The sequence below is a fragment of the Cydia amplana genome, chromosome Z (genome assembly GCF_948474715.1).
Source record: "Cydia amplana chromosome Z, ilCydAmpl1.1, whole genome shotgun sequence".
Classification (NCBI taxonomy): Eukaryota; Metazoa; Arthropoda; class Insecta; order Lepidoptera; family Tortricidae; genus Cydia; species Cydia amplana.
In genome coordinates, this window is record NC_086096.1 from 7,058,994 (window position 1) to 7,169,923 (window position 110,930).

At 36.7% G+C, this 110,930-nt stretch overlaps 1 protein-coding gene across 1 annotated transcript; it reads right to left on the reverse strand.

Annotated features, from left to right (window-relative positions):
* Window positions 1–282: 282 nt before the first annotated feature.
* On the reverse strand, window positions 283–77,306 carry LOC134661915 (uncharacterized). Its single transcript, XM_063518163.1, has 10 exons — window positions 77,226–77,306; window positions 76,401–76,524; window positions 64,994–65,079; window positions 55,208–55,303; window positions 46,994–47,056; window positions 29,747–29,830; window positions 18,646–18,784; window positions 17,962–18,033; window positions 17,466–17,588; window positions 283–463 (listed from the first exon to the last, which is right to left on the reverse strand). The coding sequence occupies exons 1-10, from the start codon at window positions 77,298–77,300 to the stop codon at window positions 399–401; spliced, it is 927 nt and encodes a 308-aa protein (XP_063374233.1). The 5' UTR covers window positions 77,301–77,306; the 3' UTR covers window positions 283–398.
* Between the last annotated feature and the right edge of the window lie 33,624 nt (window positions 77,307–110,930).

The following is a 110,930-nucleotide window of genomic DNA, read 5'->3' on the forward strand; positions in this document are numbered from 1 at the left end:
TACCTTACCTACATTTTTGGGCCACCCCACATCTAGCGTCTTTCGAGCGTCGGCGCAACTGCGCAGCGACGTCATTTTCCATAGCGCTGACCGACGCCGACGCTCGAAAGACGCTAGATGTGGGGTGGCCCTATGGCCCTGCTCGACGCAACGTCGACGCGACGTTGACGCAACTGCGCAGCGACGTCATTTTCCATAGCGCTGACCGACGCCGACGCTCGACAGACGCCAGATGTGGGGTGGCCCTTTACCTTTGAGAAAAACATATATTTACAAGTAAGCTCGGGAAGGTGGGTTTACAAGAAGTCGTCGGCGGGCGGCAGTCCGGCGGCGGACATCTTGCGGCGCTCCAGGCGCGCGCGCGACACCGGCCGATGGAACTGCTCGCTGCGCCGGCGTCAGCGCTCCGGGGCGGGAGCTTCCGACTCCAGCTCCATCCACAGGGAGCTGATTACGCGCGCTTCTGCACAAAACAATACATTGCCACAGTTATCAAACAAGTAATGCATCTCTTTGAATTCGCAGGGCTATACCACTCCGATGGAACTCTGCGCGAGCTCGGATTTTTGCCTACGAATCTCGTCCCGCCGGCGGTACAAAAGCAGTAGGGTAGGTTGCCACACGCGCTCACGCACGCACGTCACCGCGCGTATTTTTACGACAGCTAGTAGTATGTAGGTACAATAAAAAAAAGTTGTAGGAATTGTAGGTACCTAATATTTTTACGAGACATTTATAGTTAGATATCTAACTAAGACACCAAAGTATTTGAAATAAGCGTAGGCAACCCTAGAGTTGTGTCGGCGCGCGCGGTGCGTGGAGCGTTGAAGGTCGCTCCATTGTATTTTTGTGTAAGTACCAAAACGGTAGGTATTTGCGTTTTCTTTGAGAGATAAGTATCTGTTCGTAGGAATTAATATATAATCTGTGGCTATACTGAGTGCGGCCCATTCATCATCTTCCTCGCGTTGTCCCGGCATTTTGCCACGGCTCATGAGAGCCTGGGGTCCGCTTGGCAACTAATCCCAGTAATTGGCGTGGGCACTAGTTTTTACGAAAGCGATTGCCATCTGACCTTCAAACCCAGAGGGGAAACTAGGCCCGTATTGGGATTAGTCCGGTTTCCTCACGATGTTTTCCTTCACCGAAAAGCGACTGGTAAATATCAAATGATATTTCGTACATAAGTTCCGAAAAACTCATTGGTACGAGCCGGGGTTCGAACCCGAGACCTCCGGATTGCAAGTCGCACGCTCTTACCGCTAGGCCACCAGCGCTTCGAGTGCGGCCCATTATAAATCAAAATTAATGGTCTCATAAAGGATGGGTAGCCACGTCCTGATTGTGTTGACCCGATAAAATTACTGTCCGTTATAAGGTTGTGGGCTGAGATATGTTTGGTTTTGTATCATATTTTAACTGTATAAGTAGATGTCTAAGTTTAGGTAACTAGAACTCGTGACTATTTCCCTATCGGTACGAGTATTGAGTATTGAACTACGTGGTGATCTACAAATGTGAAGTGTAATGATCTCAAGCACTTGGCGCGGCGTATGAGTCGGAACGGAAGACCGCCGAAAGTAAATAACGTTCTCTGAAATCTCTAGAAACTTCCACGAGTTCTTAAGGCCCTTGGGTAATGTTCTTAAATTAACTTAATACTTCCATATAACAAGTTAGCATGATAAAACTTTAGAAATTACTCGTATGCTGCATTGCTTCAAATTTGCAAATACGAGGGGCGTTCAAAATATTCTCGGTATTGATATCTTACAACCTCTTCTAAAATTTCTTTCGTTACTGGCCGCTAAGGTTTATTCATTGACATTAAAAAAAAGTATAATTCGAAGCGAGATGTTCTTTTGTTTTTCTGCAATTGCTGAACAAACATGAACATCATGTGGGAATTGACAATGTTAACTAAATTAGAACATCGATGCGTGATAAAATTCTTGACAAAACAGGGTAAAAATCAAAAAACCATAAAAGAGGAAATGGATTGTGTTTACCGTGAGTCTGCTCCTTCTTTATCTACCATTCAAAAGTGGTCAAGCGAGTTTAAACGTGGAAGGGAGAGTGTTGAAGACGACCCTAGACCTGGCCGGCCTGTAGTAGCTACTTCACAAGAAAATATTGATAAAGTGGAAAAACTTATATTGGAAGATGGTCGAGTGAAGGTAAAATCTATAGCACAAGTAACCAATCTCTCTATTGGTACCATACATGATATTATCCATGACCATCTTAATATGTCAAAAGTAAGTGCAAGATGGGTTCCGCGAATGCTGACTCGGCTTCAAAAAGGCATGCGTGTAGCTTGTTGTTCCGATTTTATTGACCTTGCAAAGAATAGTTACTGGAGATGAAACCTGGGTTCATCATTATGACCCAGAGAGTAAACAAGAGTCCATGCAGTGGCACATTAAGGGTTCAGCTCATCCCAAGAAGTTCAAGGTCATCCCTTCAGCTGGCAAGGTCATGGCCACGATATTTTGGGATTGTGAAGGAGTATTACAGATCGATTATAAAGAAAAAGGTGTAAATATCACAGGACAGTACTACGCTAACATTCTACGTCAATTAAAGGATGCAATCAAAGAAAAGAGGCGAGGAAAGTTAACCAAAGGTGTTATGCTTCTGCATGACAACGCCCCCGTCCATACTGCTCATATTGCCAAGGCAGCTATTGTTGAATGTGGGTTTGAAACTGTTACTCACCCACCGTATAGTCCGGACTTAGCCCCCAGCGACTTCTTTTTGTTCCCCAATCTTAAAAAGGATCTGCGTGGAAATAAATTTTCCGATGATGAAGCATTGAAGGCGGCAGTGGGGGAGCATTTTTACACCAAAGATAAAAAATATTTTTATGCAGGATTAATAAAAATAATTGATCGATCTTTTAAGTGTATGAACATAGGGGGGGAGTATATTGAAAAATAAAAATATCAAACTTTTCGTACTTGTTTGTTTTCATTCTCATACCGAGAATATTTTGAATACCCCTCGTACATACTCGATGTATCCAAGATGAATTTTAAACGTACCTACTAAATTAATAATTCTGAATCGGTAAACAAAAGCACAAGATCATGTAGGTATCCTCTCAACTTCTGTAGCTATTTTATAGTAAGTAAATAATTAATGATGCGTGTTAATTTTCTTGAAGAACAGTGTATTTTAATGCGTAAACCAAAATCAACATTGGTAAGTACAGTTGTGCATCAAAAGTAGCGGACCAGACTACACGGCAAACGTAACTAGCATTCCCAAATAGCTTATCAAAAAGAGATATAGTTTGTCAAAGCAGTGTCTCATTTCAAACATCGACAGAGAGAGTCACCCAAAAGAAAAGAACGAGTATAGTTTTTTTGTTCTTATTTACTAACAAATTGGTTTCACCAACTATATATCTCTCTATTTAGAACTATTAGACTGTGACAGATGCTTTTTAACGCGAACTGTAGAGATTTATCTGTAGGTATTTGGAAAAGTTATCCAGGGTGGCAGATATACGTTCGGCGCGTTGTTATATTCGCTACCATTGATGCTGACTGTACATCACAATAATAGGTACATGGAAATCTCTAAAGTTACGTCAAAACGTTACATATGTCATAATTTGTACCTAAATGACACGTACATTAATTACTGAGGGCTTAACCAAGATGCCAACAATATGGAGCGAACGATTGGCCTTTTGGCTAAGACCCAGGTCAGGTAACAAAACCCTTGTAAAAATTAAGACTTTGAAGTCACCCCGTGAACGATAGGTATGTAACTAATCGATGCCAAGTCAAAAATAGACACTGTCATAACCATTATATTTTATTGTACGAAAAAAAACTCTTGGATGAACTCGAAATTCCCATTAAAAATTGTAATTCTAGCCTACTTTTCGGGCGTAACTAATTCAACATGACGTTGATGCTAATTAATCTACAAAACTGAAGGATGGTTGCCAGAATTAATAAAGCTATCTGAAAAACGTTGGGCTCGTTAACTACGTCTCGAAACCGGAGATGACGGGTCCGTAATTTATTTATTCGATAAAATATGGACCCCCACTCGAACTGTACAATTTTATCTTTATGTTAAAATGAAATTCTTTTACATAACAAATTCTTTTCAATACAAATACCAATTTAGCTCATAATATTTTTTTTTCTACGCACAGTAACTATGACACAAAAACTGCCATGGCCCATGAGTTTAGAAACGGCAGGGCATTTTATTCAATGTCAAAAATAGAATCCCAATAATCCCATTCAATCGGCTATCAAAATTGGGCGTCGAAATTAAAGCTAGGTACATGTAGAGTAGCGTACCATATTAGATGTTTCATATTTTTCCAATCATAAGCGCATAAAAGTTATCTCATTGACGATAAAGAAGTCTATTATTTTGTATATGGTTGGCGTTCGTCATTGTTTTCGAGATTTTTTAAATATTACAATAATATGTTTCAAATTATAATACTACATTGTAAAAAAAAAAAATCTCTCTATCTCATATAATGTCAAGAACATTGTTCGAATTCTCGAAATTACTAGTGACGGTGGTAACAAAAGAGCTGACATATTCAAGATAATCATATCAAGATTAATTAAAAAAAAAAAGTCGTAGACACTCTAAAGAAAATATTTACCGTCCTAATTGTGGAAAATGAAGTCTCCCGTTAAATTATCACGTACAACTCGTAAAAAGAAAAATACTACGTCTTTTGATCGCTGAAACGGACGCTTCAGTGGTTCCGCATTGGCGTCGTGGCTTAGGGGGAGCGCTCACAGACCAAAAATAAACTAAAATGTACGACTTTTATTTTCCTGTTTCGAGTGTCGAGTGACAAAGAGGCTTCATTAAGTTTTGAAGTTAGTTTTTCTTGCTCATCCGATGTCAATTTGGAAAGAAAACCAAAGCTAAGTAAATAAATATGGGACCGAATGAAAAAATATTAAACGATGTATTACTACTGAACCGATCATGAAATATTATATTTACATATGTTTTAAGTATTAAGTGTATTTTTGAATCATGATGCATACACTAGCGATCGCGGACGGACAGACGGACATTGCGAAACTATAAGGGTTTCTAGGTGACTAGAAACCCTAAAAAGGAGTGCGCACTATGTCGTTCGGGCGATTAGTCCGACTGTCGAATGGTTTCACGGTCTATGGACACTAACCCTTACTCGTCCAACACCCGATACACGAAAAAGAAAAATCTACACGTTACTCAAGCGTGGATATCTATTTTGTATCGTAACGGAATATCGTACAATTTGCTAAAAGCCCACTTGGAGCGAAATCTTCGACACAACATAAGGTCGCGCTATTTGTATAGTGATTTAAGTCCTTTTCGAAGGGATTGATCCCAACTAATCTCCAATGGGGCCTTGTTGCGAGTTAGTACCTATGTTAGTGTTATAGGTTGTTCTGAAAGTAAAGGGACAACTGCTTTTATGTTGGTATCAGAGGGATAATTGTATATATTGTTTAATTTTACATGGGTATACCTAGTTTGTAGGTATTCGGCGTTTACCCGTATACATCTAGGTCTACCCAAGACTGTGAGGGTAAAGTCAGAAGTGATGATGCAACACCCAATATTACCCAGCCAGTGTTGGGTAGACCTAGAAGTGTACCGGTAAACGCCGAATACAGATTAATGTTGTTTAAATTTTCGGACTTTATCCAAAAGGCTCGGGTAATACTAGTTATACCAGGGTAAACTTGAGTTTAATTAACCATCTTACCCGCAACATATCGAAACTTGAGTACACCGCGCTGGAAGGAATTCACGATAGCATTCACGGACGGTAAATGGTAAAACGTAGTTACAAATTGTTTCTTTTTGCGATTAATATTCATTGAATGTATTTCAAATAAGGTCTGTGTGTAAAAAGTATCTCAAAACATGTTTTACTTAATAATTTAAATATAAAAATGTAATATAGTGAGAAAAAGTTCTAACATGACAGGTGGCGGTGCCAATTTTTTGAGAAAAGGCCTTAGTTGCGTAACGTTATGTACCCGACTACTGAAATAATTATGAGTTTAGCTATATACTACGCATAGGTTGTCGCGAAACGAAATTAACCAATGATAGAAATAAAATACAAAACTGAATATGTAATCGATTGCTTTCGTTTGATTCGTAGGTCCCTGAAAGCAAAGTACCTAATATTATATGCGTGCCTTCTGTCCTTATTATGTATACGTTTCACCGAAGCATTAAGCGGCCCTACTGAGCCGACTTTGATGAATGATGAATGAGTTATGAATCGATTCATTTTTATGACCGGGTGAGAAAGGCTGCCTTTTAACTGGCTCTGCCTAAATAAGGACAATGTTTTAAATATAACAAATTACATTGTGGGGTTTATATATAGGTAGTACTTAACTTTTTTATTTTCTCTCTGTATCCATACTTAGGTTATACACATTTGATTGTATGGTTAACCCGTTCGCGACGTTCCTGTAGACATCGCAAAGTGGAAGAGAATGTAATGCTATTTTTACTTTGCACCTTTACAGACGTAATACATGTAGTAGTAAGTATTTGAGACTCAAATAGGAAAGCTCTGGTATACATTATATGTACCCGGGTCGTTGTCTTTTATGTGTTGTCACTGGAAGAGACCTTTTTAGAGATGTTTGACCCACTTACACCTTATATTTCTTGGTCTCGCAACAGTATTTGTGTGTAATACTTATGCTAATTTATCACTTTTACTCTCCTCATATCTAATCTGTTTCCATGCATATTATACGATTATTCCACACATTTTTCATTTGAATATGTCGCTAAAATATGTTACTAATTAATATGTTATTTTAACGAGAGTATTGGAATCGCCCACTCAACAAACCACGCACGTGCTCCCACTACCGAATTTTCCTCGGATAATAGCACCAAATTGGAAATTGAATTGTTTGTTCTCTCAGTGAACGTAGGGGGTGGGTAGGTATACAGTACACCACAACAGGAAAACGTGTTTCATTCGAATCTATTGTTGTTTCGCAATGTAATGAGGTAAAGAAATGGCGATAAGACGACGCAAAGCTGAGGGCTAATCTATTCTCTCATTTTTTGTTTCCTTATAGGGTTCCAAGTCATGAACAATCCGAGCATATCTACAAAATATTAGGTATGTAATTTTCATTTCAAGATTGAAAAGATAGGGCAGCTTCATGCTTAAATTACTATTGTTTTGTTTCATAAAGCAATCTTGGATCAATAATAAAATGTGGCAACTGACGCTGCTTTAATGTTGCGGCATTACTGCTACGGCAAAGGTAATCTATCTACTCAGCAGCCCCACTACATGATGCACATCCACACTACCGCACCGTCTACCACGGTACGACGATGTACTTATTTAAATAGAGTCTGTTCGGAAAAAGAAAGAGTCTTGGGTCCCATACATTCCACGACTCTTCTATTTCCGCACGGACTCTATACGATAACAGCACTTTCAACATAACCCAGTACATAACCAATCTGTCTCTTTTCCGCATATAAACTAAGTGACACGCAGTCATGACGATGCAACATTGCCATAAAAGCTAATTTAAATATCAGAGCGGCGAAGATAGTCAACTCGTTTAAGACTTGTATAATCTCCTGTTATGGTGATAGGTTGGCTTTTGTTTTCTACTATACTACCTAAATACTTTTTCAGTCGGTATCTGGATCTGGGACTGACGGATATTCTTTCCAATTAGGATCCTAATTTCAAATCCCGGTGGAGGCGGTGCATTTTAAATTTGGTTGTAAAACATGTAAACTAACACTAACACCTAAAATTACTTGAGGAAATATTCGGGACCATCTTGTTTATAGGTACGTACATATACAGTTCGTCAATGTTTAGTTTTCCATAACGTGTTCACAAAGGCGGCCAACGAAGCGTGGCGTGGGGTATGATGAGCAAGGTTATAGAACTGTAATTAAGGCGGGCTTGTTTGCACTGCTACTGATGCTAACATTATCAAACTTGTACTGAAAACTGTAAATTCTCGAGTGTGCTAATGACGCATTTGATTGAAAATGTATTTAGGGTGGACTGGGCGGTGCGATACCCGAGAGTATCTGTGAGTATACCTATTTTATGAGCTTTCTGGCGGAGTATCCACGACCCGCGTGGGCTCTTGTAGCAGTAGTAAAAATTGATGAAGATAACGAGGATTATCTCATCAGATCTCTTTAGAACTGGCTCTCTTTATTCGTCTTGGTATTTCATATTCAAGGCCTACACTTACAAGTAGTAACAAACCCCTTAAAATTTGGAGTAGTTATGTTAAATGTAGTATATTCTGGGCTGGTATACTGGACGGTTTGGTTTATTTTTTCTTTAGTATATTATATGACATCTATTAAATGTCTAAAGTTCTGTTAGCAGTGCTGTTCCTAGAAACTAAGAAATCTGTCGTTTAATCTGGCAAGGTGTAAAAGAGTTTTTAGAATCGGACCAAACTAACTTTGCATGACATTTGTAATGATAAATTTGGGAAATGTCATAATTAATTTAAAATTTCTATGAAAATATGACGTTTACGTTTATAATGACGCTCCCTCACTTTATTCTGTTCAGGTCGGTGCAAAATAAGCTTATACAGACTTTCGTTTGTTATTTATACTTTAAAGAATTAGACAGCTGCAGCAAAAAAAGCTTGTAACGAGTGAAATTTTTCTAGCGTAAGATATATACACCTAACAGACCTCTCGGCGAGTATATTTTCTAAGACCTTTTTCATGTCGCCAAGAAAAATCTCGCTCATCGCTATTAAATTCTATCTGATCGATGCCGGTCGGACAGCTGGCTAAGATTGCATACACGTTCCTTCCGGAGGGATGGCGTCAATAGCCGATTCCCACGGGCCCGTCTATTTTAAGGCACTTGAGCGCTTTATCCTACAACGGGCGTAATTCTCATTGGTAACCCGAGCGCGGCGGTATGGAGTTCTTCAGCGTTCTTAAATTTTACGTATAAAATTTTCCTTGTAGCTATTTAGGTAGGTACCTACTTAATAAAACAATTGATGAACTTGACAGTTTTTTTAACAATAGGTAATAGTTCTACCTATTTCCAGTTATCAACTCAAGGTCCGAATATTTTAAAAACGGATCTTAATATTGCAGTAAGAATATTAGCAAAATCTACTCGTTAAAAATTAAACTTATTTAACCATCTTATTGGTTCACCAGGCACTATAGTTTTTTTAAATATTCACTTTAATAAATAAAACTGTTTTGTTTTGTTTATTCATCTCCACCGACATTACAGCAACATTATAATATTGTAATTTTTTTATAAATAGTCTTAATATATCCCCCCCCCCCTCTTTTTTGTTTTGCGTCAGGGTCCATCCTGTATAGAGGTTCGACTCGGTAAGCGACTTGGAATGACACCTGAAGGCTTATGATCCACATCCCCGGGTTCATGTTATTTATCGTTGTGGATTAAACATACCGCGCATATGTCGCCTCGCTCTCGCAAGTCTCGCACTTATGTATTATTGTGAGTCGTGTCGTGACAGATGTTATGGTATCCACTCCACCACAGTAAACTTTGACAGTTTTTTTTTAATTTCTTAGTAGCTTAACCTACACCTGTTTTAAAGTAACACCACCGGCAATAAAATAGGCTACATGACTAATTTTCATTTACGGTATCAATCGATCGGGTTTGTTTTTAGGATCAAATGTCTTTAAGGGATCCATTGCATTAAAGCAACACAGAAGTCAGAAATTATAGTCAAAGTCCGACAGTCGCACTTCACTCGCGAAACGCCCCTCACAAAAGGATAAGTGAACGTGACGTCAAGGTCACTGAGATCCCATATTGTAGTATGGACAAACCAAGAAAATTGCGTTATTGTCCGTGAAATATTGCGTTTATGTATATAGTTGCTGTACAATATATTTTGGATAAAAATGTAAGGAATCGAATGGTACCTTTACTTTTATCGTTTTTGGAAGTAAAAAAAACTTAAATTTTGAAACTCAGGTCCTGTATTTTTGTAACAGTTCCGTATTTTATTTTAATATCCACATTATTGTGATAAATTGCTTATTTTCTATCTATTTTACTAGATTTTGTTATAAAATTCAACATGTGTCATCATCCCTATTGAAATTATTTGTTTATTTTTCTTGTCTTTTGATGTCTCTCGTATTTCAGTGTTTTATTTAGAGATCTTCTAATTCCTTCCCTAGAATGAAGTTTGTTTGGCTTCATATTTAACTTACTTAAATAAAATATTTGTACAGACAAAGCGTCAACTATTGTTTTCCCATTACTAAATTATAAATAATGGGCAATATAGTATAAACTTGGTAGAAAAATTACTCACAGTTTTTCCTCAATCAATGGTGTAGTAAAGAGCTCGATTGCTTTAACAGTGAAAAAATAGCTTCCAATCAAGTGAATACCTACAACGTTTTTGTCGAGTACAAAAACCACGGGAATGACAATTTGTTAGCTGCGGAAAAGTCTTCGTTAACTCGATTATCGAGCTTCAATCCTGGGACTTTTCTTTGTGTAAAAAGTAGCAATGGCACACAGGTTTTTATATACGAACAATAACGAGGCTAACGTTAAGCACATAAACCGACCCCGACTCAAAATAGGGCCTAAAATTTAAATAATTGTGTGTAAACACCTCCAGAATGCCCGTAACGTTAAGGCGCCTCAAAGGAAAACATGTTTCTAACATTAATTAAAGGGCGGGCACCCGCATCTTCAATTTTCTTGTGACCGCGCCATTGCAGTATGTTAATGTAACTCGTCGGCGTTATTACTACTCTGAATACGTAATAGACATGTTTTCGTTTTGGGAATTGAACCTTGAGACGTAACCTACTAGGTTTGAAACCCGAAAATGGAGCGTAGGAAGCTGAAACCTTGAAAGTTCTAACCAGCGTGTAAAAGCGTAGGTTTATGTCGACGCTCCGGAATGGAAAGCTTATGCTACAAACGCTCTGAAGCTGAAAGCTTCGGCAAATCTAATGCTGTGCACTGTACGATTGAGTGAGCTACGACTGCACATGACAACTAGTAATGGACACATGTGTGGTGTAGGCAGCCATACCCCAAAGCTCAGACAAACGTAGGTTTGACTGACTAGACTACGTTTAAGGCTTAAAGGTATCGTGTATACGGCTTCTTTAATCTACCGATTTTGTTTCTTCTTAAATACCGACCGGGTATTTAAGAATGGCGGTAGATGTAGGATGAGATATCAATCAAAGGCTAAAACCGATAATTTACATACATTTGTAAAGACCGTATCGTTTATTATGGGTACAACTTTAGCCGTTTTTTCTGGTATTATATTTTTATTTAAAAATTACACATATAGTTTAATTACTGCTTTAATAATAAGTAACATTTCGTCCTGGGAGATCAACGTAAAGCATATGGTTTGGACAATATTTACCTAATCCTCCCAAGTAACAACAACGATTGTGGACAAATACTACTAGAAAATTTGCGGTTTGCGAACAAGACGAGATATTACACAAAAAAAAATCGTACTATATAAACATCCATTACACATGATTCGCAAAGCCAAACATCTGGGCATAGTCTAACCATTTCTTTTAGTTGAAAAAAAAAACGTTTTGGATCTGTGAATGGTGGCCTTTTAGAGAATATGGCTTGTTACTTACGACAACCCCGACTTTGGTATAAAATATAACCATCATGGAGCGTTTCTATCGACCTGCTCCAGCCATGGTTCAACGCCATGAATGTCCGTTAGGCTTTGGATTTCGGTAGATTCTTTTAGCTGTTTCCCTCATTTCGCCTGCGTCAGAAATTGACGGGAATCCAAAATGTTGCATAAAAAGTCGTTTTCATGTAAAAATAAAAAATTATTCTGTGGATGTTCAATTGAGCAATCATGAAAAAGACACTTAGATGACATATTTTGGCAGCATATTAACCTTTTGTTTTTTTTCTACTCCCGTACCTTTATTTGTCATTTAAAAGGTCGTACACACACCTTTAAACCCTATGTTATAGTTGTCAAGACAAGTCTTTAGTCTATTCCCCAAAAAAGTATTTGTGCATACACGCAGTATCTTTTTGCTACTTTTGCGATACTTCGTGTAATCACCACTTAAAAAATATTGTATGAAATCTATTGTTGCCAACCTAATTTTAATTTTCATCTCTGACAGATGAGTACTAAGTGCATTGCGACCAATTTACAAAATATTCATTAGGTTCTATAGTAGAAACAATAAAATTGCTTCAGAAATCAGAAGCACTTAGCACCTATTTTATAACCTTAAGACATAGAAAGGCGGTACAATAGCTGCATAGTCTTAGCCTACAGGCTGAGGTGACATAAAAGTGTTTAAGAGGTTTAGCTATAGCTTTAAGAGCCACAATAACTATTTTAACCGCTATAATGCATGCTAAGCAGCTAGTGTTATAGCTCAAAGTGAATTTTATAACCTTAGAATCTATATGAGTTATAAGCAGCTGCAATTTGCACTTAAGGTTCTAAACAGGCGATAAAAAGTCTCTTGTAGCTCCTTGTATCGCTAACGTTACTTAACTCCCTTGTATCACTTACAGTAGAATAGAGAAGTTATTAGTCGCTATTATAGATCATGTAGTCGCAGACGAGCGTTATCCAGTACCTTAATACATCTTATAGTGTTATTAGAGACTAACTTACAAGCTAAGCCTATAGCGCCATGTTAAGATGGCTGATGAATCAATGAGCAAATCAAAAACTATAAATTAGAACGTAAATACTGAATAAAAATGCATAGCTTTACTCAATATTAACCTAATGTTAGTATTACTATACTTAAAACCGGAGGTCACGGATAATGTAATTTTTTTCGAAAATTAAATACGGTGGACCACAATTAAATAACTATTACATTTTGATAAATATGCCAAGGATAATAATACATATAGTAATTGACAGTGTAATTAATTTCGCCGTCATAAATCTGCAGATAGCGCTGGAACCAATGCACTATAATAATATTTCCTTTTATTTATCCGCCATTAGATTTCACTTAAAGCTGTCACAAGGTAAGCCTACGAACAATAATACAAAAATGTAAACATCTACAACCAAAGAAGATAGTGACATAGGAAAATAACGTGCATTTACCTTCTTGAGTATTACAAATGTTGATCAGAAATGCCAATATACCATCTAAAGCTGAAAGTATCATCTATATAGACCCATACTACTACTCAAATAGGTAATAGTCACTTATCTGGCACCCCTTTAACTCCTAAGTACTTAATCAATGCTATTATAGCACTACTATAGCGCTCTTATACCTCTTATTTCAAACTGTAACCCCGTTATAGCGCCATTTTGCAACCTCAGGTGTTAAAATTTGTGCCCAATCCGGGGTTATTACGGGGTTATAGCCGGCTATAACTCCTATTTTTAGAACATCAATAGAACCAAAGGAGCGATCGAACGGTTATATAGATCTCTTTTACCTCTTATATTTAGCGCCTAATGTTAGTTGGGGAGTTACAAGAAGGTGTCGCTGACCAACCGGACGTGGGGCGCGGGGCGCAGTGGCCGGGTCGCGTATCTTAGCTGTATACTTTTGGTTTGTTTACCTACATATAATTATGTTCTATCGAGTGTTCTATATGATTCCACTTTTGTTGAATGAAAAATATTTGTTAAATTTTCAATTTTTTTTCAATGATTTAGATTTAGATTTAGATTTATTTATTTCAAGATGAAAATTACACTATAAATTTGCTACATTCGTCAAAATTATGTTTATCTTCTCATCATGATCGTCAAAAATTACATTATAAATTTAAAAATTCAAATTTAAATGTAATTGTGATTTAAATGTAAGTGCTTGGTCGTAGAAAAAGTATTGTATGCAACGTTGTTTAACTGAGTCAAAAAATACTCGTGGCGTCTTTATTAACAATTTTCGGCTTCGCCTCAAATTGTTACTCACGCCACTCGCCTTTTTTGACCCCTCTTAAACAACGGTTGCATAAAATACTATTAAATCGTACCAAGGAATCGATGAAATAGTCTCAAATTAAGCTCGATAGGCTTGTCCAAATTATATTTCCTAGACGGTATTGAAATCATCATAAAGTCCCTAAAATAAAATAAATGTAAAACCTTCTGATATCAGATGTGGCTTAAAATACCCCCAGATTATATCTTAAGAACATAGTAATACAAAATAATACACACGTCAACAGTTAGACCAGGTTTTATCTGTATCCATAATAAACGATACGGTCCCTATACCCATTCAAGTTACCGTAGCTCAACAGCATTTGCCCAGCATTTAGGTGACAGCACCGAGACTTCAACCCTATACCTTTAAACGAGCAATTCTTGTCTAAATATATTTATACAGGGTGCTTCCTGTAACAGGAGAAATAAATTAAACTAAAGGCTGTACTCATCAAACTGACCAACATTTGTTCAGCAACTTTTGAAAATAACTCATGTTTTGATTTTTATTACACTTTAAAGTTTATTCTAAGACGCAATGTATTGCAAATTTTGTTATGTTTAAAGCGTGGCAAGCAACGTCAAACACACTGATGTAAGCGTACATTGAAGGCAATATTTATTTTGTATGAAAAAGAGGAAGTCTAAAGGATTCATAATTTTTAAAGTTGCTGAACAAATGTTGGTCAGTTTGAGGAGTACAGCCTTTAGTTTAATTTATTGCTCCTGTTACAGCAAGCATCCTGTATATTTCGGGGATCTCGGAAACGGCCTTAACATTTCGATGAAATTTGCTATATGGGGGTTTTCGAGGGCGAAAAATCGATATAGGTCTTATCTCTGGGAAAACGCGATTTTTTGAGTTCCGTAAAATGGGGTTAATTGAGAACCACGGGTTATTTGGAAAAAAATAAATTATAAGATTTGAACCCATATATTTTCTTTCATGGCCCTGGTAGAAACGTGGATCTTCGTCTGACAATAGTCAATCTAATGTAGTCTTGGTTAGTGGCTACAATACAATGACGCCGAGGATTTCACACACGCGCTGAAAAATTTTTTTGTGTGTATTGTTGCAAAATCAGTGCGATATAACCTCGTCCTACTTCTATTCAGATTTCGGTTCTTGGTAGGTTAAAGCTTCTTTAAATGTACCTACCTAATAGTACACATTCTTGGGATTCTTTTAAGCTATATGGCATAATTTTAGGCCTTTATTTTGCATTAAATTTTATCGATTTTATGAAGTGGGGCTTTTTAAGACGATTTTTGGGGTTAATTAGTTTCAAGTACCAAATACCTTGTAAACATTTCTATGAAGGTAGGTTGTACATGCTTTATTTTTAACGGGATAATGCTGCAAAATAAAGATATACTATATCATAGCCCTAGGACAAAAATCTACCCTACATGTCATGTACTTAAGAGGCATTAGTTACGTTTCATATGTTTTTTGTAGACTGTAACAAAAAGTTAATTTGCGAACGATAGGACTGTTTTCGACACTGCTATTCATGCCTGTTATTATTTAAGAACCATATAGATTTACCAAATAGACTTTGTAACTTTTTTATAAAGATTTAGAGACAGGAAAAGAAAAATATTCCATCTTGATTTGACTAAAATATATATTCAGATTATCTCCGTTTATTCTTTTTTTAAATTGATTTACTGCTGTCAAACACGTTAGTTTTATATAATTATAAAGGCACACATTTTAGGTACATATACCTACATGTGAATATAGTTAAATAAAAGGCATTTTACAGCAAAAAATTGATTTTCGGAAATCTTGTTTAGTGTGCATAACTTTGTGATTTTTTTTGTCCCGATATTTATTAGAAAATTGTGGTCACCCTGTTATTATTTCCTTAGGCGGTCGTTTCTAAAGCGTCTCAAATAGACACAGTCACGTTTAAAACAACACAAGCTTGAAAATTAAGTAAAAACCAGTGAGAGACACCTCTTTAAAAAAACGTTACTCATTCTGTGTTAACAATTCAAACATGTGTAGTACATACAATGATGGAGAAAGATGCGTTTTATCCATTAAAAATATATAAAAAAATATTTTTGAAATAAAAGATGGAGTTATTGATGTTTTACTCCAAAAATTGTACCGAATAGCCCCAGTTTACGGTTTTTATATGTTTTCCGAGCAAATCTCGGTCTTACAGAAATATTGTACATTACATTTCTAGGTAAAAATCGCAGTAAATATAACGTTACTTTTCATTCGAGAAATATATGAACATGATTGTGAATGTCAGTGTCTGGTGCAGAAATTTTAATTTACTGCAGCTAATTAAAAATGGATTCTTGCTCTTTTTCTTTCTCCCCGTAGAGAAGTAAACCGTTATGTTGCTACCAGGCGGTCTAGCATGAGTTGCGTTCTCGCGCGCGACTCTATATTTGAAGTCGCGCAAGATGTATGGAGTCGCGCGCGAGAACGTAACTCATGCTAGATCGCCTGGAAAACAGTTGAGCAATGTAGTTACTGTCAGTTCTGTGCTTTAACAAGTAAAGTTAAGAAGGAACAGGAACCACAGGGCATCTCAAACACTAGACGGAGCACAATAACAGAATCGAGGTGACCACACATAAATGCTCTCGTACAAATTTAGTATGCGAGTGCGACCGCTTATTTCAGTTGAGCCATAGAGGAATATAGTAAGACAAGAGTGCTTACTCCATACATCAGTTTTGATACCAAAAACACTATTAATTTCAGTGTCTACATCTAGCATCGAGTAGCTGAACTATCAGTACTGCTACTTGACAATAGATGTAGCACCGACCGGAAAGTCTTATGTTGTTGAGCATAAGACTATTGTCAATGTCAGTACTGAGAGTTCCGCTACTCGATGCTAGATGTAGACACTGAAATTAATAGTCTTTTTGGTATCAAAACTGATGTATGGAGTGAGCAATCTATGTATTTTTTCCCTATGATTGAGCCCACAATAAAATTACCTACGTAGTTTAAGTACCAGTGCCCTTTTTATCAAAAGCTTGTAACTCGTAATACCAAGGAAAGGAAAGGAAGTCCTTTTCTAACAAAAGATGTTAAAACGGGACTTCCACTTGTATTACAAATTACAAGCTTTTGAGAAACGGGCCCAGTACTCACATAAATTAAAAATTATGCTGGTGTATCCAGATACATTCATAAGTCCAGACTGTTGTGCTATAAATTGGTGTAGAATAACACTCAGTTGTGCTGCTCAAATCATAGCACTTCACAAAATATAAAAATGTATACCTATAGGCACCATCACGCTCCGCGGTTGTTGAGGCATTTAGGGTCCTAGGTAAATTGGTTTTTCAATACTTCCGCTATGGAATTTCCAATTTAGCTAGAACCCTAAATGGCATAACAATCACGGAGCGTGACTGTAACTATAGGTTGTGTCCCCGTGATGCTCTTTATAAACGCTTCATAATGCGGAATCTGTGTAGTCTGTGGAAGGAACTGACCAGGTTTCTCAGCTTCCTCTTGAGGCGTGGCGATCTCCGGCGCCTCCTCGATGGTGCTGGCCTCGTCGGGAAACTGCACGTGTTTCTTGACCGCCGAACGGCTGGGCTTGGACAGCACCGAGGCTGAAACAACGCCTGCTGTCACTCAAACTAGAAAGATGTATCGGTGCCCTAGTTCACACTCGTACTAATTCTGGGGAAAATTTTACCTTAGTGCACAAATAATAAGTTCTAGGCTAAAATTTCAGCCTGGAATGAGGAGCATCGACCGTGATTTTTTTGCTACTATTGAAGGACTTAAACTTGCAGCTACAAGTAAGAATGTAGATACGGTTGTAAATTGATGGCGTACCTAATGCGAACCATTTCATTCGTTCGTTCTTCTAGGTATGCATTTGCCTTTCTATTGGCCGAATATGCAAGATAGAGGAACATGACGAATTCGCGGTAGGCCCTTTAGTTGCCTGTAGAATCTGAAAGTGTAAGTAAATCTTACTTATAGCCTTTGTGGGTGCTTCTGAGAATTCTTCTGGGTCGTGTCGACTCGGCATCGGTCGGCTCCCGCGCGCTGCAATAAGTTCAACCACGTTGTACTATTTTATGTACAAAAAATATATTACCAAATCGACACAATCGATCTCAATTCGACGAAAACAATGAATTCTGAATGGCTACTGAATCGGTAATAACGCTGGATTGTTTGAAACGGTTCCGGCAAATTATGAGAGTGGATGCTAAACGAGTAATACCAAATGTTTGAATACGACTAGGTAGTATATATGCTATCAAATTTACAAGGTTACCATTTTAGATTATTATATTATTAAATAGATGTAAGTAAACATTGCACGCCCATGCTCCTGGGTAACTGTTGGGACAATGTTATGGTACATTTTTTATAGTATGGTATTTTTATGGTAGGTATGGTAAAATGATAAAAAGGATTTATGCACAAACACTATTTAGTTTAAAAAATTGTTCCATATATAACTAGATATAAAATTAATTTGCAGTGCCCTACGAGGGTGCCATGTGTTCCAGAAATTTCATTGTAGGTAACAACTTTATTATGTACCATATTTCGCAATAAACGATTCTATTCTATTCAATTATAAAATTCTTAAAATTGTCATCTTTTGTACACAGTTTGCCAATAAAGTATTTCTATTTCAAATGTTACCAATAGATTTGGGCGCTTCAGAGAACTCCTCCGGGTCGCACCGGCTCGGCATGGGGCGGCCAGCGGAGCGCCGCCGCCCGCCGGAACTAGTCGTGGTAGTGTGCTGAGCTGTGGCGGTGTATTGCACTGATGCTAGTTGCTGCAACAAGAAGAAAACTAATTATTTACAACGCATAGGTATTCTCTTATGATTTTGAGGTTATTTTCTGAAGCACTGAAAATACTTTTTAGCTGGTTTCATCCAAACCAAAGAAACTGACATAATTCAATGCAATACATTTTTGAACAATTAGTCACCACTAGTTTTCACGAAAGCACTTTACGAAAACTAGGTTTGATTGAAAAAATCCAGTTTAAATCAGTTTTCATCACGACGTTTCGGAAAACTAGTTTTGACTGGTGAAAACGCGTTTTCACCAAAGCGTTACCAGAAATTAGTTTTAACTAAGGAATAACTCGTTTTCACTCAAAACGGTTTGGTCGAAGTAACAAGCAATCTCGTTTCCTGAAATATCAACCCGAGCCCTAGTATATATATATATATATATATATATATATATATATATATATATTATTAGATTAACTAGAGGATACCAACACGAGGGAAATATAACAAAATATAAAATGGTATATTTCAAGCCTACCACACTAGAAAGCTTGTTAAAGAGTAGATTGCCATAATCACTTAACGCGACCCGACCGCATAATATACCTACCCTTTTAACAACCGGCAGTTAGCAAGCCATCGGTGTCAGCAGGCATTTTTTGTTACCGAATTTTCTATCCTCTTATAGCGTAAACGCGAACAGATCCGCACAATTTTGGATGCAATTTATAATGAAACTTACTAGTAAAGCTTTAGAAATGAAAATCGGTTGCGACAGTTCAATTATTTTGCTACCGTGACTCAGAGAGCCCGGTTGGTTTCGGCCGTATTAAAATTCAGGAGCGCTACTAGAATAAGGCACTAAGTCCTTTTGTATCTCTGATATACTTGATCGTTTCACCTGGGGCCACGGAATTGTGAAATTCGTTCGATTCTTGCTGCGTAACGTAACCTTTCACGCCTGTTTGCCCTATATCAAAATGACGGCCCCATTTTTTTAGAGTTAAAACACGAAATTTATTGGTTAGTGGCGAATCCTTATATTATTTAGTGATGTCAAACGGAGAAATATACCTAAACAAACATATATACCTAATATAAAAAGAATCCCACATTGATTACAACTTTTACATACAAAATTATCACGTTAAAAACACGACTGAAATACTCGCAAGTACTTACGGTGTATCTATAAGGTTAGGGGAAACTGTTGTACCTTGGACATGGTTTTACCTCGGACAGGTGGCAATATTTCCACATTGCCACGGTTATTGAAATATTTCATTTATATTATTTGAAACATTATTATTAAGTATAAAAAACAAGCTATCAATGAAACTTGGGAGCGGCTGGTAACTCAAGAAAAAAATTAAAATATAAATTGTGTTATGAAAAGTCAGTATTTCGAACACATCAAGGATGATTATTTCATGTTTTGCTAATAAATAGTAAAACTTAATATAATAAGTTAAACTTAAGTTAATTAGGTACTCGATGGTAGGATCATTTCAGCCTAATCTTAATTGGAAGTGCTAATTACCAAGCTTACTTATCCAAAAAGTTGCTTTGTTGTACCTCGGACAACGAAAATAGGTTGTACCTTGGCCCGTACTTGCTACTTACTGAATTTTTTTTTTTAACTTAGGGTTTCATATTTGCCGTATTTATAATTATTAGTTATATGCGTTATAAGTTACCAAGTAATCAATTTTAGAAACAATGCATAAAATGTTTTAGGCAAAAATAAAAATTTACCATTGCTAAGTACTTGGAGGATATAATCAAACGGAGACGCCATGTCTGTAATTTTCTGTACAAAACAGTCTGCCGATTTTTGCGGGGGAGGGGAACGTCAAATGTATGCGTAACATAACGTAACGTAACATGTCAGATAAACGTCAGTCCATACATTGTGTATGACCGTTGGCCGCCTATTTTCGACAGAGGGGAAAGCCTGTTAATGGCTACTCCGTTTAGTTGTATCCTCCAAGGCTAAGTATATTTTTCGAAGGTAATTGTACTAGAAAAATCTATTCAATTGCGTAAATATGCTAAAAATATCTGTGATTCCATATATAAATATTTTTTCTATGATTAAATTATAAATAAATTAATTAAAATTATCATGTCCGAGGTACAACGGGAAATGACCAAGGTACATCAGGGGTGTTGTTCCTTGGACACTTTTCCCTTTTTTTTCGTCAACGTATCCCATCAAAATATATAAACTGATTTTTAAATTTTATATCGTAATAGATAGTTTATTAATGTATCTTATAAGATTCGGATAAACAATAATTCTTTTCTAAAATTCATAAAAGAAAAAACTGTCCGAGGTAAAACAGCTTCCCCTATGCTATAAAAAAACAAAAGCTCATGCTTTAATAAAATAGTTCTTTTCGATACAAGTGCGAAAAAGAGGAAATCCGAAACCAGTGGCGATAAATTAAAACACGACCGAAGGGAGTGTTTTAAATCGACACGAGTTGCGAATTACCTATTCGCACGTGTATCGAACAACGTTTTACAGTACATATGGCACTTTAAAGTTTCGACATACGCACGAAAAGTGCTATTTTACGCACTAGTGCGGAAAAGTAGCCCCAATATGTACTGTAAAAATGTTTGTGTTATAAAGCCGAGACGCTTTCCTTATAAATTTTCGTACATCCCGCCTGTTGATATCTCTATTGCACGCGTACAATTAGGTACATGTACGAAAAATCGATGTGATAAGCGTCTCTTCTTTAGCTATATATGAAATTCTTATATATTGATTATAATAATATATTCACACTTCGCTGGTCCAAAACATATCTTATGAAGTAATAAACTGAGTATATTCATAATTTAATGATTTAGAGCAAATAAAAGTTTTTTTTTTCATTATTCACTGTAGTGTATGAGTCTATCTTATAAATTAAATTGTTAAATATGTGTACCTCGTATTTATTAACCCTGAATATATTTTATATAATAAACACAACTAGAAACGATAAAAATATGTATTAATATTCTGTGGCCGGAATACCATTTATGAGCTAACAACTCTCGGCATGCAGGGGTCGAAGAATAGACAACTAAATTGCTAAATTGTTCGAAAGTTGGGTTTTATGGCAGCGAGTTGAACCATTTATTATGCGAATAATAAACATACTTTCAGTCTTTTAGAAACATGTTGTTGTTAGTTCATTTTTATATATATCTAGTTATTATGCAACAACGCAAAAGATTTTTTAATGTTTTTTAATGTTCTGTCCGATTTTGCCTGTATTTTCTGTATAAACTCTAAAAAAGAAATAACGCATTCATATGTTGATGAAGTCAACTTTTCAAGAGAGCCAAATAAAATTGACACTTTTGTTTGTCTATATTTCATGAGCTAAGAGGGCTGGACAGGGGGCCGATTTTTTAATTTCGATCGCTCGATTTCGTCACTCGAAAATCGGTGGAAAACGGCGAAATGCTAATTTTTGAAATACGAGCAATCGAAATTTGGAATCTATTGGTATTGACCACTCGATTTCAATTATATTAGTAGAATTTAAATGCCCAGTAGTGGAGATATTAATTAACGATATACACAAAATCGAGTGGTCGAAATTCAAAAATCGGCCCCCTGCTGGCCTATATTTTTTTTATATTGTGAGAGGCATTTGTACATTAATTCGCATAGTTTAGAAACATTGAAGTATTTTTTCTGGTTCAACCTTAAGGAATTTCAAGTTGGTTACTAGCTTTCAAATTAATATAATTACAAGCTATTCCCATCGCTTCGATCTGACTACGACAAATGGCGATGCTTTTAAAGGGAAAATAAATATTCCCAGTAGACACCGATTAAAAAAGGACTATTCAGACTTTAAAATAGTATAGTAGGTAGTAGCTAGGTAATACTCGATTTTTATTAACTGAATCTAAGTTCTAAATCTGTATCTAAGTTTTAAGTGTAGATAAGTATCATTTCAATCTCAGGGGACCCATTTTTGAAATTCGACCGCTCGATTTCGTGTATTTTATTCAGTAATATCTCCACTAGTAGGCATGTAAATTCTACCAATAGAATTGAAAACGAGTGGTCAATACCACTAGATTCCCAATTTCTATCGCTCGAATTTCAAAAATTACCACTTCGTCGTTTTCCACCGATTTTCGAGTGACAAAATCGAGCGGTCGAAATTCAAAAATCGGCCCCCAGTTGTAAAAAACCTAAGTACTATCCAAACATTACTTGAACCTGAACTGTACATTAAAATTACAAAAAATACTCACATTAAATAATAAATTAGCTAGTTTTTGCATTCTCAAATTCAACACTTTTCAACTGAGCAAACAAGCAGTCGAAAAGAGAACATCCTTTTTTGAAAGTCAGTTTGAAAAGCGAGGGTAAACGGTCACGGTCGGTATCGATCGACGCATAAATGTGCCATCACAAACCATAGAGCCCCACACCTACAGGTACACCAGGCGAATAGGGAAAGTCTTTGTCTCGTTATTCCCCTGCCGAGAGAGACAGACGGCGATATTACGGCAATAAGGGATTTGGGAATAGGCTTTTGTTTTGATCAATAGAGCTTACCGCGGCCACAATTACACTATTCTAGCTGAATTCGCACTTCGGGCATACGTTTTGAGACAAAATTAGACCTGGCTCCGTGTATGCAACAACTTCAATTTCCAGGAATCGTTCTAAATTTTCCTCAAATGCTCACGTGCGGAATTCAACGTATTTTATAAAAAAGTTCTTAATGTGATAAGATTATTACTTATATTTAATGTAGGAAGAGGTGTTATTCAAAATAAAAAGGATTATAGGAAGTAAAAAACTAGCCGTCTCCGTGAAGTCTTGGTAACACAATAAGGAATTATCAAAACTTACGTAAGGGTGGTATTCCACCTGTCCAATTTCTTTGGCCAATGTGTGTTTTTTTGTCTCACATTTTGCTTGAAAAAATTAAATTCATTTTCAATTCACGGGTCAGTCTCTAGCGTCTGTTATATAGTTATATGTAACAGACGCTAGACATTGGCCCGTTCGAGCCGTAGTGTAAGGCCTGTCGAGTCTGCGAAGCTGTCCAATCCATCAATATGGCCACAGCCTGTCGACAGCTCATACATAATGAGGGATAGCCATGCTGTCTAATATCTATGTAGTTCCAAATAGGTTGTTTGTAATATGGTTATTTAGTATGTCTTGACTGTAATAAGAAAAGTAGGTACTTAATAAATGCCTGACGTACTCGTACATTATTATTATTAATCGTATATGACATTCATCAAGAAGGACAGTCAAAGTATAGCTTTGAGGTGGCCAAGCGTGACTTAAATGTTCATACAATGGTGCTTAACCGCAAGTACCTTTAGATACTGGATCGAACACGTACTAAACTATTTTTGTCCGAAAATAAAGACGCAAAGTAACAGGTATTCGCTTATTATTTACAGCTGTATCTCTGAAAAAAAAAATGCGACTTTCTAGGCACTTAATGTTTAAAGGATTCAACTGTCACAAAATACCCTAGCATGTGGTGACCGAGTTCTATGGGCGCTCCGCCACAAGTGTCGAAATATATATTTTTTAATACACGCCGACCATAAATAACGTAGTAGTACACGTTACGGGCAAACTAAACTTTATTGAGCAAAATTGCTATAATAAAATATCCGGTGCGAATGCGGGCATCCGCTATTTTGGGGCTACGAAAATTATTACAATATAATACAGGGTGATTCAGGAGACGTGAGCAGGATCAAGCCTACGCATACAGTAGGTTATAAACAACTGTTTCGTACCAATATTTGTGAGATTAACTTTAATTTGTTTTATACTGTTTAAAAAAAAGTTTTAATTTATTTACGACATTTATGTTCACCCTCTTTGTTTTATCCATAACAAGTGCCAAATTGAATGTCATCGGAGTCTGGTTACTTTTGAAAAATCGTATCACACTCAAGTGTGACATTTTATTTTCTTCATACTCAAAGTGCTGTCATAACGGTTAAAAAGGTTTTATCTTTGTTAATTAAATGTTGTAGGGTATCCATGATTGTAGATAATTAAATTTGTCCTTACCAAAAAGTATACCTAACAACAGAAAAAAGCGTAATTGTTTTACTTAAAATTTGTGGTGAAAGATTCTTACATTTACTGATTGTGTAGGCTTAGTCTTGCTCACGTCTATGAATCACCCTGTATACTTAGTGAGGATAGAAAGGTTCTTACCCAAGGTAAGAAGATACGAGTAACAACCTAATAAATTAATAATAAGGTTTAGGTACATTTTCTTTAATTAAGATCTTTATTTTCATACAAGTCAATGTTTAGATAGGTATTTAATCAAGTGTTGAAGTAAAAAGTGGTTTACACACCAAAATATCAGAAATATAGTCTATTAAACCAATTTTGTCAGTAGGTAGGTAAAGAAGACACATTTGAAAATAGTTTTTACTGACAATTTTAATTATTTTTCGGAAATACTAAAATATTCTAATTACCTAGTTTGCGCTGAAATATACATTAGAACATATTGTTTACTTTTTTTTTCAAATTGATAGATACACTTTTTAAGAAACATCCGGAATTTGGTTTTGAGATAAATAAAAAGTCCTATAGGGCTTTTTCATTATCGAGTATTCGTAGGTATATTTTAAATTAATTATTTATTTAAAGTCCACATCATCCACATCATACTTATGTAACTTAGACTATAAACATTTTAAAGGGTAATAAATAGGTACTGACATATTCGACAATAACGTTGACTACTTGTATTATAGGTATATGCTATTACCATTACCTACATATTATATTATAAGTGTGCCATTCATAAAATATAATTTAAATTGTAGTATTCATCGTACATTTATTTTATCCTCCTAAAGCGCAACGAAAAATTGAGTATGTAGTCAGTACGGCCCGTAGTCCTACCAGTAGTACTATTGTTTTATACTCATACAGACCCAAGTACTTAAAACTCTTAAAAGACTTTTTTTAATGTTATTGTACTTATACAGCACCTTGTACAGCACTTTGATTTTTTTTACGAACTTGTTAAAGGACTCACAGACAAAACAAAACAGTCCTTTAGAAGTTCGTACACGCCAATTTCGATAAGCGCAAAATTTGAAATGGGTTTTCTATTAAGTCCTACTGGTAGGACCGTGGTACGCTATGACTACACAATTGTTGTAGAAGCTGGGTCTGAATAAGAAAGTTAATAAGTACTATGGGTAGGACCTAGGGCCTTAGGAGGTTATGCAATATTTGTACTGTATTCGGAGTTATTGGACACGGTGTAGGTATGTACACGCCTAAACAAAGCCTTAGAGCGACTAAAAGTTTTTGAAAGATGATCCCCCATCCAATCCCAAGGCGGAGATTTTAAGATTAGCATGCAAAGGGTGTAGCAGGATAGCCTTTTAAAATTGCCCCCAGAGCTTTCGGTTCGAAACTATAACCAAACGATGCCTTTTAAGAGAATAATACACTGCACACAATTTCAACCCCCTCCGACCCCCTGGGGGTCCACAATACCCGATAAACCCTAAAACTATTTTATTATTTTCCTCCAAATCTATGAGACGGACAAATCCCCAATTTTGCTCAAATATTTAAGGAACTAAAGGCCATTAATGGATAAAATTACAGCTCTTTATCTCAATCCTTTGTAAAAAAAAATCAAAATAAAATTTGTAACACCCTGTATAATGACTTCCAGTCTTGGCACAAACACCATTTTTTCTTTAAATTTGTACTAACGTCTTATATACGTCATATCCAAAATGAATCCGCTTAGCAAGGGTAGAACACTGTGAAATCAATGTAAATGTACCATTTAGTAACTACTTTTACTATGTAACGCAGGCGGCATTATTAGAATACTCGTAGGAATCTAGAAAAATAACAGCCTGCCGGCTGACGACCAAGACGCTACTCGTGTGCGATTTCAATTCGCAAAGGTGGTGATAAATAATATGAATGAAACTCATTAGTATTTATTCGAGAAAGTGTTTCTAGTTATTTTTTCAATTAACATAACTTCTAGTTTATACCTAATCATATACAAGGCGTAACAAAAATGGTGGGGATTCGTTTAATTTAAAGGCATATTCGGAGGAAAAAATTGAAGGAATATTGTTTTGACAGGATTTTTTTTCTAAGGGGCAGGTCGTCCAAGTCAGCCAACTCTCCATACAAAGGCCGTTAAATATATTTATTCGACTTTTTCCTAATCAGAACACGATACTGATTATGGCCCTTAAATGGATCCACACTATTTTTGTTACACCTTGTATATGACTACAAACTGGAGGGTATGTTATGTTAAATGAAAAAATTAACTGTAACACTTACTCGTATAAATACTAATAATTTATATAACACCACCTTTGCGAACTGAAATCAAACACGAGGGGCATCTCGGCCGGCAGGTAGTTGTTTTTACACATAGAGGTACCTAATACTTAACTCGTAATGCCGCCTGCGTTACATAGTAAAAGTAGGTACTAAATGGTACATTTACATTTATTTCACAGTGTTCCACCCTGGCTAAGTGAATGAGTTTTGGATATGACGTAGATAAGACATTAATAAATATTAAAAAAAAATATGGTTAATGTGCCAAGACTGGAAGTCATTATACAGGGTGTTACAAATTTTATTTTGTTTTTTTTTACAAAGGAATGAGATAGAGAGCTGTAATTTTTTCCAACAATGGCCTTTAGTTCCAATAATATTTGAGCAAAATTGGGGATTCGTCCGTCTTATAGATTTGGAGGAAAAAAATAAAATAGTTTTGGGGTTTATCGGATATTGCGGACCCCCAGGGGGTCGGAGGGGGTTGAAATGTTGTGCAGAGTATTATCTTCCTAAAAGGCATCGTTTAGTTATAGTTTCGAACTAAAAGCTCTGGGGGTAATTTTTCAAAGGCTATCCTACTACACCCTTTGCCATAGCGAAGTATAGCTAATTGACTTTGGAAAACCTTGACGCTTCACTTGGTCCCCGCTCGTCTGTAGCAATAATACTTAGACCCGTGGCACTGGCAATATTTGAATCGTGCGTTTAAAGAATAAGAGCTTTAGCGAGTGGAATTTTGCAATACGTTTGATAGCTTTAGCATTTTCAGTTATTATCATACGAGTAGCTCAATTCTAAACTTTTCAAAAAATATTAAAATGGTTAGAGATCACAATTCAATTTGCCATGACAAATAAAAATATTTTGTATCAGTTTCATAAAATACCTAAATACGAGTAGAATATATTTGACCTATAAGTATTTTATAAAAACATTTATCTCGATTCCTCGGTAAACTCATAAAATACACACAAAATAAGGCGCAAAAACGTAAGTTTTTAAATAAATCTTTCGAGCATAAATTATAACAAAAGCTAACTCTAAAAAAACTCTATAAAACTCTTTGATCTAAAATGCGGTATTCATTTTAAAAAACAGTTATAACCGGTCGTCCCGAGGGTAGAATTGGTTTGTAGAAATGGTCTGGCGATTATTCCGTTCAGTGGAGTGTGCTAACAGGGTTGGCGTATACAAAATACACAGTATACAGACTTGAAATAGTAAAAGCAAGGAATAGAAGATGTATAAAGACTTCACCCTTAACATCTGAGGTTAATCCTGCATGGCCCCGTACATTATGCGGTAGTTCTTGGTTGTCAAAAAGCGAGAATAGTTTCCATACAAGACGGAGAACATTCTCGGGGACGGCACAACATTACCATGAGTTTTTTCCGTCCGTATTTGCAAGCGATTACGTAACTATATAAATATGTTACTTAAATAGTACGAGTGACATGCACTTTTTGTTAGTTTACGTAGACGCTAACTTAAACGGCCGCAGTAAACTCGTGGTAAGTGTACTTACGTAAGTACCTACTGTTTTTAGAAGCTTACTGTACGACATGGTAGCCACGTGTACGTACTCAAGTAACTGTTACAAAAGCTTAATTATTTAAGTTGTATGTTCATTTATTGTTTTTGTGTTTTTGTCAATTTATTTGTGTTGTATGTTATAACTTATAAGGATACCCTGGCCGAAATAAAAGCTTGCCTATTTGTTTAACGTTACCCTAAAACACTGTAAAATTCGAGCACGCAGTGACGCCTAATCATATTTAATTGAAGAAATTTTAATCGGCTGACTGTTTGAAATATACATTACTAGCGACCCGCCCCGGCTCCGCACGGGTTAACAAATTATACATAAACCTTCCTCTTGAATCACTCTATCTATTAAAAATCGCATCAAAATCCGTTGCGTGGTTTTAAAGATCTAAGCATACATATAGATTACAGACAGACAGACAGCGGGAAGCGACTTTGTTTTATACTATGTAGTGATAGTGATTTAAGTATCTTGAAAATCGTCTAATAATTATAAGTACATACCTATCATTAGTTAGTAGGTATCCTCCTAACATGTTAAAGTAGGTACACTTGACTTATTTTTTATTGAATCGGTGGGAAAGTTATTCATAACAAAGGGTCCAGGTCTAGGCCCTCGACATAAAACGCGATAGTAGGTACATACTAAATCGATACATCTGCCTACTATTTGAACAGGTGTAGCTTACAGCTCTGCCGACGACACGGATAATCGGTAAGGATATATCGAGTATACCTACAATACAGGTCTTGTGATAATACAAGGGCTCGGCTCGCAAGTCGGCGCTCGACAAATATTTTGGATATTATTGAAACTATGTTCCATATAAGTTTCGTTGACACAGTTTTGAATGTTCCAATTTTGGTGCCTGTACCAGTAGTCTGGTAAAAGTACGCACCTCTACCAAATATTGGGAAATGCTATCAAACTTAACCCGTTAAAAAAGTGCCAAAAAAGGGTAAAGTGAGTTTGAATGCTCGAATAATATTGCCATTTTAAAATTGTCGCATTTTTAGCTAACCTCGGTCGGCGGCTCGGAATATAGTTCAGATCCGGAAATCTTTATCAACTTTTAGTATCTTTAACATACCCGATCATTGAAGTCGAAAGCGGCGGTCCCGCGGCCCGCCAAGTACTCTTGAAACTGAGATATAACGCATATGATCGCGTAGATCTGTGGACAAAAAAACAATGTACAGTTAATATTTACAAAACTTGAAAACAGTGTAGGTTATGCTTGGTTCTCGTCATTAATTCAGCCCTTAGACCTGTTAAACTAAACGATTAAGTAGGAAAATCATTATCTTCAAATGCCCCTGATAAGGGGGCCGATTTTTGAATATCGAGCGCTCGATTTCGTCACTCGAATATTTGTGAAAAATGGCGAAATGCTATTTTTGAAATACAAGCTACTCGTTTTCATTGTGATAAAATGCTCTTTGTTACTATTAGGTATCGTAGTTATAAAAAAACAGACCGAACCGACCTGTATTTAATGCAAGGCACTCTCCTTATTTGGAAGGATTTTAATGGGATATTAAAGCATGATATCATATTTTATGAAGAATACAAAGTTAAGGTCCCTAAAAATGCGAATCTCAACACCATATTCAGTACGTCACTTAAAAAAAACGTATTTCATAATACTTCAGTGAATCTGTTACTTTAAAAACGTTTTAACGATTAAGTAACCCGCCGGGCTAGCACATGATTGGTTAAACGCGAGTTAGACTACCTGTCACTAATTAATTGATACAGGTAGAAAAAGACGGGTAGTCTATCTCGCGGGCGAGATACTGTTGCGTCTCTCCTGTGCTAAGGGTGCATTCTAATCGCTCCCCAAATTCGATTAAAGTCAACCAATGGTATTGTGACCTCGTATTCTGCAGCAGATGTGAGTAATAGGGTCAAACAGAAAACTGTGTTCACGTCTTTCCATAGAGTCTACAGGAAAGACATGAACACAGTTTTCTATTTGACCCTATTACTCACATCTGCTGCAGAATACGAGGTGTCTACAGTGTAGACATACACAAGAGAAAACTAGTGTGTTTGCGCGAACTGTACATTTTTCTCTCCTGTGGGCAATAGTTAACAGCTTGTGGGCATGTAAGTAATGATTTTATCATAGTTCTCTAAATAAAAGGAGAACCTTTTCACGTGGATAAGGGTTAAATAAGAAAATTAACCTTTATAGCCCTTAACTCTTGTGTATGTCTACAGGAAAGACGTGAACACAGTTTTCTGTTTGACCCAATAGTAGATCACATCGTGCTGGTTCGTTTCAGTCGTGCGGGAGTTGGTCCCCGGAAAGCTGGCACACAGGCATTTTAAAGACCCTCCCGTCTGAAAACTTCGGCAAAAAAATTTAAATATTTAATTTTGTTAATTTTGTTTGTAAACTTTTTCTGCGGAACAAGCAAATAAACTTAGCGTCTCGCAGTGCACGGCTTCTACTCTTCCCCATCGGATTAGTGAAGGGGGGGATTTAGTGAATGCATGAAATTTGCTGATTAGCGTATTCGACGTGCAAACCGCTTAATATTTTCCAATTTACTTAAAAGCTTGTGTCGTTCGATAAACTACAGAATATTGAAACCTTGGTTTCAAATCTCTGGGGGTATTATTGCTGGAAGCAGAAGACAGCTGTTTCGCGGGAAGACTGCAATAGTTGTACAGTTTGCGCACAAATTTTATAGATGGAGTAAAGAAGCTATTAATCATAGGCGCGGCGACTCGTATATCTTTTTCCACTTTTAATTTGTATCTTTATCTTGTTACTAAAAGTGTAATCCGTACACTATCATGTTTAACTAACGTTATTGTTTTTGTAATAAATGTAATATTCGTTGTCTAAACTTTGAAAGACGATAAGTTATAAGGCCATATGTTGGACTAATTAAATTGGGATTTAGAAACAACTAGCCCTAACAGGGTTCAATCAATCAATCAATCAATTCTTTATTCATTCATCATAGGTACATAAATAGGTAATAACCTGATAACTTAATATTCTAAGGAACAGCCATGATGTGCCTTTTGGCGTACGAAATAACTTCTTATTATCTAACTAAATACATTTTGTTCTAACTATATTCAGTGTTGAATACTAAATCCCACGAGATATCTAAGCCGCAATCCTTGACCCAGGAATATCGTTAGAAAACAAGGGGCCACTTAATAATTGCTTTAATCACGTGGCTACCAAATTATATGGATGAAAATTATGCTAATTGTTGTATGCGGTTCAAAAGGATTTTGTACAAAATTATAATTAAGTTCAACTTTACAACGGAACTGGAGGAAGCCTCGTGCCCTTGTAATGTATGTAATATAATATAATAATGTAAATCTCGTTTTAGGGAGCCTCCGCGTACTCTTTCCCTTCGAGTAGGTATTTACATTTTAAGTAGGTACACGAATTGCCAGAGACGTTAGAAATACGTGTGGGTATTCTTTTATATAAAATTGTACAACTTGTGAATTCCAACAACTTTGTCCAATTAGACTAGGTATAAAAAACTAATTATTGTTAGTACAATCATTAGTTTAGCAGGAAGTAAAAAAAAACCAAAATTAATAAATTCAAAATTATTCATTGCACATGCACATCTGTATGTGTCGAATCCTCCATTTAAGTTAATAACTAGTATTAGCAGGAATTCGCTCTTTCATACAAGCTTACTTGTAATTACCAAGTTAGTATCTAGCATATTAACTCACATTTATAGACGGGTCTAACGCGAAATTTATTCAATTACCTTTATTTACCGACCTTTCGACACAGGTTTCACTGGGGCCTTATTCGACATGCCAATTTTGACGTCGCATGTTGAAGTTCATTTGAATCTGAACTATCGTGGGTTGTCGAATAGGTAAAGATCATTATCTGTCAGTGAATCTCATGTAAACAAATCATTTCATCGCTAGACTTGATTGTCTATTGGTATGGCCGCCATGTTTGGATTTATGACATTTAAAAGGGGATTCTATGGCATAGAGTAAACTGCATTTCTATTTTCTATAGTTTTTTGATTCCTCTACTCGACGCAAGATGGAGTTAACAGTCAAATTTTGATCTTGGCGTTATAAAAATAAACCGCAAGAACATGACATGCAGTTGCGTTGGTGTAGATCTATCATGAAAACGAATATATGACAATTGTCCATAATTAAAAAAAAACTTGACAATAAACATACAGCAATACATATACCACTAAATGTCAAAAAGAAAACAGATTTATTATAATTACTAGGTAACAAATTATATATAAAGTTTAAATTTTAAACCAATCGTCGTGGTTCTTAGCAATGAACTTCTTGTAACTTGTGCGAAAAATATCATTTGATATTACACCAATTACTTTATGGTGAAGTAAAATATCATGAGTCATGAGGAAGACGGAGTAGCCACAATAAGCTATATTTTTGTCCTCTGGGTTAGATGGCAGTGAAACAGGGAGAGATAGTGAATAATGCGGCAAAATAAGCATTTATTGTGTTGTTAGTAGTTTTTTTACTAGTTTTTTTTTCTAAAAATGAAAATTGACGCAACGGCGAGCTCATAGCCCCCTATGAGCCAGTCTGTTAGGTGCAGGCTTAAAGGCTAATCCCGGGGGAAGCGGAGCGTCGGCGACTAGCTGGTTGCATCTGCATATCAACCTCTTCTCACTTTTACCTCAGGTCCTTTGATTAATAAATTAAGGTAAAATTCGTAAGAACTAGTGCCTGTGCCATATTCTAAATTGGACGCTATGCCTAATTAGTTGATATAAATTAAATAATAAAATAATTATTTATTTAATTAAATTTATAACAACGCAACGTGGGGTTATTCATGTTGATATTTAATGGCTTATATAAGACAGCGGTCGTATATTGCCTCAGAAATTTGGATTTTGTCAGTTTGAATGAACAGCAAACTGGAGACATTGAGATTAATTTTAAACTTATTATTTTAGGTGTTCGTAAGAAATAAGGTATTGAACATTGACGGAAAATCGCGAAAACCCGGCCAGGTGCGTCGGACCACGCAAAATGGAGGAGGATTCCATACACTTACTTCTTCTACCATGTATCCATATGCCAAAATAGCAACAAAAAAGCCGAACAAAAATACCGTTTCTTCGCAGCACTAGATTTCAGTCCTTTTTTTAGAAAAGTAATATGTTTAGGTACATAATATATATGTAAGTAATTTTTGTTATAATGTGAAACTTATATGTTGTGTTACGAGACTTACGAGTAGCTAACTTTAAACTTTAACAGCCTAACAGATCCCAATAAGGCCTAGTTTACCCTCTGGGTTGGAAGGTCAGATGGCAGTTGCTTTCGGAAAAACTAGTGCCTACGCCAATTCTTGGGATTAATTGTCAAGCGAACCATAGGTTCTCATGATCCGTGGCAAAATCGGGATAACGCGAGGAAGAATAACTTTGTCACAATAAAGAATATTTGGCCAAATATAAATCCGTATTTTATTACTCTTATTTGACCTACCTACTCGTATTGAGTCGTATTTTGCCGCCTAGTAGCCTCGAATTGGTTGTTGTATGTGGCTTTCCATAAATTAAGGGTCCTTATGCTTCAATAAGGACGTTTTCATCTGAAGTTGCAATAGAAATTGGAAAGCCACATTTTTACAAGCTTTTAGTTAGTTTCATCTGTCCCGGTTCCAATCAAATCATGCAAATTAAATTTGACCCACTTCCCGGGTGTTCAATGAAGCTGAAAATTTACATAAGTACATAATATGTAATATGGGCATAGAAGGTAGCATCCTATAGAAGTGGTCTACGCGTGCCTCCGTGAGGGACAAAACATACGCAATGCGACGCTATGATAGGTAGAATTTATTTGTTATGGTGGGCAACAAATAAATTCGACCAATCATCCATGCTAATTTACGGTGAGGAATAAAAAAAAATGTGAGACTGTGACAAGGACAAACAATAATAGCGCTTTCGCTGCTACTCCTACTGAAAGATACATAAGTCTATCCCGTTCTGTCAGTTATCCCCACCACTCATGCCCAATCCAGTTTAATACTAGATTCATGAATATGGGTGACAATACAATATTTTTATGGTACCATCGAGCTGATCTGATGGTGATGATACAGACAGTAGTCTTTTAAGTCTTTTTAACTTTGTGATAAAACAACGCAACTTAATTGTATTTGAAAATATTTAAAGAAAAATACAGTCAGAAATTCGAAATTTTGTTATCTAACCTCTCAATCACTCTTGCATATTCGAGCGATAAAGAGGCAAATAGCTGAGTTTCGATTTTCGCACTTCCCGGTAGGCCCCTTTGTAAACAAACCGCCTTGATGTATCAATGTCAAATTTTTAATTGTCTGTGAAAACTTGTCAAAAAAAAGTTTAAAGAAAAGGCAAAGAGTAGTATAATATATATAGCGCTGGCGGTACACCGAGAAATTCAGTAAAATGCTGCAAATGATGTTAAAGGTATGAAAATCGATACGAACATTTGAAACAATTTGACCTGAAGCACCAACAAATAAAAAAAACGAGAGGAGTTATGACGTCATCTTTTTTTTTATGGAATTTAAAAAAATATTGTACCTATCGTGTGTGGTATTAAACGAAAGGGCTTTCTGAGCCGATTCCAAAAATATATCACATCATTACATTTCAGTATTTTTTTTTTAAATAATACAATAAATAATTTTCAAAACATACCAAGTTTGGGTTTCTCCAGATACAATACCGTTAAAAAATGTTTTGTAAAATATACCTCAAATTTTATACTTAATATCCTCATATCTAATCCTAATAAAGCAATTTTGAAATTATTTACATTTAGGTTTTTTTTTTTAATTTTTCAGTTTTACAAAGTGTGATTATGAATCTCTCAATTAAATATTTAAAAAGAAAGCATAAAATTAATATATAACGTTTTTTTCAGAAAGTCGCTTATATCTCGGAATCTATAAGTCGTAGTAAAAATTGTCTATGTAAGAATTAAGAAAGAATTAACTGAAAAAACTCACCTTTAACGCCCCCCCTCTCCCGAGTTCTCCACCCCCACTCATTAGAACTTTTTCTTACTTAAAGCTTAGATATTACCAAAGGAACATGCAGTAGTATTTTATGCAACCGTTGTTTAAGAGAGGTCAAAAAAGGCGAGTGGCGTGAGTAAGTAAATTTAATAAAGACGCCACGAGTATTTTTTGAAAGTTAAACAACGTTGCATACAATACTTTTTCTACGACCAAGCGCTTACTTTGAAATGCAATGAAATAATAATAAAAATGGATGATGATGATTGTTTCATGTCCTAATGTGATAGGTTGTTCAGTGGGTGGGACTTTTAAGGGGAACGAAAATTATTACTTTTGCGCTACGACGCACGGTTTAGGAGATACAGCCCTGTAAATATTTCTCTTCCTTTTTTTTCTTTTTTTGTTTTTTAAATCTTACTTAGGGATTTCTTAAAGGGGAACGAAAATTTGATTATTTTTGCTCTACGACGCACGGTTTAGGAGATACAGCCCTATAAAGATGAAAAAAAAAATCGTACAAGTAACCAAAACATGTCTATGGTTCACTCGTCTGTCAGAAATGACAATTAAAATTAGGTTGGCAACAATGTATTCCATACAATATTTTTTAAGTGGTGATTACACGAAGTATCGTAAAAGTGCCAAAAAGATACTGCTAACTATAAGATAAGAACTATAGGGGGTTTAAAGGTGTGTGCACGACCCTTTAAATGACAAATAAAAGTACGGGAGTAGAAAAACCAAGTTTCAATACTCTTATTTTACCCGAATGACATTATTACTCGTATTTATTCATTCGGACATAATATTCGGACATTATATTCGGCAGGGCTATTATTACACTTTGTAAAATTGAAAAATTAAAAAAAAAATTAAATGTAAATAATTTCAAAATTGCTTTATTAGGGTTAGATATGAGGATATTACGGATAATTTGAGGTATATTTTACAAAAAAAAATTAACGGTATTGTATCTGGAGAAGCCCAAACTTGGTATGTTTTGAAAACTATTTTTATTATAATTTAAACAAAATGACTGAAATGTAACGATGTGATATATTTTTAGCATTGGCTCAGAAAGCCCTTTCGTTGAATACCACACACGATAGGTTTCTAATTTTTTTTTTTCATACAAAAGAAACATGACGTCATAACTCCTCTCGTTTTTTTTTAATTGTTGGCGCTTCGGGTCAAATTGTTTCAAATGTCCTAAAGATCAATCGTACCGATTTTCAGACCTTTAACACCATTTGCAGCATTTTACTGATTTTCGCGGTGTACCGCCAGCGCTAGAAGTCGGCAGCAAAGAGTAGTGTAATATATAGGACAGTCGGCAGTCAACGTTTGTTCCTAATAAATATAACATTGATGAATAAAGGCGGTTTCCTTCCGCGAAACCAATTTCGTTATGTGCCACCATTAAATTTCGCTCGGATATGCAAGAGTGATAGAGAAGCAAATACCTATATCGCAATTTCCCCCATTCCCCTTTGGATGGTTCTTGTTTGAGTTATAATAATGTCATTGTATGGAGGACTCAACCTTTCCGTTGCATTTTTAAAGTGTTTTTATATCGACATGACACTGGCTAAATGCCAAAAAAAAACCGCTGTCATAGTAACGAAAATAATAAACAACGTAATATACAAGAAAAATTGGAAAAATAGTATATGATAAATATGTAAAACATCATTAATTATCGAATTAAAATTACATACAACATTGTGTAAAAAAATTGAGGCAAATTATACAGCCCGATTATACGGGTTACATCTTGAAAAAAAAAATGATTATCTTGGAAAGAAGAGTAAATATACATAGGTGAACACAATGGTGAACAAAGGTATAGTAAAATAGGTAGGTAAATAATTCAGGGTTTGCTTGTCTGGTCCACGCATGCTGTACCTACCACGACCACGGCACGGCCGTCTCCTGCTAACTTTTCGCTATAATATTAAAATCATAGGTATTAGACCTATGATTTTACTATTATAGCGAACAAATATTTCATGTTCATGATCTCGAATTTAAGACTTTAGCTTAGATTTATGGCGTGCGGCCTAGCGCGCGTTGGGTCAGACTGTACGAAAGGGGGGGCTGGGACTTAGAATTTTTTTTGACAAAGTGGTATCATTATGACACTATTTTTAAATGATTGTAATGTGTAGATCACGTCAAAATAAGCATCTTTTATTGGAAAAACTTTTCTCTAAAATAAAAAATGGCCGAGTTAGACGCGACCAAAGATTGATGTTTTTAAAGGGAGCTGGGACTTGTAAAATTGTATTATTATAAAAACGTCGGTTCTGGCGCTTCGCCGGCCGCTGCCGCGGCACGCTCGCTTCGCTCGCTCGGCTCGCGCGCTGTATGGTCGCAGTTCTACCTAACACTCCTCCTCGCTTCGCTCGTCGTCGTACCTACTCCGACCTGCCTTAAAAGCCTGGCCTGCCTTAAGCTCTATCTCCGCCATTTTCAGTTTTAGTAAAAAGTTTTCCAAGTAAAAGTTGCTTATTTCGATGTGTTCTATACATTAAAATCATTTAAAATATATGTCATAATGACACCACTCTCAATGAAAATTTTTTAAGTCCCAGCTCCCTTTAAAAATATCAATCTTTGGAGGTGTCTAACTCGGCCATCTTTTATTTTAGAGAAAAGTTTTTCCAATAAAAGATGCTTATTTTGACGTGATATACACATTACAATCATTTAAAAATAGTGTCATAATGAAACCACTTTGTCAAAAAAAAAACTAAGTCCCAGCCCCCCCTTTGCTACAGTCCAACCGCGCGTTGCCTCTATGAGGAGCTGTCAAAGCGCTTTATATCTGTATGCTTCTGATGATGCGGATCAGCATTGTTATCCAGCGGGGCAAGCGGTCAGCCTGCAGGCCCTGCAGCCTTTCTGGGCACCCTACCGCACTTGGTAGGTCACTACCACGATTTAGGGCAAATAATTTATTTATAAGTTTTTAATAATATATATCTTATACCTTTAAACGAGCAATTCTTGTATATTTATTTATTTATTTATATGTATATATATTTCGGGGATCTCGGGAACGACTCTAACGATTTAGATGAAATTTGCTATATGGGGGTTTTCGGGGGCGCAAAATCGATCTAGCTAGGTTTTATATCTGGGAAAACGCGCATTTTTGAGTTTTTATATGTTTTCGAGCAAAGCTGGGAAGACATTAAGTTTTTAATTTAAGTGTTTTTATCATGTTTCATATTTAAACTTACAGATGTGGACCACCAGCGTGGTTTTCTTATTTCCTGTTACCAACCTGAAACACCATACCTACTTGAATATCAGAAAATAATCTATAGTGAAGAAAATTAAATAAAGTTTAATGCTTAAAAACTTTAATGTTTTATTAAAATTAAACGAAAAAAAAAATGTGTAAACTGAAATATAGCTGGTCAACCAAATCTTGTCAGTCAAAAAAGGCGCGTAATTCAAATTTTCTATGGGACGATATCCCTTCGCGCCTACAACTACATTTTTCAAATTTGCCGCCTTTTTCTACTGTCAAGTTCTGGTTGACCAAGTATAGATCTAATTTTTTTATTTGTAGTTGAATAACATATATGTATTTAATTTCCTTTAATTAAAAATCATCTCTGTGTAGATACATATTAAACAATAGGTACTTTTAGGTCTTGGTAAGTAATATAGCCAAATACAGTAGGTCTTATGACTATATTACTTACCAGTATTTGGCTACATTACTTACCAAGACCGGAGCCTGACCTGTCAGTCACCAACTATTTTGATGCTCTTTGTAGGTAGCATCAGAATAGTTGGTGACACAAAGTTACCAAGTTACTAAGGTAGGTACCTATATAGTAGGTAGTAGTAGTGCAATATTTAGTCAAAATATTTTGACTAATTTAGATTATTTTTATGCCAAAAAGGTAATACAAGCTATAGCTGGTCAAGCAGATCTTGTCAGTAGAAAAGGCGGCAAATTTGAAAAATGTAGGCGCGAAGGGATATCGTCCCATAGAAAATTTGAATTTCGCGCCTTTTTTACTGTCAAGATCTGCTTGACCAGCTATATTCATGTTCCACTTAGAAATAAAATACGGACTTTTCTGAATATATGGTTTACGAAATGTGTTAAGGTACAACTTGTGGTTTGTTAACGTGGATTAGAAATAGGCAGCTTGAGTTGAGAGAGGTTATGAGTAAATTGTTTAATTTTTTTTACAATTTTGAGCGTTTATAAGAGAATGTGTGGAGCAAGCATTATTTGACGTGTAGGTGTGGGTTCAACAAAAAGATCGCTTGTCAATAAGGCATTCTTGCTGTTAAAATTCAATTATTAATAGCCTTTATCGACCATCAGCAATGTAGTCCCTTTTTGATTGATGGAAATTGTCACGTAAGTTCCACTACTCGCCGCCGCATCGCCTACAGCGCATTCGTTGGTCTATCGCTCACAAGATGTCATTAATTCATGTAAACTTACGTACTGAAAAAAAAAAGTTTTACTCTTTGCTATAAATTACCCTTTCGCACGTCAAAAACTCCAAGATGGTGCCGAAGGTCATAGAGAACCAAGTCTACCTTTGGAATCATTACTTGTCAAAATTTGACATTAGCAATCCACAGTTAGGTGACAACCAAACCAAACCATTATAAACCTTAAAGTAATAATAAAACAAAGTTGTTTTTTGTTAAATTATTGTTTGTACCAAATGAACTTCAGCACTTGATGAACTTCAAATGAACTTCAGCAGTTGAATTTCAAATGACGCGAAATCTGACAGTTGTACATGTCGAATAAGGGCCCTGGTCATGGTCGCGGCTACCGCGGTGACCAGTGAAACCTGTGTCGAAACGTCGGTAAATAAAGGTAATTGAATAAATCTCGCGTTCGTAGGTATATAAATATCTGGGAGACCGAGCTTTGCTCGGAAAACTCAAAAATCAGCGTTTTGCCAGAAATAAGACCTAGCTAGATCGATGTTTCGCCCCCGAAGACCCCCATATAGCAAATTTCATCGAAATCATTACAGCCGTTTCCGAGATCCCCGAAATATATATATATATATATATATATATATATATATATAAGCGTAAATAAATAAACGAGAATTGCTTGTTTAAAGGTATAAGATAATAATAATGGTGGTAGAAGGTAGTCCAAGTAGAAGTTTCAAAGCCAAATCTCGTGCCGAGTAACAAGAGATACTTATTACGGCTCTAATTTGTGAAGCGCGTGCAACTACTTTATCTATACCTCTCGTTAACCCTTTGACCGACAAGAAACGTTAAAAGCCTCGAATCGTCAGTTGTCGCTTAGGGCCGATTATTATTATTGGGGTGTTTTGGGCCTTTGGAGTGCCACTTCGACCAAGTAGTCATCTATTGTGACGGCCCTTTAAATTTCACTACTAATGCCTGTTGAATCCAGGAAGTTCCAGATTCTTTGGGCCGTAATGCTTTGTACCTCATAGGGTTGCAATACGTGTCGCCCTAGGTAGGTACTTAATTCTTTTTGACTTAGGGCCGATACAGACGGACTGCAACCCACTGCAATTTGTATGGGAACTGCATGCCGACTGCGCGTCAACTGCAACGTCGGCGTGCAGTTCCTATACAAGTTGCAGTTGGGTTGCAGTCCGTCTGTACCGACGCTTATAAGCGTCATGGCGCATGTTGCCGAAGAAACATTCATGCTTGGAATTAAGGGTTATTTCATAGAAAAAGAACTGAATCTAACTAAATAGAGATGATTCAGATTCCGGTGACAGTATTGAGGTAATTTATAATATTTAGAACTTTGCAGAATTAACATTGCGACAAGAACGACGACACGCAACGAGTTTGTTTTGTTTTGATTTTAGTACTTATTAACTATTAGAATGCGGATTATGCAATTGTAGAGCGGAGAGTGTTATCTTAAATCCGCATCTGCGGATGTGAGCCTTTTAATATGCGCATCCGCATCCGCGGATGTCAAAAAATCCGCACCCGTAACATATATCCCTGCTTTTCAGTGACGAAACAGCGCGCTATTTGGCCACGATTAACCTAAATAATAAGCTCTACTTCCCTTCGCTCGTCACGTTTACGTACACTAGCGTTAGATAACTAGGAAAAAATGCGTTTTTTCTAATAGCGGGTTTTCACGGTATTAACATTATATAAGTATTCTATTTTAAATACATTTCCTTAATGATTAGCAACCGGATATTCAATAAAACTTCCATCCGACTAGTTAACGGAACAAAAACAAAGTACCTACGCCATGTAAATAAACCTTAAATACCCCAAATTCTGTTTAATTAAAGACAAAAGCTTTTGTGTCTCGAAGTTGAAAAAGTTTTAAACAAGAGTTTGAGGAAATTACTCACTAAATTGTTCCTTTATGGCTCCAAAACTTTAAACATTGTGTTAATATTATTGATTAACAGTTTTTGTTTGTTTTTATTGACTACTGTACCTACTTTTAATGTGGTACATCAAAATCGTATTTTTTATTATACTCCGTTCATTTTTCAGATTAGAAATAAGGTAAGGTAAGGTAGGAAAGAATATAGGTATTATTGTACCACATAGATTCGATATCATAGGAACCCTATCATTTCGGAAGAATAATTTGATTACCACTACTTTTGAGGTTAAAAAAATTATAATGTTAATAAAACGGGGTATAGATAGATCGGTGGCCGAGTGTCTCTGTTATTCTACTTTCAATAGATTCACCCCGGAGCTCGCGGATCCAAATCCTCCAATGAGTTTTTAGGAATTTACCGCTAGCTTTTCGGAGAAGGAAATATCGTGAGGAAACCTGCATAATATGCTTTTTTATAATTCAAATGTGTATGTGAAGTCTCCAATCCGCGTTGGGCCAGAGTGTGAACCATCCCAAGCCCTTTCGCGCAAGAGAGGAAAGTGCCCAGCAGTGGGACGTATAGGCTGAATTATTACATTATTATTATTTTATTAGGCAACTATATAGAAAATAAATTGTACGTTAAATTTAATAGATATTACTACAAGATCTAAAATCTAGACTCGTCATCAAAAATTGGGGAAGTTATGCCGATACCGGTGCCGATTGACTAAAGTAGATAGTACATAAAGTTCACTCGAATTCAAAGGGAATCTAAAATACCACGTGTATCGAAAATTTCACTTCAAGTCGCTGCTTATAACTACCTAATATTTGATCGTTTGCCTTTGTGTAATTAGTTTGAGATCAGAGACGTGTAGATTAGAGAGGATTTGGAGAGACTATTGTCTTGGAAACATCACAGTCAAACGAGTGCGTCCAATAGAAATTAAATCATAAACGTTTAAGACTAGGTTCCTTTTCGCTCAAACGTTATGCGAGGGAAACGAGCTTGTGATGGTTATTGGTCATGTGTCGATACTATAAGCCTATTGGCTTACTCCGACAGTATTATTTCCAACCTATCGTCGCTATACTTACTCAACCTCATATCTGCAACAATCATTTGATGGAAATGTCGCTTTTCTTTCATTCGGAATACGGCTGTTTTTGTCATCAAATGAGTGTTGCAGATACGAGGTTGAGTAAGTATAGCGGCGCTGTGGAACTTACAATACTTATTATACTCGTAATTAAGCGTCTTTCTTTCTTTGCTATGAGTATGAGTATGGTGTATAGATTTTCAATTCACCAGGAACAATTATGTATTTATAGGTTCGTACCTGTATACCTACTAAAATTTAAAATGCCTCAAATCAGCCGGAGCATACCTATGTCGCCTTAATTTAATTGAGATTTAGGTATATGGGTGTCCAGTGGCATAATAATTTGAAACTGAAAAATCCAGACAAAGGGATTTGTACTCTCGTGAGTGTTGCGTACTGATTAATGACACTGTACCTATATATTGAGGAGTATCTAAAAAACGCCATTCTTTTTTCAGTAGGAGATGTTTTTAGGGTTCCGGACCTCAAAAGGAAAAAACGAAACCCTAATTGGATCACTCGTGCGTCTGTCTGTCTGTCCGTCCATCTATCACAGCCTATTTTTTCAGAAACTAGGTACTTATGTTGTACCAATTAAGTTAAAATTTGGCATACATATGTAAATTTGTGACCTAAAGATGGACGTGTAACGTAAATAAATTAATTTTAAATATGGAGGCCATTTTTAATTTTCTGAGAATACAATAAGAAAATTAAAAAATAAAGTTTTTCAAACTATATCGTGCTACATATCAAATGAAAGAGCTCATTGTAAGAATCTCAAATATATTTTATTTTTATAATTTTAGGATAAATAGTTCAGCAGTTATTCAAGAAAATAGGCAAATAATGACCATTCCCCCCGAAACTAATGGGTCTTAAACTTTAAAAAAAATACACAAAATAGTTCTTTACCTATAGATGACAGGAAAACCTATAAGAAATGTGCAGTCAAGCGGGAGTCGGACTTAATGTACGGAACCTTTAGAACGCGAGTCCGACTCGCACTTGGCCGGTTTTTTTATTGACAGATATCTCGTTACGCCACAGCTGCGACGCCGGCGGAGCGACACATATTGTTTCACAACGTACGAGATCGCGAGGTTTCTCGCTATATTTTGTCGAGCAAAACGTGGAGCGGCGTTGGAACCTCACATTTGGAATCATTTTGATATCATCCTGACTCGTATTTATGTACCTACATATATTTCCCAGCCTAGTCGGTAGTAAGCATGCCTACAAGCTGGAGGTTTTATTTGAATCCCAGTGAGGACATTTATTTACCTGTTTATTACTAATATTTGTAGCTGATTTAGTTTATGTTATCTTTGTGTCTAAATAGGTATTATAAGTATTTATTATATCGTCGTCTTGTCCCCATAGCACAGACTTCGGTCAGATTGGAACTAGGCCGATATATGTAAGATTGTCCCCAAATATTTATTTTTATATTTGTAGGAGCGAGATGTAACTACTGCGATTAATGTCAAAATGCGATCAAACGAAAAGTACTTGATTGATTACGCACTGCTATTGGACAAATTATTACACTACGGCTTCACTGGTAGTTTTCATGATACCATTGTCTCGTACTTAAACAATCGTAAACAATGTACTTACGTCCACAACACAAGGTCTGAAATGGAGCATATTGGCAATAGCTCTGTCCCTCAGGGCTCCGCGACCGGCAACAACCTGTTTTTAATCTTAATTAACGACATCACATCTGCCTGCGCCGATCCAGATTACGTAATGTTTGCGGACGACACGTGCATTATTGTTAACGCTGATAAAGTTAAAAACTTAAAATCCAAATTGTCTAGAACAATGCAAAAAATTGCTATGTGGTTCTCAGCTAACGGAATGTCATTAAACTTAGAGAAAACAAACATAATGCACTTCAAACTAAAACATAAAGAGGACGCTCTGTCAAACATTGCCATTGATAATATTCCAGTGCCTCAAGTCCAAGTGACTAAGTACCTAGGCTTCATGATAGACTCCGGACTCACGTGGGCATCCCACATCGACCATGTATGTAACAGACTAGCCTCAGCGTGTTATGCACTATCTAGGCTAGCTCCTACACTATCCATTGATAACCTCAAGAAAGCTTATTTTGGATATTTCCACTCCATCTTGATACAAGGAGCGGATCTGTGGGCCACATCTGCTGACCGTGACAGACCTTTCAAGCTTCAGAAACGAGCACTGCGAATTATTGCGCGTGAGCCGGCTGATTACCCCGCAAGGGATCTGTTCAAACGTTATAAAATCTTGACTCTGCCCAGTGTATACATCTTAACGGCTTGCAAGTACGTAAGAGCTAACCACCATAAATACTTGGCGTACGGATTCAGAAGCGAGAGGTGTCGCGCGAAAAATCGTATAATCGTCTTCCATTCGATATTAGAAACTCCACTAGTGAGGCAATTTTCACAAAAAAATTAAAGAGCTTGCTCATTGAACTAGCGTGTTATAACGTCAATGAATTTATGTAGTTACTAAATTAAACTAATGATGTAAGTAATAGTAATTTAATTAATTACATTAATACAATAATGAATAATGTAAATATAAATATATAAATTATGTACCTGCCTAAATGTATGACGTGTAAAAACATTGTATTTGTTTTACCAATAAATAATCTGAATCTGAATCTGAATCTGACTTACAGACGCTGCTCCCGGTGTCAATCTTGAGCTTCAATTTCCCATTTCACCGACCGACTATTTAATTTTGATAGGGTGAGTAAAGAACACCAACATGTGCGTTACGCATAAATGCAAGAATCGTTCTAAAAAAAAACGAGTAAGTTTATCTTAACCGTTACAAACTGAAATATTCTTACGTCACCAGCACCCCTAGCACATTACTGGCGCGACAGTATCTCGCGACCCGTCTTATTCTATGTTAATAAAAGAGGGACGTGTAGTCTATCTCGCCGCGAGATACTGTCGCGCCAATCATGTGCTAGCCCGGCTGAATAGACGAAAGCCGACAAATGATTCGCATTCATCTAACCTGTTTCAAATTATAGAAATGGAGAAGGCAATTATGCCCTGAACCCCTATAAACGTCGGGCGCTATTGTGTATACACCCACTTAAAAGGCTATTCATATAACACTATAACTAATTACTACGTAACGTCTCCGTTAACCACACGTGACCTACCATGACCAGTTTAGCTTGAGCCCTCGTAGCATAGGAAATATAGACCCAAAGAGGCCAAGCGGATGGATATTCCTTACGGTGCCGATGGGTAGTTGGGTACGTGTCATCCGCTTTCATTGGGGGTAAAATAGAGACGCGACCGTAATTATATTAGACATTTCGGTCGTGTACGGCTATAAATAGGCTCTGAGAAAAAGATTTATAAGGTCGCTACGTAGTACGCAAACAAAGGGTGCATGGCTCATTATCCTATTACCTTTGTGTATTTAAATTATACAATCACGTTTAATTACCTATCAAAAATGTAAAATTATAAAAAAACAGAATGAGCAACAACAAAAACATGGCGCTAGTGCAGGGTGGAGGTCGACAGGTTAGGTATAGCTGCACCGTCATTGAGACCGAAGAAATGTTGGATGGGTTTGAATTTGTGCCGTGTCCCACGGATACACATGCTGGTGGCTCGGATTATCGAAATCATAATTTTGGATCTTAGCCAGCCCATTACTACGCTGAGGGATCTGTCCCAACGGTCAGCGATGGCTTCACCGAGATGTTTGATCAAGGTGGACATTTGCGGAGCGAAGACTCCATCGATCTATTACCTACTTATGTAGGTACCTGTATACAGCAAAGGTGGGGATAAAAATTACATTACATACTTAATATAAACTTACATTAAGAATGATGAGAAAGAAATCCAGCGTAAACAGGAACGAAGTGACCGGGTTGAAGTTTAGCTGAAACAGAAAAACCGATTGTACGCTGTGTATCGCCGTAGTTATGCATGCCTATATAAAAAGTTAAGGTGACAGTCCATTTCCAACTGCAGCTGCACTACTGCTGCGGCGTTACTGGTGCGACATTACTGCAGCGGCGATAGCGGCGGCGACTGCTGCTGTTGCGTCGTGCAGTCGCAGCAGCGTTCGTGTTGCTTGTCAATCAATGTCAGTGTCAGACGTATAAATAAAAATACTAATTTACTTTCGTATATTTTACAAGAAAAAGCAAGTTACAATAATGCTACATGCTAACGAAAAAGAAGACCAGATTGCCTTTCTACGGGAGTCAGAGGCAGTCTAAGACAGCTACCAATAAAATCTGATACTGAATTGTCGTTGTGATTCAGGGAATATTACCGATTAAATGAAAAGCAATTTAACGGTGTTTGAGGCTTAATAATTGACTAAATACACCCAAATTACCTAAATGAAATTAATGCAGAGGAAAAATTACTTAAGGTAAGCTAACATTTTGAAATTATCTTCCCCATCTTTTTGGCTAAATGCGTGACGACCGCAACAGCACACAGCAACCCGACGTGAGCGAGACTCATGTAGCTTGTGAAGCATACGGGATGTGCACTTGATCCACCTACATCACGTAGGTACGTGATCCAGCCAAATCCAGCCGGCAGTGTCAGTCAGTGGAGAGTAGGTAGGTACTCGGCCGTCAGAAACGTGCGGGTACTGCCGGCTGGATTTAGAAGTCTGCGATAAACGTCCCCAGGTAGGTTCTTTTATGGTCTTTCATTGGTTTCCGCAAAGTGATTGGTGGGTTCCGGAGAAGGCGATGTGACACGTCGTTCGGTATTAGCAAAATATTACAGACTTATCTTTCTGAGGTTCCATATTAAAGCAATTTTACTTTCTTCAGGTACCTAAAGGTATAAAGGTATAAATTAATAAATGCGTTTGAAAGTGCTATAATTGAGCAACTTACACTTCATATTTTATAGTCCAGTCCCAAATTGAAATCTTATAATTGCTCTTGTGTTGCAGGTGGTCATGGGAGATGGCGCTCTTGACAGTAACAGTTAATGACCAGACCATGTAAAACTTGACGGGCCAGACAAGAAATCCTTTATGAAGAAAGCTTTTTCGTTGACTTTGGGTGATATAAATAACTTTTAATAAATTAATCTGAATAATAAATATTTTCCTCGTGTTGGTGTGATGATCCGTGTTGTAGGTACTCTGCAAAGTTTATTTAACCTTCAAGCCTTGAAACCACCGCAACTGTCAATATTTAAATTTTTTCAACCATTTGCTTCTCTCGTGAATCAATTTGGTTTTAAACAAAGCTTTGCCCCTAATACCTAGGAAAATATAGTTTGGCCAGGGACTGTCTCATTTCAAACATAGACAGAGAGAAGCATATTACATTTGTCTTAGGCTAGTACTAACACCCAAAAGAAATCGATGAGTAGAGTTTTCTTTGTTCATATTTACTGGCAAATTGGGTTTGCCAGGCTATAGTTAACTCTCCGGATTTGACGCTCTCTTTCTGGTTTCCTACCTCTTTGTGATATGGCTCAAAATAGATTAACAAAAAATTAACAGTATAGGTAGAATCTGTGCCCAAAGAGAAGTCGTGAAATGTATGTCGCCCAATACATTCCACGACTCTTCTCTTTTCGAACAGACTTTACTATCGGGATTGTTTATCCTTGGGTGTTATAAACTCCTTAGAACGTAGTTGGTTATATCCTCTTTGCTTAGAACTACTGATATCTGTGACCAAGACATTTCAGTGCAGTGACAGATTTGACGTGCGGTCTGCAGCCGCAGTTGCAAGAATCACCAAATGCGCGAAAATCACCATGCTGCGTGCAGTCCGGCTTGTCATTCATTTTACTATGGAATTTGACAGTTAGACCGACGCGTTCAGGCCGCTGCAGTAGTGTCGGAGCAGTAGTGCAGCTGCGGTCGGAAATACGTTAAAATGACCATATTACATGCAGTCGGTATTGTCATTCAATTTACTATGGAAATTGACAATCACACCGACGCGTTCAGGCCGCCGCAGCAGTGTCGGAGCAGTAGAGCAGCTGCGGTCGGAAATACGTTAAAATGACCATATTACATGCAGTCGGTATTGTCATTCAATTTACTATGGAAATTGACAATCACGCCGACGCGTTCAGGCCGCCGCAGTAATGCCGGAGCAGTAGTGCAGCTGCAGTTGGAAATGGAATGTCACCTTTATGAGTTGTCCCGATCTGTGGAACTTAAGCTGTCGGATGTACTTGTACCTAATTATATAAATTTATTTTCACATCACCTATTCGGAAAAGGGCTTTTGTCTTCCCTGCTAGGAGGGATCAAAGTGTAAATTTTCTGTTCTAGGACACATTTTTTTTACTTTTTTGCACTATTTTTTTTTGCATAAATTATTTAAAAAAATAATATTTCCATTTTGGGCGTTATCATTTGAATCCCTCACAAAGCTCAGGATTCTATTTTAGAATTATAAAATTATTGGCTTCGTTCAGAATTCAATGAACGACCACGCCGTAAATATATGTCATTTTGCTCCCTTGTGACACAATCTATTATTTTTCACGGGTCGTTTCATATACGTACTAAATACGTTAAATGTTTTCAATTCAATTCAGTTCTGTACAAAAAAACTTAGGCGATTCACGGCGCGGCTAATATATGCCGCAGTGAACTGAGAATCAGATTCAACTTTGTATGCAGGCATGCATGTGCAATTTTTGTGCACCTCAACGCGCTCAAAACGCCTGATAAGTCGCTTCGCTTACCGCGTCAGTGTGTATCGCCTACAACAACCATTTTATAAGATTATTCGTATGTAAAGTACATTAAATGGAAAAGTCATAGAGTGATTTCAACACTACCCTATGTTTTTCTTATTAAAGTCATACGTAGGTAGGTAGGTACATATTATCTACAAATCTACATCGTTTGAGTCTGTGCGGAAAGAGAAGAGTCGTGGAATGTATGGGGCCCAATACGTTCCACGACTCTTCTCATTCCGCACAGACTCTAATAAGATTTGTCCAGCGGTGGCTGCATGGTTGCATTTTTTGCCTGTCACCGTGCCTGCCAAGGTCTATCTAAAAAGTATGTAAGTGCGAAAGTGACAGACATAATGACAGGCGATAAAAATGCAATCATGCTGCCACCGCAGGATGGGAATGGCTATCACCGTTGCCTATTCCTTTCTTAATACTAATTTTACATTAGTACGACGCCGACAGTTAAGGCGTCATAAGTTCGAAGGGCCTAGCCAAGATTACTATCGATCGCAGATAACGAAACGCTATTGTCTCTCTATCGCTCTTCCGTATTAGTGCGATAGAGACAGATAGCGTTTCCTTTTTCGGCTTATTAAAAGTCAACAAGTATGTAGTGTAGGCTCAACGTCCACTTGTCAGTTAACATGAGTTATGATCCTCTTGCGTAGTGCTCTCAATAAAATATAACATCGATCGGGTAATTGCTAGTTCAGCCCCTCATTTATAATTAAAAATTAGAGGTATGTTTATGAGAATTGTGAGTAAGGGCCCGATTCGGATTTTGTAATAGATATCTATTAGACATCGCCAAGATACGATAACGATATGTTTAAGATCTAACCTGTCAAATTTGACATTTCCGCGATTCTGGAGATACTTTTGAACGATTTCCACAAGATATTACTTAGAGATCTTATTCACATCTAATAGATATCTAACACGATCTATCGTAAAAGTGACATTGGTTGCCCGAATTGCGCTGCAAAAGAGAACTAGTTGAAATCTAAACTATAACGTATCTAGAATGGATCTAGTACGTGTCGTCTCTTGTGAATATCTTGAAGTTCGAATACGGCAGTTCATTATAAGACGTAAATATAAACTGTTGTAATATCTAACATATAAAGAGACGTTTGAAAGTTAACAGAATAGGTTAAACCATCACTACTCTCTCAACTTCCATAAAAAATATGTCACATGCATTTCTTAATTGTATTTATCTACACACAAATCCTAAACCCACTATGATGCGTTCATAGACCGCAAATTACGTTCAGTTTATCTTTTACAGTATGTATAAAATTAGTAGTTTAGTTGTTTATAAACTAACAATAACCTCGTGTAAAATGAACGATCAGGATATTTCGGAGACGCCACCTTATATCCGCGAGTTCTGGGACAAAGAAACGATGCTGTAATGCTGGTCGTAACATGCAGTTCCTGAACACATCATAGAGAGATTATAATATGTGTGTAGATAAAACAGTGTAAGTAACGGTGCCATAATTAGACATTAAATCACTCGTGTGATCCTTTTAGGAAACTCACTCGTTTCATATGTAACCCACACTCGTATTTTAATGCCTTTCATTATGCAGCAGTCACATAAAATACTATAATTTGTTTTTACGACAAACAATTGTGCCAAATCTTGTAATAATTTTCATCATTAACTTATATGCTTCTACTTATTCGACTGACATTTAGGTAGAGTTCTTTTAAGCCAAATTTGAACCGGCTTGAATAAAACAAAGTGAAGGAGTGAGATAAACATTTGACATAATTACGAGTATAACATCGCCACACTTTGTCATTGCAATGCCACGCAGAGTTCGCTTGGTCTGACTCTGATATGATTTCAGAAAATACTGCCTTTATGTGAGTGTGGTTAATATATCGTCTCAAATAAACCTCTTTCGGCAAGTCTCGCCATTAATATTAAATAAGAATCAAATACGAGACTTGTTGTTTTTGTATTACCAGTAAGCGAGCTACGATTTGTAACACGTGTATAAATAAAATAAATACCTAGTATACCTACTATATGCTAGCCTATTTGAATAAGAAATATATTTTTTAATATATTACCTATTGAGATATACATATATGAAATACATTTCACAACGCCATTTATCAATTTTTTAGACCTCAGTTCGGGCTGATATTTATTTTCCTTCTTCTTCCCTAATTTAAATGTAATGGCGTCATAAATATCATAACGCCAGTTTATACACAAGCGGAAGTGGATGAGTTTTTTAGGTATTAGAAAGAAATAAAAGTGAAGTTGGTGTGCAGAGCACTTTAATAGGATAGTGGACGGGATGGAGTGGACGGCCATACAATCGTAGTCCCCAATTTCCTCTCTGGATTTAGTAATTGTTATAAGAATTATGAACCTATAAAACTTGTATGCATATTTGTTTTCAAACGAAGAGTTGTAGACATAGCATATGAAACTACACCGAATTGTCTAAAAATATTTTCCATAATCCAGAGCGGAAAATATGGACCTTTGTATGAAGAAGCGGACCTCCAATATAATCTTAAGTAGCTTAGAGATGTATCAACATAATAACATTTCATTTTAACTATTGTGTGTGTGTGCGTGTGTACACTGTACAGGTTGGGGTAATCATCCCTATATGTACGGAACAATGTGACGAAAAGGGAAACCATACCCCTAAAGTGTTCATTTAAGTTAAAAGTGATTTATAAAATTATAACGATACGTAGGTACACGAAACAAAATTATTTTTGTTTGATGTATGAGTGAAATGAATATTTAAGCTTGTGCCCAATGAAATGTATACCTACCTACTTATTTACTTATAACCCTCAGATCTTTTGGTTTCAAACAACCTCATATTAAGATGTGTGCCCTATAAATCTACATAGTAAATCGATGAATAAATAAATAAAAAGAAACATTTATACGCGATTGTTCTATGCGATAAACGCGGCGTTAAACGCGATGCGTTTGTCGCACACCATTTTACATCAGATAATCGGCATACATTATTTTACGCGGCAAACGCAGCGGTATGGCGGTTAGCGCATTGTCATTTTTCCTACATTCCGTTGATCGCATCAATCGCATGCGATCAACGCTGCGTTTGTCGCATGAAACAACCGCGCGCTTTAGTTAAGAGTATGTTTAAATGTAATACATTTTTGGTTAGCTACCGTTGATAACATACGAGTACCTATTACGGGGACACATAATTCATTGTAAACGTTTTATATGGCGAGTATAAAGTTACAGATGGCTATTTTATCGCGTTATTCTTAAGGGCTCATTTAGACGGCCCGCGAACTCGCCGATACGATTTTAGTTACATTGTGGACCTTTGAGGTTACATCAATTCTGCCGATCGATCAAATAACGCACTGTAATGAAACTCGCATGCGGGTTCCCGCACCGTCTAAATGAGCCCTTAATAATATATATCTGCCAGTGTAGCTTTAAACATCGCGGTATTATCTATTTAATTATAATTATTATTTACACGGGGTATTTTCCAGGGTATACTAATTGTACTATGGTAAATAATATGTAATAATGTAGATCATTGTAATCAACTTTTGCTAAAGGACCAATCCTGAAAAGATGAAAAATTAAATTAAATAGCTAATTTTTAATGTTTCGTACAAAACTTTATTCACCGAACACTGCGTTTTTTTAACCGACTTCCAAATCTAAAAGGAGGAGGTTATCAATTCGGTTGTATTTTTTTTTTATTTTTTTTATTTTTTTTTATGTTTGTTACTCCATATCTCCGTCATTACTGGACCGATTTTGATTTTTTTTTATTGTATGTATATGAATACAGATTGGTCCCGTTTTTGTCAAAACCCAGTTCTGATGATGGGATCCATGAGTAATCGAGGGAACTCCTCAAATCTTAAAGGCATACATATAGTGATTTTTGTGTTTTTATCAACAAATCAAGCATATACATTTAAAAAAGTGACATTTGATGAAGTGGAACTGCTGATGATGATCAGAACGGAACTCTTCAACGACGCATAGTACACGTTTGACGATTTGTCCTCTTCGTTATGTTTGTTAAGCAAGTTAAGTTTTTAAGCCACATTTTTGTCAAGCTCGAGTTCTGATGCTGGGATCCATGAGGAATCGAGGGAACTCCTCAAATCTTAAAGGCATGCATATAGAGATTTTTGTATTTTCATCAAAAAATTAAGCATTTTCATTAAAAACTGTCGCATTTGATGCAGTGGAACTGCTGATGATGATCATAACGGAACTCTTCAACGACGCATAGCTCGCATTTGGCGATTTGTCCTTTTCGTTATGTTTGTTAAGCAAGTTAGGTTTTTAGGCACATTTATGTCAATCTCAAGTCCTGAACATGGGATCCATGAGGAATCGAGGGAACTCCTCAAATGTTAAAGGTATAGAATTTTATATATTTTCATCAGAAAATCAAGCATTTACATTACAAACTGTGGCATTTGATGAAGCGGAACTGCTGATGATGATCAGAACAGAACTCTTCAACGACGCATAGTACACGTTTTGTGATTCTGAATTTCGATTTTGACTTGGATTGGGCCCCGGACTCCGGACTCGGACCCGTACTCGGACTCGGACCCGTACTCGGACTCGGACCCGGATCCGGACACGGACCCGGACCTTGATCCGGAAAACCACTATGATACCTAAACTAAACAAACCACTATGATTACCATAAAATGTATACATATTACCAAATAAAGTATAAGCGCCGTTAAGTGGGTCCAGGCTAGTAGTTAGAGAAGTCGGTTTTTTTCTATTAAAGATTATTCTTATAATGTTTGTCCATCGTAAAAGTAGTTCATAATGATCTCATATTCGAGTACGGGCGAACGTTGAACAACCACCTACACCTAGCCCACTGAACATCTATTACCGAATCTCCGCAATGTAGGAGGGGCTTGAGGGTCTCCGTAAAGTTGCTATAGATCTCATCTCGATTGCACCTCCCACGCTAGCATGATACAAAAGGCAAAATACAGTATATAATCGGCTCAGCCAACCATAGAGAATAAAATGTATTATTTCCATCCTAGTAACATTACCTAAAAAATCCAATTTTATTTATAGGGTTACGATTTTTTTGTATTAGATAGGCTTATTTCATGTATAACGTAGATCTTATAAGATAAGGACGCTTTAGGCATAAAAACGCCACGATTTGTGCTGATTTAAAGAGATGGTGGAATTTGATTTTAATTTTTAACGTAAATATATTTTTTGTAACACTGATTTCATGAATGCTGCAAAACAAGTTAGGTAATTCATATATATTGAAGTGGCCTATTATTTATTATTATTAGTGGTACTTACCGTTTGTAAGTAGAAGAGATAGACCAGATTGACCATCTCCACCATGGTTTCAAGTACCATGGCCACGACCCAGGGAAGCAGCATGAATTTGAGGTCCTGCAATCAATTGTAAAATTACAGTAAGAGCAATACAATAACGGTTGACATTGTATTTTTTTTACACAGTGACCCATTACCCATGTATATGTAGATATGTAGAATTAAAACGAACAAATTAAATCGTTTGTCCTTATCTGTCATTTTGACTTATGTATTTGTAAGAAAGGGATAAACTATAATTTAAGGCCGTGCATCGAAAAATAACAGGATCTTAGAAACGTGGCAGTGGCTAGCCCCGGAAACAAACAGTAGTGATTTTCGGATATATGTTTCTTGACTATATGATAAGTGATTTCGTAGTAGTCGAAACACGAATGCTTAAAATTTTCTCGATAGAAAATAAATCCAAACTTACGTGTTCATTTTTCGGTTTTAGCTTCGTGCAACTAGAAAACACATCCATATCCAGCACAATCCACCTTACAGCAAAGGTTTTAATCTCGTCTTAACTTTCAAAGAACTAAATATTAACTTATTATCCTTTACCGATGGATTTATTATCGATTTTTGATTTTATGAATTCAACAGCAAACGCCCATTTTACGCAGTTCGGTTTCTCTTTCTGTCATGCGTCAAAGTCATAAATGCATCCTTTATGCCAGTAATGTTAGATGGCCGTCGTGCCTCAAAGAGGTAAGACCTATGTCACTTCGCGCAGCGCTCCGAATTACGTAAAATTTTAATATCCAATAAACGTTGAGTCGTAACTCCATTGAGTAGTAACGGAAACGGAGGTAAACCTATGATGGTGCCTTCTTACAGGCCTATACGTTACGCATGTGTGCGTGTTTGCTTAGCTACGTCATGCTACGTCGAAATCTATACTCTTTGTCAGTTACAACGGGTTAGGAAATTTCGACAGATATTGAAATGTATCGGTAGCTGTTTGGTATTTAGCCATCAGAATCTAACCGTAACTTTTTGCTTTATTTTTGTTTGAAAATAAAATATCTATAAGAATATATTTTTTGCTTTTTTTCTATTGTAATGATAAAAATAAATCTAGTATGTTTCATGCTCAAATAATTTAAAATAATTGAATAAATATTAAAAACTAATTGATATTATTCGTTTTAATTATTATATTATTAAGTTTGTTTGAATAAAATATTTTATTTCAATAATACGAAAAGTTATTATATTTAAGTATCACTAAAAAAGGTCCCTACTTACAAAAACTCACTTGCACGGGCCGGGGTTCGAACCCGTGACCTTTTTGAAAGTCGCACGCCACTACAATTTCACATAAGTAATTTACAATGACATGATACCGTGGAAAAAGTGAATATTACAATGTACTGTGTTACTATCATTTTATAGTTTATTTTGGCTTGACAAGGAGGAATGAGAAAAACGTGCAGAGCGAGAGGATTAAATCTCTCTGTCCCTTTCTTAAAGTAGCCAATCCTAATTATGACATCTGTTTTGATATTAATTCTTTGAACATAATTTGTCGATGTTCTTTTCATCGAGAAAGATTTTTATTAAAAAAATGTGTTGAATTTATATGTTTTATTTATGTTTTTTGGCATAAATTTCATTATTTTGACAATTTTTTATTGTGATGACAAACGATTTGATGTGATGTGTGAAACGAACGATGTGATCAACGATTTATCTAATAAAACTTCATTTAGTCGAAAAAAATTGTTGTCTACTATACCGGGTGGAAAAAAATTATGGGCCCTGGAGGGAAAGTGCCTTAAAACCTTAAGTTTGCTCATTTTACTTAAATGAAACATTATTGTTTTTTAAAGAAACAACTGCATTCAAAGATTTTTGAAGTGAAAACTTCTTTAGCGGCGCTGGGCACTTTTTGAGGTGGGGAAAAAATGATAAACTCGAGACAGCGTAAGGCGATCACGTGACCGTAAGGTTTAGATGGCCACTCATTTAGATGGCATTTAAATCAATAAAGAAAAACTCAATGACATTACATGAAAAAGGTTATAATCTTGTACGGGCTGAAATACGAGGATCTCACAGTTACATTATAACTTTATATCACTCAAATATAAATAATATAATTCAATAAAGCTACATCTTGATGAAATCGCTAATAAAAGTGAACTCTAGTACTCGTGAATAAAACTCAAAATATCATGACCAAATATTAGATGCGAGGTCTGCAAGGTAACTTTACAATTTATATTCGAATTTAAAAAAAATTACGCTACAAATTTGAATTTAGAATTTTAAACAAGCTCACTGACCAGCAATTTCGGAACTAAAGTTTTTCAATAGAAAGGAGGATGGGTCAATTAGTTATTTTAGATTACAAAATTAGCGCATCAAAAAAATCAAAGTGCATAGAAAAAAGTCTCCTGAGTCATAATAAAATTGATGTCTCTTGGGTCACCAGAAAAGTCACCAGGGATAACGATGACCCAAAACACATTTAAAAGAAAATTTAAATTTTGTGTACTACCTACGAACATTTTTCAATAAACTATGTTTTTATAACATATTAGACCCAGGATAGATCTAATACCTCTTTTCGTACCCCGGATAAAATGGTCGGCGACTAAAAAAGTAACTGAAACGTTACGTTATTAGGTTCACGATGCCGCGTTGTACCCTTGCCTTCGTTGCGATATGTTTGGTAAGTCAGGAGACTTAAAAATGAGCCATGATTTTGGGACATACTAACAAATATTTTTTTGAATATACAGTGTGGAAAGTTAACTCGGGCCCTGGAGGGAAACTACCTTAAATCCTTGAGCTAGCTCATTTTACTTAAAGGAGACATTCCTTTACTTTTAAAAAGAAACAAAACTGCATTCAAAGATTTTCTAAAACTCGCTTGCCTCGCCCGGGACTCGAACCAACTAAAATTAAAAAAGCGGCCAAGTGCGAGTCGGACTCGCCCATGAAGGGTTCCGTATTTAGGCGATTTATGACGTATAAAAAAAAACTACTTACTAGATCTCGTTCAAACCAATTTTCGGTGGAAGTTTACATGGGAATGTACATCATATATTTTTTTAGTTTTATCATTCTCTTATTTTAGAAGTTACAGGGGGGGAAGGGACACACATTTTACCACTTTGGAAGTGTCTCTCGCGCAAACTATTCAGTTTAGAAAAAAATGATATTAGAAACCTCAATATCATTTTTGAAGACCTATCCATAGATACCCCACACGTATGGGTTTGATGAAAAAAAAATTTTTGAGTTTCAGTTCGAAGTATGGGGAACCCCAAAAAATTATTGTTTTTTTTCTATTTTTGTGTGAAAATCTTAATGCGGTTCACAGAATACATCTACTTACCAAGTTTCAACAGTATAGTTCTTATAGTTTCGGAGAAAAGTGGCTGTGACATACGGACGGACAGACAGACGGACAGACAGACAGACATGACGAATGTATAAGGGTTCCGTTTTTGTCATTTGGCTACGGAATAATATGTTACACACCGAAGGCCGTTTTGCGGTAGATCGTGTTAGATCTTATTTGTAGAGCCATAAGAGCGTGTCACATATTTTTGCGGCCGTCGAAGAGTAACTTATTATTGCAGGTGACTGTACCTATGAAAAATTCGAGGGTTAAAAAGCATTTCAACCAAAGCATTTATAATAATAACGACTATGGACGCCTGCAACCCCAGGGGTATTGTAACCTCATAACAATAAGGTTGAAATTTGCATTTAGTGACCCCAAAGTCAGGTGAGCGTAATCAAGTAAATCTGTTTTCATCATATTTTATCAAAAATAATCTCTTTTCTGTTCTTGTGCTATTTTCTTATTATCAATACTCTTAACTTATATGCTATCTACGCTGCTGCTTCTATGCTGTTAACATCTTCCAAAAACAACAATAAATATTTAGGTTTATTAATTAATTATTTTATTGTTTGCTATTATGAACAAGTAACAACGCCATCTGTTTCTATTTTTTCCGAATATAAGTTTCTGGCCGACCGCAGCGACCGCGTATAATGGTAGTTAACTTCTGTAACGTTAGATGGTGCTAAAAGGTCACACAAACTTCACGTGCGGCGCGAAGCGTTTCCATGTGTGCGTGTTAGCGGGGAGGGAAGAACTAGCGGGCGTGGTTTACAAAGCGCCAGACGCGGCTGCAGTAGGCCCTTAACTAAATCAGGCCCGTTTATGAATAAGGGTTTAAGGCTTCAAATTCCTTTTACTCTTAGTAGTAAGATGCGTTTCGAATTGTAGATTAATTTTTTTGACTATTAGTGTATGTCTAGATATGAAGCACAATTAGACTGGGACAGATATACATAAGTATGCAAACTGTAGGTATAGTTATATGTATATATTGGCTCCTGTTTTCTCGTCGCAAGAACTTATTTTCGGCTTTACAGCAACTTGAAGGACGAAACATCGTTGTTTAAGTTATGTAAATTTAATTAACGGTGAGATCGTCCAAATAGCCCCAAGGCGGGCCAAGGGGCAAGTCAACAGTTCGGAAGGCATAGACATATAGGTACTTAGATGGACCACTCAAACCGTCCATTCGTATCTTGATCAGGCAGGGCATTTCATATATATTTGTGGTTGAATCTGTTTCAGAAGTCGAATGATATAACTTTATTGAACTGCCTTTTAAAGGAATCCGTGACAAAGAACCAAAAATTTTTATGAACTAAGGATACCTCGTCCCTCAACTAACTCCGGTGGACTAACCACTCAACGCTGGGTTAGAAAACTAGGCAGCAATCGCCTTCGTAAAAACCTGCATCTGCAAATTCGTCTGATTTAGGTTGCCAATAAACCGAATCCCGGCAAGCTCCATTAGGGTAGGTACAACCGGGTCAAGCGGGAAATAATAACTCCAATAATCCACGTACATCACTCAAGGTTCGTTTTAGGATCTATTTAAATATATGTCTACGACAAAGACGGTAAGATCTGCCAAAGGGCTCCAATGGGCAGGTCGACTTGAAAATGAACGGATAAACACCAAATTAAGGTACCTATAAAATTAATCCACCGTAATTGTCTGCATGCCCCTAAGCTTTGACGGGGGAAATTATTTAAGTACGAGTTTCAAGTGCTCTCAGTGAGTTTTTGTAGTCAAAAGCTCTTTGATCATCCGTTTGTTTGATCGCTTTTAATGTGAAATACACGAAGTCATGATTCTTGATTCTCAGCGATATCTCAGTTAAGATAAAAAGGTTTTTTTCTTATGGAGCAAGTAAATAGAAAATAATTTCAAATTAACCACAATGGATATTGAACTTTCAGGTTAGATAATTCACCAAACGAAGCTTATGATTAGAAATTGGTCAAAATAACATTGTTTTATTTTATTTTAAAAGTTACAAGCAGAAGTTTCTACATCTGAAGCGTAATTATGGAATCTGCAGTACACTTGACCTTTCAAACACCGACTACCTAGTTACCCACTCCGGGACAACCGCTTAGTTATTAAATAGTGTTTCTCTGGCTGTGGAAAACATTAATTTACACATGTGCTTTGTATGATTATGTTTGAAGATTTGGTGTCAAATTAAAAAACAAGACTACATTATATTATAGCACCAACACTCTTGTGCTTAAAGGTGCATCCATAGTTAAAAACTGCAATTAACATTAGGTAACTTACCTAGTTACTTACACTAAGGCCTGAGTGGACGCTCGAGTTGGGCGTGCAGCGGGGCGGGGCGTGTGGCGTGCATGTTAAACAAATGCAAACGTATAGGAGCGGCCTTAGTGCACGCTGCTCAAATCACTTGTGAGCCCGACGCCACGCTGCACGCCCCGCCGAAAGCTCCGCTTCGAGCGTCCACTCAGGCCTTACACTTACTGTTGCACAGCGTTGTTCCCCAAAAGTTAACTGCGGTGTGGATGCACGCCTTAACTGACAATTTGTAAATTCGGAGTCTTGTGAAATTAACTATCAGTTTAAGCTGATTTTTTTTCTGTGTCACTTATAGTAGTTACAAAGGGACTAGGTATTTTTAATATACATACCTATTTTGGCAATATTTTAAATACATAATAAATAAATAAATATTTGACATTCTTACACACACAAAGTAAGTTGTGTTGTAGGTACTCAGACAACGATATATATAATATATAAATTATTAAATACATAGAAAACACCCAAGAATCAGGAACAAATATCTGTGCTCAACACACAAATAAATGCCCTTACCGGAATTCGAACCCAGGACCGCGGCTTCACAGGCAGGGTCACCACCCAATAGGCCAGGCCGGTCGGTCAAAAAACTATATTAGTTTAACAACTTCGGCAATTAACATGATCCATAGGACTGGGGGCCGATTTTTGAATTTCGACCACTCGATTTCGTGTATTTCGTTAATTAATTGAAATCGAGTGGTCAATACCACTAGATTCCAAATTTCAATCGCTCGTATTTCAAAAATTAGCATTTCGCCGTTTTCCACCGATTTTCGAGTGACGAAATCGAGCGATCGAAATTCAAAAATCGGCCCCCTGACCTCTCCCAGGAAATTACATTTTCCTTTAAGTTATTAGAGAAATAAGTTAATGTGCAAAGGGATTTAACCCCAATTATACACCCAACCCAAGGGGCTTGTAAGTTAATATTATCACAGGCAAAACCACAGCTGGTAAGGTGTTTAATTTGTAACAGTATAAGTGTAGTAAGCTATAAATTCGTAAAAGTTACGTAACTCTGGGGCGCTAGGCGTTACGCGCACAAAATGAGAAAAGTTAACAATAAGTTGCTCACTTAAAAAAAAAGTGTAACTCGCCTTTCACCAAGAACAATAACCGCTACCTACGTAGAATGTCGCTACATAACGAAATGGCGTTGCTACGAGATACGGCGTAGCACTCGCACCACCCACGCAGTAAAAAAGTACGAGAGGCGTATTCTAATTGTAATAATAATAGGCTATGAATTTGATCTGGATTTGCTATCGAGAGTCTATGAGAAGGCCGATGTCGAAGGCAGAGGGCTTTTAATGACGGTACTGAGAATAACAAGAATATTTTGACCTTCTTTGTTCGTAAATACATATAAATTATCCCTTTATATCGGTAAACAGAAAATAAACACGAGGATTAGGGGTGTGATAAATTACGGTATACATATATCAAAAGTGAAGGGACACGTACTTCATATTCAATTCCGTTAGATGGATAGAACTCGCGGGCAAGTATGTAGAGATTTGTTTAAACGTTAAATTAAGCAAGGCTAAGAGTGTTCAGGCATGCGATTTATGCAGGATGGTCCAAACCTTGACGTCCAAAATTTTTTTTTGATTCCTGACGTCGTGGCCTATCAGAATATATTCTATGTATCCCGGGGTATACCATGTATCCCGAAATCGCGAACAAAAAAAAATTGGCTGGTTCATTTTCTAATGGGAGGGCCCATTAGAAAATAAACCAGCCAAAATGTATGAAACAGCCAAATTTTTTTTGTTCGCGATTTCGGGGTGGTCCCATAGTAAAAGTTGCTCAGTATAATCCCAAAACCTCCCTGACAACGGGAATGCAGTTATTTTTTAGCCACCCTGTATGGGAACCCCGGAATTTCATAACAAAAGTTGAAAGTTAAAAAAATCATAACTCGAAAACTACGAAAAATCGGCTAACATACATGGGGTATATTCTGATAGGCCACGACATCAGGAATCTAAAAAAAATTTTGGACGTCAAGGTTTGGACTACCCTGTATACTGGTTTTCAGATTTTTCTCTCATGGTGAGGAATATGGCTTACTCACGAAACGGCAACGGCACGAAGTTGATAAACTACTAGTACTACTAGTTCACCGTCTAACTCCACCCTGCACTAGCTAGCGCCATGTTTTTGTTGTTGCTCATTCTGTTTTTTATAATTTTTCCTTTTTGATAAATAAATACAATACATACTACTACTAGTTCACTTATTTTCAAGTATTTAAAGTTGTTGAAAAGCAGGGCAAGCGACGAGGTGACTAGGGGGAAGGTTACTAACTATAGATAAGTACGTACATGCCACGCCGTAAAGTAATTATTAAATGTATGAAAAATTGTGTTACGCGTTTGTATTGCTGTCATGGACGCTAAAAGGGTTATTGTTAATAAATTGATATAGATGTCATATAGAAAACGATAGGTATCCATGACCTGCTATGCCCAAGGCTGAGTTTGAATCGTCTCCGCCATTTTCGGGTGAGTGATTCTACGAAATTTTCGTTCACCTTATAATCGTGGCCGCATGGTAGACAAAATAGCTGTGGACTCAACAAACTTTTAAGGGGCAATTTCTTTGTGATGGCGTTATGTAGAAATCCCCAATTGCTTTTCTCATATGCAATAAATTCGGTCACGATCACCATATGTTACTTTATTCAGGTTGACTCACGCTAGACCGAGCCGAGCCTAGGCCGCTTCTGGCACTTCGTTTTCTATGGATAGCACCACGTGGCAGAATCACAAAAACATGGTGTAAATTCTGGAGTGTAAAAGACATTCTAAAAAGTCCTATACCAATGCCACTGAAAAAAAAAGTCATAGACTCCTGCTTACTACCATGTCTAAGCTATGGGTGCCAAACCTGGACATACACAAATGACATTAAACAAAAAATTAGAACCTGCCAGAGAGCACAGGAACGAAGTATATTAAAAATAAAACGGTTAGATAAAATAAAAAGCTCAGAAATAAGAGAAAAAACCAAGATCGTAGATGCCCTGGAACACTGCATAAACATGAAATGGAAATGGGCAGGACACGTAGCAAGGCTACCTTATACAAGGTGGACGAAGCGAACCACGCTCTGGAAAGGACCACCAGGCAAACGCAGACAAGGGCGACCACAGGCAAGATGGATAGATGACATAACAAACCACGTCTCTAGCAACTGGCACACCATAGCTCAAGACAGAGAGAGTTGGCGCAAACTGGGAGAGGCCTTTACTCACGAGGAGGTCCGCTCATTCAAACAAAAATATAGTAAAAATATAAGGAATAAATTGTATTGTATAAATTGTATAAATAGATAACAGAAGTAACCTTAGTTTGTAAACTTTAGTTAGTTAAGTATGAGCTGGAATAAAAAGGCTTTTATTTATTTATTTATTTATTTATTATTTAGCACCACGTGATCACAGATCAGCCGTCATAGAAAATGACGTTTCGGACGCCTCGGCTCGGGCCCGGCCCGGTCTAGTGTGAGTCAACCTTTATTCTGGGACGCCGGGCCGGGTTTCTACAGAAAACTCCGTTATTGCAAGAACGAACAATATAGATATAGACATTCCTACTTTGCTAGACAATGGATTTTGTTTTATAACCCTGGTCATCGACGTCATCGTCCCAATTTACTGAGTATATTATGTACATATATACAAAGTTGAAAGGCAAAAGTAAAATGTTGTACCTACTTTATTTTCATAATATGATTTTATATTAAATAGTTTATTTAACGTAAATAATACAAACTGAATACTTGAGGACCTTATAAAATAAAATAACTAAAACTAAACCTCAAAAAAAATCCCTAAAACCTACCTTCTAAACCTAGGCCCCTCGGCAAGGTGCCCATCACGCAGGCAGCAATCCCGCGCTGTATAGCGATGGCAATCCTTTGCGCGAGAAAGCGGCCTGCGCGAGAGTCCCCTGTTGCCTCCCTTAACCGCTTACCAAGCTCTTTAAGGAGCCCACGCGCTCCTCTACCCCACGGTCCGAGTGTCTCGATGTTATATTCTATTTACTATCTATAATATTTATTAACTTACTTTATAAATACCGAGAATGAGCAGGCAGCAAGAGATGAGGCCGAGCGTACTGGTAGCCAGGAGTGTTATGTTCAGTGACACCGTTACTGCAACAAGCAATACGTAAGGTCACTATAGATACAGTCCAGATATTAAATATCGACACGGACAATGTACTAAAAATATGTACACGCTACCTTATTAGGTACCTATATGGGCAACAGGTAAGGTCGTGTACACATATTTTTGGCAGATCTTATGATATTTAATACCTTGACGTGTATACCTACCTAACCTACCTACCTAAGTAAAATGTAGTGGGGCTCCTTGAAAATAGGGAAGTAAGGTTGACGAAGTATAAAGTGAGCTGATCTCTCGGACAAGTTTGTACAAGATCGGCTGACTATATTTCGTTTACGTAACTTTAATTGGGTGGGTTAAATGTTTTTTGTTATAGGTAACTTTGTTCCATCTACCTGGAGATATGGAACCCTTACCATAGAGAAATATAATAAGACAAAGAGTGCTCACTCCATACATCAGTTAGACTATTAATTTCAGTGTCTACATCTAGCATCGAGTAGCGGAACTATCAGTACTGCTACTTGACAATAGATGTAGCACCGACCGGAAAGTCTTATCTCAACAGCATAAGACTTTCCGGGCGGTGCTACATCTATTGTCAAGTAGCAGTACTGATAGTTCCGCTACTCGATGCTAGATGCTAATAGTCTTTTTGGTACTAAAACTGATGTATGGAGTGAGCAATCTATGTATTTTTTTCTCTATGCCCTTACACAGTGTTGCAAAAAGTGTTCTAACACTAACATCAGCCACACTCATAATTTGTATGTTATGTCACAAATATTCTTACGAAATCACGCCATCTTTTGTACCTTAATCTAAAAGGCGTTTCAAAAAATCACAGACCTCATACAAAAAACCTTGGAGGATACAACTAAACGGAGTAGCCATTACAGGCTTTCCCCTCTGTCGAAAATAGGCGGCCGACGGTCATACACAATGTATGGACTGACGTTTATCTGACATGGCTATTTTTACGTTACGCATACATTTGACGTTCCCCTCCCCCGCAAAAATCGGCAGACTGTTTTGTACAGAAAATTGCAGACATGGCGTCTCCATTTGATTATATCCTCCAAGCAAAAAACCCAACCTTCATTAATTAGGTTAGGTCCGATACAGTGCCGCACCTCGGATTCGCTCACGGTGCCTTTCCAGGTCACTTGGGCGCGGATGCGGCTCGTTTCACAAATACGACGCCAGGGTTAGGGTTGACACCTAATCTTATTATATAATTCACTTAAACGACAGGGTACGTTGTGAATTCAAATTTTATGGAGTTAACTTAATTACATTTTGCATTTTTAATGCCTTTTTTAACTTTGTGGAAATAATTTACTACAGGAAAAATGGAAATGATGAAGTTCGAAGACTCATTAATAATCTCAGAAAAAAAAAGAAACAGGTGTCACTTTGTTTCTGTAATCAATAAAAAAAAAATAACGTATTTAACCTACTTACATAAATCTCAACGTTACTTAACGTTAAGTTATGTAATTCACTGAGAAACGTAGGTAATCAAATTCAGAAGCAGCGCCTAGTCAAAACGTCTTATTCTGCATACGAATCTCAAAGTTGACGAACGATTTATCGACTTAGGGCGGCGGAGTGGCAACCCTCGGAGGCTTTCATGAAATGTGAAGATACATTTTTACCGCATTGAATTAGAAATGTTTTGGCAGGGCCCTTTCACTGCGCGACGTGGCGGTTGGAAGTTTCTCGGGTTTCGTTTGAAACTTTGTTCTGATAACACATGTTTTATTAAAGGCTAGGTTAAGAGACTAGTCGCGAAGAGGTAAGATGGAGCAAGGAAATATTATTTTAAGAAAAATACGATATTTTTTTTGTCGTGTTACATGATGTGAAGACACATTATAAAATTATATTCTACTGCTTTCATTAGGTAATTTGTTTGCTTTTACTGTGAAACTGTACTTCTACTTTAGTTTAACTACCTACTGATTTTTAAAATGAAATAAAAAATGCTGTTTCATTCGTTTAATATTCTGAACTGACAGAATTTAATGAAAAAACTGTAATGCGATTTTGAAAGTTGACAAAACAGTGATACCTAAAGTTTTAGAATTGCTTTCTGAAACATATAATATCGCCTTTTTTGCTCGGTTCGAATCAATTTACTACCATTCATTCTTTATTAAATTCCATTTCAAGAACGAGGCAGATAACAAAAGAAACTCGAACGTCGTGTCAATCTCGAAACGCCAGGGGCGCATATCATATTTCTTCTAAAAGATATCGGCTGATCTCACGTATCTTAAGCTACCAATTTTACAGAAACACAGTCTTACAGTCACGCAAAGTTCATATTTGAACAAAATATAAGTGACATGCGAGATTTAGAAGGAAAACAGATGATTAGATCGTGGAGCGGTTAGGGCACGTTTCGCGCCATGCATATTGTATGCGTCTCAATCCTACGAGACGGGCCATTATTTGAATAGGGCATTGCATTTCTGGGCCAAGAACAACGCTCTTGAGGCACTTACGTCTCGGGAGAGATATTTACATGCGCAAAATACATACGTTCCTATTGATTTAAATAGCAGTGCGTGTCACTCGCAAAAATACCTACAATTTTCTAAGGCGGCGGAAATTATCGAAAATGTTCGGAAATATTTACTTATAGACGTATTGGAACATCATTTCGGTACACGACAACAGATATCTAAGCAGCTATCGAATTTATTAAAATTTTCGTTAAAGCACATTTAAGTCGCAAAAACATTGGGTGCCGAAATATTTTTGTCGAAAATTTGCTATATATTTTACGTAATTCGGGTATAAATATATACCTTATGCCAGTTTATGGTTAGCTTTTTTTGAAAATTATGAAAATCTAACCAAAAAATTGTGCGTCCGTCCCCAATTTCCATTTACTTGGAGTTTCTATTTTTACGTTTTCGTTACATCGAGGGATAGAGCCTGTCAGGTTGCCTATACTCGTATCAGATTTGAAAAGTCGTATTTGGCATGTTTTACAATCTCACAATGGTGGGTATATGCGATAGTATATGTAACCCTGTACGGATATGATGGTCGTTCTTGTCTACGTGACAGCGTGATAAAACGGTGTCCGTCACTTTCTTTCCCACGGTGTTAAACAGTGACAGTTATTTTATCACGTGGATAAAGATGGATAAAGCTATCCATAATAGGCTGGCTGAAGCGAGACTCAATTTTTGATAGTGTTATGGTACGAACTTGACACAATTCGTAGTGCATATAGTGCGCGCCAATAAGTGCGTGCGATATGCCTCATCATGAGCTCATGACACGAGTCGCAGTGCATTTTGCGCACCGATACAAGCGCGCCATTTTTAAAATCTGAATACTGCTCCTGATCCTGAGTATATCAAGGGCATTTCAGTTTCTGAGTGAATTGTTAAGTACTACCCAGTTAGGATGCACCACGAAAATCTCAAAACAAAATAATATATTTAAAAACCTAAACATTTTTTGCAGAGACCGCAATCCTTTTTATCCTGCAGGCGTTTGCTTCGCAGACAGCAAACTGGGAATTCTCCGCATTATTCATCGTGTTCACACAGATTACACAATAAACCAGATACGCCACTCGTATACACTAGTCTACACTTTACAGTACTACATTTCTTGATAAAATTATTTTTATAGGGGTATGATTATACTTTTATTATATTTAATTGTCGCCAATTCGTGTGAGCAAAAAAGGTTTAAGGTATATTATTTATGCCGTAAAAAATGCTTTTAAGTAATCTAGTTGCCATATACAGGGTGTCCCAAGAAGTAGTGATATACTGAAGCTGGGAGGTAGAGGACCTAGAGGGCTATCTGAATCACCCATATGTATGTTCCGCGATTTTTCGTATTTTCGGAGTTATGATTTTTTTTAATTTTTCACCTATCGCCGAGTACGATGAGATTTTTATTTATGGTGACGTAAATTATTGCGGTAGATGCTTGATTTTTTTTGTGTGCTAAGCTGATAGATAGGCCAATAATAAAATTACCCAGTACGTTTTATTTTTCTAAGCGCCCTTGAAGTTGTGAACATACTGGGTAATTTTATCTTTCTAGGCATTAATTTTTTTTTAATTCCATTCAAAGATCTAACGATAGTAAATGTTACCATACTGAATTGGCCTATCTATCAGCTTAGCACACAAAAAAAATCAAGCATCTACCGCAATAATTCACGTCACCATAAATAAAAATCTCATCGTACTCGGCGATAGGTGAAAAATTAAAAAAAATCATAACTCCGAAAATACGAAAAATCGCGGAACATACATGGGGGTGATTCAGATAGCCCTCTAGGACCTCTACCTCCCAGCTTCAGTATATCACTACTTCTTGGGACACCCTGTATTATTTTTACTCTTGTTAATACAAGGAATATGTTAAGTGTTTAAGTACGAACAAATTTTACGTTTTTAACTGTAATATTAAAATAATTCTATTGTTGAACGTGTTTATTGAACAAACATCATCTTAATTGGTTGCAGGAGGTCTTTGGAGGTTTATTATAAATACTGGAAGGCACTTTAGTTTGTCAATACATTATTTAATATTTATTTTATAAACTTTATAAACACAACATTACATGACGGCGTTTGGAAGTAGAGTAATTGACATTCTCAAGTTTGAATTAAACATCATTCAAACTTGAGCTTCTGTATTCAAATTAAATGTGTCAAGCCAGTGTCGATTGCATATACACCCTCTACATACCAACACACCCCCTCAATCGACTCTGCTTGAAGCATTAATTTACAGCGCTATTCTTTAGTTAAGACAATATTCCAATAAATAATTTCATATAAGTACAATAACCAGAAAAAAAAAAACATAACACATCCTGTATATTTCCCTCATATTACATCACCCTGTATATTTCCAACATATTACATCACCCTGTATATTTCCAACATATTACATACATGTAATCCCCATTCAACAAATACATTACAGTAAATTCTCATTCAACAAGATAAGTACTCAAATATTCCTCCACTCGATACGTCACCACAAATTATCTATAATAAACGTTTTATTCTTCCACTCTTTAATAAATCCTTTATTCTCCTGCTCGACTCATCAACAATATTCCTCTTCTATATTTCCTTTATACTCCCACTCGATTCTTCCATACTAATCATATTATATAAAATAAAACCTTTATTCACCGACTCAACTCTTCAACATCACTAATAATCTATACCTAATAACAATTCTAATACCAATTATAAAATATTAAAATACAGACTTAGAAACAAAAAAAAACTCAAGGATATTTATCAGAAACGATGTAAAATGTACCTATTAAAGAGAATGTTACTCTTCTTCTTTTTTTTTTTTTGTGATGGATGAGGTTAAATAATGATTCAGTTACACTTTCTACACTTACACCCCCTTAAGTGAATCATTATTAAGCACCCCCTCAATTTTGAATACATTTTGTTTCTAGAATCCTTGATCCTCAAGTTTTCTTTCAATAAGTACATATTTCTGTATTATAATATAAAAGTTTACACACCCTATAAAAAAAAAAACTTACATACTACGATATAATATAAAAGAAAAACCCCGACATTTATTCAAAATAGTTATTAACGTTCACTTTAGCCCGCACTTATACTACATTGTCTACACTCAATAGCTCACATTATCACTAAAACACTAATCTTCGTTGACATTTTTCAAATTTTACAGCTGGTAAACTTTTCGTTAGTATATCAGCCAGCTGTGATCCAGTTGGACAGTATTTTACTGTAATCTGATTCTCGTCGATTTTCTCCTTTAGATAATAGTATTTTACGTCTATATGTTTGCTTCTTTTTCCCATGATTCCTTTCTTCATAAGCCAAATCGCAGACTGATTATCCACTCTCATCTCAACTTCGAGTTTTTCTTTGGTTATCTCATAGATCAGATCCCTTACGAACAGTAGTTCCTTACAACATTCTGCTGCTGCTATAAATTCTGCTTCTGTACTGCTTAATGCGACTACTGATTGTTTTCTTGAGCTCCATGCCACTGGTCCACCATTCAGCCAAATCACAAAACCAGAAGTGCTGCGTCTAGTGTCTGGATCTCCCGCAAAGTCCGAATCACAATAACCCCTGAGAACTTTATCATCTTTACTAAAGTGAATCCCTTTTTCTGCTGAACCTTTAAGGAATCGCAAAATTGTTTTAGCATTGTTTAAATCATTTAAATTTGGAGAATTTTGATGCCTCGAACAATAACCTACGTGAAAACTAATGTCTGGTCGCGTTTTATTCGAGAGATATAACAATGACCCTATCATCTCGCGGTAAAGCTCATGAGACTTTGTATCAACTTTAACAGATGGATGTTCTTCTATCATAATTGTTGGGCATTTACATTCTTTTGCATTTTCAAGATTAAATTTTTTAATGATTTTCTCACTATATGTCTTCTGAAAAATTTTAATCCCCTTCTTATCTTGCTTTATATCCAAACCTATATAATTAGTTACTTCATCTAAAATTCTTAGTTCGAAGGATTTTTGAATTGTATCTATTATATGCAATAGATCTTCTTCTCTTTCTCCGAGTACTAATCCGTCATCGACATATACTGCAAGGATAATTTTCCTTTCACCTTCCATGACAAAGATGCATTGATCAAGTTTCATTTGTTTAAAACCCATCTTTGTTAAGAACTCTGTAAACTTGATATTCCACATTAGTGGAGCTTGTTTTAAACCATACAAGCTCTTGTTTAGTTTGCATACTTTGCCTTCTTTGTCACTGTAGCCTTTAGGCACCTTCATATATATACATTCCTTCAAGTCTCCATGTAAAAAGGCCGTTTTCACATCAAACTGCTTCATCTTTAGACCTTTCGCTGCCGCAATTGATAATAGAATTCTTAAAGAAGTAGTATTGACTACCGGACTATATGTCTCATCATAATCTATTTTGTACTTTTGTTGAAAGCCCCTTGCAACTAGTCTGGCTTTATACCTACCATCAGACTTGACAGTAAAAATCCACTTGCTAGTAACTAATTTCCTTCCTTTTGCTTCTTGTTCATCCACAAATGACCACGTCTTATTTTCTTCAAGTGATTTAATTTCTTCTTCTATAGCTTGTTTCCATTTGTCCTTTTCTTTTGATTCTATTGCCTCCTCGTAGGTCAACATCGATGCTTCAGTGTCATAATTCATTAAATAATCTTTATATCTATCGGGTAGTCTACGTTCTCTGGCAGGCTGAACTCTTCTATTTTCATTATTATCACTATCATTATTTCGATTACGATTACTTTCAACTCGATTTTCAACTAGTTCAGTATCAACAGGTTCTTCATTTCCATCATAGTATTCTTCATTACTTTCTTCTTCTTCTACTTCTCGGTTTGTTTCACTTTCATTTATTTCAACTTCATTTGTTTCATTGTTATTTGTTTCATTGCCATTTGTTTCGAATTCATTTGTTTCTACTTCATTTGTTTCATCTTCATTTGTTCCACCTTCAATTGTTCCACCTTCAATTGTTTCACCTTCATTTGTTTCGTCTTCATTTGTTTCGTCTTCATTTGTTTCGTCTTCATTTGTTTCGCTACTCAATCTTCTCAAATGAATATCGCCTTCTCGAACACTCTCCATATTTCTACTACTCATTCTTTTTCTTAACATTTCACCTTCTCGACCTTCATTATTGTTGACTCTACCACCTTGATTTTCTTCCTGTCTATTAACTTCTTTATTTCGTGTTGTGCCTTCCCTAACCGTCTCTTCATTCTCTTCGAATATCTTCCAAAGACCTCTAATGCTTTCATCATTTTCTTCATTTAGATATATACCTTGCTCGTCTTCATTTATTCTTACATCCCTGGCTCTTACAATTGTTTTCGTTTCATCCACCCATATTTTGTAACCATTTCTGATATAGCCAATCAGAATTCCTTTATTACATCTAACTTCTAACTTTCGTACACCTGAGTTTATTTTATAATAGGCTGTTGAACCAAATCTTCTTATATGCGATACATTTGGTTTGAAGCCAAACCACATCTCAGCTGGAGTTTTGTCTTTACCTTCGGTGGGGCTTCTATTTATTAGGAAGCTGGCAGTTGTAAGTGCTTCGCCCCATAGATAGTTTGGAACACGGCCATCGAATATTAATGCTCTAGTTCTTTCTAACAGGGTTCTATTTAGTCTCTCCGCTTTTCCATTCAGTTGCGGCGTATAGGGTATTGTTAGATCTAGAATTATTCCTTTAGAGTTGCACCAAGACATTAGATTATTGTTCGAGTATTCGCGTCCATTATCGCATCTTATTTTTTTCACTTTTGAATTGAAATGATTTTCCGCTAAAGTCACAAACTGTTTTATTTTGTCAAAGGCTTCACTTTTAAAAGTAATTAAATAAACGACACAAAAATGTGTAAAGTCATCTAGGAAAGTAATAAAATATTTTTTGTTATCCCAAGTGGGAGTTTCTATTGGACCGCAAACATCCGTATGAATTATTTCCAAAGGGAATTTAGCTTGAATTCTATTGTTTTTGAAAGGTTTTCTAGTCATTTTCGCTTTGACACATATTTCGCAAAAATGTTCTTGATTTGCCCCCCCAATTTTAATACCGTTTACCAATTTAGCTAGACGCGGCACATCCGATACGTGACCGAGCCGGCGATGCCAGATATCGACATTCTCGGAGAACAATACCTCTCGAACGATATTTGCAGAAAATTCTGTTTCATAGAGACCGTTTCTAGTTTTATAACCAGTAAGAATAATATTATTATGTTTCTTTACAGATACCTTATTTCCAGCGAAGAGTACAGATGCACCGTGATCAGTGATTGAACTTACAGATATCAGGTTTCTAGAAATTGCAGGAACATATAGTACATCTTCCAGTTCAAAACCATTTGTGTTGACTGTACCTATTGCTTGAGCGACGAGGTTCTCTGCATTGGCACATCTTATATCTACATTTATATTTTCTGTGGAATTTATGATATCATTATTGTAAAACATGTGGGAAGAAGCACCTGAATCAATTATAGCTCTAGTACTAGTCGTGTGTTTTATTTGTTCACTCACCAGGCTAAACGTACGGCAAAACCTTTCAATGTGTCCCTTCCTATTACATTTCCTGCATATTTTTGTAGAAAAACATTCACTGGAAGTGTGTCCACTTTTATTGCAAATGGTGCACTTTTTATTAAAGCAGAATCTCGCAATATGACCTGGTTGATTACAGTTAAAGCACTTCTTTTCATTACTTTTCATGGCCTCTTCTGTTTGTGGAAGTATTTCTGAAGGACTACTATCAAATAGCTTAAGTTCTTTTTGAATACGTTCAATGAGAGTATGTATGGTTTGATCAGATTTTGGAGTTACCTCCCATACAGTTCTAAAGAAATTTAAATTAGCTGGTAAGATTGTTAAAATCTTTTGTATAAGCATGTCATCATTTATTTTATTTGTGGTAGACTGTAGTTCGAAACACATATTTTGAAGTTTGCTAATGTCCTGAAGTATATCTCCGCTGAATTTATAGTTGTAGAATTCAATTACCTTTAGGTGGCTGTCTTTTTCCACTTTGTAATTAAAGACAACATCTAACTTATCAAAGATATCCTTTGTAGTTGAGCAATTAATAACATAATGTAAGATATTCTCATCTATTGATTTTAAAATAAAATATTTAGCCTTTGCGGCTTTACCTTTATCTTCGCTGTCTTCTCCAACTCCCTTGGCGTCCAGAAATAATTTTGCTAATTTACGCCACGTAGGATAGGAGGAATTTAAATTCAATTTATTTAGGCAGTCCGAATTCTCCATCATTTAAAATTACGTACGGTTTACTGAAACGTCAAACTGGTTGCTAGCCTTATTTTGTAAACAACTCCGTTGCTAGGCTTATCTTCTGAAATATTTGTGTACGAAAGCTGAATCGTTTTCCTGAAACACTAAAATTAGTTATTTTACTTTATCTTGTGGGCTCCATAACCTCTTAATTGGTTGCAGGAGGTCTTTGGAGGTTTATTATAAATACTGGAAGGCACTTTAGTTTGTCAATACATTATTTATTATTTATTTTATAAACTTTATAAACACAACATTACATGACGGCGTTTGGAAGTAGAGTAATTGACATTCTCAAGTTTGAATTAAACATCATTCAAACTTGAGCTTCTGTATTCAAATTAAATGTGTCAAGCCAGTGTCGATTGCATATACACCCTCTACATACCAACACATCATAATAGTTATTTTCGATACAAGTGCGAAAAAGAGGAAATTCGAAACGAGTGGCGATAAATTAAAACACGACCGAAGGGAGTAGCACGAGTTGCGAGTTACCTATTCGCACGTGTATCGAACAACGTTTTACAGTACATATGGCACTTTAAAGTTTCGAGATACGCACGAAAAGTGCTATTTTACGCACTAGTGTGGAAAAGTAGATGTACTGTAAAATATATTTCATGCGTGTAGCCTATTGTTTGACTGCGAGGCCTGAAAATGATTGACTGTTCATAGTATTAATCCACTCCACTCGGTTTATTTGCTATGTGTCTCAACACAGAAGACATAAACTTCCAAGGTTCAATGTGAAAATGTGCCGCTATCCTAAGTCAAAGTACCTACAATAATACTACAATTTAAAGTCAAATAAAATACCAAAGTGTAATGACTTAGCGGCCAGTTTGCAAATTCTATCTAACAACGATTTTCACAAAAGTTAGCCAACAAGAATTTTAAGATTTAATCTGACTTCAAAGAATGAATTTAAGTTTGACTACCGTTAAGGGATTAATTAAGCTATCCAAGTTAAAATCATCACAAGTATTACATTTTGATTTTTCTAATCGGCCCACAATGCTTTAAATTGAAGCCATCTTATCTTGTACCACATAAAGTTTACATGCCATTATAATGGTAAGGTACGAGGTTAGAAAATTAAAAGGTAAGCAAGGAGCAACCTATAGTTTCCGAGCGAAGTAAGGCATTCAATATTTCTAAGAAAAACGGTTTAATTTCGTGTTGATTACACCGTAAACGTATTTTACTTAGGTATACAGGCCTAGTAATCTAAATCCGTTTGTTGGGGATATAAAAAGGGGAGTAAAAGAACAGTTTGTTATCAAATTAATTCAGCTGGCGTATTATGGCTTTAATTACGTAATAAAATAAGTGTGACTTATGGACACCATGCGATTAAAACAGAGTAAACAGACATACACTATCATTATCAAACTAGTATAAGCTATTATAGCTTTATTTCATGAGTAACTATCGCGGTAACCAAAGATAATTACATACCCCATTGGGACTAGCTCTTAGTCTAGTACTTACTTGGTGTTATTTTCTCCGGCTCTAGAAAACTTTCTGATTCTGGATTAGTCATCTCACCGCTCAAGTACCGTTGTTCGACCTCTATAAAGTGGCCCATGGTCACGATCGTTATCGAAAAGTATACCTGTCAACAAACAGCCAATATGAACCTCTGTATCTCAATAAAAAAAGTAAGTATAGGTCTTTAACTGAAGCAATTAGTAAGTCGCCTGTTATAAGTGGTAGAACTGTATAATAAATACCTACAAGTCTAAAATGTTTATGAAAATATGTATATGATCTTTTTTTATAAATATTAGCCTGCCAAAGTCAATTGAGGTAGTGGGATGGTAAAAGTATCAACCAATAGAAAGGCAATAAACCAAATAAGTAGTAACGCATTCTCGCACCACGCCACTACCTTGCTCTGCCTCGGTTTTGTGAAAGCTTATACATTTTCTACCCCTACTTTCATAACGGTGATAAGATTGAATACAGATTTACTATTAACATCAACTGAAAAAAGATGTGAAATTATAAGTTGTAACCGCGAGAGGTTCACCCATTAAACCTAACTACCTTTATTTTATATTTTATCATACCCCTTAATTTTATATTTGCCGTCTTTTGGGTGGCAATAATGCGTTGTTGATAAGGGCATGATTAACTGGATCATAGCGTTAACTACCTGGAGGCAGATTCTGATTTAACAATTTATAAAGGTTTTGTTCTGGTTTTGTTGCAACCTTGATAATTGCTCAACAACAAACCAAATCGTTAAATCAGAATTGGTCTCCGGTAGTTTATGGACTTAGTCGTGTCGTAAGAAAAAGTGAGTGTACTTACTAGAGTGTACAAGGCCGAAGCGTAGCAGCCGCGGCGCAGGCTCCTCCAGCAACAGCAAGACTGGATGATGGCCATCTTGCCCTGTGAATAAATGAATACATATTGGACAACCTTACACAAAGCAACTGTGGGGCTACCACAGTAATCCCAATAAGGCTTTACAATAAGAGCGCAAACTATTTGCGACTCATTCACGTTCCAGGGGGCCGATTTTTGAATTTCGATCACTCGATTTCGTCACTCGAAAATCGGCGGAAAACGCTGAATTGCTGATTTTTGAAATACGAGCGATAGAAATTGGGAAACTAGTGGTATTGACCACTCGTTTTCAATTCTATTAGTAGAATTTACATGACTAGTAGTAGAGATATTACTGAACGAAATACGCATTTCAAAAATCGGCTCCCTGCACACGTTTAACCTTTTCGACGCCGTGTCAAACATAAAAGCTGTCACGCTGACGCCCGTCACCGAAGTGTCAAAGCTGAAATTGAACTTTATGCATATGCACGTCTATGTTGCTCTGTGGTCTGTGACCGATTAATCGGTCTTTGGCGTTGAACCTACGGTGCGGATATATCGGTCATTGGCGTGCAAAAGGTTAAGAGCCAACAGGAGTGGTCATTTCTCCATACAAACGTACTCGACTGTTTCCTCCGTGGGTTTTGAAGCTAGAGCAATGATTTTTTCAACACAGATTAATATTGTCAATATCTGTGTCGGACCGTTTTGCTTTTTTTGATATTTTTGTTTTTGAAGGCGCTAGAGCCCTTCAAAAATGGCCAAAATGGCCTAATTGACTATGCCGCAATGAGAGGCGCGCTATTCAAAACTTATATCAATTAGCCAAAAAAAGCAAAACGGTCCGACACAGATAATGTCATAATCATTTAGATTTCCAAATTTGGTTACGATTGGTTAAGTTTTGGAGGAGGAAACAGTCGAGTACGAAACCTCGATTTTTGAGATTTTTACGCAGGATTTTTCGCCTTGTCCTTATCGCACTAGTTTTAGGAGCCGCTTCCGTTAGCGAGACGGGTATATTTACCTAAAATATTTAAATCTCAGCTCCTGTTGGCTCTTAATTTAAAACGCCGTCTGTACCTAGTGAACCTGCCTATGAAGTCGGTGGTCCTGGGTTCGAATCTTCCGTAAGGTCAGTTATGGGTGTGATGAGCACAGATATTTGTTCCTGTGTCATGGGTGTTTTCTATGTACCTATTTATTTAAGTATTTGTATATAACCCATATATATCATTGTCTGAGTAGCTACAATACAACCCTTCTTGAGCTTATGGTAGGGCTTAGTCAATTTGTGTAACTATTTAATATTATGTGCATAATTTTTCGCCATTGCTCTATATTTAACCATCGTACCTTGAAATTGTAATCCCACCAAAAACATTTTCATGTAAAATGTTGCCAAGACGAAACCATAAGGCTCGCACTGACAAAAAGTTATCAGATCTCTTGTAGAGCCAAGCTTCTAACTCTACAGGCCCTACCTTCACAGACTCTACACCTTAGTCAAAATATGTGGCTTGGCCGTTTCATTATTACAAGAACTATTTTATAATAAAAATAATGAATAGTGAATACATTTTTAACCTTACGCCCATGTGACGAAACGGCCAAGCCACATATTTTGACTAAGGTGTTGAGTCTGTGAAGGTAGGGCCTGTAGAGTTAGAAGCTTGGCTCTACAAGAGATCTGATAACTTTTTGTCAGCGCGAGCCTTATGGTTTCGTCTTGGCAACATTTTACATGAAAATGTTTTTGGTGGGATTTCACATCTTTTTGTAAGTTGCTTATGACAATCTTCTCATTTAAATTGTTGCGGGTGATTTACTATTAAAAATCCTGAAATACGTACCTGAGGGCATGTTTTATGTTCTTTTATATACAATCTGCTTTTTACTGATTCCCCATACAAACATCAACCAGCTTTTTCCCTTAACGCCTTTTTCCACCCCTTTTCACCCTTACGGAGTGATTTTGGGGTTGAAACTATTTTATATCCTTCCCCATAACAATAACTATCTACATACCAAATTTCACAAAATCGGTTCCGCGGTTATTGATTTCCCATACAAAATTCCACCCCCCTTTTCACCCCCTACGCTAATAATTTCAAGTTTTTGAATTTGTTTGTTATTTGTGGACTAATACTATCTCACATACCAAATTTCAGCTTCCTAGGACTTCAGGAAGTACCCTAGAGGTTTTGATGATCAACAGTGAGTGAGTCAGTGACGAAATCGGGGTTTTTTAGACATTAATAAAATCTAAAGTATAAGAGCTATGCAATTGAAATTTTTTATGCTTAATAAGTCCACTATTGACATCATATCCCGAGAGTTTTGTTTATCTGGTATAATCCAAACCCAAGTTAAGAGGGTTCAAAAAAACGACGAAGCGCTTCGAGAAAAGGTAGGTAGAGTCGGACCAATAAAAGTCTGCAGCGGATTTGATAGCCCACGCAGTGCAAGTGTTATTTACACGTCATATAATTTCATAGAAGTTTGACGTTTAATATAACACTTGCACTGCGTGGGCTATCAAATCTGCTGCAGACTTTTATTGGTCTGACTCTAGTGCCCTTGCGCTTCGCTTTGCTCGTCTTGGCGGGGGCACTACCGTGCCCCCAGAAAACCTAAATAACTATGTGGTATGTTGAATTTATATTAAACTTGCTAATGTTGAGTTAACAAAGTGGTATGGCATAACTGACAGATACTGAAGTAGTCAGGGTGGAGATTCCACGTCTAGAGCATTCATTTATTTAATAGGTAACAGTATAATAAATCCGTTTTACTTTCGCTGCCTTTCTTGAACTACCTTCTATTCTTTCGGCTACATTCCCTGTAAAGCTGTGTAATTTGGTGGATAAAATCAGATTCCAACGAAACCTTAATCAAACTTGATTTGCATAGGTTTGCATAATTAGCGATATGCGGAGCAACGCTGAAAATCCCCGTAATAATGCTTATCGGAATACATTAGTGTCCGCCATTAATAAACAGAGATATCAGTTGATGCCTGCGTAATTCAGGGTACTACGTAATGGCTCCTTCGCAAAGGCAGAATAATTAAAGTTGTACGAGCTTCACGTTGGGTCAGATATAGATAGCGAGCACGCTTAAGATCAATGAAAACACTATAATGCGAGTACGAGCGAGATGCATAGAAAGTAAGTTACGGTAGCGAAGGGTATGTCAGTGTCAAACGTAAACGTCACAAATCCTCCGTCCTTGCAACACATATATGGTAGGATCCTATAGATGTGGTATACGCGTGCGTCCGTGGGTGACAAAACATAGGCAATCCGACACTATGATTGGTCGAATTTATTTGTTGCCCACCATAATCCATACTAATTTATAAGAAAATGTGAGACTGTGACAAGGACAAACAATAATAGCGCTTTCGCTGGTACTCCTACTGAAAGATATATAAGACTATCCCGTCCGGTCATTTCCCCCACCCCTCGTGCCTGATACAGTTAAAATACTAGATTCATGTTGCCACATTATTTTAATAATGTTAAATAATTAGGCTAATGGATGTAATATTGGGTACAAAGTATAATGAGAAGATAATCTAATAGGTTAAATCAGACTAAGACAATGAGCCTATTTGGTAAGTAGAATCCTAATGATTTTTCAGAGCGGTTTAGTCAGAATCTTTTGAAAATAACCCATGCGAAATTCTTTAAGACCTTTTTGTTTGTAGTATTTCTCCGCCACTTGGTACTAACTGTTTAAAAATAGGAAAAAAATTATACGTAGTACTAAAATATTGGTAAATAAACATTAATATCGATATTAAACTTTCGTGAGACATATTGTAAACTGTTTAGACGACAACGCGCGATTTCACTCACTTGAATTTTTTGTCGCTATTGGCGACATGTTTTGGCCAAGCGACTAAAAATTCAAGTGAGTGAAACCGTTGTCGTCTAAACAGTTTAAAACATTAATATATATAGCAGTGGTTCCTAACCTTTTCAGTTCGGTCACCCCTATGACTAACTAGGGAACCTGATTTTACCCCTCCTCCCAATGGTAATAAAAAATAAAACGTGTACGTTTGTTGTATTTTTAAAATAGGTTAGCTTATTATCCCCGTAAAATACCAGTTTTACCCCCACGGGGGTAATTACCCTCAGGTTGGGAACCTATGATATATGTATAGGAATAACATTTTCAAAATTCTATTCGGAACACGGTTCTTAACGAAATGTCAAATACGTACCAATCCGAACAGACTCTACCGATGTGAATGCTTATTATTTCCCAGTCGAAATCACCCGTCAAATTTTATATTTATACCGGTCTTCAACAAAACAAAGGGTTTCATCACACTCCAAATGGCAGTGTTGCTACAAAAGCCGTGATGTAAAAAATAGGGCGCGTCCCGAAATCAAGCGACGCTCCACTTACACCAAACGGCAGTCAATTAACGCATTTTGACGTCACTTTGACTCCCCTAGGTCATTCAAAATTCAACCCTAGAGCCAGTTTTTTAGGTGCATTTTACGTTGCATTTTGTAGCGTTCCGTATCCAATCAATCATTGTTTGTGCTTGCGTTGAAACATAACTGATCGAAGCCTTGACAAGTTGGTCCGCAGAATACACTACGAGTATAGTGTCTAAATGTCAATGCTTGTGATTAATAGATGCAATAGTGTGACCAAGCGAACTTACATAAGCACAGTATGATACAAATCTTTTGACTACCTACTCTCACACTGTGATCGCACTATTTTCTGTAATCGGCAAAAATAGGAAATAAATCTTACAGCTACTACATGAAATTGTACTAATAAAATAAACTGGCACTAAAGGTGAAATAGTGGTAACAGCAGTTGACTTATTTAATTACACAAACGGGTCTACCGCGATATAGTTTCATATATTGTTGATATAGTTTCATTGTAGCAGTTGACTTGTCAAAAGTTTGTACATATTATTATTTCTAAGCTTTTCTTTATCTAGTCTAAAAAAGAAACAATGCCAAAGGTGCGATTCCCCCTTTGCTGTTGGACTACCGTCTTAAATATCAATTCCACAAAATTGCGCAATTTTCAAATACCCTGAGATTGTTAGAGGGTCGGGGGTTATGGTCCATTATCAGAAATATAATACCTATCCGGTAACAATATAATGCTGCAACTCCAGGAAATATTAGGTAATTTTGGTTTTCCGTTATTACTGTAATACTCTATTTATAAATGAAGGTTGTGTTGTATGGAGTGATAGGTTACGATGTTATAAATAACTAGCGTTTGAGAAAGTACCTCACCAAAAGTGTTTGAGTTAGTTAAATAATTTAAAGCGAGAGAATGTACCTAATACAAATAGAAGAGATAAAGACGACCGGGCACTTTGTGGGTGTGTAAACAGCTGTCCATCTTGGCAAAGCGTGGAAAGTTGCCATAGATACTTCTACAATCTTACATCAAGGGTCTAGTAAGGAATTTTCTACGTGTAGCAAACACTTAAATAATGCAGTCGAATCTAAACTTAAAGCAGTCAAAGGACACTTCAGAGTAAAATGTTTACTTGACAAATGGGTAAATCAACTTTTACTTGTTACTCTTTGCCATGAATTTAAGCTCTTAAAACCCTGATTTTAACAAACATGAATTATTGTAGGTAAGTAGTTATGTCCTTTCCATAATGGAACATGCACTAAACATGCTTGTTAGTAGAAAGACGCACAACAATTCTTCTAACTGTGCCAAGATTGTCCCCCGGACAACGGGATTGAATAACAACACAAAAAAGTTGATCCTCCCAGATAACAGTAAGTACCTACATATTTTACACATGAACCATGTGTTATCTTGAATTCATGTAAAACACAATATGACAGAGTATTTGACAACAAAAAATGTTTATCCACTGAATATATAGTATATGATAAGATTGACAAGCGTAAATCGCAGGACGGCATATCTCATCAAATTAAGTAATCTATGGGTAATGAATCACATATATGTAAAATAATTAGCTACAATTGCAAATCAATAAAACGCTCGGTGGATGACGTCAGAAGACTATGCCGGTCAGCAGATATTATCTGCCTTCAAGAAACCTGGTTGTTTCCTCATGGACTACAGTACCTAAGTGAAATACACCCTGATTTCGAGAACACGGGAAAGTCAGCTGTTGACACGTCGTCGGGTATCATCAAAGGGCGACCATACGGTGGAGTGGCGATATTGTGGCGCAGGAGTCTGTTCGAGTCGGTGTCTATAGTGAAGTGCAACAGTGATCGTATCGCAGCTATAAAAATCGCACTTAGAAATCGTTCATTTGTCGTGTGTTGTGTTTATATGCCATATGATGTGACGGACAATCTGCCGGAGTACATAGACTGCCTCGGTGAGTTGACAGCAATTATTGAAAGCAGTGACGTGGAAACCGCCTACATGTTAGGTGATTTTAATGCTCATCCGGGTGAGACTTTTGGCGTTGAAATGATAAACTTTTGCGCTGAAAATAATCTGGAATGTGCGGATATAACTAAGTTAGGCCCCGCGTCGAACACCTATACCTACGTCAGCGAGGCGCACGGGTGCCAGCGCTGGCTTGATCACTGCCTAGTTACGCAATCCGCTTGGGACACAATTCTAAAGATAAGTGTGATTTATGACATCTATTGTTCTGATCATTATCCATTATGTATTGAATGCCGCTTGGAGCTTGTTCCGCCTAAACTTGTAATTAATAATAATGAATGTAATAAAGTAATTTGGGGTGAGAGGGACGGGGCACAAATAGATAAATATTATGAAATATGTAATCATAGATTAAATTTAATAGATTTTCAAGATTTTGACATTTGTTGTAATATAAATTGTAGTAATATGAATCATCGACATTTAATTGATTGTTTATATAGAGATATAGTTAATATTTTATCAGACGCTGCAGTGCAAAGTTATTATCAAGCTTGTGGTCGTAATAGGAAGGCTAAAAAAGTCGTGGGTTGGAATAAACATGTCCGGGACGCGTACGGGCAGGCTAGGGTGCACTTTCAGGAGTGGGTCAACTTCAATAAGCCTTTGTCGGGAATAATTTACGAAAATATGTGCGCAAGTCGTAAAATATTCAAAAGCAAGTTGAAATGGTGCCAAAATCATCAAGAGCAAATTAAGTTAGACATCTTAGCGTCGCATCATAGCTCTAAAAACTTCAAACAATTTTGGAAGGCCGTTAAGAAACTGGATGGTCAGCCTGGCGTGCCCGTGAGCGTCGGAGAGGTGAGTGAGCCGGAATCCATTGCTAATATGTTTGTTGGCCATTTTAAAATAGATTCTCCATTGGGCCCAGCGCAGCAAAGGGTTGATGACGGGGCCTGTCGTGAGTCGGACCTTGTTCGTTTTACCTCTGAACAGGTCAAACATGTGATCACAAAAATGACCAGAGGAAAGTCACCGGGTCACGACGGGCTCAGTATAGAACACTTACAGTTTGCAGGCAAACAGCTATATGCAGTTCTGGCAAAATTTTATTCTTTGTGCATGTCTCACTCATACCTTCCCCATGACCTGATGAAGACCATTGTGGTGCCTATTCTCAAGGATAAAACTGGCGATGTTTCTAGTAAGTCCAACTATCGGCCCATCTCGCTTGCTGCTGTGCTGGCTAAGGTACTGGATAGCCTACTGGACGCACAACTTGGGAGGCACTTAAACTTACACTATGCTCAATTCGGGTTTCGCCCGGGTCTATCCACGGAAAGTGCAATCTTAAGTTTAAAACACACGGTACAGTACTACACTGAGCGTCAGACACCTATATACGCCTGTTTCCTGGACTTATCCAAGGCATTTGACCTTGTGTCGTACGATGTCCTTTGGAATAAGTTAAGGGAGCAAAAAGTACCGGCGGAGCTACTCCGAATATTTCAATATTGGTACCTTAACCAGAGCAATAGCGTCAGATGGGCTGGTAGGTTTTCTCAGTCGTACAGGTTGGAGTGTGGGGTGAGGCAGGGGGGTATTACCTCCCCCAAGCTCTTCAACCTGTACGTTAACGACCTGATCGAGGAATTGAGCAGCACTCCAGTTGGATGCAGAGTTGATGATGTTAGTATCAACAACATCAGCTACGCAGATGATATGGTGCTGCTCAGTCCAACGGTCAGGGCATTGAGAAAGCTATTGGGCATATGTGAAAAATACGTTAGTAAACATGGCTTACTGTATAACGCTAAGAAAAGCGAATATATGGTATTTAAGGCCGTCGGGGGCAAGCTACCGGAAAGTGTACCTGCCATAAAACTTAATAACAAAGAACTCAAGCGCGTATACACATTTAAGTATCTTGGACACTATGTCACCGACGACCTTAAAGACCAATTAGATATAGAAAGGGAGCGCAGGGCACTGGCAGTCCGATGCAACATGCTGATAAGGAGGTTTGCACGGTGTAGCCGACAGGTAAAAATAACTTTATTCAAAGCTTATTGTCAAGTTTTCTACGCGTGCAGCCTCTGGACTAGCTATACGCAGAAGACCATCAGTTCCCTGCGCGTCCAATATAATAATGGTTTCAGGATGTTGTTGGGGCTGTCCCGTTTCTGCAGCGCATCAGGCATGTTTGCACAAGCTCGCACGGATGACTACTATGCCGTAATACGTAAGAGAGTTGCCTCGTTGCTCTGCAGAGTGCGTGCCAGCTCCAACCCCATCCTGACTACTGTAGCGGGCCGATATGACTCACCTATAATGCGGCATGTCGAGTGTGTCATAACCGCTACTAGGTGATAGATTAAGTTATTGCTGTCTGTGTATGTTTTAATCGCTTTCTGTTTTTGTTCCACTAACACTTAGTTTTTAATCTTAATTGTTACTAACCATTATGGGCCATTGTTGTCTTTTAAATAAATAAATTGAAATTGAAATTGAAATTGAATATACGTGCACGAACAAAAACTGTAGGAAATTCATATTTTTTTATCTTACATAAGCTTAATTAATCTGAAGAGATAAAAAGCTCGTCGCATTTTGCTATCGTTTATTTCGGGACAAAAGAGCAATATGATTGGCCAAAAAGATTAGGCTTCTTAATTGATCATAGATGTGTCAAAAAATTGTCTAACAGACCTCAACAAAAAATAATTACCCTTATAGGTACAACACGTAGTTAATATTGTTAAGATTGACAGTTTATTCCAGTTTTTTACCCCAGTTTGTAGAATTAAAGATCAAGCTATATGCTTTTATATTATAGATAAATAGAACACCTAGGTAGAATACACTTTATTGCGTATCTGAAAAAAGAAACAGTTTCTGAAAAACAGAATTGGCTAAGATATTAAGTACCTACTGCTTTCTTTACAAAAAACATTATGGGTACCATCGGAAAGGACCTCATAAAAGCTCTATGTTCAACGTCCTTACAGATATCTTCCAACCTTATACTTTTTTAAATCAGTATGATTAAGACCTCAGTAAAATTTATCCAAATCGTTAACTACTTGTCCACAGGAAAAACGCCAGTTTATACAAACATTTTTAACCATTTTCAGCTGTGGGGAAGAAGGGATAATGGGATAATCAGTGTGTATTGACCAACGTAGCACACTTGTATCATAATGGAATATTGCCATCAACGACTAAAATTTAACACCGATAACTGGAAAATTATACTGATTAAAGGCAAACCGGTCGTATTATTGAAAATGAAATAAAATAGTAATAAAAATGTACCTACCGGTTATTGATTATGCTAAACAGCGGATTACATGTATTACGAAACGGGGATTTTTTTATTCTTTATTTTAAATGGGCTTACGCATGGCCACAGACTAGCCGAGGCGAAGACAATATGAAAATTATCCGTTACTGCCGGCCTAGCCAAGGTTACAATCGCTATCGCTTCGACACCGAAACGCTTTGTGTCTCTCTATCACTCTGCCATATTTGTGCGACAGGGACAGTTGCGTTTCGATCGCTACGAAGCGCAAGCGATTGGCATCTTGGCTACGCGGCCTGTTTAATCCGCATCAAATAGATACCTAGTAACGGCCAATTATGTGGCCAAATACATCGTAACACAACTTAGTTACCATAGAAATAAATTTGATGCTAACTGTGTCATGAGGCGTGTTCTTCTTATTAACGGCCCCGTACCAAAATGGGTTTAGTACAGTGTTTTGTTCTTAAACTATTGTGTATATGGGGCATTAATTAATACGAAATATTCGGAGTATATCGGCTGGAATACATCCAGTCTGACCACAGGCTTCCCTGGGGATCTCCAAAGCGGCCAGTCGTGTGCAAATTACTTACTGTGTAAAATATAACTAGGGACTGGACTCCACGAACAACAATCACATTTTTAATGCTATAATTGAAATGTTTTTTTTTTTCCTGTGAACTTGAAACCTGTCTATAAATCCCCTGTCTATAAATACTGTATATTTGGTAGGATGCTACAAAAACTATATTTAATAATGAATCTCTGGTGGTCAAAGTAGGTAGGTTTGTTTACTATAAGCACCGAGGTATAATAATTAGCTACATAATCAAAATTTCATATTTCCGTTCTAAATATTTATTAAGTAAATGCTGCCATGGAAATAGATTTCCCGCCGCGGTCTATTATAAAGCTAATTTCCATATTTATTGCCAGGATGATTTACTATTTTAAATTTTAAACTGTTTAAACGCTACGCTTTGGGTATTGGCGAGGTAAAGTAAAAATATAAAAAGATTTATCGTGAACTCTTTGCATATATTAAGTTTAGAAATTGCTGGGAGTGGCTCTTTATCGACATTGGAACTTCAACAGATTTTAATTTTATACCGTAGTCTGCAGTCTGGAAATCCCGCCGTATTTGTAAACCCTGAATTTATTTTTATGCTATTAAAAAGCATTGCAGTACACAAAGTAGTCAGATCAAAGTTTTGATATAAGTATATTTATTTTATAACTTTTTGTAAATTATAATAATGTTTCTCTAGGAATACTTTTTCGAAATGTACAAACTTGTCATTCAGCTCGCTGTATTAGATACCTATACGCCTAAGCATAAATAATTACAAGCAAGATGCACTGCGAGTAATGTCAAGACAATAAATTGAGATCAAAACTCTAAAGTCCGAATGCTGCTCAAGCTTGGCGAGTACTAAGTTGCAATATTGCGCGCCAAGTATGCTCAAAGTTATACTACGTGTATTTCGACACAGTGTGAAGTTAAAGCAATGTTAATAATTCTTGATTAAAATATCCCACATACATAACTGTGGGACTCCGTTGTCCATCCCTTTTTGAACAAGAAATCGGAAGACATTGCTAACAATGCTAACGGTTCTATGAAAAAATTATCCCTAGAATAGTCCAGAAAATAGCTGTTTTTCACAAATAGTCTTTGCATTGCCCACAAAAACCAAGCTGGCTGTGGTCGGCTCAATCCCACTTAAGCTTAAGTAGCGTGTGTCGCATCTAGGTATGTTGGCTAGTTTGGTCTCAGAGTAGTACGGTCGGTCAGCTGTCGTCCAAAATACTGCAATACCCGGCTCGCTAGCAAACTTAGAAGGAAACGATCTGAGCTGCCAGCTAGTGAAGCGAACTGAACGGGACGCGAAAAACAAAACCCTGTCGATAGTTTTGGCAAACTACTTACCACCACCAATTAAAAGCATCAGCACCAGTAATTTGAGAATCAGCATAGTTTATGGAACCAATCATACATAAAAATCCATATATAATATATACAGTTTTACGTCCATATTATGAAAGTAAAAGTCCTGACTCACTGACTGACATAAATCAACGCCCGGCCCAAACCGTTTGGCCTAGAAATCTATTTTTTTACAATAGGTTGTTTATATTTATCAGTTTTATCACAATGGGCAAGTTGCATCTAGGTAATGGTGTGACATTTTCGCCGCAGCTAAGACTAATAGTGTAATATTTAAAGCTAGAGACTCGAATAGTTTTCAATCAACGGCACTAGTGACGTGTCATGTATCTACGGAGTAAGGGATTAATTTTTTGGATTTAGGAAAATAACAAAACCGTGATCAATACATATGAAGAGCCCAATTCAGATTTAACAACTTGTTACATTTTGACATGACTTGGAAGATCACTTAAAGAGTAAAGTAAGCATGAGATCACTTCCGCTGCTTGGTTCATGCCAAGTGAAGTCGTGCGTGAGATGCACGCCAAACCTTAGTACTATTATTTGTTCTGTGGCCAAACACCAAGGGGATCATCAAGGTGAAGTTTAACTATGACAAATTCTTAAATTAAAATCGACCTCAAGTTTCACAATGATCAAAAAAATAAAAACCTTAAAATATTGCTAACCTTTTTGTTTAAAACCTAACAATCTATACATATAATAAAGCTGAAGAGGGTCGAAAGTCTGTACATGGAAGATATTCGAAAAAAAGTTGGTTGGGGATACTTAGAATCGATAACAGAACACGTTCCAACAGTTTTTAGATTTTTTGTCTGTTTATCTGTTTGTCTGTTTATCTGTTTGTCTGTTTATTTGACCGCGCATCACGTGAAAACGGCTGAACGGATTTTGATGCAAACTTTACTAATCTGTCAAGAAAATCCCTGGCCCTATTTTAGGCTAGAAAAAATCAACCCTTAAAAGGGGGGGGGTGGCCACTACACTCAATTAAGTTATGTTTGCACCTGAATCTTATGGTGCTAACTTAAGAAAGTGGTGCAAACTTTTTTTTTGTGTATGTACTTTGTAAAAAAAACAAAATTTTTCTTAGTCAGTGTCAAACGTCTTTGCAAATACATATTAAATCACATTTATAGACGGGTCTATCGCGGGTTTATTGACAGTAATTAACATTATGTGTAGTGGGTGGTTTGAAAATATCATGTCTACCCCAAACTTATTCATACACTTTTCGTCGGGTAGTTGCAAAAATCTCTGTTTTGACATTTTGTTGGGACATCAGTTAGCCCATGGTCTAATAAAACATGGTCTTCTCTTCCCAGAGTGTCACTTGCCTACGTCACAATAACATTGCCACTTTATTTCAACATAACATGTTACATGGGTACATTATATCTATGGTTAACAAGTTAAAATATTTCTTTATAATTTTATAATTTTCATTTATATGTATTTTATCTTAAATTTTACAATAACACGTCATTTTTAATTATTCGTTAGCAATATCTTCCGATTCACGAAAGAAATTTCAGACGTTCGGGTAATTCTGTTTACACTACTGGCAACACAGGATAGCGCTGTCACATTTGACAATCCGCCATTTTGTCCCTGACCGTCATCCTTGTCGAACGCGTGTTAATTGTTATTTCCTTCTCGCTCAGTGTCAGCAGTCGCAGTGTTTTCCAAACTTTTCACGTCGTAAGCTTGGTAATTAATGTTTTGTTACGAAAATGGTTGGCTGCTCTATTCGGAACTGTAAGAGTAGGAGTGAAAAGTGCAGTATAGATTTGTTTTATTTTACTATGTTTCTACATGAATAACTTAAAATTAATGCCGTTAAAATAATTTTCACCGTTGGTTAAAATTCTCCCACATTTTAAAGTTTGAGAACCTGTAAACAGCATGATGACGTAGGCAAGTGACAGTTAGGTCATTCGCGAATCTCGGAAGAGAGTACCAGGCGGAGTATATTATTATACCATGAGTTAGCCGCGACCACGACCAGTGAAACCTGTGTCGAAACATCGGTAAATAAAGGTAATAAAATAAATTTCGAGATAGGCCCGTCTATAAATGTGTTCAAAACGCGAAAGTTTTTACATTTTAAATAGGTATTATATATATGTCTTTGTAAATGTCAAACAATTTGGGACTTGCATTTTAAACGCGTTACCATACCTTTCCGAAAAAAAACGGAATTTTCGCGAAATTCTCGCAACGTATTGAGGTTACAAGGTAGCACGGTCTCAGGAATCTGAGGAAGAATCGGAGACGTTCACGCAGTGCGAAGAATGGTTGACCGCTCAGCGGATTCGCACGACAGAACGCGCTCGACGGTAAGTACTGGTGCATCAGCGGGTACTGGAGAGAGTCGTACGTCTGTACTTACCTACATATGCGCGGATATTGGCGGAAATCGAAAGTGAACAGGCAGTATATACCTAAATCCATTAACAATGTCTTGGATGAAGGCAACGTCACAACAGACCCTCTGGAGTTCCTAAACTCATTGAGTGCTTCAGGACTCCCAGCACACACATTAACCTACATTAATACTATTGTTCTGTGTTTAAGTACTGACAGCCTGGACGCTTCGGGCCTTCCGCCCTACGCGGAGCTCGGCCTTCGGCCTTCGCACTTAGACACTTATACTATTGTTCTGTGATTAAGCACTGACATCCAGAACGCTTCGGGCCTTCGGCCCTACGCGGAGCTCGGCCTTCGGCTTTCGCATTAGATATCCACACCAAAATTCAACCATTGCGGCTGTGTCCCTGACATAGCCTCTCTCAATTTTTTCTATCAAAAAAATTCGCGCTCGCTACGCTCGCGTTTTTAACTTTTAAGGTTAAGCCTACTTTGATAAAGGTGGCATTCTGGGCACCCTACCGAGCGACTACTACTACTACGACTTAAGCATTGACATCCTGGACGCTTCGGGCCTTCGACCCTACATGAAGCTCGGCCTTCGGCCTTCGAATTTAGACACTTATACCTACTATTGTTCTGTGTTTAAGCACTGACATCCTGGACGCTTCGGGCCTTCGGCCCTAAGCGGAGCTCGGCCTTCGGCTTTTGCATTTAGACACTGATACCATTGTTCTGTGATTAAGCACTGACATCCTGGACGCTTCGGGCCTTCGACCCCACACGAAGCTCGGCTTTCGGGCTTGGTATTTAGACACTTATACTATTGTTCTGTGCTTAAGCACTGACAGCCTGGACGCTTCGGGCCTTCGGCCCTACATGGAGCTCGGCCTTCGGCTTTCGCATTATTTAGATATCCACACCAACGTTTCACGTAAACCATTGCGGCTGTGTCCCTAACATAGCATCTCTCAATTTTTTTTCTATCAAAAAATTTCGCGCTCGCTGCGCTTGCGTTTTTAGTACGATTTTAAATTCTTAATTTTTCATGCTCAGATATTTTTGCCATGGACATGATTTGGATAGGTACAGTCAAGAACGTAAAAATACAAAAGTAGTACTGTATTGTCCCTTATACACCTACTACTCTGTGTCGTTTAAATCACGTCTAATATTGGAATAAGGGCGAAAAAAACTATTGGTTTTGGAGTGTAATTTTGTTTAGTGGTACCTACCTAATTGTAAAATATTTTATCTGGACTTCAGTCCGCTAATCGTATCCATCTGTCAACTTTACTTCAAGTTTCGCCTCCAAGGGAGAGAAAGAGAAATTAGGGATGAATAAGCTTACTGACACAGACCGAATTCCACGCGGGCGGAGCCGCGGGCACAGCTAGTACTATAATAAATTTACATCTTACATAACAGGTAAAAATGATATTTTATATTTATTTAAACAATACATTGAATTAGTTTTTAATGATTAATTAGGTAAACAAATGAAAATGATGCAGCCTAAGACGGCATTCCACGGGAGTTACATCCCTACTGTGCGAACTAATGGTGTGAGATATTCGCCCCCGCTAAGACTAATAGTTAACGGTAGAGACACGAATAGTTTTCAACCAGCCGGGTAATTGAATCTGGGGGGCTATCGCGAACCTTAATTATAGAAGATTCTTTTACATGCCTCTCTCGTACTCGAATAAGATAATATATTACGAACGTTTGAAGTTCGTAGTTATAGCTTTGTGCTAGAAACGTTTAATACATCGTGTAAAAAATTATTTGTACGGGGACATTTACGTTAGACGATAGTTACTTATTACTTATCATTTCTGGGGGCACGGCAGTGCCCCCGCCAAGTCGAGCAAAACAAAGAGGCACGGCCGTACCATCCTTTTCTAGAAGCGATTCGGGCCATTTTCGACGTCCTGTAATTTTGTGCTGGCTGAAGCTAGAACCCTGAATTTTCAGTGACTTATAGGACTTAACATGCTTTAGATATATTCTCAAAAACATTAAATCTAGACTTGTAGTTTAAGAATTATTGTACGTCAAAGTTCCTTAGTTTCGACACTGACACATTCACTCACCTACGATCATCATAATTCTAAGGTACTTCTAGCATACCCACAAGCTTCAAATTTTAAACATAAGTAGTTTTCAGCTTATCAAGCCATAAAAAACCTAAAAATATTGCAATATCAGTCACGATTTAAAGATCTAAGAACTGCATAAGTAAGTTTGTAATCCCATATAAATATATGCTATTACAAATTTACTGTTGCAGTTCCTACTGTTCCTACAAATAGTAGGTAAAGTAAAGGTACACTACGATGTGAGTATGAATGAAGATGTGTTTAGGTTTAATATGTGTATACATAGTATGGGTATGAGTACCCGAAAAGAAGGACTGCCTACAAAAAGAGATGAGATCCCATCAAAAACATTAAATGTAAAAAAAGGTGCAAGTCTGGCAACGCTTCTACTACAAAAAAGTTTTGAGATGTAATGTGAAACCAAGTTGGTTATTTTAGTCAGTGCCAGGGGGTGTTAAAACCGTATCAATAAGATATCTTTAATTTTTAATACATATAATGACTTGGCAACCGCACATAATGCTTTACTCTTACTGTAATCGTAAATATGTATGCTCAAACTGCATGTGATTAGCGCTAGTGTTATGTTCAATCAGAATTATTTTTAATAGTAGTTTTATGATCCTTATGTGATATGTCATTATGCAGCCGTGCGATGGCCAAGTCATTATACGTATTAAAAATTAAAGATATCTTATTGATACGGTTTTAACACCCCCTGGCACTGACTAAAATAACCGACTTGGTTTCACATTACATCTCAAAACTTTTTTGTAGTAGAAGCGTTGCGAGACTTGCACCTTTTTTTATATTTAATGTTTTTGATGGGATTACTTTTATCTCGAAGACAACAACTCTTCACCAACAAAGTCCATGTAACTCAGCATTACGATAGTAAAACGTGGAATAATCTGTGTTAAACGACGGCCAAAGTTTTAATTGCCACGCGTTTCATTGAACCGACATTTCTCGAACAGTATTATGCGATTAATTAGTGTAATCCACCAAATATTGCGAGAACAACTTTTAATTTGTATTTCCTTTTTCAGAAAACCTATCAGTTTATTTTAAAGACGTCGTTTGTTCATAACAAGAATACCTAGTAAATGTTTTTTTGGTAAAGTATTTACGATTGATATTAAATATGCGAATTTGAGCTAACAGAGGATACAGTATGGATACATACTTTGTATTATATTATTATATAGTAGTATATTAGAAGAGCTATTTCGGACGCAAATTAATAAAAAAAACAGTCATTATATTGCTATACTATGTTGGCCTTACAAAGATTATTGTCGTAGATAGGTATGTACTTGGTAAACTAAGAGTCCACCATAAATCAAAGTTAAATAAATTCAAAACAATATATTTTACAGGTATTACACTGTCACTGTTTATGAAAAGGCCCTGAGGAGAGAAATAATAATGCTCCCTTAAAAAAGGGAGTCGTAATATAATGCCTGTGTTTCATGTTTTATCTCAAGAGGATTTAAATTTGTTAAGTATCTAATCCTATTCAACCAGCGTGATACTACTTACATGCGTCACAACACGTTACGTAGCTGATTGAAAATAGGTATCTTTACAAAACATTTTTAAGGATTTTTATCCGAGAGCCATTTTAAGCAGTTTCAGGAATCTGACGGACAAAAGAATGACAAAATATAATGTCTGTGCGGAAAGAGAAGAGTCGTGAAATGTGTCGGCTCCCTTAAGGTGACAGTCCATTTCCAACTGCAGCTGCACTACTGCTGCGGCGTTACTGGTGCGACATTACTGCAGCGGCGATAGCGGCGGCGACTGCTGCTGTTGCGTCGTGCAGTCGCAGCAGCGTTCGTGTTGCTTGTCAATCAATGTCAGTGTCAGAAGTATAAATAAAAATACTAATTTACTTTCGTATATTTTACAAGAAAAAGCAAGTTACAATAATGCTACAAGCTAACGAAAAAGAAGACCACATTGCCTTTCTACGGGAGTCAGAGGCAGTCGAAGACAGCTACCAATAAAATCTGATATTGAATTGTCGTTGTGATTCAGGGAATATTACCGATTAAATGAAAAGCAATTCAACGGTGTTTGAGGCTTAATAATTGACTAAATACACCCAAATTACCCAAATGAAATTAATGCAGAGGAAAAATTACTTAAGGTAAGCTAACATTTTGAAATTATCTTCCCCATCTTCTTGGCTAAATGCGTGACGACCGCAACAGCACACAGCAACCCGACGTGAGCGGGACTCATGTAGCTTGTGAAGTATACGGGGTGTGCACTTGATCCACCTACATCACGTAGGTACGACCGTGATCCAGCCAAATCCAGCCGGCAGTGTCAGTCAGTGAAGAGTAGGTACTCGGCCGTCAGAAACGTGCGGACACTGCCGGCTGGATTTAGAAGTCTACGATAAACGTCCCCAGGTAGGTTCTTTTATCAGGTCTTTCATTGGTTTCTGCAAAGTGTTTCGTGGGTTCCGGAGAAGGCGATGTGACACGTCGTTCGGTATTAGCAAAATATTACAGATTTATCTTTCTGAGGTTCAATATTAAAGCAATTTTACTTTCTTCAGGTACCTAAAGGTATAAAGGTATAAATTAATAAATGCATTTGTAAGTGCTATAATTGAGCAATTTACACTTCATATTTTATAGTCCAGTCGCAAATTGAAATCTTATAATTGCTCTTGTATTGCAGGTGGTCATGGGAGATGGCGCTCTTGACAGTAACAGTTAATGACCAGACCATGTAAAACTTGACGGGCCAGACAAGAAATCCTTTATGAAGAAAACTATTTCGTTGACTTTGGTTGATATAAATAACTTTTAATAAATTAATCTGAATAATAAATATTTTCCTCGTGTTGGTGTGATGATCCGTGTTGTAGGTACTCTGCAAAGCTTATTTAACCTTCAAGCCTTGAAACCACCGCAACTGTCAATATTTTAATTTTTTCAACCATTTGCTTCTCTCGTGAATCAATTTGGTTTTAAACAAAGCTTTGCCCCTAATACCTAGGAAAATATATTTTGGCCAGGGACTGTCTCATTTCAAACATAGACAGAGAGAAGCATATTATATTTGTCTTAGGCTAGTACTAACACCCAAAAGAAATCGATGAGTAGAGTTTTCTTTGTTCATATTTACTGGCAAATTGGGTTTGCCAGACTATAGTTAACTCTCCGGATTTGACGCTCTCTTTCTGGTTTCCTACCTTGCTTTGTGATATGGCTCAATATAGATTAGCAAAAAATTTACAGTAGGTAGAATCTGTGCGGAAAGAGAAGTCGTGAAATGTATGTCGCCCAATACTTTCCACGACTCTTCTCTTTCCGTACAGACTCTACTATCGGGATTGTTTATCCTTGGGTGTTATATAAACTCCTTAGAACGTAGTTGGTTATATTCTCTTTGCTTTGAACTACTGATATCTGTGACCAAGACATTTCAGTGCAGTGACAGATTTGACGTGCGGTCTGCAGCCGCAGTTGCAAGAATACACCAAATGCGCGAAAATCACCATGCTGCGTGCAGTCCGGCTTGTCATTCATTTTACTATGGAATTTGACAGTTAGACCGACGCGTTCAGGCCGCTGCAGTAGCGTCGGAGCAGTAGTGCAGCTGCGGTCGGAAATACGTTAAAATGACCATATTACATGCAGTCGGTATTGTCATTAAATTTACTATGGAAATTGACAATCAGACCGACGCCTTCAGGCCGCCGCAGTAATGCCGGAGCAGTAGTGCAGCTGCAGTTGGAAATGGAATGTCACCTTTACATTCCACGACTTTTCTCTTTCCGCACAAACTCTAGTCTTGTTGTGAATATATTGGTATTGTAGCTAACTGTATTCAGGCTAATCTACATTCGTTTACTTCTTAATAGCGTCAAAAATTAACTAAATCCGTGTAGAGACAAACCAAAGAAAGTCTGCAGCGCAATAATTTGACATCGAATTAAAAAACTACATATGGCAATGTTTTTTAAGCAGTCAGTAAACGTCATGCACTATGATATGTGTTTGTCAAAATCGTTTAAATATTCATTGTGTTTTGTGATGAACGGAATAAACATGGTGAAACCTTACAAAACCGGCGTGCGGGAGTTACTTTTCCGCATGACGAATAATTTTACACTTGTAAAAAGTCAGCACGAGGCGATTCAAGCTGAAAAACGACAATGTTTACAAAATTTGGAGTTGATGACGGGTAAGTGGAATGAAACATCTTAATACTTCACCGTATGTACCTACTTAGATAATATAATATTGGTTTAGTTAGACTAAGGTTTCACAGCAAATTGAACACACCTAATAGGTATAGCCATACTTATGAACTTCCTCTAACATTTCGAGAAACTCATTGGTACTAGCCGGGTTTTGAGCTCGAACCCACAACCTCCATGCTTATGCTCACGGCATGGGTACCTACTAGTTAAAGCTAAAATTAATTTTTAATATATGATTATTGTTTTAATGGTTTATTTCGTTTTTCCGAAAACTTTAGTTCGCAAATTGCGGGCAATTTCTCTGTCAATCTAATTACGCCTTAATGGGAGTAAAAGAGAAAGATGCTCGCATATTGAGAACTTCGGTGTTCGCGGTAGGCCCTCTGTACCTATTTACCGCCGTCGCGGATATTACAAAAGCTTATTAATTTTGATGAAGCCAAATGTCACATTCTCCCAATATTATTTATCAATATTAGTATATGTCTACATATTAATAGTGACATCTATTGTTGGAATGAAATTTATTTTACCATAAAAATTAAGCTGTGCATACAGCTTAATTTTTTCATAGACGGTAAATATGGTAGAAATTTCACAAGTATCAAGACTATTTAATCCATTTTCTGTGGTGTTGTCGCATACTGATTTTTAAAAACTACTTTTAATCTAGCGCTGCAGACTTTCTTTGGTTTGTCTCTATTAATAATTCAATAGTCCGATATCCTAGTAGTTCTACAATCGGGCACTCGTCGTTCTGTTTCTAAAACATCAAATACTTACTACTGATGAAACTCATTGTCACCTGTCTGACAAGCATAGGTAATAATTTGAGGAGTGAAGTGAAACAAAGTAGCCTGCAATTTTCCAATCAAATGGAACAACGTCGAATAACGTGGGAGACCGAGAATGTGCCACCTCAATAATAATAAATAATAATGGCGCAGGGCAGCTTGTGGTGGCGCAAGGCAGCTTGTGGCGAGCTGTTGGGGAGTAACGACCCCACAGACCCGTTGTCTCCCGAGAGTCGGGCAGGGTCTCCGCCTCCGGCGTGTTTTCGTCGGTCGGAGTGGACCCCAAGAGGGCCCGCAGAACTCTCAGCTCTGGCTTGCCTTAATTGGCCGTCCAGTGAGGAGTCCTTAGAGCTATATGCTCCAGGGGTGGAAGTGAAAGATGCATAATAAGACGCGAGTTGGCACAGTGGCTGTTAACAGCCACTGGGTAGAAAGCGGCGCACACCTCTCGACACCCCTGAGCCGCTCACATCGATGTTGCTCCTGGTCGTCTTTGCGACGGCAGTTTCAGGGGCCCATCTAGTGCGCGGCAAGTCACCACCTGCCTCGATAACTTATGTAAACATTGTTATGGCAGGTATCCGTACGTCTTTGCAATAACCCAGTCTCATAGTTCACCCAAACTTCAATTCATAGACCAGTATACTGTTCTCTTTTTCTACAATAGTCCCAATGCCTGCTGAGACCGGTTCATGGGTGTCTATTGTTGCACCTGTGAACGGGTTCCAGCAGACGTTCTACATGACATAAAAGCTCTCCAAGGGGCCACTACGTGTTGGATCTGTGTCCCCACGCAAGCCTATCAAAAAACCCAGATTATAGGCCCGTGATATCCAAGGAGATACAAATATTTCTACGTGTTGGATCTATATCCCCACGCACGCCTTATAAATGACCGGGCTCGAAATACCTTTCTTGGAAAGAGTTTCTAAACGGAGATACAAATAATAATATTGTGCAATAATTATTGATGGCACGTTTTACGAAACACGCCGCAGAAGACAAAGTTGAAAAAAATTAGTAACTAGGTATTATTTCAAAATGGAGCAAAAAGTAACGAAAATTACTCGCAAAATCTACGTAGAGAAAGTATAATTGAATTAGTCAGTAGAAGTTGTAGGCTACAGAAGGAATTGTACAAAGCTGGAAGGTTGAATATTTTTACCGTCAGACGTTTTGAGACTATTAACATCTAACAGTCGTTTTATAATAACGTTTATTTTATAATTAATGGAACTATCACACTCATTCTAGTTCACCGGTTAGTACCTAAACACAAGCACAATGAGCCATTTATAAACAAAGTAAGTAGGTAGATATAATGTTCATTGTATTATATTACCGGAAACCTGTTCAAACTGCTTGGCAACACAGACTTTTATTGGAGATACCCAGATTTTATAGTTCGTTACATGGTCTTTGGTTACTTTAATTAATCCTCATGTTATTTACTATTTTTTATTTGCCCTTTCACGACACAAATCAACGAGTTTTTGAAGTCGTTTAAAATGTTTTAGTAGATCTTTAAATATTATTTATTTCCAAAGACGCGGAGCAAGTATCTCGGTATCTCTCTACATTTTTCCGTATCTTGGTACACTAAAAAATGTAACCAGTATTCAGGGATACCTTTTGAACCGGTTACAAGTATAATGTATAGTGAAGGCGGTTTGAATAATCCTTAGAAAGGGTTGTTTACGTTTATACATATAAACCTTGCAGTCCAGTCAATGGTTCGCCGTGCTTGCCGCGGTGTAGCTGGGCTTAACTTCATAATGCAAGGCTTGACTTAATATGGCCTTAGTCCGTACAGCTTTTATTTTATAGAGAAACCCTATGAAAGATTTTTTTAATTATGCAGCAATACACAGATTGAGGAGGAACTCGACCCTTACAATACCACTGTATAAGGAAAAATGCGTAAGAAGGTAAGATTTATGAATCATGGGTAGTAAACATGATAAATTTTCTATGCAAACATCACATATTTGCTTGCATTTCTCACGTTCAGAAAGTGGCTCATTCGTTATCTATGAAGCGGATTGAAAGTGATACATTTTGACCCTAGAGTATTTTACTTTTGTGAGATTTTTTTAACCATTTATGTATTATGACATAAATGAAACTCCTTCCAATATGGATTAGTAGTATAATTTCCATTTGATCCTTTAAAAAAATCCGTATTTTTGTAATTATTGGCAAAATAAATGATTTCCATAAATAACTACCCGTTTATCTCAATTATTCGGTGAGCTTTACCTACCTCAAGAAATAATACAAGTTTATACTTAGTCATATTTTGTAAATAGAATACTATAAAAATATCGACTACCGTAGGCTCAAAGGGCGTAAGGGACAAAATGACGAAAATGAGTTATGAATGCAGTTATACTCAGTCGATTGGTATATTTAACGTCTCCATGACTTGAAAAAAATGTCCGTTAAGCCCCATGAAAAATCGATGCGTAAACACAATTTTCCAACGCATTTTGCCGTATCTGCCAATTCAAATAAATGTTGTGAGACATTTTGGCGTAACTCCCAACTTTTTGTACGATACGCCCTTTTGCATCGGAAATTTTATTAAATTTGTGCTAATTTATTGACAGTTACGCCTATTTGCAGTAGATTTTTGAGTGCTAAATGTACGTTACGCCCACAACTAGTGGATATTTATACGAGTGTTAGAGAATTCAATGTAAGAGACATATTCAATGTACGCCAACATACTATGTACAATTTCCAGTTTATTAAGTGAATAATGAATAATGATTTATTGGTAAATAGTTATTTACTGGGATGACCTAGTACTTTCCTTGTCATTTCTTTATTAAGTAGGTACTTGCAGTACCTGCTCATGTGCTCATTAATGCTTTATTTATAGGGTTACTAAAATTTGACAATTTAAACTACTAGTGGGTACTTTTTTCATCAGTTTTATAAAAATAATAAAACACGACTATATTCAAATGATAATTATGGCGATTGATTAAGATTAGACTAATAACTTTTAGTTTTGTATGTGACCGGGCCATTTCCAATTATGATTAGACGTAATATTAATACTTTTTTGTTTAACTCCTAAATAGGATTAACCTTATGAAAGTTAAAGTTAGTCTATAAACGTTTACATAGAAGTACTTAGGCCTGGCCATTTGTCTTTTTTGCTACCTACTCTGATGTTATATCATAAATAATCACATATTCATTAAGTTTTACTGAACAGACAAACGAGATATCAAAACTACTGTTGTAACTAATAGCATTATGGTATATAAAAGTTAAATTTATGATCAAATTAAGATTACAAACAGAAATAACGCATACTTTCTATAGTAAAAGTAATTGTTATAAATTGTTTTGATATACATAAATCGATACAGATGGTAGGACAGAAGTGATTCTGTTGAAGTAATATAAACAAATAAAAAAGAAAACATTGGTTTTGTGGCTAAAAAAACTACCTTTTCCATGTTAAAGTATACAAAATAACAAAAATGGAGAAAAAACAACAGTGGATACATCTCTATGTTTTTGAAAAAAAAATTGTAAATTATTATTTACAATTTTAATACTACTACTACTATAGTACTTAGAAGTATAGTATTTCTTAAATGCAAGTTGCCATATTGCAACGAAATTGTTGGAGTTACGTAGCGTAGCATAGAGTTGGAGTTGTTGTACAATTTATGATCAAATTAAGATTATAAACAGAAATAACGCATACATACTTTCTATAGTAAAAGTAATTGTTATAAACTGTTTTGATATATATAAATATATACAGATGGTAGGACAGCAGTGATTCTGTTAAAATAATATAAACAAATAAAAAAGAAAACATTGGTTTTGTGGCTAAAAAAAAACTACCTTTTCCACGTTTAAGTATCCAAAATAACAAAAATGGGGAAAAAACTAAACAATGAATACATCTCTATAAGTTTATGAAAAAAAAAAGTAAATTATAGTACTTAGAAGTATAGTGTTCCTTAAATGCAAGTTGCCATATTGCAACGAAATTGTTGGATTTACGCCAAATGGTGAAATAGTTTTTTTTTGTACATTACGCCCTTTTTCGAATAAGAAAAACCATAAAAAAAGAGGCGTCAGAGACGCCCTTCTTAAAAACAGTCGTGTTTTTTGGCGTAACGGACATGCTATTTTCGTAACTAAGCATTGTATTATAAGTTCAAGCAATCAGTTTAAAAGAGCTCAAAAAGTTAAGAATAAGCCACATACAGGCATCAGTTTATTGGAACAAACAAAAAAGTTATGATTTTTTTTCTCAAAAACAAACTGTTTTTTGGCTCTCCTGAAAAATCGCGTTTTGTCCGTTAAGCCCTTTGAGCCTACGGTAGTCGATATGCTTATTTCCCTAGTTACATACGAGTACGTGTATTACATTTTGTTCAAGAGGGCGGTGGTGTATTCGGCCTGTCGGCGTGTCAGCTACTTTATGCCATCCCGACCCTTTCCATCTAAGAACGTGCCCTCGAGTAACCACAATATTGTAGATACTAATTAAACTTAATTAGCATCTTTAAATTTTTACAGAGAATTTAACAAAGTAGGTATTTTACAAACAAAGGTCGTTTGCAGTCGGTAATTTAAAAAAAAACTGAGTTGTTAAAGTAGGATGCATAAGTAATTTGTGCCAGTACATTGGTTTTATTAATATATACCAATAGTTCATGAAAGCAACTCTGTATTTTCGCACGGAAATTAGGGAACCTCAATCGCAAGCCATTCATTGATCGGAGTAGGAGGGGAAATGCGGCTTCTAGCTGTACATCCATTTGTACCGGAAACACAAATTTCCTTGCAACCTCCTGACACGGATGGCTTCGGGGAGAAATTGTTTCCAGGCAAGTAGAAAATCCTTACTTTACTAGAACGGTTGATGTGTTGGGATGGCAGCTGGTAAACCTTGTTTAATGAAATTTCTGACAGTTAGTGTCGGTGCTTGAATTTGGACACATTCAAGGAACATAATCTCCCGGCAGGGTAAATTGGTAATTGTTTACCTAAACGATTTTAAGCAGCTTATACTGAAATGGGGTCAGACTTAACAGAGACCGTTAGTTGTTTAGACTAGATATTATAGTGGTATCTTGTGTATCTAGACATTTTGTAGTTAACTTCACCAAAATATTTACTTAAAAGATATCAACTAGGTACGTAAACTTAAAATTATAATCATGGTCAGCAATTAATAGTGAATTTTATAAATATGTTTCGTTTCTAAATAAAATTAAGATCTTGGAAATTAATAATTCTTAAAAATAAAGCAGTTGTCTCGCTAAGGGAGACTACTGCTGAAAATTGATCAAATGAGTAATACCTATTCTTATTAAATTATTACCCATTTTTCTGCGCTGTCAATATTAGTTATGTTACTTTGGTAACGTAACAAGGAAAATAAGTTTCTTATATCGTCCCGGACGTTATGACACCGTCCTTCCAGACAAAAAATCGGGTCCCAGAAATTGTACTGATATTTCCATAAATTGAGATCGAACTGTGGAATTCAATTTGACATAATGGTCCGCTGTAGTAAATTTGGAATCTCAGATCTGCTTTACTTGCTAATACAGCCTCCTAACGCCCACCATATAAAGTAAATGGATTAATTAGAGTATTTCAGTCGCCAAATTTCTTTGGACGTATTTTTGCAAGAATCTGTACAATTTTATGGCATTTCCGATGGGTAAAAATTCGTCTGATATTCGCTTCGTCACATTGATTTGTCGAGGTTCAGGGGCTAACGCAAAATTGCAGATTGATTTTTTTAACTTTTAATCAAGAGAAAGTTCCATGAAAAAAAAAACAAGTGCGAGTCGGACTCGCGTTCAAAGGGTTCCGTACATTAAGTCCGACTCACGCTTTGCTGCACATTTCTAATAGGTTTTCCTGTCATCTATAGGTAAAGAACTATATTGTGTATTATTTTTTTATTTATACCCAGTAGTTTCGGAGATAAGGGAGGGGGGGGGGAATGGATTTTTTTTGCCTATTTTCTTGAATAACTGCTAAACTATTTGTCTTAAAATTATAAAAAATATAGAGCTCTTTAATTTGATATGTAGCACGATATAGTTTGAAAAACTTTATTTTTTAATTTTCTCATTTGCTCCCCAAAAGTGGCCTCCAAATAATAAGGTAAAAAATAAAAAAAAGGTATCAAAAGTGTTATATTTGGCTAGTACCTAATACACTCATGAGGCAATAGAAGTGTCACTTTAGATAGAAATGTCCAAATTCAATAAGTAGGGAATACATTGGTATTATGTTATGTTAGGTATTGTAGTAAGCAAATGAATGTTCAAACAGCGTCGCAGCGTCTGTGGCGGTTTAGTTATTCCAATGCAACAAAAGCACCCATTGTCGACCGATATAATGGTCACTTGGACAAATTGGAACGCTGGTGTAGAATTCAATTTGCCCGAGGTTGCCCGAATTGCGCGCTCTACTGACCCTGCCCGGTTTGATTTGGGATAGAGCAACCTGTTCTATTGTAATGTTTTATTATTATTATAAGCTTTGTATTAACTTGCAATGTACCTATGTTTGTATGTACAAAACGGATCAAATCTTGCATGTTAAATTTGACCAACTTCCCGACTTCCAATGAAATTGAAAAGTTGCATACATATGTAAGTCGGGTGACAATGCAATATTATGGTATCTTAGAGCTGATCTGATGGATGATGGAGACAGGAGGTGGCCATAGGAACTCTGTGATAAAACAACGCAACCTAATTGTGTTAGGGGTTTTTAGAATTGTCTCGATGAGTATTAGTTGTCTGTGGAAAAAAAGTCCAATCAGAGATAAGAAGCTTGTACCAAAAATGATTTTTTTGACAAAAACTTATAGCCTTCTGATTTTTCTTCACGTGTATAAGTAATATCTACTTTATTTTAATCATCGTAAAATTTGCTCCAAAAGTCGTAATTGATTTTGAATTTTTCAAATAAATAAATTTTGGTAGGTTACCATCACTACTTATTGTTCTGATACAGTTTTCAAAATAAAATAAAAACCAGTGAGGAGCAAAGAAGCACATTTTACGGACCGGGTTGCCTATCAACGTTTTATTTAAATGGAAATTTAACGTCTAAAATCTAAAATATTTATTTTTAAATAAATCTTTTGGATGAATTAATATTTACTAGCGCGGTAAATCGATTCGTGCGTCCAATTATAGCGGCGTCGCTAAATATTGGTCGATTTAATCCTCCCGCGCCGATTTTAAACAGTCGTTTTTTTTGTCTTACAGTGGATAGTGAACGACCGCTTCTCTAAAGGGGCCCACTGATTACCAGTCCGCCGGACGATATCGGCCTGTCAGTTGTTCGCAGCTGTCAACTTTTTGTTTTAACTGACAGGCCGATATCGTCCGGCGGACTGTTAATCAGTGGGCCCCTTTAGACGTAGTCACCATTCACCATTTTTCCTCCCTATATTAGACATTATATTGATATTGGCATTATGGAAAACATGTTTACACATCGATTTTTTAAGTGAAAACTTCTTTAGCGGCGCTGTGCACTTTTTCTGATGGGGAAAAAATGTTAAACTCGTAACAGGTGTCACGTGACCGTAAGACGTAAGACGGACACGTGACCTGATCGAAAAACTGTTACTTCAATGTCATTGTCATTGACATCTATTAGATATCTTTTAGGCATCACCAAGATAATATAACGATATGTTTAAGATATAACCTGTAAAATTTGACATTTGCGCGATTCTGGAGATACTCTTGAACGATTTCCACAAGATATGACTTAGAGATCCAATTCACATCTAATAGATATCTAACTCTATCTAACGTAAAAGTGACATTGGTTGCCCGAATTGAGCTGCAAAAGAGAACTAGTTGAAATCTAAACTATAACGTATCTAGAATGGATCTAGTACGTGTCGTCTCTTGTGAATATCTTGAAGTTCGAATACGGCAGTAAATCGCTACGAAGAGTTTTTACTAAATAACAGGAAAGCAATGCTACGGCACCGGCGTAGCACTCGTAGCACACAGTAGTTACGTAGCTACGCGCGCGGCGCGCATAACTTAACCTACACTTACCGCGGTATTCGGAAAACAAGATCCGTTCTAGAGAAGAGAACGATACGATATGTACTAGATAGCAACTAGTTTAGATTTCAACTAGATATTTTTTGCAGCTCAATTCCGGCAACCAATGTCACTTTTACGTTAAATTATCGTGTTAAGATCGTTTCAAAATCCATAACGAGACGTTTTAGACATTGTGAGAATCGTTCAAGAGTATCTCCAGAATCGCGGAAATGTCAAACTTGACAGGTTATATCTTAAAAATATCGTTATCGTATCTTGGTGATGTCTAAAAGATATCTAGTAGATGTCTATTTCATAATCAGAATCGGGTCCATATTCTTACTTAGTTGTGATGCAACTTTTGGCATTTGTTCCTTATTAATTAATTCTAAAACTTTACAGTATGAAACACAAAACAGTGAGAGGAAATTTGGAAACATAAGATTTAAGTAAGGAGCAAAAATAGGCAAAATAAAACTATGTGACCAAGACCAAAACTTGGGGAATCAGTAGGACAATATTAATATACTGTACTTATACAGGAATAAATTGGTTTGTTAGAAAACACACTTCCCCTAATGAGGGCGACACTGGTGGACTGGAAAATAGAAAGGCCATCGCCTGCATCAAAGAAGTGAAAATTGTAGCAAAATATGTAACTTTAAACACAAAGGGCCGCTATTGGGGTTTTCTTTAACCCTTTATAGCTTTATACTTGTATAATCTGCGCGTCAGTATTCCATATAAAGATTTTCCTTGCATTTTTTGATAAAGCTTTTCTTTAATCTCACAAAGACGAACGATGCCCACGCAGTCCAATATACGGTGTTTTAGGGTTCCGTACCTCAAAAGGAAAAAACGGAACCCTAATAGGATCACTCGCGTGTCTGTCTGTCCGTCCGTCTGTCACAGCCTATTTTCTCCGAAACTACTGGACCAATTAAGTTGAAATTTGGCACACATATGTAAGTTTGTAACCCAAAGATGGACATGTAACGTAAACAAATGAATTTTAAATATGGAGGCCACTTTTGGGGGGTAAAAGAGCAAATTAAAAAATAAAGTTTTTCAAACTATATCGTGTTACATACCAAATGAAAGAGCTCATTTTGAGAATCTCAAATATATTTTATTTATAATTTTAAGATAAATAGTTTAGCAGTTATTCAAGAAAATAGGCAAAAAATGACCATTCCCCCCCTTTTATCTCTGAAACTACTGAGTCTAACATTTTGAAAAAAATACACTAAATAGTTCTTTACCTTAATGATGACAGGAACACCTATTAGAAATGTGCAGTTTTTGATGGGTTTTTTAAAGATATTTTACTCACTTTTCATTAAAAAAACATATTGTTAAAAATTGTGTAATGTAAGTACGGAACCCTTGGAACGCGAGTCCGACTCGCACTTGGCCGGTTTTTTTTAAACTTTTTACCTTATAGATAAAAATAAATCATTGATTATCTCCAAAATTGAGTTAATTAGACCATACCGGTACCGGATTCTTTGAAGATGTTACTTAAATAATTGTAAGCTAAGGAATGCACCCTTGAAATTGACGCACTAGTGTATTTAAGCTCATCAACGTGGCTTGTTATTTTAAGGATCACTGAAGCCCGTGACAATCGTATAGAGATATTACCCGATCCGGAGTGAGCCAAGGAAGCACCTTAGGTCCGACACAATTCATGATCATGATAAATGACCTGCCGGAGGTTGTAACCACTGCCAGGTGTTTATTGTTTGCGGACGACCTCAAACTCTTTCTGGGTGTTGGCGAAACGAGCGACTGTGAGGCGCTGCAGCGTGATATAGATGCGGTGGCTAAATGGAGTGAAGTAAATAAATTACATTTCAATGTCTCCAAATGTAAAACTATCACTTTTAACAGAATCCGCAAGCCGATTAATGCATCGTACACTCTGCATGGTATCCCATTGGACCGCGTCACAGAGATTCGTGACCTAGGACTAACGCTTGACAGGGAACTTAACTTCCGGCAACATATGACTACCATAATGTCTGAATGTCGAGCAAAACACTCGGCTTTATCATGAGGATGGCATACCAGTTTCCTAATCCTAATGTTGCCATTAGGCTCTACAATGCATACGTTCGCAGCAGACTGGAATTTGGCGCTATAGTTTGGGATCCCCACGAAGCAAAATATATCCTAAATATAGAGAAAATACAGCGCAAATTTGCTAGGTTTATATACAGACGTAAATATGGATATTACCCCTATATGTATCCGTCACTATTTGTCTCAGCTATGGTGGGATTGGACACTCTGGAATTGAGAAGGAAGTTGTTGCTCATAGTACACTACTATCAGCTTCTAAATTATAGAGTTGACAATCCGAGTGTGTTAGGGCAGATGGGACTGCACGTCCCCATTCTGAGGCGCGGAGGTGGCGCTGCGGTGGAGCCGCGGCGACGCCCGCACCCGTTCGCGCGGAGCGTTGCGCGCACTCGACGGGATGATAATGCTCCTACGCGCAGAGCGCTTCTGCTGCTCAACAATTTGTATGCACAGGTTGCTGAGGTAGATATATTCCACGATAGCGTAGGTGTTTTCGTCACACGTGTTAAGCTGTGTCTTGGCAATTGTAGAGCAACATAAGTAGGCAATTATTATTTTTTAATTTGACATAAGTAATTTATGTATTCAATTATTATGATGGTATTCAATTAATTTGATGTATATTTGGCACTCGTGAATTGTTTATAGTGAATTGTTTATATTGTAATTTAAAAATATATATGACTGTATATATTTTAGAAATAAGATATAAATTATAGTTTGACATGCATGTTTGAATATAATGTACCTAATTTAGTATTATGATTTATATAGTATGTAAGTGCTTTGGTTTAGTACTGTAAACTTGCATATTTGGAAATAAATAAATTAAATTAAATTAAATTAGTGTTGTAAATTCTTTAATGTTTGGGGCGATACAAACACCACGCACGAAAAGGACAATTTCAGTTACATCGGGTAACTTGCGTGTACAGCGGAAATCTATGAATATAGAGGTGTCTTAGTAGGGCATACATATTAAATGTATCCATTATAATAAGTAATATTCATGGACGTAAAACCTAAGTGTAATGACATACTATTTTTCAATTTATATCTACTTTAAGAAGAAGAAATTACGTGTAATTCAATCTGAAAATTAATCTGTATTGTTAGGTTTAGGTTACTAAAATTATTTAGATGATATTTGAATCTAAAAACAATATTTTCAAGTCTATATTTGGATCCAGCATACTTAACATGCTACACAATGTAAGGAATTTGCGACAAGAGAACAGATACGCATATATTGCATGTTATTAAACTGGCATATTAGGTATCCATGTAAAGGGAGACGCTGAAATTCCCAGTAATATATTGAGTTGACTATAAGTATTTCGAAACAAAAATTGGCTAATGCAATGTTCGCCTGAGTACTATTTAGTGATGCAGATACGACGTAAATCCAAAGTGCCTACCTTATTGTTTTACTCAATAAAAGTAAACGCAATAACTTTAACGTCGTTTTGACCATTATTAACTAACTGAAAAAGTATTATAATAATATGTAAATATAAACAAATCTCATAATAAGAGTAAAGACCAAAATCATTTCAATAAAAGTACAATTTAGTTTTTACCTGCATACCTACTTTCTAAAAAGTAAACGGGCTACCCGTATTAAAGGGGTAATTTTTTTAGTAATGACTTGAGTGTGCACACAGGGTACTATTAGGTGGTTAACAGTCGTTTATGACTGTGTGAGCTTCTCCACCGGACGCGCCTATTTTAATTAAGGTGATGTGTCTGAGCTATAGGTATACCCGCTCGATAGTTTGACAACGATATTGTTTCCGTGATTTTATTGGTTTACAGGTAGTGCTAGTAATACAAATTCCGCATTTGGTCAGTGTCTCTATGTAAGTATTTTTATATTTTTAGATTAGTTTGGTGTACGATTCGGGCGGTGCTTTTGGGTAATTAATGACGAATTAAGCCTTTTGCGGAATTCATCATTTGGAATGAGACAAAGCCTGGGCTTTCGATTATTTTTAGGGTTCCGTACCCAAAGGGTAAAAACGGGACCCTATTACTACGACTCCGCTGTCCGTCCGTCCGTCCGTCCGTCTGTCACCAGGCTGTATCTCACGAACCGTGATAGCTAGACAGTTGAAATTTTCACAGATGATGTATTTCTGTTGCCGCTATAACAACAAATACTAAAAACAGAATAAAATAAAGATTTAAGTGGGGCTCCCATACAACAAACGTGATTTTTGACCGCAGTTAAGCAACGTCGGGCGGGGTCAGTACTTGGATGGGTGACCGTTTTTTTGCTTGTTTTGCTCTATTTTTTGTTGATGGTGCGGAACCCTCCGTGCGCGAGTCCGACTCGCACTTGGCCGTTTTTTGTTATTTATAACGTTAAATTAACTTTGTAAGTAT

Coding starts and splice junctions, on each gene's coding strand:
- LOC134661915 (XM_063518163.1), bottom strand. CDS start 77,300: ATGGCCATCATCCAGTCTTGCTGTTGCTGGAGGAGCCTGCGCCGCGGC. Junction 65,080..76,400: donor GCCGGAGAAAATAACACCAA/GTAAGTACTAGA, acceptor TGCTTGTTGCAG/TAACGGTGTCACTGAACATA. Junction 29,831..46,993: donor TCTTTCTCATCATTCTTAAT/GTAAGTTTATAT, acceptor TTTTGTCCACAG/ATCTACGCGATCATATGCGT.